Below are 144,179 nucleotides of genomic sequence, written 5' to 3' on the forward strand. Positions count from 1 at the left end.
TCATGCATCACAGTCACTGACTGGTGGAAGTACAGCTTTACAACCCGCATTGGTGAAAAACAAAGCTTCTTTAAGATGAGATAACTGTTGAATAAACTTGTGATGTTTTTTAAATAAAGACTAATTGAATATTTTAAAATCATAACCCACCCATACTGAGCACTAGTCCTGTAAAATGAAAGGCGTTATTTCAAAGCTTTGTGTTTCGATACTATCGGTAGGCCATATACGGATTCTTTAGTTTGGACACGTCAATGCAAAAATCTAAGTGTCAACATTTTGATAACCTATGTAGCCCATAGTCTTGTATCTGTGTTTTGGTCTGCTGTATACATAGCTGCCGCAATTAGCACAGAGATTAGACTTCCAGTTTTGTCCACAGAGGGCGCCAAACGTTTGGAAGTTCGTCACAGGAGCTGTTATATCGTCTGTTTTATCCAGAAACAGTCATCAGTGTAACTGTGGATTCGTGTTCATCTCTTTGTCTCATTGGTCAACATCTCACTGTGTCATTGGAGTGTAATAATTATTGCATTCATTGTGTAGACAAAAGACGTTTTTTAACACTACTGCTGCAGCAATACAAGGGAGCAGAATCCAGAGAAATGCAAGACATTTTTCTCCTAATGTATGAGCAAAGCTGAAAATGGCACTTACAGTACTCTACATATTTAGCACTTAGCGCTCCTTTGCTCCTTTCCCTCCTTTCCCTCCTTTTAACTTCCTCCTCTTGTGGCTGCTGCTAAGCTCTTTGTTACAGAAAGATGAATTCACTGCTTCTTCTCTCTCCCTCACTCTTGCATCTTTTATAATGATGTTCCGGCACTCTGCAGTACCTGTGTTTTTGCATGCCTTCTCAGATTTGCTTTAGAAAGTTGGCTGCAGGCTGCTCTGCGTGCGCGTCGCTGACATCCGTGCTGTAGAGTGTGTTCGTGTGCGTTCGTGTTCTTTGGGGACTTCTAACCTAAAAAAAAAAGAAAAAAGAAAAAGTTGCCAGCCAGCTGATGGGAGAGGAGCCTCTTTGATTGTGTGAAGAGCAAGAACATTTTCTCTTTTTGATAGCGGTTGTGTTTACTTTGAGCTAGTGCTCTGAGTCTTATCTTCTGACAAAGTAGTAAGGATGCTGACATGGAAGATTTGGAAGTCCAGAGCAGTGAAATCACACCTATGAAGACTGTAGCTGTCTGCATTCTTTATGTGCTTTTGTTTTACTCTCCAACAACACTTCATACTTGTGGATTGGGTCTTGACTCCTCCTGTTTATCTTTCTGGGCTACGACAAAGGGTGGGACTACATACCAGTCTGACATCCTCGTCCTGACTCGTGAAGATTTCTCTGGCTATTTGACTTACAGTGTCACTACTTTGTGACTCCTTATGGTGATGCTCATGAATGAGAAGAAGATGGCTAGATAACGTCAGACAGTGGTGAAAAGATGCTGTAAACGATGCAAATAAATACATTAATCCTGCACCTTTTTTTTTCAGGTTTTCTCATCACTTTATTTGGTGGAAGACTATCACAATACCAACATTTCCTTCGATGTTCGACCATGAAAACAGGCCAGTTTGTCCGACAGGCGACTTATTCTGCTAAATAAAAAAACCTCGCTCTGAACCAGGAGTTAGGTGAACAATGTACCAAAATTCATTTTTGATCAGAGACAACAGACTGACATCGGTTTATGCCACATTATGTGCCGATGGGCTGATGTCGGTCAACAGGGTCGATATCAGCCGATATGTTAAACCAATGGGACAGTGCATCCCTAAACACAATAGGAAAGGCATAAATTGAAAGTTAGTAGTATGAAGAAAAGGGTAAATTAAATACACTTGTATTTGATGGCAGCTAAATGTTATTAAGCAAAGTGTTTTACCCTAAATGATGGGTCTTTTTTTACTTCAGATACCACTTCACCATTTTCTTTTTACGTGGGAAACAAATGCACATATTTGTTGTGCATTGCAGCATTATAAAACACTATAAAGCATTATAGTTAGTGTACAGGGATAATATTATTTAAACCCTCCACCCTGAACTCGGCAGAAGTCATCGATGACAATATTTACAGAGATTTTAAGGCTATAGTTGGGTCTAATTTGGGATGCTTGTCTGCCCATTGTACTTTCCTCAACTCGCTGGAAGCCAACATTGATCTCCTCGGGGTTTTGTTGATCCACTTGGTGCCTTGATGACTTGTTTGTTTGGAGATGCTCCTCTGCACATAGAGCTGGTATTTACATACCTGCCCCCCCCTCCCCCCCTCGTGCATCATGCCTGGAGTCTTGCTTTCCGCCCATCATCTCTAATCAGCGAGGCATTTTAGCCTACAGCGCCGACGAGAAACCTGGTGAGGCTTTTACTGCATGTCCAGAGGGCAGCCATTTCTGTTTTTTGAATTGTTGGAAATGGCACTTAACATTACATCCATGGTAACCTAAACCACACGTCTTGCCACCTCTAGCATGTATTTTAACTGTAACCGTACATTTTTATCTCTGCATTATTTGAACTTAAGCTTTAGTCACACAGAGGAGCAAACAGCAAGGTGTGCCAGATGAAGTGGTTTGTGTGTGTGGGTATATACTATTAAAGTGTGAGTCGTCTTGTTGCACCCTCAGGGGTTGATGGCTGAGCTGCTTGGGAGGGGGAGCTGCAGTATTTACCACCTGCTATGAAACAAGCCTTCTGTGCAGCTGTGATAGTGTCATACCATGTGAAATGAGAGTGACGCCTCCCCATATCGGAGCGGCCTGTTTTTAGAATAATATTTTCATGACATTCCCACTTTTATTAGATTGTGTACAAGTGGTGAGTGTGGAAGCAAAGAGACGAGACAGAGTGAGGATGACATGCAACAATTGTCATGTTTATTTCAGTTTGACAAGCTTTTGGCTCCCTGGATGTTCGGCCCAGCAGGACTAGAAACTCAGTTAATGTCCATGTTTCAATATCATTTAGCGTCAACAGAATCTGAACCCTCTCATGGTGGTAACTTTGTCTCTCCGTATATAGCAAAAGCTAACACGATCAGAGTAAAACCTGGTTTGAAGTAGGTTGTCTACTTGCATTAGTTTTTGTCTTTTTCCAGTTTTTTTTTGCCTCCATGCTTTTGTGTGTTGGCTTTTAACGACAAACCTACACAGTGCACAATGCCAGCTGGGCCAGAATATAGTGTGAGTTTATCATACGCTAAATTCTTTCAACCAGAGCAGATCTGTTTCCCTTTGACAATGTTGCACATGCTTATTTTCAATCTGTCTGTATCTGAACCTTTTGTTGCTCTGGAAGTGCAGCCTCTGCAGAATAAATGGGATGCACTTCTTATGCTGACCCCCTGAGACGCCCACATCTGCCTTGGGTGTTCTCAACAATGAGATGAGTCAGTCAAAATGGGATTTAACTTCTGTATTTTGCATAATTTGAACTGAGTTGTAGAACTCGCATCTCCTGGTGAGAGGAATAGTGTCTAACATGTTTTACTCCTTGCTTATCCCCTGATTTTGCATGCAGGAGGATTACTGTTCTTCGAACATGAGTGCCCTGATCATATTTTGCATAGTCCACAGTATTCAGGGCCTAATCCCTGCCCTCCCAGCCTCTTTTGTAACTCCCTCCCTTATGTTTTGTGGAGGCTTGCTTATTGGTTAAAGAGATAGCTGAATGGTTCATAGCCCTCTGACCATGTTCATGTATGAAGGAAATGGCTCCAGTATCTTTGTGCCACATGTGCTCATATCATCAGTCTGTGGACAAATCCCGAACCCGTTAGATGCTTCTGATTTGATCTGGTATATTTTGGTTGTAGGCCGGACACAGTATTAGTTCTGCTGTTGTGTTTACTGACGTCAGCAGCCACTTCAGGTGACGCCCAAGATCATTGAATTATTACAATTCAGAGACTTTGACGTCCTGGTTTCTTCACTTCTCTTGAAAAGAATCAGATGAAGAGGTGGGTTGAGTGGATTAGGTTCCGGCTGAACACCGAGGACTGCAGCGAAATGCAGTAAAGCTGACAGAGAACAAGCTGTAAGTTTGGTGGTGAGTGTGATTCATTGGACTGTTGACCTTCCTTTAAGGGAGATGATGAACAGCCTGGTACCGGACCCCGGGCCTCAGGCCGTGCTCTCCCTCTCAGCTGTCTGCAGCTTCACCTTCAGCTCACATTCAATCACTCTGCCAGCCATCAGCTGATAAATTCCCACCATATGGCTACCTACCTCACCTCTTGCTCCGTCCTGCAAAACAGTCAACAAAATGTCACAGCTCCTGCAATAGTGTCACCTGCAATCCCCATAAGCACCATATTCAGTTCAACTCGTCCACCTTGATCATAATAGCCTACATCACAGCAGCTAATGGAGGAGACAGTGGACAAATTGGCGGTGGACTCTGCTGCCCCTGACTAAGTGTGTTGGCTTGGAAATGCATTATCAGTTGTATCTTTTTCTTTCAAACTCATGTTTTCGAAATAAAGTTGTATCTATCTGTCTCTGGTGTTCTTACATCAAGTATTATTTTATGCATGACTTTTATACCATCACGTACAAAGAAGACCTTGTTTGGCTACGATAAACCCCCTGAAACCCGTTGAGCAAGACTGTGTTCCTTATCAAGGCATGCATGCAAGAACGCCTCCAGGCCTTACCTGTAACAGAGGGCAGTATTTCTTTGTCTTCTATAAAAGAGGTCTGAATTGGACTGCAGAGGCTACCTTTTAAAACCTGTGGATCGTGCTGTGGACTGATGGCCTGTCTGGGGAAACAAGCAGAGGCAGTTATTATAAGTCCTGATATATTTCTGCCCAGCCTTGGGGATGTTGCCTGGGCAGCAGTGGGCTCGAGGGTGCTCTGCAAAATTCATCAGCACCCACCTCACGTTTAAAGTACAGACAGAATTATTCCAAAATGATAGATGAGCCTGCACAGTGAGAATCTTTGACAAGACATTCACAGGGAATGGGGGAGCACTATGAAACATGAAGATGATTGAAAGAATTCCTGATTACTTGCAGAATCTGTGACTTTTGCTCCAGATTGCATTCCTAACAACCATCTGGGATAAATAGCTCCAGTTTCTGCTCTCTGGTCAAAGTGTCATGTTACTTTTATAGTGAGACGACCCTGTAAGCAATTAGGGTTTCTAAGGTTTCCTTGGAAACACCAATTAACTATGATGCACTGGTTTGAATGAGGGCATTATTCAACACTAATATACAACATTTTAATGCTGCTATTTAAATGCAAATTTTGACTTAATGACCCCAATTGAATTGCAATGAATAGTTTCAGTTTCAGTGTTTTTATGCCTTTTGATGTGCATGAAAACATTGGAAGTGTTCCAGCTTTGCATCATGGTCACTCATTTTACGCATTGACAAACCAAAAAAAAGGACAAAATTGGTTCTTTGTGTTTTATTGAAAACACAGCCACAGAGTCTAATTATTGATGCACAATAGCCGAGTGTCATAAACACACATTCTTCCTTTGTGAATCGATATCACTCTATTACTTCCTAATATCACATTTGAGGATAATGGTGGTTAGATTAAACGGTCCCCACACAGTCGTGATAATTAGGAGAATCATAAAGGTAAAAGAGACTCAAATAAATGTATAATCTCTCTTTCCGCCTGCTGTCATGGCGGGTCCCATCGCGTGCCGTTGAGAACATGCCACAGTTGTAACCTTGGCCAATCCTGCAGTCCCTGCAGGGCTCCTGCCGGTCAGAGTGGGTTGTAATACGACTAATCAGATGCTTTAACTTTTATGTAAATTGCCTCAGCTTATGAATCTTTAAAGAGGTGATGTCAAAGACAAAAGGGGGAGGGATGAGGATAGGTGAGTGAACGGTGAACTGTTAGAGATGTGAGCTCTAAATGTGATTACCACGGATGCTTTCTCACACTAATGAAGTCGTAGTTAGGCTAACTAGTCATGATGATGTCACAATTGGACACAGATAAATATCTCCAGGAGTGATTTAGATTTAACAAGCTTTCTTTTTATCACGGCTTCAACAGGAGAGGAGCGCTGTAATTTATGAAAAGTTGTTTGAGGCTAAAGATGCAGAAAATATTTCACACTCCTGTTGTGTTTAATGACCCAGTTTAAAGGTAAAGGAAAAGAGTAATTGTTGTGCCTCCAGGTGTGATGAAGCAACATCCATATATAGACAGTGGCAGATTAACAGTGACATACAGATTAACAGTGTTGCTCAACTGAGCAAACAGTAATTACTGACCTGCATTCTGTGCTACCCAAGGCTCCTCTTTAAGCATCTCACACACATGTATCACACACAAACACACACTGCCTACTTTTGATGCTGCAGCAGAACAATTTCATGATTCAGGTCAACAAGAGGCCTCAGGCTCATAAACCAAAGTCTTCCCGTCTTTCACAACTTAATTTGTGAGGAATAATGGCTGAGATCTACAAGGAGGCCAAGGTGTGACACCAGTTTGTGCAAAATATATTAGCCACAAGAACTGGGCGCCCACGTGAAATAATCATCATCAGTGTAGCGCTGTTTGGCAGGCATTACAAACTAAATGTGAATTTGCCCTAGTGGCATTATTCTGCAGGTAAGATAGGTACCAATCAAAGCACAGCATATAGTGTAAACATTTGTTCATATGTTTTCATAATTGGCTGATAATTGGTTAGGCTGGAATTTATTGGCTTCTATATTCTACATGCAATCGCATGGCTTCAACATTGTAACATTTTCTGTCTTCATCATTTTTGGCTTGTTATTCAGTAAGCTCTCTTAAGTACAGAAACATTTAGCTATGACATTTAAAAATCATTAATTAAAGCAATTTGTGGTCACAGAGAACTTTAAAAATGAAATGTGAAAAAATAAGATATGAATAAATATGAGATTTAGAAAAATAGAACATTTAAATACAAAATACATCAATACCTCTAATCTAAATGTAATCATCCTGTCTGTTCTCTCTTTTTTTGAAGTCCTGGACTTCAGAGTCTAAAACCTGATTCATGTTCTTGTGGTCGGCATGGTGCGGACAGGGTGCACGTCCATGGGAACGTCGAGTCGTACATACTGAAGGCAGTCAGAGCGGGATGATGAAATAGGTTCAATGGACAGTTTTCCATCACGTCCCGTGTTTCATGATTCTCAGTCAAATGTGATCACTACTTTTAATACTTGAAAAACAAAGCACGTTTGGTTAAATTGCATTCACATACAACTGACAAATATCAGCAACATAATACTTAATTACATTTGAAAATAAATCAATCTTTATTTGTGGAGCACCAATTAATTCATCACAAGTGTTTTCTGGAGACACTTTACAAAGAGCAGGTAACAGACTTTACTCTTTGTTAGGGAACAAAGACCCAGTTTAATCCATCATGAGCACTTAAGCAACAAAGCAAAAGTTACACTGGCAAGAAAAAACTGCCTTTTAACAGGCAGAAATCTTTGTTAAATCCCAAGCTCATGACAAAACAGCCATCGGCCAAAAAAAAATCAACATTTATCTTTTATATATCTCTGTTATTCCCTGCATGGGTTTGTTCTCTGTACTCTAAATCTGGTTTTTATTGTTGGGTTTAGACAACAAAAAGCTCTTTGAGGTTATAAGGTTTCAGTTAAATATTTCATGTCAATGCTGAGTTAAAGTACAAAGCAGGACTCATTGACTGCTTTAATATTCAACTAAAATAACACTCTTTCATTATTCTTCCTTTATCCTTCAAACAGTGTTTTAGTAGCTGAATCCAAACCTCATTTTGGACACAGGAGACAAATTCTGATGCCAGGTTTTAATCGACAAAATATCCACCTTTCCCCATCCATGTGGCCTCTGTAATAAAAGCTTATCATGCTTTCTAAATCTAACAAAGACTACTGAATAAGACATAACTGGTTTCCTCTGAGTTGGTATTTTTAGCGTATAAACCTACTTTGTTGTGACCTAGTTGCCCTCCAACATGTTTTATACTTGGTATGATAAAGTCTTCAGGAGTTCATTAATATTATATAGAAACTAAGCCTGACAAATTCATCTTCAGTGGGCCGTGCGTCTCATTACGGTGAAGTCTGCGTTGTCTGCATTCACTCTAAATTGTTCTGGAATAATAAATAATGGATGTGTATTGAGTTCATCTTCAAAGGTTCTGGTCAAGCTCACTTTCAACTTAAAAGTGTTTTTGTTTCATTCAGTGTGATGCACCCTGGGTAATATACAAAGCTGGGCTCATTTAAAACTCTATCACGTTGAGTGTAAATACTATGAGGGAGGCAGTAATTTTAACAGAATACAGCACCTACAATGGAAAAAAAAACAAAAAACGTTTTAGCCTTGGGTGAAGATCCCAGCTTCTATTGGGCGAGAGGCTCAGATGTAGAGACAGGCAACCCGCCACTCACATTCACACCTACAGGTTAACCCATGCACAAGGAAAATATACAAAGTCCACACAGAGAGGTCCTGTACGGCTGACGGCGCTAACCCCCTGCACCACCATTCAACCAAAATGTATGTTTATGGGCAGCAGTTAAACAATAAATTCAATTCAATTTATGACTGTTATACCAACTCAACAAGGTCCAGTTTAAAAACAACACATTCTCTTTTTAAACTAAAATATCTAAATGAATCTTTTTGAGTAATTACATAACCTTTAATATTTCCAACAGTTATGGAAGCCAGATAAATCCTTTACTTTATAGTTGCCCAGTGTCGTTTGTGGTGGCCACCCTGACAGACACGCCATGTTTATTGTTGCCATAGAAACAGTCAAAAACCGCTGCATAAGGAAGTGTGTGCTGCTACTAAAAGCTGCTGTACTGAACTATTGAAACATCATGTCAATTATTATAATAAGATACATTTGTTCATTGATTAACATATTCTCTTCCTCAGGTCCGTTTTGCCTGGTCGTCTTGACTACGGTCGACTCAAGTGCATAAAGTTGGATTTCATCAGGGGTGGATTAGCAAAGAGAATCACTCCCATGATTCCCTGCAAGCCTCAACATTATCTTTTGTTATCTTTTTGTGCACACTGCTTAAAAGGGCCGCAAGATAGATAAAATATAATTCATATAAACATAGAATTCAAACAGTGGGCCTGTACAACACTCAGTCCATTTTGCACTCACATGATTGTATTCTCGTGGTTCTTTATTTACATTGCTTCTTTTTTCTCCTCTGCAAAATATTGCCTCAAGCTCAGAATCACTTTTGTGATATTAACTGTGAACTTAACTCAGCCCTGATGAAATTTGCCAAGCTGCCCTCTTTGCTCCTTTTGAATTCTGTGTAAATACACTAAAAATAAAGGTCATAAGCTCATTAATCAAAAATTGCTGCAGAAAGCAAAGTTTACAAGTAGACAGTTTCTCTCTCTCTCTCTCTCTCTCTCTCTCTCTCTCTCTGACTTCATCTTGCGTTTTTGTAATTGGGGCATGATTGGATTAAGGGAGGAAATGCGAGGGACCGAAAGAGAGGATGTTGCTCTATACTGAAAATATAATCCACTTTTAGACCCACTGTTTCTGCAGTGTCTCTGAGCCTTTGGAAAACGTATTTACCATTTAAAAGTGCCCATCTAATGACGGCTAGACACAGCTAATAATCAAATATTTAAGTCCAAGACGTGAAGGGTGTAACTTTATCCTTAAGCCACTTTGAAGTAGTTACAGTGTAGTGTCAGTAATGTATTATGTATTCCTTCATTTTCATGCACATCATATAAAAATCATTCAAATACTGCTCAACTCAGGGTGCCTGAACACTTGAGCTGTTTGGTTGAGTTTAAACTAACTTGTGTCTGTTTGCATGGTTAGTCCCTCTGGTTTTTGGTTCTGTGAAAGCTGTTAGTTGAAGCCTTTTTGTGGAACAGTAAAATAAACAAAGAGTGATTGAAAAAGGAGGATTTGTACATGCTCTCGACAAACTTGTGGAATTCTGCTTTTATTATATGGAGGTAAACCACAGCAACACACAAGAGCCTTTTGTGATGGTGGAACTGGGATTCGTGACTGAATGAATAAATCTGTGTCAGTGCATGTAAATACAGGAGGTAGCCGGAAAGTAGAATGCAACAATATTTTCTCCCATGATCAAAACAAATAGCCCACTCTACAGATGTGATAGCAGACTAAGTGGTGGACATGTGTACATGCAGAAGACAGATGCAGAAAGAAAGCTAGAGTATTCTGAGAAATGTGAAAACGCAGATTATCTTTTTAATCACACCGTATGAACGTTATCAATACTAAACCGTGACCTCCGCTATTTGAATCAATATAAATAAGCTGTAAAAAACAGCTGTAAAAACTATTAATCTGATATTTCAGTGTGATTTTTCACAGCTGATATTTCGTGTTCCATATTTAGACGTGAAGCTGACCTAATTGACAGGTGAGCCCGATGTTACCATTTGTCAGGAGGCTTGAAACCTGCTCAGCTCCAGCTCTCAGCCTGTCTGAATATTAAGCTGATACAAGACTTCCAGGATGGCGGCGGCTGTTGATGAGCCTCCGGAGCCCCCTGCTGTAACAGATGGGTGACCTTACTCAGGATTCGTCCATTAACATTTACAGCCAGTGGTTTGCCCACTGGGTGTCTTCAAATTAAACTTTCACAGTGAAAATCAAATAGTATTTTTACTTGAAATGTCCATCCATGTAGTGGTAGAATATACAATTGACCTCTTACAAAAGATCCCAGATCTCACCTGAATCTTTGGATTTCAGTCTTTAACAACAGAAGAATCTTTTAAATGAGATAGAAGTTAAACAATGCGATTTGGTAAAATCGAAATCAGGACAACTCCAACCACTCTGCAGATGATTCAGTATTTCATTTTTGTGTGATCTATGGATCTAAAGATGTGCTGTCTCGGCATCATTACAGCAATTAGCAGCTTTTCCCCCTATGCATTGAATAACAAAAGTTTCTGAAAAGCACAAAAAAAACAACTCGCTGCATAAACTGGATGAGATTAACTCTTTTTCTCATCTTTCATGAAATTCTTGGGTTACTGTGATAGAGTAGTGAAGTGGAAGCGAGAGAGAAGTGAGAAACAATCAGAAGATGAAGGTTTATCCGTGTGTTTCAAATCCACGAGCTCTCCATGCTGGAGACATTCTGACTGATCTCGTAGAACAAAGGCTGTGTGAAAATAACCATGCTTCTGGCATCACAAGGCAGTCTAACTTATTTTAAGAAATCAGCAGAACACAGAGGCCAGTGTACGTCTTCTGTACGCTGCAATTATACTCCATATCAAACCAGAATCCGAGGTCAGATGTTTTTCGGCTGGCTCTTTGATTGTTTTCCTTATTGCATTATTGCACAGCCAGGATAACACTGACACTGACTGGTGAAATGGCCCCCTGTCAAAATCCATCCACTCACTGCAAATTAATTCTAGTCTCTTTCCTTTTTGCAGCTGAATGAAAGTTTGAAACCAAAATGAGACACTTTCCAATTTAGACTGCTCTCTTCAAGGGAAGGGAGGTCATTTGGGAAAAAATGAATAACCAAGCAGATCGTCTTTTTCAGAAGAATCTCCTATGGGGATGCATATGGTCGCCACAAATTCAGGGATGTATGAGCTTACATAATTGGAAGTAATGAGGAAAAACCTGGCAAGGATTAATGCATAGTTAGTGTGAAAAGGCCCCTTAGTCCATGTGATTGGTTTAAAATTTCTAAACAAATATACAGTAAATAACAACAGCACTACGGCTAAATTACTCTTAAATAAGATCTGATTTATGTGGCGCTGGGAATGCAATTTTCTGTGCTGCTTCCCACAAAAGTAATTTTGATTGTCCTCTGTGCCTGCAGCAAACAGGTTAGTTTAACATGCAAATGCAACCTTAATGGAAAAATACCTCATCCTTGAATACAAATGCAGTACATGTATCTAAATAAACTTTGGCGTTCAAGTATTTTCAGTGTATTAAGATACACAAGTTAGTTGTCCAGTTTTTTGCTCTAACTTTTTTTTTTCCAACTAGGTTTGTGAGTGCCTACGTCTCCCAGAACCTCCCCCTTCTTTGGCAGCCCACGGGAGTGATTTCAGATAAGGCTGCCATGTGTGAGTGAAGAGACAGCTACGATGATAAGAAAGGAAAAGCAACAGAGTTTTTACAGCACTTTCTCAAAAGTGCATCAATACTTTAACTGGATTTTCTTTTCCCTTCCAGTGAACGTAATCTTCACAATAAATATGTTTCCTTCAACAAATATAAGTGGAAAGTGAGCTTGACAGGAGGCAGGGTTGGTTTTTTTGACACTTGGATAATTGGATACGACTGTCACTGGTGGTAACTAACATCTCTTAAAGTAGAAGCCCTTGAACCATGGCATATAAGCAACGGCTGTGTGCACACTTGAAAGTAATCGTGAACCTTTATTGAGGTGAATTACTCAAAATTCAAATTTCAGATTATTTAGACTTTCTTTTGAAGCCTCTCCATAAACAGTGAATCTAAAAAATGCTGTTTAGCCTTTTTGATGAAATACATTGCATGTGTCAAACATTTACAAGATTGCCGAAGTCACTGCACATTCAAATGTTCAAATACATCAGTTCCAAATAGATTTGACTAACCAAGTTGAACAATAAATCAAACTTTTGTTGTCATTGCAATTTGAGAATTCACAAGAAACACATAGCAACAGTCTACATTTGTTGCAATAAATTAGACAAATTAGTTGCTTACTAACTCGGTATGCATATTTTAAACCCTTTGGATGAAGACCTGGGTATAATGGCCATGCTCTTCCCTCTTTGGAGAGTTAAATGAAGCTAAAGATATTAACCGGCTTCTCTCAAACTAATGATGCCAATTTAGAGGTGAAAAAAAACAGGGATGTGCACTATCAACAGACTAAACCATCAAATTTTCTCACTGTTGCTGCTAGTCCACTCGTCAGTTTATCTAAATATTAATACGCAAATTAACTACTTGTTGTGTCCAAGTAGCCGCCTAGATCCAGCAGGGATTGCGTACCCCCATGATGCTCTACTTCCAGGATGTAAACCAGCGCGGTGGACCAATAGCATCTTGTAGCATGGGGCAGTATGGAAGTATTGAAAATGATCTAGAAAATGGAGATACGGTTGCATGTAGGTTGTTCCAGGTTGAAATGCCATATAAAAAGACGTCCGGAACAATTCTTATCCAGCGCAGGCATGCAGACGTTAAGCGGCAAGGAGGAACGAAGCCTTGCAATGCTAGCACTGCTAACATTAGCCAGACTCATCAAACGAAACGTTAAACTGCAGATGCAGCGGGTTTGTGTACAGCTGTGTTTTCTTCATGTTTGACTTCTGTAGACTGATTACGTACATGATGTAGTAATATGTTTCTTGATTCAGCAGGAACATGGCGCAAGCACAGGTACATTGTAAAACATGAAGAGCGGCTCTGGGTTATACAGCTAATAGACCTTTGCACAAATATTTGTATGTTGATTGCACTTCATATCTTTATTGCATTGTTGATCAATGTAATAGCACAGGGCAGTTTTTCTCTCATGTGCAGGACAAACTAAAAGCATTTTGATGTTGTTGTCCAACGAGGGTGACAGCCTTACAAATATGGCAATGGCAATGGCAGTGCATTACAGAATAATGAAGATTAACCATTTTAAACCAAGGAATGAATACTGACATAAATTCTCAATTTCTTCCTCGTAAAGCCCAACGGAGTCCATAAAATATGTGCGCTTATGTCAACAGTGCATTAGAGTAAATACCTATCAAGGTAGGGAAGTTGTTGACAGGTTATTTAAGGAAAGATTCATGCCTATATGAGTGCAGTCTCGAGAGCACAGTACAGAACCTGCCAATTACATGCCATATTTTGTGATGGCCACTTTATCTTTGTTTTTCTGCGCTCAGGCTCCATTATATTTCTGCCAGACTCCTGCAGTTTCAGTAATGCTGCACAGAAGTCTTTCAGAGTGACTCAGAGTGGCGGAGGTAAAGAATTAGGAGGAGTGCAATGACTTTCTTTATTACACTGCAGAGGCAGAAAAAGGCCATTGTGAAAACATATTTTAGATTCTTTTGTTTATTCAATACACCCAAAGCTGTTTCTTTTGATGAACTCAAAAATCAGCGCAGTGTCAGTATTTTCTGCTCAAGCAGGATGTTCTTTGCACCTCTGGTTATATGACGATCAAACAATTCGGTTGAGCTATCCCTTCATCGAGGCTGCTCTGACTCTGTAATGTTTATGTGATCAATCTTAACATCATTTTCCCTTTAGTTTTGTGAAGAGCTGGTATTTAGAGGATTATTTTTGTTATAGTTCTGAATCTGCCTTGGTTTAGGTCACGGTAATGTTCCCAGGACACAAAGTAGTCTCCTAGAATAAAAAGACAAGTGCATGAGAGTTGATTTTCTTTGATGAGATACAGAAAAAAAAACGTTTTTTTGTTGTTGTTGTTTTTGTAAAAGCAAAAAGAAAAACGTGCTTTTACAGCAGTTGCACTTCTCCTGACATCAATACAAAAGATTGATTGAGAATGCTTTGTGACACTCGTTTCCTTTTTTAAATGCGAAACTCAAGAGGCAAATTTGTGAAAATGTAGACAAGTTTGAAAAACAACACAAACCTAATTTACTGTGAATGTTTGAGTTTCCGCTGATTAAGTCAAAATAATCAAACAAAAGATGTCCCTTTGAATTTTGTTAAACTGATTCTTAAATGATAATTAGCAGGCGTCACTTGTGACAAAAAACGATTACGATTTAAATTGGATAGTTTTATATTCAAGCTGTTCTCAGGCAAACTATCTCACATTGTCATTCATTTTCTTTGAAGAAGAAAATATCATATGATGGCCATGCAGGATTTCATAAACACAGAGCTTAAGATGGAATTAAGAGATGTTTGAATAAAGACTTTGAACTATTATTACATCCTCTGCTTTGGTTACTAGAAGTACACTTTCATTCAACTTGTGTTTAACTTCTCTATCTAGAACACTTTGAAGGATTAGGTCATTTCAGAAACGGAAAATAAGTCGAGCACTCTTCTTTGTACTGATACAAACGATAAGCAGAGACAGCAGGAAGGGGAAAACCTCTCGCTTGGTTTTGATGATTTCCATGATGCTTTGAATAAGTTGTGGTCCAGAATTCATCTGTGGATTTGTAAGCTGTGTCGAAACTTTGATCTTAATAACCAAAAGTTATCGACTGTACATCACAGCTACATAACCGATGATGCATGTTAATGCTGCTGTGTGTCCATATTTATGACATCTTCCATATTTTTCAAATGTTATAAAACCGTGTTAGCTTTAATTCTAACCTCTTCAAACCAAGAAACACCCCCCCTTGTCAATCTCTTCAACGTTTATGTCAACACTTGAATAAATAAAAAGGTGCTATTTGCAGAATGTTCATGCCTGAAGTGCTGAAGTTAATTGGGTGCGTAGAATAAACTGGAGTAGCACATTCATGACGAGCCACAATAATCATGTTTTATGCTCAACACGTTGCTTGTTATGATTCTGGATCAGTAGAGCGGCCTTTATTGAGTGATGACTCCTTTTCTAATTAGATGCAAAATGCAAATCGGGAGCACCAGGAAAGCTATGGAATATATTACCAACTTCACGATATCCACTTGTAAGAAATATAAAGTCGTAGTCAGATGTGTTTGCGTTGTTGTTACTAATGTATTCCCAAGTGGTGGATGTGTTTTTTATACATAGAAAAACAAATGAATTTGATATATCGGCCTCTCAAACGTCTCTGTTTCTGCTCTTTTACTACGTTCTGGTAGTAGTACAGCAGGCGGTGACTGACAGTGGGAGTGCTGCTTCCTCCACTGGGAAATGTTCCTCTGGCAAACGCCTGATGTGTATGAGGCAGAGCTACACCCGCTCTGAACACTGATTAGTTAGCTCCGGGCTCACACTGTATGAATTATGCTCTTTGTGTCGGTAGCTTCCTGCAGAGTAATGGCTCTGTCAGCGAGGGCGTGCTGAGGCCAAAGTTCAAAGTTCAAAAGTGAGACTGTGAAACTTGCCATTCTCGAATTCATACTTCTTTGTAAAACCTTGAAGATTATTGTAAGTTTGAAAAAGATATTGCAGTAAGTACACAGACTTACAGAGGCATTTTAAACTGTAAAGGAAACGATTCAATAGTTCGACATTGACTTAAACAAATTCAGCCTTCACATGAAATAGCTTTCTCTTTTAGTTTCAATTTTTCTCTTAATTTGTTTCTGAATGTTTTTGTTCTGGTTGTACTCTCCTAGATTTATTTGACCAAATTTGAACACATACATGACAGGATGATCATATCAGACTTCATAACAAAAATAAATTGATCGATTTAAAATACACAAAAAAGCCAGAGGGCTTATTTCCATGACGGTCCTCTACCACAGTACAAGATGGCAGATCGATTGACATGGCAGATTCAGACTAACAAAAAAAATAAATGAAAAAATATATAAAAAACAATAATTGAACAACTGAAGGAGAACTCTCCAAATTCAAGAAAATACTTTGGGTCTTCTTTTTATCTATTCTAAAATAATCTTTGGGCATTTTTGCCTTTATCTAAGAGAGACAGGACACGTGTGGAAGAGAGAGTAGGGGATGACATGCATCGAAGGACAGTGGTTGGATGCGAAGCCACAGCCGCTGCGATGAGGACCATAGCCTCCATACATGGGGCGCGCAACATAACAGCAAGGGTGTCAGCGCTCCATGAAAATACTTTCTCTGGCCTAAAAAGACAAACATAAAACAACCCGATCAGCTTGGAGATCATCGCTTGAAATCGATCCAAGAATCTTGTCTTCAGATGTTATGTTATGTTATGTACGCATAGCGGCCTTTGGATGTTTTTTCGTGTTCCTTTAATATCTTGTCATATGTGTTTTTCAATTTTGATATCTCTCCATCTAAAATGAGGCGACGTCTGCAAGCTAGTTCAGGCAGTCAACAACAGCTGCATTGAGTTCACACTTTACATACGCACATTAAAATCCACTATCACCTGACAACACCTTCCAGTTAGCAGCCTATTTGTGCCGCAAGATTTCCTGTCTCTCCCTCCACCCTTTCATTGTCAGCTCTGAAATGCACCAGTTCTGCACTGTTGCTCAGCCCCACCACAACCCAAGCATCCACCTGTAGGTTGTGACTGTTTTTTTTTTAAGATATCATCCCATCGTTTGTCAAATTTCGAGAAAGGTCCAACTGCAGCTGCAGTCACTTCAAACCACGCTCCGTACAAAATATGCCCCATCAATCCTCTTGATTCCATTCGATCTTATCTAATCCTCACCCTAACCCTATTCCTGGCCCACTGGGTGGGTGTGGTTTTTAGGGGGCGTCGCTTGTACTTTACCCACGGCTGCGATTGGGTATTATTGCAAATTTCTGCACGTAAATCAAAACTGATTAGGCTAAAGCCTAGATGCCAAACACAAACTTTGTTACCCGCAGTGTGCCAGCGCCAATTATCAAAAACTCTATTCCTGCCTGTTACCTTTTTTAATTTTATTTGAACTCTTTTATATCATTTTAGGATCCTGATGTCTTTCCTCATAGGCCACTTATCAAGTATTGTATCGTATCATGTCCTGCTGTGTTGTGTTGTATTAAGTCACACTGTGATTCCCGTCCCATTACTTACACAATACTTAACTCACCTCACGGGCTTCCCTTGCAATAGAAACTCACTTTAAAATCCTATATACTATTTTCCTACGCGGTTCACTCTGTGTCTTCTCTGATAAGCTGCAATCTACAAAAGCTGTATTTACATTTCAAGCTAGATCAAATGAAAACGGGTCTCTAAGTGATGTCTATGTTTAGTATCATTATATTGTTAAATATGGGTAAATGCTGCAGGTGCTAAACATTATATGTCTGTGTTTTAAAGTAGAGCACAATGAGTTCCTTTGTAGAATATAAATGTGCTCTCTGAATAACGCTGCTATACCTAAACACCAAATTGATTCAGGGTCTATACATAGCTTTCCATTTGGGACGCTGAGTCATTTCCTCATTCAATTGTTTCTCAACTTTCCGCTGTATATCTAGCTGTAGTCCATTCATTATTGTTACCAATTCTAACTTGTAGAGAAAAGTAAGACAACAACTCATGCAGGAACTCTGAAGTATTGGATTTTCTTGACAAGCTGCAATGGAGAAAGATAAACCTGTCAGTGTGAGTGAATAATTTGTCCCGCCTGACATATGTTATGGGATTTGGGGGGATGGCTCGTACAGTTGGCGATAGCCCTGGGAATAGTTATATAGACAATTGGTGACACGTTTGGGATTATAGTTAGATCGAAAATTGGGAGATAAAGAAAACATAGGGTCCCACAGGGAGAGCTAGGGACTCACTTGCATCAATTTATCCTGATGAAATGGTGTGAAGTCCAAGTTCAAGATTAAGACCAAACATGTCCTCCGCGGTCCACTTCTAAACCGCTGTAGGAATACTTCTGTTATAAGGGAGAGAAAAATAGGTCTCTGCTTCTCAACAGTATGCTTCTTGAGTACAAAAAAAGACAAAACATGGATCATGCATTTCACAGTGGATCTTTTTAATGCGACAGACGTCTTCTTTTTTAGTCTCTCCCCCCCCTCTTCTTTTCATGTCTGCCAAAACCAAGAGACATTTTCGACTTGTCACATCCAGGCGTGTTAATACTTAAATGACTTTGCAGGAGCAGATGGAAAAACCTTAACGGGGGGAAAAAAAGTGAATTGATATTCTTCATTTTTCGGTCACCATGGAGAGGATGCGCTATTCATTTGAAAAGTTCTGATATGACAAGAATTAAATTATTCACAGATGCGCCAAGCAATCTGTTTGCTTTTTCAAGGCTTTTCGGAACAAACTAAAATGTACATATTTGAATAAACAATGCACATGGATTACAGCACTCTTATTTTTATCTCCTGATGCAGTAAGGAGAATGTAATTGTTGGCCTTGGATTCAACACAGCACAGTTGGAGGAATCACATTAAAAGCAGAGAGAAATCCCATAGATGGAGGGCGTTCAAAAAGCCCTTATCAAATCTGAGTTGTTGAAAAGCCCCTCACTCAAACGTGTGCACGTATACATATTCTGTATCTGCAGACACAATTGAGGAAAGCAATCCACTTAACATGGAAATTGTCCTTTCATCTTTTAGGAGGGAATCACTCTGAGGAAGTTAAGAAGCAACTAATCAACAATAAAGGAAATGGGTTGGCTGCAGCTCCTGATTTTTCTTTCTGCATTCTGTGATTCCAAACCTTGTATTTTCTTACATGTAATATTTAGTCTAAGTGAGATAACAAGCACAGATTTAAAATATAGTAATATGATGAAAAGTCTTTATTCACCTACTCTTTGATTACTTATGTTAACTGTGATTATGACAGTACCCAGTAATTTTAAAAAAAGCCACGAAAAGACCTGTTTCCTGCTCTGCACTTTGTGACGGATGCAGCCTGTGTTCTCGGGCGCCGAGGTCCAAAGGGGTCGACCGCTAAACTATTCTCCCCGCGTGTGATAACTTATAAGCTCCGTGCGATGGAATGGCGTGTGAAATATGGACGCCAACCTTGCCACGTTTCGACTCAGCAGCCAGTCAATTGACCTCAAAGGCCACTTAAGAGTTGAGTGTATAATATTTCATGGGATCGGATTTGCATTAAAGCGCCACATTTCTGCCCACCTTGTCATTTATTAGAATCACAGCGCCTGAACGAGGCCCTTGCTTCTGTGTTTCTCGCCCTGGCTGAACCAAATCTTGAGTAATTACACTGATTTACACCTTTTGTCTTAATTCTTGTTCTACTTGTGCTTCCTCCTCTCACATAATTTGCGTTGCAGTAAATGCCAAAGTAAGGTCACAAATTTGAGAAACACTGCATCAGGACTTCCTTCCTTCCTCCACTTTTTTTAAACTTGATATCTTTGTGTTGATGTCGGACTTTGCAAAGAAAAAGACATAATTGGATGTTGGATGTTGAAAGCACAGGCTAAAAGAATTTGTGAACACTCAGCAAATGGAATAAGATGATGGAGCTTTAAAAGGCAAACAGTTGTATCTTTGATGGGTGGGTGTAAGTGTTGCTTGTGTGAATGGCTTTTAGTCCGAGTGAAGTGAAATGAAACGAAACACACAGTAAATGATATGCATAGTTTAGCCTCTTACATGGGACATGTGAGAGCCCATTGGCTAAAAAGAAATCTGATTAGGTTTGGAGTAAACCACATTATTGTCTCATTACCGTTAATTGACCTCTTGGAGACCTGTTACTGGAACAGTGGAAAGGATGCCTGTATACAGACAGAAACATTAAGAGGCTATGTTGAGAAGACTGTGAGGAAGTAAATGGAAAGCACATTAGAAAGGCATTACTCCATTCAGCACACATCTTCACCCCCGAGGAGGATTCTCTCTCTTTCCGTTTTGAGCAGAGACCATCAAGGAGGTGATAAAGCAACTAATAAATACGCTAAGAAAGTGAGACTTACAACGGGGTGTCCCGATATCAAAGGGTGGAAGAAGAAGAAGAGCTAATTTTTCTTTACTTCAGATGTGCGGTGCCTGAGGCATGCCTTTGAATCTGACTTCGCTTTTCAACTAGAGATGAATCAGGGGATTTCACTAAGGTGCTATGGTGTTATCTGACAAAGATATTTTTGGATTATTGTCATCTATGGTGTGGTCTTGGGGTCATATTATGGTTATGAAACAGTTCAAGCCTGGTTTGCATGCATCTACATGTTTTTTTCCCCCCAAAACAAATCTTCAAATAACATTTTTAATACATGTAAGGGGTCTCTCTTGCAGAATCCCGAAAGGTAAAGGTATCCAACTTATAAAGGCAAAGGAGGAGGAATCCCCTTAAAGCCTCTCACATCAATAGGCGTCCTTAGCTGCAGGCCCACTCCCATCTTGCTTCATTAAATTCTCTTACAGCGCTCATCAAAACACATCTTTCATCTAGACACAGCGTCGGAGCTGCGTAGAGACCAGACTGCAGCACCACCAATAAGAATTCATGCCATGGTCTGCATGCTGTGGACGGAGGGACGCTTGCTGCTCACACAGTGGGATAAGCAGTTTGTTTTTCGTTTTCTCCTCACAAAACAAAAGGGATCCTTTAAAGATGTATAGAACCTTTTGAAGTTAATCTTCCAGCAACAGCTGGTGCCAATGTGAACGCCCACTGAAGTGTCAGCTGTGTAGGAATAAAGTTGAAATACATGACAACTCTGAGAGAAAAAAAGATGAGTTGCAATGTGGGTGTAATTCATTCAAGAAATAAAAAGTTAACAGTTTGACAGAGTTTCATTAATAGAGGAGACTGCCTTTTCTTTTTCTCTAGACCTGCAAAAAAACAAAACTTTGTATTGTATTGACTTCCAGATGCTGAGGACAACTTGTTACAGGTCGCTAAATGCTGCCACTTGCACCCTTTTTTGTTGATAACCATTGTATATAAAAAACAATAATATGTAAGCTGTATGAAGGGCGTTAACTTGCCGACCTAACCAATCACAGTAATGCAGCAGTAATCTCCATAACAGTAATTTACGCATGCTAGCTGAGCTAAAGCGAGGTGGTCAACACTGGCACAGTTGCAAGCCATTTTTTACAACAGACAAAAACACATGCTATTTCCACTGGGAGAAGTGTCTGTGTGCCTTATCTCCTGTGATTCAGTTGGTAACACAAGCAATGTAGAGCAGCACCGCACACATCCAAAGTGACTTTGCACAGGATAGCCGAGGGCAACGAACTGAAATGTGAATGAGCTGAAAGCAACACTTAACAGCAATCTCTTTTCAATTGAGGCCAATGCGGCAACAGAGGCTCAAATTAAAGTGGCCCACATCCTAACAACACACTAGAAGCTATTCACCGGTGGCAGGATGGTAACGGAACGGATGACATCAGAGGCTCTTATGGGACCACAAAAGCAAGTGCTCAAATATTATCAGCTCGTTTGGATGTACAGTTTGGTGCTAACACAGTGGCACAGAGAAGCTTTGGGTTCTAACATTTGACACTTGTATACAAAAAGAGGAAGCTTCATTCAGCCAATTCTTTTTTTTTTTTTTTTTTTAAACATGAAGTGACTAAGCGTAACATATTTCTTTCAAAGTTGTCAGGGATCCCGGGCTTCAAGATTTTTTTCTTCATTGTCTTTCACTGGGAACATAAAAGCAGACTCTCTCCAAGTTGTATTTTTCCTCATTTAACCAACCATATCCTCTGTTGATACTATTGAACGGCAGTAAGTCCTACAGTTCTTTGCATCAGTTAAGGAGAACGTCCCCTTTGCTGATCCAAAAACCAAATGAAATCCAGACAGTAAACTGATTCAGATCGCTGCATTTATCCAACACATTAAACAGAGGTCAGAGTCTGGGTGAAAACTGCCATGATGAAGCCTTGTTGATTGGGTGTGTTCTTTCTTCTCACCTCAGTGGATTTCAGGAAGCCTCATTTGACTTCTCTCCTGATGTTACCTTTTTAGACTGATGTTCTCTGATGTTCTGCTCAGCTGCAGAAGTTTTGCACTTCTGCTTCAAGTGAGAGGGTCCATTAAAATGTTATGAATGCTTGAATAGCCAGTCGTATGAGAGCGTCTTTTGGAAGAATGAATAGAACTTTTACCTGATCTGATCTAACAGCGCCCAACTGGAATTTCTGTCTATTTGGACAACGCGGTAGGATTCTTCTATGTTCTGTGAGACAGCGTTGTGACTTAAATCAGTTTCGTGGATATTTATCTTTATACTTGGTGTCAGGTGACTGTGAATAGCAACACATGCAACTGCGTCAACACTAAATAATTGAAGCTACTAACAAAACAGATAGGCAGCGATGTCACGGTCACAATTGCAGACTGATTCTGTTTGTTTGTATGAAATTTACCCTTTAACCATACAAACTTTTATATGAAGAAGTGAAGTAAATAAATCATTTATTTCGGAAAGTAAGCGTGAACATAAAGGCTCCCAGCCTTCACAATCTAATAACAATCATAAAACAAACATTTCAAATAGAGCAATAACACAATAGGAATAAAAAACAAATCTAATACACCTCCTTACATGACAAACAATGTCAAACCAAATATAAATCCTTCACCTTGAACATAACAGCCATAAAACATAACTTAGGCACATGAGGCTCACACTGTGCCTTTTATCAGTTCAAACAAAGAGCACCCTCCCACGCTGTTGGAAGGCATTTATAACAAAGTCAGATTTATTGAAACACTAAAAAGAGGTACCGAGGTCTAGATTCCTTGGACATGCACGACTCTACTGGCATTTTACTGGATATTATATATCTAAGATGGTAATATAATGGTCAAAGAGAACGGAAAGTGCATTGCATTTTTCGAACTTTGCCAGATCACACAGGCCACACATTCTGTTTCCCTCGAGAACTGAATGAAAGCCTCGGGTTTCCAGCGCTAGAGGCAAGACACCACATCTAAAAAAGGCACACGCAGCCCTCTGAACTCTGTTCAGGATCAGGGTGAGAGAGCACTCTGGGTTGTACAATTACTTAGTCAGGCTGAACTTTGGCGATAACAAAACTTTTTCTCGTGTTCAAATTAAACAAGGAGTTAAAGCTCATGCTTTCATGTATCACACTGCAAGTTTTTCAGCTATTTATTGCACACCAAGAAACAAACAATAACCCCAAACTCTTGCACCAGAATCTAAACTAGGACTGACTAAATATTTATATAACAGTGTAAAGGATTTATAAGCAAGATCCCGACATTTCTCAAACTTAGTGTATTAAGAACAGCTCCCATTGCTCTACCTGCAGAGTGAGATAAGACAATGTTTCTTTCTTCAAGGGTAAGATGTTCATCTCGTGGAAATTATAAGTACGTTTAATGCCGTATGACAGAAGTGTTAAGCCAAAATGGGATTTAAACTCTCTCTTCTTTTGACTTTTGTCTCAGTTTCTAAAACAATGCTCACCAAACGATCGTCATGTTCAGTCTCTTTAGGGAGTGTCAACCTTACTACTCAAACCATTCTCGTACTAGATCTTAGATGGTAAGCAGTGTGGGTAATGCAGATGTTCTACACATTAAGGTATTATGGTCATGACTTTCAAATGTTAAAAAAGTAATGAATTTATACAAAGTCAGAGTGTTCATGCAAAGTCTTTCCTTTTAAAAATTAGTTTTTTCCCCTTTGTTTTCCGACTGGCACCTGGTTGTAATGGAGTACTATTGTCAGATAGTGGCTGTAGCCCATCTGAAAGATAATTAAATAGCTAAAGAGGAAGACAACATTAGTGTCAGGTGAAGTGACACACAGTGCTACCAACTATAGAGATGCTAAAGAAGTAACTTAGGGGGCACTCACACTGCTCCAGGACTAACATGGCTTGCATGGCTTTACATGACATCAAAGAACAACACAGAGAACAAGACAGATATTTTGTGATTCATTTAGAGTCACAATAGTCAAATACAGCCATGAGAATTTCCCCTTAATGAAGGCTGTCAACTTTAAGCCGTTATGCTCCTGCATGAACTGTACTACACCAGGGTCAAGGAAGTGTACCGTGCTCGCTCACGCTCGTCAAACCAACTGAACTGTAGGGGTGAAGCGTGTGTAGGCTTAACACTGTTAAGTATAATACAGAATGACCTCGCTCATCATGCTAAATCTGTTATGGCATCAGGCTAACTACCTAAGATGTACACTCCTGTCACTCTTTAAGAAAATGAGTCACTTGCAATAATCGTAATTCCATTTGAAGTATTGCCAGCGACTTTTGAACAGTTGTTTTTTTTTTTTTTTTTTACTTTAAATGGACACCCTTAGTTTTTAAGTTTTAGCTTCAAGTTTGTTCACCAATAGTCCAAATACTTCCATTTTATATTATGACCACTTACTAAGGTGCTTAGTTCATAAACTCATCTATGAAAACTTGAGATAGTAAAACTCCAGCATGGTTACTTGGGGACTTGGGGATCAGATGTATTATTGGTTCATACCAAAAGAAGGAATAAAGCTGTAATCAAAGCAAATAGAGAACATCAGACCTGAAATTGGAAATAAACTCAAGTCCACTCGATAGTTCATTACTCAGGTTGACCTCTTAACTCTTTCTTCAGTGAAACACAAATTAAAAAACTGATGGAAAAACAAGACTCATCCTTCATGTTGTCTGTATAACCATTTTAATGATCAGCTTTGTTAGTAAGAAAAAACAAATATTTGGGGCTAGGGTTATCCACAATCGGGAGCAGTACAATCCAAAACTACGTTTCTTTGAAAAAAAATCTATATGTTTCGGTACAAATAGCAACCCTGAGTGAAAGAACACTACATTTCATCCCTTTTTTCAGTAGTTTCTTCACCCACTCTTATGCTCCATATTATTCAAGCTGGCTCCTGCTCTACAGATCAGTATTACGAGCGCAGCCTTCCAGCTGCCCTGTATATATTTGTGTGTGTGTCTAGACGTGTGCTGTGTATACATAGTATTTTCATTTGGATGTTTTATTTCTCTGTGGATTTGTGCAACTTTCCAAGCCCTCAGAGGACTCCCATAGATTCTCCAGCATGTTTCTGTACAAAGCTTCTATTTCAGTTTGTTTTTCCTTCTTTATTTCTTTACATGAGGGATCTCTGTGGTTTTCCGTGACTCTGATCCGTCACTTGTACCACGATGCAATGATCTCTTCTTTTTACCTTATTCGTCAGTGTCATGTTCTTGTGCCTTTTCTGACTCTGCTTTAGTTACCTGTAGTTGTTTGCTAGTCACACTTCCCCCTGAGGGAGGGGGAGGTGACTTCAGCCCATGTGGAGCAGCAGTGGTAAGAGCTGTCATCAAATCCAAACGCAGGTATACAAACTTTAACCGGGCTCGCAGCTGAGGTATCTGAAACTTATACTCGAGCTGAAAAATTGTTTACTTTGGACCCTGACCTTAAAAAGGAAGGGTCTCCCAAAGGTTTTCTTCATCATTTTTCTCTTTTATGACCCTGGAACCTTTGAAATTGTTTTTAAGGTGCTCTGACTTTGCAGGATGGCCTCATTATGAAATGTCGGAGCTGATATAGCTGAGCAAAACATATTCAGGGAAAGGATTCATGTGCTGTTAGATTGCCCTTGTTGGAGTAGAAAAATGTGTGTGACACAGAAGGAAGCTCCCTGTTGTTTTGTTCACGATACATTTACAATATATACATATAACAGATGGTAATATGTGATTTTCCAAATGATGCCTTTTATGCCACCTCAATCTCTGCTGCAGCTGCCTTTGTTTGTCGAAATCTTTATCCCATTGTGTGTTTCCATTGCACATATATTAAAGCTGATGTATTTTCAGTGTGTTATTCTTCATTGGAACAACGGAGAACCTTGATGTGTATTCAGAGCTGTTGTGACCCCTGAGATATGAGCTTCAGGAATGCAACGACTAAGGCACCGTCTAACATTTTCAATATTTTCATGATCCTCTCAATGAAACATTTAATATCCTTTCATGCAACCAAAGGTAAACTACAGAGCATTTAAAGGGTTTTAGTTCATATTCATGCATTTCAGATCTGAATTGGAAAATGCTTTCTGAATGATAGTAAATAAAGTGAGTCTGCAGATAAACCAACAGAAACAAAACTAAAAACTTCTTGGTGCGAGCCTGTCTCATCCCAGAGGCCAATCTAGCCCCAGTTTGTTCATTTGCATTTAACTCACAAAGCCAAACACCCGTCCTAACATGGCAAAAGAAAAATCCTAGGGATATTTGAAAAGCCAAGAATCTAAATACAATGACCTAATACAGTAGTGAAAAAAATCAAAGGTAAAAAACACGAGTTGTAACTATGCTGAACTATTAATGGTAAAAGATCTTAGGCAACCTGCTCCATCAGCATAAAGTGGACCAATGGTTAATCCTAAAGGTGGGGGTCGGGCTAGACAAGAAGGAGAATTCTGGGTATATTTAAAATTGTTCAGCAGTTTTTTTCTTTACCTTTTAATGTGATTCAAGATGTTACAGCTGTAGTAATCAGACGGCAGCTTTTCTTGCTGTAATTATTAGCCACATATCGTGCACTATTTTCAATTCCTCTTAAGCCCTTTTTATTTGGGTGTCATTTTTATAGCAGGAACTAAGACACCTTCAACAGCAGAGCTCAAGAGACCTCAATATGCCATCTTCTCATCCCGCTTCATCATTGCAGGAGACTATACAAAGCCCCCAGATGAAAAACGGAAGGGATGTGCCGAGCCTTCGTGGACACAGACTGATGCTTTAGCGGCTGCTGTGATTATTTACTACATAATGAGGCGAGCCTGAAGTTTCCCAACGATTCGCAGAGCAACTTATATCCAGTTGGCTCAACTTCGAGGAATCTTTGAGTCTTTTTCATAATAGATCACAGTTACAAGGCTTCAAATCAGAGTCGAAAACACACCCTGACCTGTCAGTGTTTTTGTTTACTGCTGAATGCATTATAACCAGGAGAAAGACAGCACTTCTTGTTTTGACTCCCAAGAGATTCCTTCACTGCAATCAAAAGTAGTGTTTGTTTGCATGAATGTCCTTTCTTGAACTCCTTTTGTTATCATCTCTTCTGTGTTGTAATTATAATTTAGTCGTAAAGGTTTTGAGAGGCTGATATATCCTTTTATGGCAGAAATTATTATTTTTTTATGTTAAATTCCTAATATCAGGAGTCATTAAAGATTCCACTGACAGAAAAATGGTGGTGAATTATTTATTGTGATCAACATGTTTTACTTCCAGAAGGTTTATACTTGATTCAGAGCTGAGGTGTTGTGTTGTAGTTCACTCAAATGACAAATAATCCAGTAAATGTTCATTTGTATTATGTTGCACAAAGCACATGCAGTCTGAAATGCCTGTTCTTGAATATTCAAGTGGCTATATTATTAAAACAGCTGTTGGAAATTAGATGTTTGATGATGCCCCGATAAGCTAACTGAGGTTAGCAGGCATAAACACTAATAGATGCTGTTGTATACAAGAACAACACTTAATTTCACACTGTGCTGGTCCTTAACAAAGACTGATCTGCCATCAGCACACCTTTGTGGCTGCTGAATAGACCCACATCTTATTATTCCAGGAAAAACTCAGTCAATGGCCATTTGTGTTGAAGAAAGAACAATGTCACTCTGAGAGGTGTGAGCTCACACTGATTCAAGATGAGAAATAATTTCTCCTTGTTCTTCTCTGACACTTTGAGTCTCATGCCATTACATTTCAGACATTTAAGATCATTCGTTGTGCCGTGACTTTTACCTCTCCCCTGATAAAAGCATCTTGTAAACAAAACGAAAACAAGCCTTACGGAAAATCCTCTAAGCTCGACAGGGATAATGGCAGCACTCTGTTTTAATCAGATTGAGAAGAAAATGGGGGTTTGTTTCTTGAGTGATCTGTCATCATTTTGGCTTTTCAATGATGAAGGGGGGCTGTCTGGCTCCCCTTCACATCCTTTATGTATGGCAGGCCTGTCTGCTAATGCTCTCAATTTTCAACATGTTTCAAGCCAAGTAACATCCTTGCAATAACTCCATCAAGCAACGGCATGGATGCAAATCTTAATTGCAGGACAGGTCTAACATCTAGTAAGTACAGCTGTGTCTAGATTCAGTGTTATATAGATGTTTCCTTAGGTCCCAATACCCTGCCACAGTATGTATTCCTCTTAATGTAGCAGGGCACTGAGTACTATTCAGAGTGTAATTTCTTCAAGCACCTCTCTGATGATCATCAAGCCCCATAACCACTGACACTTAAAGCAGATGTGTGAGAAAGAGCACGATGAGTGTTGCTAATATCTAGTTATTAGCTCTCAAAGTACTGCAGTGAGAAGACAAAGTGATGTAAAGAACGATTAAAAAATCCATACAATAGGATGATGTGTCATGTCAGTTATTTAATTGTATTCACAGGTATACTTCTAACAACTTTTAAAACCTTAAATTCATTCATACAAATTGATGTATGTGGGTTTGTACCATTAAGCAGCAACATGTACCTGGACAGTGCTGTCTTACATTACATTAGGAGGTAAATTATTTCAGCTGCATTCATTTTTTATTTATTTTTTATCGGATTTAGTTAAAGTGCAAACAACACATCAGCCCATAAGCACATATACAGTATCGCAAGGTAACGATGACAGGTGTATGCGTCCACTTTATAAACAACTGTTGCTCTTGTATGGTATTGCGAAGTATCGTGCATGTTGCAGTGAATGAGATTGTATCCATCAAATATCCAGAAGTACCACAAGTAAAAAAAACAACCACCCTAGCTAAAGCAACAATTACAGAAATGTTGCTCATTGATGATTGATTGCAATTTTTGAATGTCCTGTTTGAACTTATTTTTACCCTGGCATAATGCATCTAACACATTATGATGTATACATTCCAAACATGGCCTCCATAAAAAAAAGAGCAGCGTAGAAAATGTTTAGAAATTGCTTTCATTAAATGTGCATATGATCAGAGAGCGTGTATATGACTCAGAATTTCTCTCTTTCTTCTTGGAAAAATGGTGTAAGTGGGTGTTTATTTCAGAACAGACATGTCTGAAATCTCTATCAAGCACCACCTGAAAAATACTTTCAAATGCAGTTATTTCACTTGTGAAATTGTGCGTCATCTACACACAAGGCAAGGGCATCATTATGGTAGTAGCCACCTTCAGCATCAGGACAGGTCGATAATATTTCTCGAAAACCATTATGGTTGTGTATTCCCCCGAGGAAGGTCCTACGGTGGAGAAAATAGAAGCCGTGGAATGACGATATCAAGTGATCTAATCACTTCTGGAGCTAAACCAGATAGTGGAAAGTGATTTCTTGTTCTTTGTGTGTCAGCACGCTGGATACACGATGGAACAAAGATAGCAATAATGAATTCCTGGCATTCAAAATTCATAATTTCGTTTTTCTGAATATTGTCAGTTAGGGGAGGCTGTAATTTCTATATCTGTGCGCAGGATGATGTGCAAGTGCCTGGGCACGTACTTCACACTGTGCGGTTTGTGAGGAAGTAATCAAATGCTACTTATCTTCATCCTCATTATAATAAACAGACATCACAGTCACATATGGTTCTGGTAGACAATAGCCACAGATGGGTGATTAGTTGAAGTGTTCTGAAGGCCATGCTGTTCTTCCACCAATTGAAATGGAGCTTCGGGCCCCCTGTGTAAAATGAGCACTGTAATCACAAATCCTTCAGAACTGTAACTCATCACTTACCAAGCGGCATCTTTGTACTTCTTAATTTTCTGTGCCAAATGTGGCCCACTTCTAAAAATTGATGCATCAAAACCATTAGATTTACATATAGTGTCGGTTCTGAATGTCTTCTTTCTGCAGCCCTTTTATTTCTTTAATACATTCATATAGCTTCAAAGATGCTATAAAAGTGCCTTAAAGATTTTGGTCCATTACCTTAGATGTAGCTGGCTGTGTTCTTAATGGTTCATTTTCATCTTCATGGCATCCCTTGCATGTTAATATGGAAAGAAAAGATGGCTCTGCCAGGTATCATAAAAGGCTGCTTAAGGCATCTTTGCCATCCTCTATATTGAGAGGTATTAATGGCTTTGTGAATCTTTGGACTACTAGTCCTAGCTTTGATGGACAGAATGCATTAATCACACTTTTTGATCATGTGGATTTGAAGAAAATCTCACCACTCTGCCCGAAGAAGCCTGTGGAGGTCACTAATTGAAGTGGGTAGGGGGTCCTTACAAAGTGAGATCCTCTAACCTGGCACCAGGACATGTGTTGATGAGTCCTGAAATATACCTTTCTGATATGGGTCTTAGAAAGAACATGTTAAAGTCATATATTCAGAAGCTCAGGCAGAGGAGAAAAGACTTGCCAATCTCGGAATGATTAAAGCATTTTCTTTTAATCCAAGAATATTCATCTTTCAGGCTCTTCTTAATGTCCTATCAAGGGCAATAAGCAATGTTTAGGGTGGGTAGATTTATTGTCACATAAAGGATAAACCACTAGTGATGGCTACTGCATGTAAATCCGTCGGGATTAATGTTCCTCAACTAATGTAAGTGCAGAATTAACAGCCTCCCGTCTTCAGAGAGACTTTGGAGCATAAGATGGCTGCAGTGCCAGCCCCCTTGTTGCTAGGATTCTCACATTTAGATAGAAAAACATTTTGACCTGTCTCCTTTTTTCATTCCAGCCTTGCCTTAGAAAGCCTCTTCGGAAACTGGAGAGTGAGACAGAATAAAGGAAATAAAGCTTTTAAAGAATGTATGATTGATGAGACAGGGGAGGGAATATGTAGACCGTGTATCCATAGAAAGTATGTACATATTAGACAGTACCGAACCTCCCTTTTTATATCCAAAGACGGTATTTAGTGCATAGGTAGTGTATATGGTGTTAGCCAAAAAATCTGCAGGGGAATTTCTTCAATATGTACCCATCTTTGACATAATTGTGAATCAGTGTTCAAGTTTTTGAATTACCGTTTCACATAATTGTTTCACTTTTTGAGAATGAACAGGTTCCGTATCAAACAGAGATAGCATTAGCATGAAATCGGATAATGACAAAAAAAACGTCTATTGGTTGTTTTTGTTTTGAAACTAAGTTGTAGAAAATAAGAGCTGTGCAAGTAATCCCAGTTCCATTGTTGGTTTCTTCCAATTATACATTTGTAATAAAAACACATTAGATGTCTGAATTTAACACAGTAAACAACAAGAAATCATTTAAGCATCAAGCAATGCTTTAGCTCTCAGTAGACTCAATGAAATTGACTTTTCTTTGAATTGGGTAATGATCATGATAATGGTTTGAAACCTTTGGGATGATGTGAAATATTTCATCAAATCTATAATTTAACTGTTTTAAAGGTTTCATTTTGTGCATGAATCAGTGGACGGCTGGTGATTTTTTTTCTAGGTGGATCTAATTTAAAAAAAAAAAAAAGGGTTCTGGACATATTATGAAAATCCACTTTAACACTATTTTTGAACATATATCTGGCTATTCACGTCAATTGATCCACTATATTTAAAATAAACCCATCCAGCATTTTGTTTGTGGTCTACATAAGTCTTACAACGCAAAGAAAATTGCTCCTTTTTAAATTTTCTCAACTTGTGACATCACAAGTTGGATTGCGATAAAAAAATATCCTCTCCCCTGTTTAGTTCAGCCTTCGACTCCATCCCCAGCCTAGAGCAAAACCGCTGTACAAGTCTGCCAGTCTGCTATGAAAACTCAGGGGGTCTCATCGCATTTAAGGAGACACACACCAAGTGTAGCGTTCTGAGAGAACTGGTTTATACAGGGTCACAAACCTCTTGTGCTTGATTCATGTTATATTTGGACCAAATCACAGCACAGATGTTTCATTTAGACCACAGGGGACTCTTTGAAAAAGTAGAAATGGGTTATAATATGTCCTCTTTAACAGTCTCAGTAGGAAGTCTGACTCTATTTCAAAAGACTAGGGTAAGGTCTCATCAAAACAAATGACGCACATACAACCTTTAGCTCAGTTGATACTTGAAAACATGTTTACTATTGCATCCATGGAAATCAGTCATCACTGAGCTCAGCAGATAGAAGGTGTAACAGGCCACAGCATATACCGAGAGCCATTGGTTGTTGATTTCAGAAAAAGAATGTGGGCCTGTCTGAACCCCTGTGTACTCTACAGGTTTCCACTTGTCTCTTGAAGTGTACTATGTAATGGGAGCCTGAACTGGTGTCACCAAACCATGCATGGCAGCTCAGAGCTCAGCATCCATAATTAATTGTATTTAACTTGCTTAAACATCTAAACATTTGTTGGTCCTTTGTGTCTCTGTAGTCACATTCCAACTTTCAAAGGTCTTCACCTTTCTACTGTGTGCTGTTGGACTTTCCCTCCATCCACACACCTGTTACCCTCATTCTGTCAGCCCCTTGCTGTTTTGAACTTCAACGCCCTCCATCTTATCTGTCTCTAGTTTACTTGATATTATCACTCCATAAATAGCAGAATTTCCATGAATCTGCCTTGTTGCTTTGCTTTTGCTTAAAATACACTTTTGGATTAATTACCTGATTTGACCTGACTGCCCAGTTCTTGTTACCAATTAGTCTCTCTGACTGTTTGATGTGGGACAAATATCGATATGGTTTATAGTATGTCATTGTGATGACTTGTATTATACAATCATTGAATCTATGGTTCCAAATGTAGATATTGAAGTAAAGACATGCATGTGTCGCGCATTGTCTCCTGCCAATAGTAAGTACTTCAGGATTCCTCATGGTTATCCATATGACATATAATAAGGGGGATTAAAGAAGAAGAAGGAGATAATGGGATAATTTCGGCCAACAAAAAGTAGATTATTTTATGAAGCATGACAAGAGGTGAAAAAGACACAAAATTTAAGTATGTTACCTTTTAAGGGGCATTGTAAATGTTTCAGTTAATTAGATATCATATCATTATTGTAGACCAGGTATTGTGTATCGTCTCATGAACTACCCTAAGTTTCTCCCACCGACTGTTTTTCTACCTTTAGGGTGCTGTAAGCCATCCAATTCACCATAAATTGTACTTTTTTGTTTGTTATCACCTTCACCTCTCTGTAATACCGCAAGTCCAAATGAGGAACTGATGGTTTTCTTTGTCATTTGAGAAAAAAAAACTTTAACGATCTTCTGTGTTGAACTGTTGGTCGGACTAAATAGGACATGTGAAGAGAGAGAAAATAATGAATCCATGTATTAAAAAAATAATAATGAACTGACTATTAGATAAAGAAGAAAAACAATATTTTCTAGTAGCCCTGTATGTTTTGCAGAAAGCGTTACTATAGATGTTCTTCACTGGTGATAATGTTGTATAATTGGACACTAGTGGTGCATGGGCCTGTTCTAACAGCAATATATGTATGGTAAAGATAAAGCTGTACTCTATTACAGATCAAATGTACCACCTGTACCAGATAACCATACCTCTTATCTGTCTGATATATCTGTTATAGGTTTTTGTTTACAACATTTTTCCATTTTCTCTTATTGCTCTGTAAACAGGCGTCATTACAGCTGGTTTCTTCCCCTACAGTAAAAACAGTTCAGTCAAAGATCTCCTATCAGCTTTAATGAGGGGATTTTAATTGAAAGGGCAGTTAAGCCCCATGAAAGCAGTAGGAGGCATGGCACTTTGCTGGAAGCAAATGACCTTGAGTAACCTTCACAAAGTTCCCCCGCAAGAAATAAGCTAATATGGATTAATTCCTTTCTGTCTGAAATGCCAATTAAATTAGGAATTAACTTTATTTCTTGCTCGGACTGATTATCAAAGATTTCTTGATCCCGTGATTGGTCTCTACAGCTCTCCCATAACAACAATAAATGAGTATCATTTAGTTCACTGGCAAATAATTAAGGCTTATCCAGTGAGACTGTGTTAATTATGTGAACAGCGACAGTAGCATCAGCCTGATGAAGGCTTCGTGGTGTCTTTATAATGACCAGTCGCAGTTAAAAGACAATTTCATCAGATGAGCTGAGATGATGAGCATCTGACAGCCAGTCCTTACGATGTGGTGCATTACTATAGATGGTAGATTGATGTCACACAGACACACAGTAACATACTGTAAATCTATATTTTTCCACATTTCCATAAATACCATGAGTAGTTATTATCACTCCAAAATATTATCCGCCCAATTTTCCTCCCACTGTAGGCTATATACTGATCTGTATGCAGAGATTTGCATGAGCTTAACATTTTAAGCACTCTTTCCGATGTAAAGATAAACAGAAATTTCTATTTTTACATGCTTCTTCAGAGATGCATATGTAAGGCTGTTTGTGCTTCTTTTTTATTCACATTAATAAATGTTCTTAAATCAGTTTTTTTCTAATGAAATCTCCGCCAATCATGTCCCCTCAAAAGTGAGTTTGCTACCAAGTCACCTCTACACGGGTTTTGTTTGAAGCTGTCAGACTGAGAGGAAGAGCTTTCCGCCTATTTCAGCAGCAATTCCAACAGAAAGCTTTTGTCTTGTAACCGTGCTGAAGAGAGAGCGAGCGAAATGAATAATTGATGCTGTGAGATGGATGGATTCCCCTCTGTGGAAAGCCGGTCCAATTGTATCTTGTATTACCTGGAATGAGGGGTCGGCTGTGCATTATCCGCAACCCCTCCATAAGCCATTTTTGCAGTGTTTAGCTCCACATATTCAACTATTTTCCTCTTGTGTTTGTTCTCTTTCACTTGCCCTTACTTTAACTTGAACTCTTTGACTTCAACAACTGCTCTGTTGAAAGTAAGGTAGGATTCACTTTGTGGTGAAGGCTGTTCACTTGTGTTTTCAATCTTAAAGATATCTATCAAATACATGATTTCAATACAACACATTAAACAAAACAAAAAAAAATAGCATTGCTCTAAAGATTGGTAACAGTGCGCCCATGGTTCAGGTCTGCACAGTGGTCGCATAATGGCTGGATAAACAGAAGCACGTTTGGTTGTGACCTGTTGGCTTGTCCCTTAGCTGGGAACTGAACGAAGCATACCATGACATTGACAGTGAGGGTGTGAATGTTAAAGTGGCACCAGACACCTCCACGTGAAAAAATGTTTCACTTCGAACACAGCATGACGCTGCAGCTATTTTAGAGCAGACAGTTGAACCCCGGTCAGAGAAAGGTGAAAGAATAAGTGCATGTGTGTGAAATGCTGAAGAGATTGTTATTGGCAAGCAGCAGTCATTTTACACTTTTATAACAGCTGTGAATAATGAATGAGAGGCAACTTGTGAAAATGTCTGGAGCACATCATCGCTTCATTCCCAGCATGATGTTCAATGACTGCCGATAAGAGAGAAACTTTTTCTCCCATCTGCGGAAAGCAGTCGAAGCCTTTTGGTCAGCAAAACAACTTATTCACTATTTCTCCTTCGGAATATTGTCAGTTCCCTTTTCTTTATAGCACCAGACTCAGCAACCATGTTTTGTAAAAGACAGCGAAAGAACCTCTATTGTACAAAAACTGCTGAGGTCAGTAGTCTTATGGATACAGCCTTTTGAACCCAAGCCCTCGTATGAAATTTAACCACCCCTCTGCAAGATTAATTACCCGATGAGAGAGCCTTTTATGGCGGAGGTTTATCACAGGGGAGAGTTCCTACCTGCAATTCTTTTATTTCACTGCAAGACATTATTGGTAAAGAGAGACTGTTGATCATATTCTCCACCACTTATCCAATCACAGCCAATCCAAGAGAAGCTCTGAGAAGCCCTGTGGAAATTGGAGATAGTTATCAGTCATCTCAGCCCAACCGGATAGAGAGGCGCTGAGTGATATGGTCTGCTTGGATGTCACACAGGAGGGGGATGTCAGGGGGAAGGTTTATGAGAGCACACAAAATAGGTGGCCATTTATGTATTTAGGTGGCCATCTGCAGTGATAGGATGAGTGCAAGGTTTATGGTTGCCCCAGTTCCTTTTCCAGTTCACTTGGAAAACATTTACTTATCAATGTGCTATAGTGCTGCTCATCCACAAGGTCATATTGTTTTTGACATGTATTGCTTTCAGAAACATTATTACCCTCCTTGAGCCAATTTCAGAGCCTGGCTAAAACATCAATGAACCGATAGTATCAGCCAGTGTTGGGTTATTGTAGAGATATCAGAAACAACAGATCAGTTTGCAATGAGAAATTAAGAAAACAGCAAATTGCTGTAATAAATCTTTCTGACTATTGGAGGCCATTTGGCCATTTGGCCACCTGAATTTCCCTCGGGATCAATAAAGTATCTATCTATCTATCTATCTATCTATCTATCTATCTTTTTACAAATGCTTCAGATAATTCAAATGCTTTACATTCAATTATATTGTTCCCACAGTACACCCACAGTGTTTAGCTGTTTCAGTTAACCAGTTACTTGTGTATTTGTCTGAATAGTATGTAAACAGAATTAATGCTAACATGGACAAGGACTTCTAAATGAGTGAACTCATTAGTCCCTAAGCTTGCTGTGAGCCTGTCCAGAAGTAATGAGACAACCCCATTCGCTGATGAATACCATTAAGGGGATTCCCCAGCTTTTGGATACGGAATGGGTAAGAATCTTTTTTAATGCACTTTTTCATTGGCTCCATTTTGTAACATTTGGGATGTTGCCACTTAGATCTATGTTCAACTCTTGGATAAAGGAATCTGTAATTTCCTATTTCAAAGTGCACAACATTTTCGTTAAAGGTATAATATGCATCTTTATCCATTAGCACAAACCGAGGCCAAGACATAGCCGAGACCACAGTGCTCCGAGACCAAGACAAGACCAAGACATTTAGGGATCGAGATCGAGACAAGAACAGACCAAGGCAGGGCGAGACCGAGACTGAGACAAGACCAGGATCATAAATATCAATGAAAATCATCATCTTGTGTGCAGGGGTATGTCACTCATTTAAACCAAAACACCAGGAAGGTTGAAGACGTTACCAGGGCGATGAAAACCAAACTGCAAAGTGTTTTGTTGTTTTAGAAAAAGGCTTTTTCTTTCTAATCCCAGTAATGATATAGACAACTAGCCATAGGTCTTAACCGAGACAAGGCCAAGTTAAAATGCTTTTGATCCTAAGACGTAACCAAACCGAGTGTTATAGTACCTGATCTATCTACAGTATCTAGAGTACTACAACATTACAATGATCATGTCTTCAAAGAGAATATATGCGAATTCAATATGTGTTTAAATGTTCATCACAAATCCAGAAGCAAAAAAAAAAGATTCATTCAAATCTTGAATGAATTTGAGATGAGTTGTGCTTTTTTTTTTTACATTTCATGTGGCTGACTCTTGAAATATTCAACAAGATACCCAATTTTTTTTTCTCCTGCTGAAAGCTGGGAGGTTAACAGGGATGATACTAATCATTCCCCTGCACTGATAATTGCCCAATATTATCATATTACGTGCCCTCATTAGATGGATATTGATTCTCCTGCCCAGAAGGATACCAGTGGTTCAGATATCCAACCAAGAGCAGTAAAAAATATTACTCTGCCTACAGCTGCGGAGCTCAAGTCGTTTAAAGTCTTTTAAAAAGTTAAAACTTCGAAATATTTAATTAAAAGCATCCATTAACATATGGCCCATGGCTCTAGAAAATGGAATCCTAGGCACAAATGGCAAAGCTATAATTCAATCCTGAAAAGGGAGCTCTGTCAATAGGCATCAGGTAAGGTCAGGTACTCCATAATCTCCATCTGCGTCTTCCAGCTGAGTTATGATCTCTCGATTATATTACAACATAAAAAAATGTGCCCAGGTTGTGTGTATAATTGAGTTGAATTGACTAAAGGGAGACTAAAGGATTCACATTACAGTTTAATCCTCTCTCTCACAGTGGGGGTCATTGAAATGTGGGCAGAGAGCTGCAGATAGCCAAAGATCCTCAGCCTTGATGCTCCACTCTGCAGATTAGAATATGAAATTAATCCAGTGGTATCTGAAGGAATGCAAGTTTCATATAGGCCTGTATCTCAAAGACTGTGATGCTTTGAAGGTTGTGAATATATGGAAGTGATTAATCAGGAAAGTGGATGTGGGCAAAGCGGAATTCGAATAGTTTGTCAAAATGTTGAGATACTTTCGATACCACATGTTTTAAAATCATCCAATCTCTGTCATTTTGATGATCGATAGTATCAAAAAGTTCAAAGTAAAAGAAAACTACATATCGTCAGACTTATTTTCTAACAAAAGAGAGAGCAACTGTGGTTCTTTCAAATTCACTGGTCTGTAAATGTTCACGTTTCTTCAGTTTTTTTGGCGACTCTTTGAGATGCAGAAGTTTTGTTAATGTCCCCGACAAACAGAGAAAGAAGAAACCACTCGATGCCATTGACAATGTGGCTTTGTTAATTGCATTGACAACTTATTTGCACAATTTAGACCTCGTTCGGGAATCTGTCTGCATTTTCTGGTGATGTAAAAACAATAACTGACCCAGAATTGGACACCTGGACTTATTTTTCTGTTGCTGTGAGGTCTGAACAGATATCCATACTGTTAGATAAAGTTTGAAATCTGGCATTGGAACAACCCTAGTTGAGGCAATGTTTCATTAAGGATTACTTCTAAAAAGAAATGATACACTTCAGTTTTTTCCATGATCTTTGCTCAGTGCCTTTTTTGTGTAAAATGACATGAAAAATAAACACACTTCACTGTTCTGTTGTCCCTTGACCACAATGTTGCAGGTGAGAAAGGTATTGTGATGAAAATAGAGTTAGAGGCTTTATTCAACAGAATAGACATGTCAGGGATATACACTATCGGACTTTTTAAAGCAGTATTATGTTAATTAAATGGATGTAACCTTGACTTTACTACATTCAGAAAGACCTTGTGGGATTCACAGCATACATCATCAAAGCCTGTATGAAGGAGGTATATTCAATAAACAAAAAACAGTTTTAATCCCTCTCCTCTTAATCACAATGAAAATAGTCATTGTTTTAGACCACATGGACTAAATAAGACAACTCATATTGTGTAATATTTGTGTTATTCTGTTTTTTTTCTTCACTGTTTGATTGTCTCTATGATGAAAAGAATCCCCTTGGTACTGTTTTTCGATGATCCTTCTCCCCAAAGAGAATTGAGGCTAAGGAAAGCCGAACATTGGTAATGTATTCTGAATTAGGAAAGAAACACAAGTAGCTGTTGAGGTTCAGTCTGTGGTTATTCAAGCGCCTAATTATGAGTGTTGGTTTTATAGGAGTTTAATTTATGAAGGATGAGTCATTCAATGGAGGCTCCAGTTGAAGGGGAGAGCTGTGTCTTTGCAAAATAAAGTAACAATGAGGGATGAGTCTGCTGCATCCGAGGTCGTGAAATAATACATCTCTCATCATGGAAAAGATTGATCATTTGATTGAATGTGCTCCATTTCAGACACAAAAAGAACATCTTCTTTGACAAAATTATTATTTACAAGGACTTCAACCTGTCTGCTTATATAATCTAATTTTTATTCTTGATGAATTTTTACTTTTTGAAGCACTTTCCTTTATTCCTCGCAGACTCCGATAAACTTCTCTGATATACCATCAACTTTCTGATTCTTCACAGTGTTTGACTTAGTCTGTTACACTAAAATCCATTTGATGCCTTGATATGATATTCATTTAATTTCATCTCCATGTAAACGAATTACATTGTTGCTGTTTTCCCCGTGTAGTTTAGTCTGTACTAATCAAGATGGAAATTTCAACTTAATGAATTCAATCCTGTTCACTCACGATGAATATTCATCCTTTTCTCACTTGATGAGTACTGGCGATGGATTAAGCTGTTAATTTTGATTCAATAAGATAAATATTTATGTACTCCCACGTAAAAAAAAAAAAAAAATGCAGGCTTTCACAGGTGCACCAATGTAATTCCTCCATTTTTCATTTGTCTCTAACACCACAGTTCACAGTCTGGCAATTAATCACCTATTATTAGAAGTGGCATCTTACTGGCAATAATTAAAGGCAGTGTAACTTAGAACAGAGAGACATTGTGTCATTTGTGACTGAAAGGATCATAATGTGTGAAACATCTAAAGTTTTGGGACCATTTTTTTTCTCTTTAAAAAGCTCCTTCAAATACTGCTGAATTAATCCGGTTCTACCTCAGAGTCAACGATCCAAAGTAGATGAATGGGCTCAACACAGTTTAAATGACATGTATTGCAAATGAATCTCAAAACAAACTCAACACAGAACCCCTGTTGGGACCTGAGTTTGCATTAAATCTGACTTTGTGACCATGTATTCTCCATGTCTGAGTGTGCTCAAGGCTTTGTTTTGGATTGGGTGTTTCTTCAAAATTATTTCACAAATGTTGGGTCGGTGTAGGTTTTTCAACTGTCTGTTTCAAAGTCACATTTCAAATGTTGCAGTAGGGAAGTATTAAACTGATCCACCAGACTGATTTGCTTGATACCCCTTATGAATTATCTGGTACGTATTTCCCATGATGTCGTCAAGCTGCATTGAAGAACATAATAATTTAAGAAACAGAAAAACACCAGACCTGATGCTCTCTTGCAAAAGAGATCCAGTGAGAATAAAGTTTTGTTTGTTGTATGAGCACCAGTGGTTTAATGTCCATTCTATGTGCAGTGGTTTTGTGTACTTCATTGCAGTACCTCACTAAACTTAGTTGTGGTCAGAGGTTAAACTTTATTAAAAAAAAAACAGTTCTTTATTAGTCTGATGTCTATGAAGAGTACTCATGTCAGCAGCTTGTGTAGGCAAGAGATAGACTTGCTTTTCCTTGTGCATGAGACCTACCTCACATTCCCTGCATCTGTTTGAGGCTTCAGGCTTCTGAATGTGGCAGAGTTGCATGTTGCAGTACACGCAGTTGGGGGGTGTAGACGAAGAAGGGATTTGACAGCAGCAGGGACACTAACGGCAGACAGTTTTGAAAGCAAAACTGACAAATCAAGTCTACAATTACCCACATTTACCCCCATCAGAAAAACAGATGTGCAGATCATGCCAACAATGTGTGCAAGTATATCTCCGGCCTTACTCTTTAGTGGCAGATACCCTGCTTTGACTTGTTTTAGTCCGAGCTATCCTGACAATGTCGATGCAAAGTAATCTCTGGGAGAGTCCCTGGACAACATACATGCAAGGTGTTTTTTCCAAAATGATCTTTTCCTTACCAATACCTATGCTAGACAATCTACAGGTATCCATTTAATACTTAAGTAATTATAAAATACAAGGTTTGTTTATACACTATATTCATGCAAATACTTCACTTACAGTGACCTATGTTAGGGTTAGGGTTAGGGTCCACTTTTTTGTCACTTTTGGTGTACAGTAAATTACTGGAAACTTCTTCATTTTTTCAGGTCAACTTGTGGTCATATGAGACTGGTGCCTTTCGAGGCACACTACAGTATCCTAACCTCCATATAAGGCAGAATCAAAGGCAAGATAGACATGCTAACTTAAAATGTGTGTGAGCTATTTTATGTGCAGTTTAAATAGTAATTCATTATGGTTTTCTGTCCCTTAGTACACTCCTGTTGGATCACTAAAGTTGTTCTTATACAAGTAACAAGGTCCAGAATTCCTACATAGAAAACCTAGTAAAGTCATTCAGGAGCAGTGTCACAACTGCCCCTGTGACACGACTGCTATTGTATATATCAGTGTGTCCACTAGAAGTGAAACCCCCCTACAGCCAAACCAATTCCAATGGTTTGGCCCTTGGGGATGTTGGGGTTGATCCAAAGACCTGAAAAATACACTGTTAGCTAGCCTGTGCATGATCCAGCCCTTTGATCTTCACCATGGGAACCGTCTTCATCATCTCAGGTAGAACTATCAGCGGCACACACAGGCATTCAGAGAAAATGACTGCACAACTGGAGACTCAATAAGACCAGTCTCCTGTTGAGAGAGCTCGGCTGTGGGATCTGTTGACAAGCGAGGGCTCTTTCTTTCTCTCTCAGCCACCCCTGAAATATTTATCACCACAACTTATCGCCCCTTGATCAATTATCCACCTGCCATGCGGTGGCAATAAATTATTTACATGCTCCTGATAAGCATCTAACCCATCGATTTTTGTCACTCATTTGAGATGGATATACTGGAAGGACTTTTCTCTCGCTCTTTCTCTTGACGTCTGGCCAATCACCATGGAGAGAGAAATAGAGCATACAGTTTAGATTGAAAACAGGAAACTGAATACCTCAAAAGCTTTTAAACTAGTGACACACCATGGTTGCCGGTACTGTTTTCTAGTTTACAGTACTTCTTCTATCTTACAACATTTTAAAGGCAATTAAAGACTTCTTTTTTTTAAGATCGTACTTAACCATTTGTGTGCTTAAAATACCAGAAAACTTCCAAATTCCCAAATGTAATATAGTCAACAGTTAAGTATTGAAACTGTCATTATTAGACCAACAAAAAAGCTGATGTTTTATTTACAATACTATGAAACATAGTAGACTCACTATTTATTTAAACTTCTTTGAATAAAAAAATAATGAAAAATGAATTTCGTATTAAAGAGGCCTTTAGCAATGCAGTGCAAATTAATATAGAAACAAATAAATATTTTGTACACAAATCTGCAATTTGTGCTTTTAAATTCTAAAATATAAAATAAATACAATCTTTTTTTAATAAATGTTCTCTTGTTATACAGCTACTGTAAATTCAAGACCCACAAGTGTGGCTGCAGAAACACTGCTCCTCTTTGCTATGTGCCTTGACTTGCATTCATTAAGTAGTACTGTATACCTTTTAATGATGTAAGTAACTAATTTTTTTGTATTTTGTCCTTTATTCTCCACGCCCAGTTGTCCATTATTTTATCAGGAGAGCCCAAATGTTACCAAAATACTTTTAAAGATTTACATACCCTCCCTTCGGAGCAGACTGTTTAAGACGTGGCAATGAAAATGAGGGGGAGGGAAAAAAAGCGCTGGAACACAGCATAAAAGTTGGTCTTAAAAGTTTTCTCTAGCGCTGCCTGTGATGAAAGCCTCCCGTCTTCCATTAAAGCATAACTGAGTAACTGATCAGTAACACTGCTGGCAGGTTAGCCTGACATTTTCATCAAATCTGTTGATTTCCTAGGGTTTTTTGGTGGCCTGAAGCATCATGAATCTGAGTTGAGAGATGCTGAATATTGTGAGGTATTAATCTATTATAAAGCCAGAAATGCAATAAGACCCACATGCATAATATATACGGAGCCATTCATTAAACCTGTAACATTTGAAACACTTTCCTCAGTCGTCCTCGCTGCCATAAAGCAGCCGGTTCAATCACAAACTTCTTTTGTGTCCTCACGGCCTCTGCCACCTTTCATACCTATTTTTCTTCTGTACTTGTTTGAGATGAATTATTTCACCCCTCCATTTCCTCTCACAAGAACACCACTGTCGCCAATTCATAATGTTTCCATGCCGTGCCAACACTAACATATGCTGGGTGCCACTAAGAGTTGAAGAGAGAAATTGAAATGTAACTTTCTTCATAGCCATGGCTCCATGGTTTCTACAGACTCACCCTGCCAGAGGAAGATTGATTGCAAGGGAGATTGAGTTTGAAAGTCAGTTTTCAGCGTGGATAAGGCACTCAAGATTAGTTTTTAAAATGATGCGTAGATGCTTTTTGGGATTTGGCAAGAGAAAGGTTGGACGCAAACCAAACTAATTTTTGTACTTTTTTCCCCTCCACCTCACAGAAGATCTCTGTTTTAGATGAATTCCACGCTTCTGTGATTTTGTTTCGCTCACAGAAAATCTGAAACATTTTTCTGCAGTGAGAGTGCAAAGATCTCTCAATCACTAGTACTCAGTATTTTAACTTGAAAATAAAAACTTTCTACTTTTCTTTTGCATTCTCTCCGTGTGCTCCTCTTCCTCCAGTCCTTAGACATTTCAAAAAGCAAGCCGGTGGACTTCCGGATGTGTTCAGACAACTGTAGATGTCAAGACAAGTCCACAAGGCATATTAAACAGATCAAAGACTGCGAGATTAATGGCTATGCCCAGATGGAAAACCGAGTAATTAATGAGAAGCTTAACAGCAAATTAAATAGACGGCAATGCAATTATGGAGGTGAGTGTTGATCAATAACCTTGACTAGCAGCCTCTGGGATAGTGCAGCATACAATAGAACGCTGTTTATTTGGTCTATCAGCTGAGAAACATCCCTAGATGAAACAGCAGGGGTGTGTGTGTTGGTAAAGATTGGAGCAAAAGTGCGTGTAACAGATTGCTTTTTGTTGTCAAAGACATACAGTACGCCAGATTGAAATGCCGCTTCCAGTCTGTAAATGAGCAATCAAGTCATTTATGCATTAATTTATCATTGATTAGACCCCTCGCGGGTATTTATATTCACTGTAAGAATACAAAGATTGGCTCCATGACCCCCTGAAAATGATCATTAAACCTGTTGTGAGAAGTTGTTTAAAATTAGCATTCAAAAGTAGTAGGTGAGCCTAATTGGTAGCAAAATATTATTTAAAAAGGGTATAATTAACAGTTTTCATTCCAAAACCCTGCTGTGTGTGTGTTGGATTATTGAAGATATAGCCTGAATAAGAAGGAGTGTGTACTGATTTCTTTGTAACCTTGGGATATTTAATAACTTCAGTAACTGAGACCTTAAAGACAGAACAATCAGTCTTCCGTTTTTAACTACTTTTTCAAATGAAAATAAATAGATAATGACGCCTTCTCAAGCTAAAGAATCCAACAAAGCTATATGGATTTATTTTTAATCACACTGCTCCCAGTGTCCCATGCTTCAAAGGGATCTCAAGGTTTGTTTTTTTAAAGGTACCCTGTGGACTTTCTCGTTGTAAACAAACACAGTTTCATTTACATTCAGTACTTTTCTCTAAAACGCTGTCTGTTCATCCTTTAAGCTCAATAAATGCTGGATTGATTGTGTTCTCTAACTCATCAAACCTTTACAGTGTGTTTCTTCTGCTTTAAGACCAGACTGGTTTACATAAGCTCAAGGTCTCTTATTCTTTTCTTTTCTTCTCTTTGCACGGAAATGATAGAAAATTCTTCCACCCACATCCTTAAAACCCTGCGGATTCAGGATGAAATGTGCATCCTGAATGGAGGTATTGTCCAACTTAGTTTTGGAATTTTTCAACAACAAAAAAAACCTCCTTGGACTTCAAAAATCAAATTACTAAATGTAATAGGTTAATAAATCCTCCAGAAAGTGTGCTGTCAATGGGGTTTTTTTTCTTTCTGAAAGCATAATATGCAACATTCTGAATATTAATACAAATCACATTTCACTAGTTTAACACCTTGTGGAGTAAAGACTTCGTAAAAAGAGAATGAATTAAAACTCCCTGTAGATGTTGAACTGTCCGTGTGGTTTGGGGCATGTGGGAAACCAAACGTCCCCTAAAAATCAGATTAGCCAAACATAAGAATGTCATCCAAGAATCTGAGATATAAAGAGGCAGGTGACATCATAAACAAACTTTCTTGTTGTTTATGATTCACTCTGAGGCTCAAACGTGATCAATCGTGCCACTCAGGGAAGTTGTGTCGAGGTGAACTGAAACGTCAGTCGTACTGTTACAAGAGTAGGCTACGACTGAAGGAGACCAAAGGAGCTTTAACCACAGATAAAAAGACTTTCTATGGCCTTAAAAAAATACATTTAATAACACAATCAACTGTGAGATTCATATCAGTACTTGTAGTTTGATTGCCGCTGTCTCTGTCTAGTGCGGAGATAGGAAGTGTGTGCGGGGGGAGCTAAGAAGAGAGAATTGGAATTGTTTTGAAGATCTGATCTGAAACTCACACGGTGAGCCTTTAAAAGTGGTCCATGGGGAGAAGTTCCTGCTTTGTTGTGGATTTGGTTTCCTGCAGTGCCACAAATGACCACTGGGGCAACTTGCCAGGAAGGTTCCCTGAATTAATATAGTTTAATACAGCTTCTATTTCCTGTCTGATTTTGGCACTAGGAATAGTGTTTTATTATATAAGGATACAACAGAGAGCTAGCATAAACAGAGATGTCTCTACAGGATCTAACTGTCAAGCCTTTTGAGGTTTCTTGGGCTGGCTACCTGACAACTGATGATGTGCTAGACTTTGCTGTCTATCTAGTCTCACATTTGGCCTGTACTACCCATAAATACTGGGAGCCATGAACCGAGCCCAGTTACACTGAAGGTGGTTATGCTGTTTGAGTTGTAGAAGCCACTAAAGGCCATGTTGTAGTGTAGTGAAGATCACTTCCCTTTCATTTTCCCTCTTTCCCTACTGCACCTCCCTTTAGTACACTTCCTGGTTTCTCTGCTTCTCCCCTCCACTTTGATTGGTTGCGGTTTGCACCCTGTAACTGATTGATTAGATTGAATTCACCTGTGCACTGCCTGTTTAAGACAGCACTCCTTGCACTCACATTTGGATCTTCACATGAGGCAGCAGTAATGGCAAGGTGTTTTCACTGTTTTAGTTATTATCTAAACCACTTTAATTTAGCTTATGTACTTCATGTATCCTTATTGCCTTCAGAAAGTAAATCTAATTGGACTTGTTTATTATTCTAATACTATTTTGTGTTTCATTCAGCACCGATGTTCAAACATCCCATGTGTTTTTTTTCTGTTGTCCTCTTTACTTGATTATTCAAGTCTCCTCCTTGGCTTTAGGCATCCTGACCCGATGCCCATTGTGACAGCTTTAACTTACAACCCTTCTCAACAGGTAGGTGATGCAACTCATCAGTATTGGGAAGAGGGTCTTAGGCGTAGGTGTTTCCTTTTCAGTAGGATATAAGTGTATTGTTTATTTCAAATACATGGTATTGTTTAAACTATGCTAGTTCAGCTAAACTCAACAATGAATTTGTTTTCATATGATTACTACACAGCACATCTTGTGGCCAAAAAAAAGGGATACCATAAAGAGGGAACAACACAGTATCTTCATCGGTTTGGTTGACCCCGTCTATTAGCCTATGGAGGCTGTCAGTGGCGTAACATTTGGGTCATGGCTGAGTTTCCTGAAGGGGACTTGTTGGCACCACAGCACCACCTTTTTTCCTGTTGCTAGATTGTGACTGTCATCATTGAGCTTCAACAGTCAGGTTTAGAAACCAATGGGTAAAGTCACTAAGCCTACGTCCGTGTTTTATATAGTCTATGGTTATGATACGCTGCAGAAACAGCTTTGTTCAGACACAACTTTGTCTACAGGAGGTGCCAAAAACAAAAAAGTTCCACATAGGAGTGTTAATAAACACCTGTACAAATCCTTGCATTGCAGGTAGAGTATCAGTTCATTCAGGCATTCATGAGCTCAAGTATAACATCACTGGCATCCATCAACATAGAAAAACCCTCCATTTTCACTTGCAGGTATTGTGCTGTCACATGTTGGTTTTTGCATATACTTGCTTCTGCCTTTGAGATATTTGTTTGGAGTACACCTATCCACTATGTGGTTATTATTTTTCCTCACTAACCCCACAATCTTTGCCCTCTTGAACCTCCATCTTCCGGTACTCCCCAAAAACACACTCGACATGGCTCCTTTCACCTCAGAATATTTATTCCTTCATTTCTTCTTTTTTTAATCCTCCTGTGCTGAGATTTTTTTTCATTACTCTGTTACTTCGGGGACCATGACACGTTTTGATGAGACTGGGACTCAAATGGGCTGATATATTTTTTTTTTTTACTAAAGCTATGGGTGGTACTGTGCTTTGTATTTCTTTTCTCTTTACTCCCCTCTTGTCAACACACATATGTGTGATGTGTTCCTTGCAGGCAGAGAAGTCAGTAGTGTTTTCTCTTGTCTTCATATCATGCTTTAGAGAGAGACGCTGCTGGAGCAACTTCTTATCCAACTGTTTAGGGTCTACAAGTTTGGGGAGTGTGTGTATATATAACATTGTGTTTCTGACATGTTTCGCATTACTCATTTGTCATGCTCGGAGTAAGTGTTAAAAAAATATTTAAGTGTTAGGAAAAAAAGTCAGCTTTTTACATTTCGTGACAAAAAAAAGTCGAAGGTTGATCAGACAGTTTTTATGGAACTGCTGCTTTATTACACTCACTTTTTAATCCCCTGCATTGTAGATTTGAAAGGATATGGATTAAAACGTATTCCCTTTAACATGTGCCAGGCTTTAATTTTTCCAAGAGGCACTTTTATTGCAAGAGAACAGTGGATACCGCTTTCAGAGCTTATTACTGAGCCCACTCCTTTGTTTCCCTATCTTGCCAGCTGAATTAAAAAAACACTTTGTCTTCTCCCGATGTTTTATAGGAATTAAATCACATTTAATATCGAAACTATCCTCCCTGGAAAAAAGCATTGTTGTTTATTCAAACTACTTTAAACAGCCAGTGCCAAAAAGAAAGTTGTTGGGCGTGCTTATTGCATTTAAAAAAAACGAGGCTAGGGAGGTGATGGGCACTTATGATAGTGAAGACCATGAATCCTGTGTCACGCAAACATTTGTCCTATGTAGCTATTGGGTTGTTAGGTTGTTTTGGTTAGAATCTTCCAATACATGGATTACTGTTATCACATTTACTGTGATACTCTGAACATGGGGATGTATTGTCTTTTTCCTCAAATTAAGAGAGTGCTGCACTGGGTCAAAAATGTGAGGATATAAATCAATCAATCATTATTTGTATAGCACCAATTCATAAGTGTTATCTCAAGACGCTTTACAAAAGAACGTATGGTATAAAATGCCCTAACTATATGCTTTTATCAAAAAAGAATGTTTGAAGTATATTTAAAAAAACAAATGGGGGACAGGAATCAAATGATAGTGTGCAATATGAACAATGGAATTCAAGTTTTCAAATCAAATGTATTTAGACTTGGTTATTCATGGTGCCAGACTTTGAAACTTCAATCTGATATTGATTCAAATCTTATTATTTCAATAATATAACTTAAAAGAGTGCAGGATCAGCAGCAAGCAGCTACACAAGTATTAAAGCTACAGCAATAGAAGTCTCTAGAATGTTGCACCTCTCCTTACAGGAGGGGCCTACCTGTAGTCTGAATTTCTTTCTCAATTTCTTTCTTCATTTGGCAGTCGGGTACATACAAATTACAGGAAAAAAATGCAAATGTACTTGGGTAGCCTGGGTGACCTGCTCAGGTATCCTCTGTGTGCTGGAAACACTGGATATGTTCATGCAGCCATTTTATCGATGACTACAATCTTGTTTTTATCAGATAGAAAAATAAGTCTTCTCACATTTGGCCTGAAGGAAAATAGAACCAGAAGTGTCTTTATTATATATAAAGATGAGACAAACTGGGATGGGGACATGTGGACAGCAAGACCCATTCCGAAGACTTGTCAATAACTCCCCTGGATTCAAAGTGTGGTTCACATCAACAGACTCCAAAACAAGGGTACGAACAGCATCACTGTCAGCAGTTGGAAGTGGCTATAATTAATAAGCAGCCATGTTGGAAAAAGCAGGACTACATGTTGTTTTTCCTTGTGTCGAGGAACTCCTGCAATGATCATGATTCACTCAGTCATCAGAGCTGAAAGCAAGTCTGCTCGGAAATACAGCAGCACTCTACCCAGACAGACTTGGATAGTGATTTAGATCATTTAGACCATTTAGTGATTTGTTTGTGTACAGTGAATATAAGCACTCTTTCAGCATAGCACCATGCACTGCTTAAATGTACGCTTTGATTTATTGAGGAGACGGGCCTTGTTGTGAAGCTATAAATGGTTCTTTAAAAAACAAACAAGCCGTTATTGTACATTTGATTTAAAGGTTGCTGAAACCTCGTCCTAACAACAATAACAGAATCATGCCTGTAAGTCAGCCTATGGGCCAGAGGCACATTGAAAATGTAAAATGTGTATTGTAATGAGATGACTTTTGCTACTGTCATGCTGCTTCTGTCTTGAAAATCAAATCATGGTAAAATAATAATGGTTTGCCTGAAGGTTATTCCAGTATCCTTTTTTTTTTTTTTTTTTTTTTTAGTTTTGCAATTTTTGGAGAGGATGCAAATTAAAAACGGAGAATATCTCCCCCGAGTGCGACTACAGCTGAGCAGTGTAATATATTCCTTTGTTGAAAACACAATTTTTTTCCAATTGTATGATGTGTCAAATGGTGAAAATTAGCGAGTCTCCACTATAAATGATCCAGTTTGATTTGAGCTTTACATTTCAGCTGATCCGCATAAGAGAGGATTTTAGAAATTGGACCTCTGAACACAGAACCCTGATTCCTCGGGGGAGTTTTCCCCTGAGTAAGTGATCCACAAAATCCCAGAGCATGGAGAGATAAAGGGAGGCAGAGAAAACAGAGAGTGCGGCATCACAGGGGGGAAAGGGAGGAGGAGGAGGGTGACATAGTGCGTTTCAGCTCCACTGCCTCCCATCCTGTGCGTGTGACCGTGGAGGATTTGAAAACCTCAGCTTCGCCCCACAGCAACGGCAAGAAGAGAAATGTTCTTGGGGAGACTAAATTTAGACCCAATGTGCTGTACCATCAATCCCGATTAAGCTAACTGCGTAGCCTCGCTCATGGTGGGAAGAATATGGCTGGATGTTGAATCCAGGTTACATAAGTATTACTTTGTTTGTTTGAGATGAATGAGCATAAAGGTTTCTGAGAGTGTCTCCCGACGCCTGCTATTGATATATCTGTACTTCCTTTGCTTACTTAATATCTGCATGGAGACTGTCCCAAACTTACTTAGAAACGTGTGCTATTCTAGTGTTGAAAACTGAAGCCAATGTGATAGGTGCAAAAGAATTGCAGTCAAGTGTCCCCTCGAGGCTGACTGAAAAAAGCACAGAATTCAGAAACACACCAATTCAAAAATGCTTGTTTTTACATCAGGAGTAAACATGTTTACAGCATGGTTTAAAAACAACAAATGCGGTCTGAATAGCTCATGTCTTTATCGACACACACTGTACAGGGGGGGATGTTTCAAAGCTCCTCTGTTTGGAATATATTGAAGGATAAGAGTTATTCATAAGAAGGGGCATGGCTGATTTGACTGACAGGTGGGCGTGTTGTAGCTCTTTGTCAGGAGGCTTAAAGCCCGCCTCAGTTCCACCTCTGTTTCTGTTCCTAGGTTGACGTCATTAGTGTGAGACAGCAATTCCAGTATGGCAACCACCATCCATGGGCTTCAAAAGTCCGCTTCAGAAACCAATGGGTGACATCACTGAGACGTCCATGTTTTCCTATAGAGGGACTCTGTATCACCTGCCAGAAGGTAAAAACTTAGTAGGGCAGCCCCACCTGATGTAGAAAGGTGTCATAACCACACTTTCATTATTGTCAAAACATTAGCCATAGAAAAATCATTTGCAACATTTGCTTGAGTGCTACTTTAATGTGCATGTTGATGGAAAGGCAAAACAAAAAAAAAATGTTTTTGAGGATATTAGGGCTTTAATGAGGCATGTTCCAAGTGTGTTTGCTTTAATTGGCAGGTCTGTCAGGTTTCAGCACTCAGTCATGGTAGCTGCTCCTTTCGCCTGTCCACTTCAGCTCCAGCTAATTGCCCAGTTTTTTTTTTACATTTTCTGTCCACCAAGAGCTTAAACCCCCTCTGGGCAGTAAACCAAAAACGCAGACTTCAGAAAGTGCCTCCGGGTTACATCCTGCTCCATCTCTATGTCTACACATGTAATAATCTTACTAATCTGCTATTTTATTATGGGTTCAAAGTACAGACATGTAAGAGAGTGACAAAACAATCATCTTTTTACACTCTGATTTTAAATCACATTTTTATTACATGGCTGCACTCATTTAGGGCTCTGCTTTGTGTTTACTCCCACATTTAACAAGACACTTGCGAACACTTGTGTAGTTTTCTCCCTGGTAAAGATTTCTGTCAGTGTTGTGACGTGAGCATATATGACACAAAGACACATCTCATTGGTAGAAATGCATGTTTCCCAGAGAGCAGTTTTACAGGCGTATGTCTCAGCATGACATTTTCATTTTCATCACCTCATGTATTATGAATGAATGGCAACATAAATAACAAATGTCTGACATACATTTAAATGTCACTTCTTTCCCTTTGTCATGTATTTAACAGACTCATGGATCTTGTGAAAACCATGGTAGGATTTTATGTATACATTTTATTTAGATAACACTGTATCCATTCTCCATACATCCCACCTTGTTTTTTTTTTTTTCTTTTTCCACAAGGCCTTGTCCTTTGGGGGTTATTTCAACACATCAACAGATGGCAATGTGTGCCCTACAATATGTGCTACAGTGTGTAAAACATTTCCACTCTTAAACTGGGTTTTTTGCACGCACGCTGGGGCGTGACACTGATAAACTAGTTGAAAATCTTAACATATGGAAAGATATTTTGAGGGAGAAACAAATATATAGCATGAATTGTTGCCACAATATTTTATGATGGGAACACTAAAAGTGAAAATTAAATAAAAATATGGATGTGCCTTTTAAGAATACATACTTGAATGCCATCTAGTGTATTAGACATTCTCTATATCAGCTGTAGGACCCTTTAAGTTGCTTCTTTAAATACCCACAAGCCATCTGGCACTTACAGACCTCTGCCAACTCCTTCAACCATTCTCCTTCAATCTGTCTTTAGAAACAATTAGCAAATTATTAATTCACAGCGTATTGACAGAAAGGCAGCGCAACGTGGTAGGGTCACCATGGCAACATGGCTGGCCAACAAAATCCTTGGGCTTGGAGTTTATCCAAAGCCTGAAGTATTTCTCACTTTTCAGGGAAGTCCTTGATATACTTTGCTCGTTGTTATCCCTCTCTCTCTCTGTATAAGTACTGATAGATTCCTGTTGGTCCTCTTCAAACGTTTTCATGTCAACAGGCTGGTCACACAGACTCCTTATGAAAACAAAAGTCTAAATGTAATTGCGCTGCTGGCATACAAAAATAACTGTCTCCCTCATTAAAAGCAAAGCAAAAGCTTTTTGCATCAACTAAAAATTGTGATGGATTTCTCATGTCAAACATGCATGTATTCTCTTCCAGCTTAATCAAATATTCATTCAAATGCATGTTTCTGAAATAGTGCAATAGTTAACGCTTCGCTTAGCGCAGGGATATACAGTATTGATTAATACTCCTTGGTCCATTTGCATGCAGCGCACTTCGCCTCGACTAGTGCAAATATAATTTGACTGAACTCTGTGAGCCGATGGTGGCGTGATTCATCATGTAAATAAATGCATCAACATTACAAAGCTGCTTTCATTGGAGACATTTATAACAGGAATATATTAAGTGAACTTACGGTGTCATTTTTGTTTGCACTGTGCTTGTCAAATTACCTGTCTGCGTCATCCTTTATGCGAGATGTGCTTTCGGTGGTGAGGGCATCCTTCATCTGCTGCCACTCGAAAATCTCAAATTAGAACCCAGCAGGGACACAGATTCCTTCAGCTCAGCAGGACCCTTTCCCCTCCCCAGTGGTGTATGGAGATGTGATGTCTTAAGAGGCTGGTGGTGGAGGGGTAACGTAACTGTCTCCCTCCAGGTCAGGGCTGTTCTTCTGTGGAACAAGCTCCTGCCTTGTCACGATCTGACTGATGGATGGGGGGGTTGGAACGATCGCTCAAACTGTGTCCAGCGCCTGCCAAAGGTCTCAGACCCACCAGATCACTATCCATTAGTCACATTATCCATTTGGTCTTTGCTTGTTTGGGTCAGCGTTTTAGCCCACACACAGAAGAAGATAATGAATGCTCTGAGCTGTTTTAATTTACAGTCAGCGGAACTATAGGCCATTATTTGATTGTTTTCAATGAAGCAATGTAAAAGATATGCTAATGTAAAACCTAACCAAAGCACCCTATTTTACCAAGTTTAAGTATTTCCTAGATAGATAGATAGATAGATAGATAGATAGATACTTTATTGATCCCGAGGGAAATTCAAGACATCCAGTAGCAGGACACAAGACATTTTATAAAGATGTCTAATGAAAAACAATCATGGCATTGTCTGTCCTGGCAAACAACAACACTACACCCTCCTGTCATTCAACTCAACCAAGCCTGACTAAGACTTTACAAGAACTAAACAGAAGCACTGTAGAAATGACCATCCTAATTTTCACACATAAAAATGAGCCTCGAGGACCAAATTTAGTTGATATTTGTGTTATTCTTTAAAGACAAAAATAGTATAAATAATAAATATAACATAATTACAACCTGTATCAGTGGGTTCCTTAGTTTAAAAAGCATTTTTTAAATTAATCAGAAGACAATGATCTTGTCAGAATGATTATTAATCCTCCTTAGAGGTTTGAATTACCTATCCCAACATGGTTCCAATTATCATAAATTGTAGGTTTTTAATTTAAATTAAATGCAATGAATACAGTTATAATGAATACTACTGCTCTTCACTCAGGGTGAGAAGTTTGGTAGTTTAGTAGTAGTTAAATTGTGATCGATTTAGCTCCAAGATTTTTCCATCACTTAGGTCTCTCTGGACCTTGACATCAAAGGGAAGTGAGGCAGCCTAGTGTTTTTCCTGTCAACAACAATTGTTATCTTTAGCTGCACATTCTCCTGACATTCAGTGTAGTGGGCTGAATAGCACAGGTGGAGGAACCTGATGTTAGATTGACAGTCATAAATAATGGAACCAAGCAGGGTCCTGCTCTGCTCACACTGCCCAGGGACAGCCAGCCACCCAAGAGTGATGAGAGGAGCCCAGGAGCCCAAGGACACTCATCTAATGGTCCACCGTAACCAGAGCTGCTGTCGCACATCTCAATCAGACCGCACAGCCACCGCCCACACACACAGACGCATACACACACTAAGGGGGTAAAATATCCCATCGTGTATATTTCACAGAGATGAAGATCAAACGCTTTAAAACTCCCACTCCCTCAGACACATTGATTTAACATCCCTCGCCCTCATGGTTCAAGATGATGATGTTATGAATCAAAGCAGAAAAACTCCAGATTAAAAGCATAGAAAAGTAGACACTGGTCAGTGTTGAATAAAGCAGTACTGGAGAGGAATCCTGCTCTGTGATCATTAGAAGGTCCGTGTGGTGAGTCCAGATGGAGCTGTCACTGTGAAGCATGCCTACACGTGTCATCAGTGTCTGTGGGATCCATTGCTGTGGGCTTAACGGGGGGGGGGGGGACCAACATAACCTTGTGTCAAAGGATTTGCTCGTTTTGACAGAAGGACAACTTATTACAAGAAATCATGTCCTTGAGGAATCTTGGACCAATGTTCAAATGCTCAAGTCAAGTGCCAGACGTCATCACTTGGGCATTGGCTGTTCAGTGATCACCACCCGAGTGGGACGAGAGGCTATATGTACAAAAGTGAAGCCAAAACACCTCTTGGGACTATTGCTGACATATTGCAACGGTAACGGCTTTTTGAGCCAGAGCTGAGTGGTAGACTCTGTAGGGCTTTAACGTCTGGCCCCTCCTGTAACCAAAACAAACATTGATTTTTATTTATTTATTTTTTTGTCAGTCTGAAGCAGACATTTGTCATTTTCAGAAGTTCAATTGAGCTTGTTTTTTTTGTGTTTTTTTTACATTTCCTCTCACCATTCCTCCCCTCTTTTGATAATCCATTGCACACAGTGCAACGGAAGCTTTATTTGTCAGCAAAGCTGTCAATCATAGCATTTACATCCCTTGTTAAATTCAATGGAGATGTCACATTATCTGTCATAAACTTAATTGACAGCTCATTGTTTAGGTAAAGTGCAGGTATGATTATATTAATTGTATTGCTATACGTCTAAGTTAGAACTCCAAATATAAAAATCCAAACAGTGGCTCTGAGGTGGAAAAAGGCACCAGTGACCCACTGTTTCCATCAGGGGGTCAGTGTGGACTTGTGAAGGAGTACAAGTACTTGGATAACAATGTGGACTGGTCAAGGAACAAAGAGGCTGTGTACAAGAAGGTCATGGGCTGCCTCTCCTTCCTGAGGAGACTGAGGTCTTTTAACATGTGCAGTACGATGCGGAAGAGATTTTACGAGTCCATGCATGCCAGTGCAATCCTGTTTGCAATTGTGTGCTGACTCCAACAGACTCCATAAACTTATTTGCAAGGCCGGCGATGTTTTGGTGGAGCTGGACTCTCAAACAGCACTGTCAGAGAGGAGGATGCTGTCAAAGCTGCGTGATATCTTGGACATTGTCTCCACAACGTGCTGGTAAAAACACAAGAACACATTCAGTACAAGACTCATCTCCCACAATGCACCACAGAACGCCGCAGGAGGTTATTCCACAGACTTTAAAAATTAATTCTATATCCTACAGCTATAAAGTTTCAGAGCAATTGTAATGGCCAGATTTCCCCTTTGGAATAAATGAAGTATTATTATGCGTTTTAGATATAAAAACAAAGACATTTTTTAAAAATAGCTTTGGATGCTCCAAATAAGCTTTATAAATGATCATCCCTATTGTATATATTTTCCACATATTTTCGTTCTAGTTATTTATTAACTGTGGTGTTTGGGTGACCTGGAATGGTTAAAGGCTTGACATCACAGAAGGCGTTTCAGCTGCGTTTTTCCTTCATTGGGCTCACATGTGTCTGACAGAACAGATGCACTTCATTTTAATTAATACAGCTGTCTACACACAGGCGGCACACAGGTCACGTTTCACTGGCACTGTGTGAGCGTAACCACGGCCCAAAGCAGATTTATTACGTTTCATGTCTATTTTCTTCTGGTTTTTTGCACATGTAAATCAGTGATGTGTGTTACGATCTGGGCACTGCCAAAACACATGTGACCTCCACTCAATAACACACAGCGTAACTCATTAACATTCAATTTTATCATGCGTTTAATCATTTGAAGAGGATGCGCCAGGTATAAAGAGGTTTGTCTCACTGGCTTTGTAGCTTGTTTTCGGATGTGTTTTTGTGAGTCCTGCAGAGCCGCTGCTGTATTTCCTGCCTGTTACATGTGCTATTATTCCAACAGGACTCTGGTTCTGTTTCCTTTGCACAGCTGCATCTCTGCTTTATATGTCTGACATGGACTCTCTGGGCTTTGAACGTGAACTCTTTTGTGAGGATCAACAAAGTGCCTGTGGTGACAAACAGTGGTCTTCATGTCCTGCCTCTGTCAGAACTTCACAAAACATTTGCAGGATGTCAGAACACTCTTGGTTTACCTAAGGCTGACAATTCGGAAATCTTAACTTTATCCATCCAAGATACAGAAGGCACCCTTAATTATAATGTCTTTAAGCCTAATTGAAAACGGTTATTCCTTAACTTTTAACCGGTGGCTGCTGGTGAATTGTTCTATGGTGGGGCCGCAATTTCTCCCAAATATAACTGAGAGCATAGCTTTGTTTGTTAGCTTTATCTAACATTTACAGAACACAACAAATGCTGTTTACCGACTAACTATACCATACCATCTGGGTTTTTCTATATTAGTAATGGTCTACTCTAGTTAACATATTGAAACAACATCATATGCCATGGTACTTAGAAGGCATATATTTCCCAAATTTTGTGGAGGCAAAACTGCTGACTCATGCTAGTCTGGTCTGCTGCCCTGATCTGCTTTGATAGTCTATGCTCTGATTCTTTGACAGTGCATGACTAACTCTTAATGCCTCGGTTCATAGTATATATATACCTCTGCTGCCTATACTTCTCGGTGGAGGCCAAGAATGCAGGTGTATTTTTCCTTTTCTCTTGTACTCGGAGCATGTGCAACTCATAACAGGAGTCAATGGAGGCCCAAGAAACACATTCTGTTACACCTGACTGGAAACATGTCTCCATTCAGAAACCTTATGGTCTGTTCAGAGCTGCAACATTGGCTTTGATAGATCCTTTATGAATAAACTTTAATGGACAAGCGACTGTAAATAGTAGATGGTTGAGAGTTGTAGATGGTTGAGAGTTGACAAATAATTTTTTCAAACAAATCATGAAAGCGATATATTGCTGTGGTATCGATATGTTGTCCCAACCCTATTGTAAGACCATGTGACTGGTTTAAGAAACTAAACAATGCATTCTTCATAAGGCTCATGAAGCAACATGGCCCATGATGCACTGTTAATACATAATTCTCAGAGAACATGTTCAATTGACATACTTTCAATCTTCAGTCTACAGAAAAGAGTATCTGTGTCTACCTTCCCCTCATCCAGGACTTATCCAGTCCAGGGTCAGGAAACGGGCAGGTGGCATCAGATCCTCACACCCTGGACACAAACTGTTCAAGCTCCTCCCCTCCAGTAGGCACTACAGATCACTGTATACCAAAACAACCCGTCACAAGAACAGTTGTTTTTTTTCCCGGGCTCTGACTCTGATGAACGCTGAACAATCACAGAGTGTCAGACCTGTCACTATTATCCTGGAACTAAACTGTCACTGTGAATGTGCATATATTATATCATTAAAATGATCATCTACGCACACTCTTTAATGTAAATACTTTAAAAGATAACTACCTCATGTTTACTTCATCATAATTTTGCACAACTCACCACTACACTATTGTTACTTGCCTTCAGATAAGGGTAGTCCTTGTGAAGCAGTATCATGGCGTCCAGTCTAATGTGGTTTACTCAACAAACAAAAAAAATCTGAAGTTGTGCGATAAATCCTTCAATTGGGGATCTTATCCTTGTACGTCCAATGTACAATTAGTGAGGCCACCTCATAGTCTCAAGCAATGAAAGTTTCTTTTTTCATATAAGTATTGACCATACTTATTTAGTCTTATACATATTAGTCTTTAATTACTTGTTCATATAGTTAAACTAATTGTTAATATTAAATGTTAACATTGTACAGAGAGAGCACAATCTACCAAAGTCAAATTCCCTGCGTGTTCAACAAACCTGGCCAATAAAGCTGATTCTGTACACTGTATTCAGAATCATCTGATTGTGAATACTCTGTACATTTTAAACCACTTGTTCTGTGCTCTCCTTTTAGGGGTGAAACATTCAAAGGAATTAATGAAAACAAGTCTTTTGGTGTCATTTTTGAAGCCCTTAGTTTGTGCGCATATCAAGTGACTACTGACAGGTTAGCACATTAAACAGCATATTAAGGGTACCTGCAAATGTCACTTTGTTGGGGCTATATGCTGGGGGGGTCCTCACTCTTCAAAATCACTGCAAACAACACCCTGTCCTCCCATGATGTGTAGCTACAGCAGAAGTTTGTTTACCTTGTCTCTCACTCCTCTCTCTGTGATACACCGACATTCTGTCAGCCCGTCAGCTGCTGTCAATCAAACTGAGACACTGACATGCCCCTGCAGCCTGCTGAGACAAAAAGGAGAATTTCTTTAAATTATTGTGGAATGCCAAAAGGGATGACTAAATGTGGATTTGTTTGAACCAAAGTAGCATATCTATTGATGTTGCTTGGAAAACTTCAGCTAAACCTCAGCCAATAGATTTTTTTTTTTTTTTTACCACTTCTGCACTCAACATGTCTAAATACTTCACCTGCTGAACATGAACACTCTGTCACCTCAAAAAACTAGTGTGAACATTTTAGCAAACGGAATCTAGTGCAAAAAATATAATTTTGAGTCATGTACCTTCCTGAAAAAATGCTCAGCTTGGGTCACCATCAGCATGACCTGATAAAATGAGCTGCTGAAGGCTCCCACAACTTGTTAACGTGTTCTCTTAAGGCCCTGACACACCAAGCAGACGGCAAAGAACTAGACTAAGGCAACGTGTGGCGTCGGTGCATGTTGCCTTTTGTCTTTGCCAAAAAGTTACACGGGAACACACAGGAAAGAAAACAGCCGACAGTCAACAGGGAATAACTCTGCATGCCAACATGCGACGGTAGCCTCTAATAGTCATTCCAAAGAGTTGGAAACAGAAGAGGATGAGGAAGAATGTGAAGAAATAAACTGGACACAACACAAAAACTAGGGTGACGATTACTCACCGGCGGTCCAAACTGGACCAACGGTCGACGGTCTCTTTTGTGTGTCAGGGCTTTTAGTGGTGCGATGCTGTGCATGTTGATGTGTAAAGAGGTTTAAATTTTTTCGGGCCGATATTAGCTGTGAGACTGAAGCCACACAGTAACAATGAAAGACACTAAAACACTTCATGGAGCGTGTTGTTATCTTGGAAATAAAATATTTCTCTGTGGCTTCTTAACTTTAAATGAACCCTTTCGAATGACGCGTGGCGTATTTGATAAAAGGTCATTATCCAAATAACGAAGCCGTTGAGCTGAAAAATGCTAAAATGCAACATGGAGGGGAAAGCCTCTTTTGGATTTCCCCTCGGCTTTGATCAATTGTTCCCATGTAAATATGAATAAGTGCAGCTTTCAGTATAATCATGACAATACAGGTCACAAGAGAAAAGCTATAAATAGAACTTAGAATAATAGGTTTAGTAACACCAGGACACAGTCTAGACTATACTATTAATAGGTTGGTTTATCAGAGTAATCACTCTACCTGTCGACCTTTTTCAAGAGTGCACTTTTGTTACACTGTTCAATAAGAAACTAATAGATCTGTATGAATACCTGTGATAAAGTATGTATCCTCTTTGTTCAGCCCATTACAGACAGATTATGCAGCCTTCCTCTCCCCTTTCATTTCAGACAGTAAGTTATATGACAGCATGTTTTCAGAGGAATGAAATAGAATTCTATTCTTTTTCGGCCAGGCAGCCCTCCTGTACTTCGATATTTTAAGTGATTCATTGCATGAATGTTTTATGGGTAGAAAAATGCAATCTGTCAGATACGGCTTTCTCCAGGGAAGTTAGCATATTCCTCTTTACTCTCCTCTTTCTTTGATGTACTGTATGATAAAATGGAACCTTGACAAGCTAACTGGGCTCACCAGATTTGGTTTTCTCTTTTTTAAATATTGTTTTTTATGTCCCCGTCCGCCTGCACAAGTTGATAATATTTTTAATTAATTTACTCTGTCGATAAAGTTTTGCAAAATGCCACGGTAAAGTCATTCAAGAATAGAGATGCTGTATATTCCTCTGACCTACAAGTGTTTTCCTGTGTGAGTGATGTTAATAGACGCCCTAACACACAGCGATGTTCACAGCAGAGATTCACGTTGGGATCCTTCCTCATAGATGCAGTAATGAAACTATAAATCACGGCATCATTGGACGTCTTCCCCGGCCCCTGATATTTCCCCAGACACATTCACTCCAACCGTTTCAGTCTGCTTACAGTGTTAAATAGATTGACCATGGAAGATAAAGTTAAATGTGACTTTCTCCCACTGCCTCTGACTCCACAAGAATTGAGGAAGAAAAAGAGCAGTTACAGACTCTGTGAGTGTGGGGTTTAATGCTAATATTTTGGTTCACTTGAAAAGTAGAAGCAATAGAAGAGGTGGTATTAAGGAAATATATTTTTTTCAGCATTGCGCCGAATGATGGGGATGGAATGGTATTTAAATGTCAATGAAAGGCCCTTTTATAGAGGAACACATTATCTGTATAAGTGGCGTCACGGTGGGTCCCTTTGAAGATTTTCACCTAACATTGGTTCCGTGAGGCGTAAACAGGCAATGATGGGCTCGTATGATGTCTAACTCTCCCTCAGGTGCAGACAAATTGGGGAAAAAAAAGGAATGGACTACATCCAATCATGGCAGAGACAACATAAAACTACATAATTTCTCTTTCACCTGACTCTGAGGGCTTTGTGGTAACGGCCTCTACATGAATAAGGAGCAGATACCAAACTGGGCACGTGTGGTTTGCAAGGTCCCACAATGAATAGCCAACCTGCCAGTCCTGTAATTAGTTTGGGCTGTGGTTGGCAGTGGTTGTGATGGAGGCCGTTTATCACCCCCGAGACAATGACTGCATAAGACCTGCCAAATCAAGGCTGTGTGATCGTTTCCTCTTGCTGTAGCTCTGAATGTTGAAATGGTTCTCAGAGGCGTTGTGGGAGTTTACTGTCAGGTTTCCACTGACCCTTTCCTCTACTGCATGTCTCCTTAAGTCATGACAGATGAACAGTATTATAGCCAAGACAGCAGGTCAATTGTGGTTTTAGGTATTGCTTCATTTGCAGCAGAAAACACTTATTGTTTGAGTAGCTTGTAAATGCTGCTTGAATCTGAAATGTAAAAAAATATATAGCTTTATAGTTCATCCAAAATGCTGCATACCTCAAATACAAAATAAAACAAACGTGGAAATTGCTGGGGGGGGGATTCCTGTTGATTTCAACTGAAAATTACTCATCTGGATCAGAATCAAAACAATTTGTACTGTATGATGATGTAATACTGTAAATGCCAATTTTCCTGGTATAAAGTTCAAAAGGCAAATTTGTTAGCAGCAGCCCCTTGCAGAATCCAGGAGCTATAAATCAACATTAGCATGAAGTCCACTTGTATACAAGTCCAACACAGACTCTCCATTCATTCTTCGTTTTCTCTCTTCACTGACTCCTCAAAGAAATATAGCTGGCTGCTCAATGCAACACTAATTTCACTCGCTAAACAATAACTTCTGTCTGTCTACTGTTTGGTGCTGGACCGGTAGCGTATGCTGAAGAGAGGAGAAACAACCTGACAGTAAATGATCAAGATCTTGCCAAACTAAATCAATGATGTAAAAGACTAAAGACCGGTATCATTAAGCATTTTCATGCAATCCCTATCAGAAGATATTTATTATTATTTAATATATCAATAGTCGATCACTTGGCCTAATTGATGACAATTAGACCGTCTTCATGAAAATTGAGCAAACTTTGACCATGTTATGTGACTTCAAACTTTAAAAAGGCAGAGTGAAAGGACCGTATGATACGATATTTCTGGGTCGAACACCAATTTTCAAGGTCAAGAAAGAACCTTCAAGCTCTGCCCTTAAGAAATGATTTGTCCACTTTTCTCCTCGGACCTGCGCCACAAAAACATCAACATGGCCCTGCTTTAAACCATATTTTATTCAAATCTGTTAGCAAATAATGACATTAACAACAAACTAGCTAACACTTCCTCCAGGTTTGATTAAAAATCACTAAATCCTTAATATTAGTTAAGAAACTCAGAAGAACCACAAGTTCTATCTGCTTTAAAGCACAACATGCACTCTGTGGACTGAATGCACGCAGTGTTGACACTTTTGCATGAGCCAGAAAATATATATTGGTCCATTGCAGAAGATGCTTCTATAAACCAATCATGGATTAGAACTTTAAAGGACCCACTGCATTATAAATCATAAAATGAGATTTAAAGCAGACTCCACTTTTGCACCCAAACTATTCAAAGCCTCGAGCCCCAAGGAAGCTGTGGTGCAGAGAAAGATACAGAAGAAGAGAGAGTGTGAGAAAAGACAGAGAGAGGGGAGGGAGGGGGCTTATGACACCATGAACTGATGTGGAAGAAACAAGTCAAGGATGTGTGACCGCTGAGTGCTAACAGCTCGGAAATGAGAGGCTTGTGTGTATTGGAGCATGTTAGGTGTATGTGCGGAAGGCTTCTGCGTGTGAACAACATGTATTTTAACATTAAAAGTGATGCCTGTGTGATTATAGAATCATTTTAAATAATAAAATGTTCTGAAAAGACAGCTTGAAGATGCTTTTCTTCACCTGTCAGCTGAGTTGACTGATGCAGCACTTTGATTGCAGTTCATTGGCCTGTGATTTACGGCTGCCATCCTCTGACCCGCACTGTCAAGGCCAAACGGTTTGAAGCCCTTCTGGACAGGACGGTTAACCTTTCACCTTGGATGCAGAGCAAGCACCTTATATCTTGGCAATCCGCCATGGCCGTCTTTTTAGCTTCCTTACCAATCAAGTGATTTAATCCAGTTGCAGAGGATGGAGCAGCCTTAGCCCCCACACTCTAATCCAGGGAAATCCATGGACTTTTCCAAAGCCTGAGCATCAAGTGTTGTCAATTACAGCCTGAAAAGGCTTAAAGTAAGGGGGAGCTTTTCAAGTCAGCGTGAGCCCACGCCTAGAAAACCAAAAATAGACACTTGTTTATCCATGACTGTGAATGGAAAAAGAACATCGCCTGTCATTGTGTTATGACAACAATTTAATTATGCAAGTTGGCCAGCTGCTTCTAATCTAGCTGTGTTCACCTATGTAGAAGATTTCCTTTAATAGACTCTCACTGCAAATTCAAACTTGCATGGCGTTAGTTAGGTTAAAAGCTTTGTGCTTGCCCCCCAGCTGTGCCCATGCAAGTAGAATTACAGCTCATCAGAGAATAGTGTGTAATGTAGTTAATAATGAATGTTGAGTGGGTTATTTGGTCCAATCATTGTGGCTAGCCTCGGATTAATGAATGATAAAAGAGCTCCCTGCAGGGCCACTGTAATATGATCTTCGAAATCAGAATCTGTTATCAATTCTATTTGCGTTGTCAGATTGCAGGCCACAGCCATCGTTGTATTTTTAGAAATGGGTCTGGATTCAACTGGGTTATCAAGGTCTTTTGGGTTGAATGACTCGACATTTAAAATGGCATCGGCTCATTTCTAGTATGTCTGGTGCGCACTTTGCTAAGTGACTGGATAAAAGCAGAAACGTCAGATTTAAAGATGGTGTAACGGGAGCAGTGAGATTTCTGTAATGATAACATTCTGGTAAATTGGTCTGTCTATGTTCAGCCTTGACAGTATCTTCACCCCTTTTTGTTTACTACAGCTGGAAACCATTTTTTTTACAGAAGTAAATTAAAAAAAAACAGTGAAAGAGCTTTGATTTACAGTTTATATCAGCAATAAGCATCCTGCTATATAATGACAAATCTAATTATTGGAAACCGCTACCATGCATTTTCTATGTATTGACAGAAAGACTGTCTATTCATCCCGACAGCAGGTAGAGAGTTTGTGCCACACAGTAACAGGGTGCTGATTATCTATAAGCAGCAGCACATTTGTTTGAAGCCAAACCACTGCCTCTCTCAACCCATCAGAAATGGATGCAAATGAAGCAAGTTTCTGGCTCACTGCACCACGCAAATTAATAACTGCACACACTCGGCATTACAGTACAATTAGATTGTCCATTATTTTGTAAACGGCAGCAGAATCATTCCGTCCTCTCAAGCATATTGTCATGTGGCTGCATTTGCCTAACAAACGTGAGATCAAAGGCGTATTTTTGAATCCTAATCAAATCTTTTTCGGGTCCCCTGCTGGCTCTGGATGGCAGGCTGTGGTCTGTGGCTGGCACGGTTTGAGGCCCTGTCTGAATACCTGCAACAGTAAATAGATGGGCGGACAGGAAGATTTGCATATAAAAAGGCACAGTGATAAAAGAAAGTACTTAACCTGGAGTTTCTCACCATCCAACACTCTGGCACCTGCAACAGCATGACAGAAGACTGCTTTTTATCAAAGGGGATCCCATTAGAAGATAAATGTATTTTTTTCTTGATGGAGAATGAAAGGGAAAAGAGAAACAAAGAACATGCTCGGATGCACCAAAGACCAGTACTTGTACCTGTAACAGACGGAAGAACCTTTACATTAAATGCTGCAGAGCAGAGATGTTTGTAGTGTCAGTGTGCATTTGTAACCAGGATGTTTTTGTACCAAGACATCTTCTTTGAACTAGTAGAAATCCTATAAGGTATAATTCATGTTGTGTCAATTACTAAGCAGCAGATGTACTGAGCTGAAGAGAGAGCGTCCCAAACCATAACTCTTCAAACAGCGTGTGCTTATTTCTCCACCCTGTTAACACTCCTCCTGTCAGTCATGCAGTCAGATCAATGCAGGCATATTCAGCATATTTGAAGGTTTGTGTCCTGGTTTGGAGGCTTTGTTTGTGCATTTCTCAAGGGGAGGTGACTAAAAACCTCATATTGCTTTCTCTCCTCATATCTTGCTCTCAGACTGTGTTAACAAGACTAAGAGTCAACAGCCAAACATGGACGAGTTTAACTAGAGCACTGCTTTGCATCACACTAAATTGACTGCTTATGTTAATATTATTGCAAAGATTATGCAAGCATAATTTGATTTAGCAGGTCAATCTTTACCGTGCTCATCGTTGCTGCATTTGCGAATTTTCCCTGAATACCAAATGCATCTGAGGATTATGGGGAATTCATTAGTGTATCAGTTGTTTTGCTTAGCTTTACATTTTTACCAAGTGAAACATTAACGATGGAAGAGAGCTGAAGTTATCAAAATGTTCGTTAAGTTCCACACGAGAGTAAAAATCGGAAGTTTTCAGGATAAAACCACATTCTTACTCTTTGATGAGTTCGACAAATCAATATGTCTAAATTTGAATTTGTGTTTGATCACCTCTGAAATTAGCCACAGAGGAACATCCACTGAAACCTTGCTAAAAATGGTTTAGTGCTGTGCTCATGCTGGATTAATAATAACTTTATTTATATATAGCACCTTTAAAAACAACTGTTTACAAAGTGCTTTACATGTAAAAAAAAACAAACAAATACATCAACATTTAGAGAGTGGACAGTACAACATTTGGAGGGAACAGAGGTAAACGGATGGGTCAAACTAAAAACATGATGATGGGTCTTTGAAGATAACATAACAAAGAGTAAGGTCTTTCACCTGCTCTTTTGTAGAGTGTCTTGAAATAACATTTGTGGTCAGTTGGTGCTAAAAATAATGCCATAGCAATGTTGAAAAAGGTTTTCACACCGTTGTTCCTAAAATCTTGTGGGACTCATTCATTGTTGTGATACTTCAGTCTGGACCAATTGGTGAAGTGAACACCAATCAACTGACTGAGCAGCGTTTGAATGACTTTTAAAAAAAATCCCTCCTATTCAAGGCAGTTGTATGAATATTTTCTGCTTGAACATTCCCTGCTGTCTATTTTCATCTTGATGCTCCCATGTGCATACATGTGCTTTACTTATCAGTACATGACTGTGTGCTGACTTCCTTTGGTGGTGAGTAGTGCTTATGTGACCTCTCATTTGCAGCTCAACAGATGACCAGCTTTATCAGAGGGCTATCCAAACATCCTGCGGCTGTATTCAATGTCAAAGTCTCTATATCTACTTCCTCCCCAGAATGAGGGACAGCTTGCTGCTGCTGCTGCTGCTGGAGGGGTTCACAATGAGCAGTCTCTTCCTGAGGCCTTCAAGTGGGTCTTCAAGAAGCCACAAGAGCATTAGGCCAATCTCTCAGGGGTCTTTCTTAGTAAGTCGCAGTCATCATGTGATGCAGAGTAGCCACGACTAGTTGTGCACACATGAAACAACAACATTATTTTTAAAAGAGATTCTGTGTTTTTACTTTGATACAGAGATTGTCTGATGCATCGCGTCATCACTCTGGCTGAGAGGTGACCTTGACAATCAGCGCTGTTACATCCTCCTGTCTTTGCAACGGTAGTAAGGTAGAGAGAGCAGAGCCCTCTAGGGGGCTGTTCATCTAGATAGCAGACCCATCAGTCAAGGCGGCCATTGATCGGCGTGTCAGATGGCTTGATTTCCTTGTGTAATAATCGGCTCAGTTTTGACACCGTCCCTAATGTGTAAACGGGAAGAGAAGAACAGGGCGAATGGATTGTGAAGGGCAGCTCTATTCATTCTCTGCTGTGCCACATGCATTAATATGTAGGGAGTATGAGCCTTATATAATGGAAGCCTCTTATGGGGTGATTTCAAATGTGCGTGTTGTGATTAGTATTACATGTATGCTTAATTTTCCTGCGCACTGGAATGAGTATCCTGCTGAAACGTTGAAGAGAATTATAAGATTGACCCATCCAGCCTTCAGAACAGGATAAATCCATTGTCCTCCCTGTTATTTCCTTGCACAGAATAAGACATACTCTTTGCAACCTCATGTGAGTGCTGCAAATGCCAAACAATTGTTCAAGATCCATTTGGAGCCCACAATGGATTAGCGCGTTTGGTTCCCCGTTGTGGTCAGTGTGCTACTAGGACAGTTAGAGGCAGGCCGACATGTGTTGGGCATTGATAATGACAGTTGAATCACAACGGACCCGCTGGAGTGCTGGGTGAAATAAAAGCGCACAACGGTATCAGTCCCAAGCATGGCGGCAATCGCCCACAACAAAGAGCACTGTCTTGCATCCAGAGCTAAGCTGATGGGTTTTATATTCGAATAATAAGGACAGGGAGGAATACCAGATGCATGGGATCTGGAGCTTCCATGTATTTGCGATATTATAGGCTGCAGGATTCGTAATTTTTCCGTGATCCTCATTTAAAAGGAAGCGAGTTTCTGTGACGCTGCAGACTTAAAGATGCATTCAATAACTGCGGCAATTCTAGTTCAAATCCTTTAAGCCGACTGTTTGGCAACATGTAGCATGTTCCCATCAAAGGGTTGTTGATTTTCAATGGACTCTCAGTGTCTAATGAGGGGGAAGTGTGCAACATCTTGTTTTGTTTACCAGTCCTTTTCTGTCTGCGTGGTCAATAGGTTGAATGTGATTCAGACTGTGGGTGGGAAAAAGTGTAATGGGGGTCATGTTGAACAAGATCTGGTTTGTTTTGGTGTTTTTCACTTTCAACAAGCTAATGTGAGCTTACTACCAACTGAACTCTTGACACAACACAACAAATCTGAATTTGGAGTTCTTTCATTACATTTCAGTAGATACAAAATTAAAGCGCTGCACTGGATTGCTCTCTTTGTGTCTGAAATCCATCAAGAGGATTGTTCACACCTCTGTTAAAAAAATTCTCTTTGACTTTCTGGACTATTGAGGGTCAGTGTATTACAAAACAAAGAACACAAAGCTTCAAAGACATAAGGTGATGCCTCGAAAAGGCTTTAAACAAGGAACTGCACAATCGCAATTTCATAATAACATTCAGAAAAACCATTTTACTACATACACCACACATTCACACCGAGTATGCAAATATTTTAGCTATCCAATTGAGGATTCTGGATACATGGGCTTTGCAATTAAATTGTATTGCCAACAGATAATGCCCAAGCTAGCCATCACTTTTCCTGAGATTAATATGAGTCAATTTGATGGCGTCTACAAGGTTAGCTAGCATGATGAATGAGAAAAGAAAAAGCAGTATGCCTCCCTCATTAGTCAGATGTATTGCATTAACTTGTTTCCAGCATTCTGACAATTTAATACATTTAATACCTATTTATCCATTGAGGTCAGTGAGCTATTTTTCCATCATTCCCAAATCTAGTGTGGATATACATGTTTGCCTCAAGAAAGCTCAAGTTTATTTTTCCTTCAATTAGAGTTTATACAAATGCTCGCCAAAATTGGTCCATATCTGGAGTATGATCTTCACAATTTTTCAGAGCCTCAGTCTCGCTAAGATCAACAAAAGCCAGGTTTCCAGGAAAAGCTCAGCAACCTGACCTCTCTTTCCACTCAGTTACTATTGTTCACTGTGATTTCCCTAGTTTAGCTCTGACAGGCTGATGCAATGAATGCGAGGCTCCACAAAAGAGACTTTTACACTTCATTAAGCCACGGTAACCACGTGCTGTCTTTGACACAAAAATACAATTTATTGCAACAGTGCCGTTCATCTTTGCAGAATCTCTGCTGAAATGAAAGGCTCACTCCAATAAGCCTTTTTTTCCCTCCTCCGCTCTAACTGCTCTGTTGAAGATGACTTTAACATTTATTCTTTGAGCAAGCATATGGTTTTATCAGAGACATTCAAAGAGTGCATGACAATTCAAAAGGTAGCAGTTATACAGCTTTAATAACTTCTTATAAATTACATGTGGCATTATTTTTATTGAAGCAAAACCTTATTCTTTACAACAAACTGCTGTAAAACACGACATTTATTCTGTCGCATACCTGCCGAGACATGCCCAATATTCTTCAAAAAAAAAAGTGTCCTTAAAATCAATTTTCTTCTTTGTTCTGATCTGTCGGTGTGATGTGTGTCTGAGTATGTGAAGCAGCATATTAATCACAGTTGTAGAAGAGACCTGAACACCACAGGTGGGCTTCCAGGTCATCACGTCAATGAATCAATTTGCTGTGTGCTCACACATGTAATAAGACCTAATGAGAGGAGCCACAACCTCAAACACAATGCAACAAAGGACATCACCACTCTCCTTCTGATTCCGTTTCCTCCTTAATAGAAAGTGATCTATGGTGGACAAATCTGATTTCCCTTTCTTTGTTTTTTTTTTTTTTGGTCTTATTCGTAACCCTTAATTATCTCTGCTGGAGCTATTTTAATGTGTGTGCTGTCACTAAGATGTGCGTGTTAACTTGAATAGTTAGTCAAGTTCCGGTGTGTTCTCATATCTGTGTCTATACAGCAATCAACAGAGCTCTCTCACTACCACGTTTCACCTACATGTGCTGACTGGATAACTGTTGTGTACTCTGTGGATGGCTATGACCTCCCCTCCCTCTCTTTGCAATCTGTACATAAAGATTGCAAGCCTCAACCTTTCCAGGGGAGCAGTGATGTAATGTACATATATTGACTTGATTTGATTGAAGCTCTTTGAGGGACATCTGAGAAAGTTTACAGGGGGTATTTTTATCCACCAGTCACACCTTTGATATTGATGGGCAGGTGCGTGGAAGATAATGAATAGCTGTAAACCCGGAACCCATTACCACTACTAGAGAATATTTCACATCTCCCCGTCAAATCAAAAATCATGGGGACTGAAATTGAGAAAAGCTCATTGGACTGGGCATAGCTGCTGGAAAACAATATTATCAGGACATTACTGCATGTCTTTCAAATGGGCCTGTGACAGTCTTGAGTTTGTTCTTCAAGCAATAGAGGCTGTGGATCTGCAGAGAACAAGATGGGACTGTTTAACTTCAGGCTGTTGTTTCTAGACTCAGCAAGATCTTTATTCAAAATTGATGATCCGTATGTCCTAAGTAAATTAAAGAGTAGTGAGCCAAGGTCAGCAAGCCTGCAGGCAGAGCCTGTGGGATGCAGTGCTTGTTAAATAGTTTGATACATGGCGTTAACTTAAAAAATAGTGGTGGCTTCAAAATTGGCATTCAAAAGACAACAAATTAATAATTATAGTTATGTCTACACAGATTATTAGGTATAAAAAATACACAGTATACTGTGTGCATGTATGTATATATATATATATCTATATATATATATATATATATATACACACACACACATACATATATACACATACATATAATTATCAAGGGGGTTGTAACTCAACCTTTATTAAAGCAAAAACTTTATGCACATTGCCTGATTAGAGGTGGGCCGAGTTAACTGATAGGAAAGGAAAAAGTGGCTTTTTGCTATGAAACTTGAGGCCGACCTCAACTCCACCACTTCGCCTGCTGTTACAAGTTGATCAAAAGTTGCATTCAGTGGCACACGATATGAATGCTCTTCAAAATATCACTTCAGAAAACAATCAGAGACATCATGAAGAGCACACCAACTCTTTTGTATACAATCTTTGACCTTAATGTTTAAAGGTCAAAGATTGTATACAAAAGAGTTTGTTTAAAATGTTTTCTATGTTCATCATATCTGTTCATATTAGAACTGGAGATCGAGAGACCTGAAATGCAGGGAGAAGAACGGAGATGACAAAAAGCAAAGGGCCAGGAATCATCTCTTTTAAAACAGAAATGTCATCCAAAGGGCACACAGGTCTATGAATGGTTTAATGAACATGAAAATGATAGGAGTCATATGCTATGTTCTTGACAGGCAAGAGATTTTAGCTCAGCTGAGCAAGAATGGAATGAATTTAACATATTACATGACATTTTCAACCCCACTATCAAACATCCATTGAAGGACATGTGTTTGAAAGAGAAAAAGGTTAAACTGATCCCATGAGCACTGAATGTAGGTGGCTTAGAAAAACATTTTCTGTGATTTTCTTTTAATTTGTCACAAAGCTTCCTTCCTTCAATCCACTTTTGCATTTGTTTTAGATTTGTGACACATCAAATCATGTTCCTGTTCTCTTCCTTGGTCGTCAGATAATTAAACCCAAACTATTAGTGGTCAGATTGGACATGTTTGAATTAAGGGCGCTTCCAAACATCAACATCGCTCTCTGTGGAGTGACTGATGCAGCTTGATCAGCTAATTAATATGGGCGATCAAAAGGCAACATTTTGAAAGTCAATCAACACAAAGGAGGTTTAATGTTCAGACCACACATCAGATTATTTACGACAAACTTTTGTCCTTACATAATTGACTCCAGCAAGCCCTGTCTCATCCGCTCTTTTCAAAGTAAAGGGCAAACGACCAGGGGAGACGAAGAGATATGACAGTTTATGAAATGTGAACAAGCAAATCAGCACCTGACCAAAATAATAAAAAAAACAGCCTAATGTTCAAAGTCTTTAAAACAGAAAACCTTGTTTGCTTGTTAATTTGTTGAACGAGGAGTTGAAAAGGAATTATGTTGCATGGGGATCTGTTTTTAGTGGATTTACTGGTAAAAACTATTTGCTGGAACTGAAAAGGGACATTTTGTGAGGTTAGAAAGCAGATGCAAAAGCAACTAATTTAAGCACTAAACATTGGTTTCGGAGGAGATCCCACCCATTATCGATCCAAACCAGAACTTACAACAAAAATAGGAAGTCCTGAAGTGTTATTTCAGCCTTCAGATTGTAAATGTTTCAAAGGGTAATAATAGGTTTTTCTATGTTTCAGTGAAATTGGATGAGCTCTGATGTGGTTTCTGATCAGAAGGGTTTAGAGGAGGAAACTCCCTTGGTGGTTCTTGGCCTTCTCCAAGACTTGGAAGTGACGCTTTTAAAAATTCCAGCTCCACAATTACAAGGCAGACATGCAGCAGGTCAAAGCAAGGACAGGAGTGACTTTCATATCTGAAACATGAATCATATTTTCATCACCAAAGGCTGGAACAGAGGGAGGATAAATAAATCTCAAAAACAAAGTCAACCCCACACACAGGCTGTCTCTTTTGGCTTTAAAGTCTAACGTCATCAATTTAAATGAAAGTTTCCAAAGCTAAATGGAACAAAATAGGACTCCCAAAGAGGCAAAGAAAACTTTTTTTCAAATTGTGAGGACATTTTTTTTTTAGAAATCAGCAAAATGTGGCAAGGGACACAGTCTCCAGAATCATCGGCCAAAGCCTGACAAGCAGCGTCAGCAGAGAGGAACATTGGTCACTAGTCGAAGCTCAGATATCAACATTAGCTGTTACAAAATAACACAAAAATAAGACCTAAAAAAGACAATCCTAGAACCATCTCAAAAACCCACCCAGCTGAGTGGTCATTTGAGCGCAGATTGCTTTCGTGTTTCACATAGAAATAGAAAAGTCTTTCAAAGACACAATGAACATGACCCTTCTGCAGTGGAAAATCATTACATGGTCCAAATATTATTTTTTGCAATTTTTCATGTATGTGGATGGAGAAAAGCAAAAGGATAGCAACAGATCCCAAGGATTCAGGCTTTGAAAATGACTGATTCTTTACTCTTACAGAAAGCTATAACAAAGCGTTTGTTTTTTTCATCTCTGGAATGTCTATTTCCAAAATGTAACTCAAGATTTAAAGTTTTTTCTGTAGACATTAATCATGAAATACTGTTAAAAAAAGTCCCCCAAAAGATTAGTAATTCAACCAAAGTCATGATTGTGACATAATATTACCATTTCAAGGTCAAAAGTTATCTTGGACTAAAAGTCTTCATGGTATAAAATATCCCAGTTTTGAAAGCAGATGATTTTGATTTGAAGTCCCTGTTAAACTGGGATCATGTATACTAGACATGTTCCAGGACACGGGCAACAATCAAGGTGACTTAACTGGATCACATTTTGTGCCTCAAAGCTGGAGCTTCTTCTTTCTAACAGAATAAAACATCTTCATCAACACTTTGTTGGGCCTGTAGAGACATTTACTTGGATAATTTATTTTCAAAGCACTAAAATGTTTCACTTGGTGGGATGTCAGGAAAGGCATCAACTTGTAGACATTTTATGAAGTCAAAGAGAAACCTCAGCCACTCTCTAGTCTTAGATTCACTTTCATTACAAATGTGTCTGTCTTTCTCAATTAATTTGTGTTTAAACACATTTTACCAAGAGGCCCGTGTAATTCTTGATGTGCTGCTGTTATCTGTGTTGATTTGATGAAGCTGCATTTTGCCGTCAGGTAAACTAGGCGCTTACATAGACTTCCTTTGACTGGATCAGTGGACTCCATCCCTTAAGTGTGGATTGCTTTCATCCATACCTTACTGCAACAGCAACAGCAATTAATAGGAACTAAAGAACTGCAAAACAGAAACAAAAAATAGTACTTTTAATATGCAAGTCATTAAAATCACAGTGCAACAGCTCCCTTACCCCAGATACTGTCTTTGTTTATGTGAGCACACCACTCCCCCAAGTTATTGTTTCTTGAGTCGAGGTGTTGCTTGACTATTATTTGATTATGTGCTATTGACTTTACTGCTTAACATGCTTGGAAGGTCACAATGTCTGTAACTTTTTTCTACAGAGATCCTTTTCGCTTTGACAAGTTTCAATGCCAACAGTAGTATTGCAGATCAGACATCTTTTAAATACCTACAATTTCATTACCCTTATTCATTTATTGTTTCCAAACAAAGCTGAAAAAGTCTTTACTTCTCTCTCTTGTTGTACCACATGAGTGCCAGAGTCTTAGAGAGGGTTAAATGGGAATTTTTCCAGTGCATTAGTACCAAATTACCTCATCTCGCATGCAAAATTACCATTCAGATCTCCAGCCCCGAAAAAGCTGATGGTGCGTCATATTCATCATCTTTAAAACTGGAGAGTCATGAATTTAGGTGTGCAATCAGCAGGAGCAACAAACAGGAACTACTTATCAACGCATAGCAGAATTTTCTCTCCAATCAGATAGTTAACAGACCTTCTAATACGCTCGGCATGCTCATCACATCGTGATGATCAACGCAGGGAGCTTGGAGGGCTCCCATAATTTGAAGTACATGGTCTGCACTCAAATGCTGGGTCTAATTTGTGGGTGAAAGCCAGAGCAGAATGATGTGGACCTTTGCTGTGGTGGCAGGGGTGATTGGAGGCGGGTGGGTAGAAATGGAAGTGGTCTGAGGGCAAACAAAACTCTCCAAAACCAAATAGAAAAGACAGAACGGAGGGACAGAGGGGCTACATTCACACAGTATTGATTTTCCTTTGGGTTTTAAAGAACAGGAGCATGTCACTGTGGCTGATGAATAGAGCCCCTTTGTGTGGCTTTCTATATGCTTTCTCTGACAATGACGATACCACAAAGCTTTTTTTCAATTCAATCTTCTCCTTTTGTCAAAAATGCAATCCCTCATCAACTTTGGAAAAAGACTACAAAGTGATTATTAAGAGCAATTTAACATATTCACAAAGCACTATCCCAGTATTCTGTTCATTTTCTCTAAGTAAGAAATAATCACATTTCATGAAAACAATATATTTTTGTTTATTTTGCAAAAGCTTTTTCTGGTGCAAATGGTAATTAGCAGGTGACTGGATGCTAACATTAGCTGTTTTTCTGACTGTAGCTAATGCGTTTATATTGATATATGCCCAGATTTCCTTTTCCATTTTCCCTTTTCTTTCTTTTTTCTTTCTCCTGGTACGGTTAGTCTAAAATCAAACAACAACCTGAAACACAGAAGGCATTTATGGCACCATTTCAGCTTTCAATCCTAAGCATGGGATTGGCAATGATTCAGGTTCAGCTTGTACCCAAAGACAACCGAACCTTTCAAAAATTGTTCAGTTGGAAGCTTTTAATAGGTCCCTCAATGTGTCTCACACAACATCTGCGGATTACAGAAAGTTCCTCTTATTTAGCAGCCTGTCTACAGAAGAGTGTGAAAACGATAAAGAGGTTCCTGTGAAAGTGGACACAGAGGACCAGTGTGGTAACTGTTGTCATCTCTTACGGCGCTCTGTTACACAGCACCATCATCCTAAGGGTCAACAGCTGGTAAATGTTTAGCGGGGCCAAACCCCAACTGAGAACCATTGGCTTGCAGATGCTGCTGAGGAAACTTGAAAATTCACACCACGTCAAGAGAGGAGGCAGATGTTTGCATACTAATAGAGATGGGATATGCAGGGTGTCTGGCACAGAGAGGGATTACAGCTGCTCCATTACAGTGTACAGTGTACAGTATATGCCGCAGATGGATGCGCTCTCGTTTCATCTCTGAAGCATTTTGATCTGATGCGTTTCTATGCCAGGAGAAAAGGCATGATCAAATATCTGCACTGCGGTCGTTCACATCTAACAGTGTTAGATTGACAGCACAGTAACTATGGTTCTTTACTAGTGGCATATTTTAGTCACGGTTCCCTTCATTTTCATGTTTCTTCTTAACCATGAATTTAGAAAAAAAAAATGCAAATGTTGCTCCTCTATGTTTACAACCCAGCTGTCAATACCTGTTGCAGAGGTTTACACACAAAGTATGCAATATGCTTAATTTATATAAATGCATGCCAATGAACATTCGTGTCAAATGTACTCATTGAAAATATGTCAGAGTTAAAATGAATTTAAATTCACATTCATGGAATAAAGTCAGGAATTAGAACCAGACACAATACAAGTGACAGCATCAAGATGCAAATATACCCCATACACACAAATCCAGCTAAATTTTGAATTTATATATTCTAGTTGTTAATATAAATCTGGTAAATAGTCACAGCAGACTGATTAGCATTGTATACAGTTTAATAATATACACTTTTTCCCTCAGGCCCAATAAATGAATAATAGTCATTATAACTGTCTGTCAGCACAGGCTTGTGTGGACTTGCAGGAAATTGTCTGAAGTGATATTTCATTTATTGCTTTTGTATATTTTATTAACATGAATTCTTCCACTGAGGCACTGAGTATCACGATGAGGCTTTTACATTTAATTGAGTATTATTCTATTGTTGCACTGATGCATTTGCAGAAACGAAAGACTTGACTGCTCTTTCCAGCACTAGTTAATAATATAACTCAATAAGTATGCAGAGAAATTACCATTTATATCTATATCAAAATCAGCTGCCTCAAAGTGTTTTCTGGCTTTTTTTTTTTTTTTTTTCAAAAGGCACAAAGAGCTATTGTGGAAGGTGTGCTGTGAATGTCGCGTCTCACAAAATGACAATGAAGAATTGTCTGTCTTAGAGGTGGTCGCAGAACAATGGTGCATGGAGGTGTTTCTGAATGCAACACACTATATCAGACACGGATCTATTGATTTGTTCGTTCAACAGCTTCACTAGGCCATAAATCTCACTTCACAGCCACACCAACCACAAGGGCAATCTGTTACCAGAGCCTGAACCTGATTGCTTAAAACCCTAAATGGGATATACACTATTATGACATTCAAAAAAGGATTCTGAATGCTAACTAGCTGTTCACTATGATAGTGTGTGTGTGTGTGTGTGTGTGTGTGTGTGTGTGTAGTGGTAATTTGAACTGCAATCAGCATCTGGTACATGCTGCATTTGAGAACAAAATCAGTGAAAATCAGACTGAATCAGACAGTAGCACGCTTCTGTCCTGGATGCAAAATTACCACATGTGAAGATGGGGGAGGGGGGACTGAAAGTAGAATTAGCTATTGTAGGTAGATAGACGATGTTCAGACTGGCTTCTTTTACTCTGTAGTGGGGCTCCCTGCTGTGTATACACTCACTGACAGACACACCAAGGGAAATATCACTATCACATAGAAAACATGGACTGATGGCAGCGGGTCCACCCATCCCTAAAAGTTTGAAGGCATTAAAAGTCTGCGGTTACAGCCTAACCCTCTTTTCAAGTCAATTGTCAACAAGTCAACCAGCAAACACGATTACAGGAGATAAGATATTAGTGTTTGATGTTTCCAAGGCATTAAGCCTAATGGGTTTACTTCTAATACAAGATTTGCATAGGAATTACCCGTTTGTATTGGTAGTCGCACAGCATGTGGTCCAGTGATGGCCTCATGATTGCTGTAATGTAGAGAGTAAGAATCACAAATAAAGGAAAACTTCAAATTAGATTGGAAAAAAGGAAGTAAATAACTTGGCAAGAGCAACTGGAAATAAAAGAAAATCATCAGATATAAACATAGTTAGACCCAACCTCAGGGGGCTTCGCTGCAGTCTAGATTTCCTGGAAATAGTTGAAAATGATGAGAGAGCTGTCATTGTTCCAAGACAGGGAGTGTGATGCAGGGTGTTTAAATCTCTGATTAAACATCATGGCTGGCAGTCCAGGCACGTTTTGCAGTGTCACAGCTACCGTTTCATAGCCTGCTCACTTTGGCTCGCTTAAAAAAGACTATTTTATTCCTGAGCATTTTAGAGCAATTGGATAGATTCTGGAGCAGGCATTGCCTGTGGGGTCGCAGCTCCACTTGAGGGAGGGGACGTGCTCCCCTCCCCATCCACCTCGCCATCATCACCACCACTCCAACCCTCTTTTCTTTTTTTTTTCCTTGGGGGAAGAAAAAGAAAGGGCTCGGGAAAAGACCCTCTTTTCCCTCTTTTTTTCAGAACAGTGAGCGAGAAAGCGTGAGAACAGTCGCTGCAGGGCTTCAGGAACATTGTATCTGTCTGTTGGATGAAAAGCCTGGCAAGAGAATGAGAGGCCTTTTTTTACCAGAGCTTGGCTCATTGAGAGAGGGGAGGAGATAAAGTGAAAGAGTTCACTACTTCCCACTAAATTAGATTAAGATGAGTATTGATTGGGTAATAAATGCCAGTAGGCCCATACTACAGCCCCATCCACATCCCGAGCTGCTTCAGCATTTCTTGAAGATAATGAAAATGGTAATGAAAGTACAAGACAACTATCTTGTTGCTGCACACTTACGCCAATGAGTAACACACCAGTAAAACAAAATAAGGCTGCAAATGGCCCAAATGGACTTTGGGACAAACAGGAAACACCCTTGGGTACTTCGTTCAAAGGAAAGGACTAAAAAGTGCAACACTGAGATAAATCAAAGCGCCAATGTTAGCAAAGTCACTGTCTCAGCAGCCCAACAGATATGTTACTGATAATGCAGACTCGCTACATGCAGGTCCTGATGCCAAAATTCAAGCCAAGACTTCTGCTTTGTGCCCTCACGGCAAGAACTCTAGGACTCTCCATTAATCTGTGCTTAAGCTGCCTGGCTTCAAAAACAGATGCTGGAGGAGGATAAGGCAACTCGAGGATAAGGCAACTCGGTAGGAGAGAAGTTACCTAAGCCTCGGTTGGATAAGAAGCAAAAGAAATGTGACAGCTTTACTGTGTACTGTATCTGCTAGATGGGACTCCACAGGAAATTGTTACTTGTTATCATCCCACCCTTGTCTGTATGAGAAGGGCATGTGCTTCTCCTGCTGTCAGCACCTCCACTTCATGCAGATTAAATGAGACCTTGTTGACATTTATAATAAACCGTTAACTTACCAGTGTCCTAAATACTTGACAGAACTGACATCCAAATAATTGCCAAATTACAGTTTTCCTTAACAATTCTTGCTTGTGTTTGAAATTTCTGTGATTTGCCAATCCGTCAATGATGGAAATGGAAAAACACTCCTCCTCAATAAGAAAATAGCACTCAGAGTGTCAACAATAGTATTTTTTTTGTTGAGCATGTTTAAGACTGTGTCATTCTGGTTAATAGAAGATAAATTTACTATTTCCACTGGCTGATAGTCATTAATATTGTTACAACCATGCATGACCATAATTCCTGTTTTGATTCAGGTTTAGTATCGGGCTCTACTCTACCAACCTGCATGAGGGGTATGGTTTTAGATGGTTTGGCTGGTTGAATATCTTTACTGTAGAAAATAAAGTACAGTTAGGATGTTTCCGTAGTCATAACGTACCTACACGTTTACCTCAGAAAATCTTTGCTGGGAGATGCTGACAACACTTTTTAGGCAAACAGTCAATCATAATGGATGTCAGCAAAGTTGTTGCTGTCCTATGTTTCTAACAGCCCTCTCCACTTTCAGCACAGTTAATGGTTGTCACAATACCACAAACTTAGATATGAACCTAGTAAAAATTAAACATTAAAAATACTTGTTTTGATACCTCGACAACAAAGCAGAAGTTCTATATATCCAATACTGGCCTCTTGTTTTTCATTGCTAACACTTTCAGGCACATAGATATTTCTTTCACTAGCAACAACTTCATAAAGTATGACTCAACCCTTTGGTGCTCTTCATATATCAATCATTAAAATAATAGAGATTTTATCGTTTTAAAACATGGTATCATTAAGTGTTGAAATGTTGAATGTTTTTACAAGCTTATCTTAATAAGTTGTTTACCAACTCGTTTTATTTTTGCTCAAATTTTAAAACCTGTTAGCGTTTATGCAACCTGTTGGTGCTTTCCGTTGTAGCCAGCCGTTATCGGTTGCTCTTTACTCTTAGTATCTTCCTGCTGAAGGTCAAATTGAAATGGAAAACTTGTAAACAGTAACTACATACACAATAAAATGCTTCCTATATACAAGGCTGGGTCACTTGCCTCCAGATTGTGTATTTTCATACACAATACATACAGTATGTCTAGTGTGAAGGTCACTGTCTTGACTGAATACCAGGCTATTACCAATCAATTCTTTCTGTCTGGTCCTTCGAGTACTCGACTGGTCCAACTGGGCCTGTTGCTCTTAGGGCCTTGAAGCCCAACCCTAGGATGGCTCTCGCTCTGTCTCGCTCTTGCCACATGGACTCCACTATTGGACATTTTGAACACTGTGTCACTGTGTTTCACAACACCCCACCCTTTCTGTTAGTGATTAGTTAATTTGTTACCATTAATCATTATCTGAAGTTAACTGGTGTCCTTTCTCGTATTAATCTTATCCCTTGAACCAGGTTATGACAATAGATCTAACTGAACCAAACCCTAACAATAAAAAAGGTACATTTATAATCTGTGTTATTTACTCAACTGGTAAGTGAGGTATAGCAGCTTGACTGACAGTTTTATCTGGTCCTAAGGCCGTCCACTACTCCTGGATTAGCTGCCACATCTAGCTGCTGATCTTTGCTTCTTCGTGCTGTTGTTCTTCCTCTAAATAGCTTATCCTTCTTAACCAGCTACATATTGTCCTGAACATGGTCAAGGTCAAGGGATCTTGATAAACAGAAAGGATAACCTCCTCAGTGGTTTAACACATTGTGTCATTGGAAGGCTGGCTTCTGTGCTCCGTCGTGTCTCCAATGGAACGTTGTGAGTAAGGCAATCTATGCAGATCATGTGATAATCTATGGGTCATATGACAGATGTAAGAGGCCTGATCAATAGATGCGCCCATGCTTTCACTTTAAGTGCATCATTTATAATTCAGCAGCTTTATATATGCATATTGTATTGAAAAGGCAATGAGTGGGATTGATGTCCTGTTGAGCATCCCACTTGTGATAAAAATGTCTGACTCCTCCCTGTGATTGTGAGGACTGTCTCTATTTTTTCCAACACGTGTTACATCACTGGTTTCCCTGATTGAGTGGAATGTGCATCCCAGCACTTGCACCTCAGTCATTGTAAGCATTTGCATTTTTTTTTTTTTTGTCCCCTCCAGTAATCAGTATCTCAGGGATCTGCTTAATGGTCCGAGACAGTTTAGTCAACAGATCCCATGATAAACAGCCTATTTCTGCTCACTCGCTTGATTATGTTTTCAGGGAGCCGTGCATCAGCATTCAACATTATGTTGTTTCTGCCTGCGTGGAATTGCGCTGGCGACTCTGAGCATTTCATAAAAACTTGATGAAAAATGATGCTGGTCACAGTGCAGAAGGCAGAGCAGCTAAATCTCAGCTAAAGCATATCCACTGATGTGTCTTCTCATCATGAAAACACCATTATGTCTAGTCATTGAATTTCATGATTAAACAACTCACAGGAAAGGAAAAATCACAAAGAACAGAAAATGCAATTACTGTCGCCCAAAACCAAAGTTTGTGTTAATTTAGAGCCTGGCTGGACTGAATAGAGCATGACCATTTTATTTATGCAATCACATTTAGGATTAAGATTTACCCTCTGGTTCCCGACCCAAGTCACTACGAACTGAGCCACTGCCACCCCAGTGACAATGTAATATGACTGACCCACTCCGTTTGTTTTTACCCCGTGTTTAAATGCATTATTTCCCTCACAGTGTAGATAGCAGGGGTGTAGCATGCACTCCTGGCAATGTTGCCTTCTCAAAGCCAAATAGCTAAGGGCTTTACCTCCGTGTGGAAATAATTTCACCTCTTTTCTTACAGATAAGTGCTTAAATTAGCTGCTTTCGCCAACAGCCGTTAGGTCTCTTAGTACAGCTGGCTAATCTTGTCTCTTGTCAGGGAAAGTAGAAGTTGAGCCCTGGGGATAGCAGGGCTTTAACCTCAAGGGCAACCAGTCTTTTTGGAGGGGTTTGGGTTGCATATCACAGCGGATTTAAATGTGTCCGATATCATTTCAGAATTTTGTCTCACACTTAAATTAGACACTTGCAATCACAGCTCTGACACATTCTTGACGCTTCCCCGGCGGCTCTTCGGGAGCCATTTACACTCCTAAAACAGGTTTGAGGGGCCGATGTAGCAGTAGGTCAAGGGTGTGCGATACGTGATGAGCAAGGGGGAAAAAAAAGTGCAGAGGAATTCGCCACTTCCCTCTATACTCCCATCGTCATACAAAGGACATTCTGCACGTTGAGTGGAGACACTTGTGCACGCACACAGACAGCACACACATGCCCACAGAGGCTCCCAATGGAATGTGTGACCCTTAACCCTGATACTTCCAGACAGTAATTAAAGGCAGACAGTGTATTATGTGACAGAGTGCAGTTGGTGGGATGGAGATAGAGACACACGGGGTAAGGGGACCATGGGGACCAATGTGATGTCCAAAATAGACCTTGGAGATTATGGGGCCATGCTGAAAAGCACCCAACGCTTGTGCAGGAATGTCACAGTTTGCCATGATTTTGTATTAAGGCTGCCAGCATCCTTTTCCGTAATGACTAAATTCCTGTGACCGTGAAGGTTAACTGGCAACTCCCACGAACCAGTCCCTCCCAAAGAAGAATGCATTACATTCCCTCATCTAAATTGACTTTGTAGGTTTTGAATGGTTAGGTCTGGTCAGGGATTAAGACTAACATGCATGGAAGCTGTCATGACATTTTATTGGACTCAGTAGTCATAACTTTTCCTTTCTTCGGAGGTTGCTAGACACGTTGTGTACTTTTCAGCTGGTAATGAAATAGACTGAAAAGAATGCGGATGCCTTTTTATGACCTACAAAAGCAAACCAGACCATAAGAGACAAGATGGACTATTTTTATATGATTATTTTATATGCCTGTCGCTTGTTGTAGTGTCGCTGTCAGACCAACCAATAAACACACACTGCCATGTTTTGTTGTGACTTGTATTTTTCACATTTATAATATGGTGTTATTGCTCTTTTTGATTGACTAGACTACTTATGCATTTAATATAGGACAAGATCAGCAAATAATTAAATCATCCTGTTTGGTCTAGCTGCCTCAATATTCCTCACTGGAGTGTTAAAAAATAAATAGTTTGTAAAAAGGGAGACTTCTTCAAGTCAACTTAAAATAAAAAAGTCACCACCATCAACTGTGTCGTCCCCACAACCACCAAAGAAGGAATCCTTCCGGCATCTTATCCCATATTCTCTTTCGTAAAGCACCTCGAGATAACACTTGTTTTGAATTGGCACTGTACAAATAAAGGTTGATTGAACTTCTTTACTGAAGAAAAAAGGGGGGAAATGCCAGCTATAATTTAGTTAATTACAATAGGAATGGCACACATTAATGAACATAAACCTGTCAACATGCCTGATTGTAGCAATACTTTCCATTTGAAGGATCTCAATTTAAATCATCGCCATCTCCACATTCTTTACAACAAGACTCAATAAATTTAGAGCAAGACATTTTTTTAAACCACACAATTAATGTCCAGTGTTGAATCTGTTGACTCCAGAGAACAATTTGAAAAATACATGAAGCCTAAAAAAGTACAATAGAGTGACTTTCCCAATTAACGAGCAACTTTAATAATGCAGTAAATCGGTTAGTAACTCAGTTAGTAAACTATAGTAACTAATCATTTTGCTCTCCTAGTCATTTAAATATTGTCATTCCCCTCAATGACATCCATTTACTCTGCACACTGCTTTAAATATTATACAAACTATCTACCTCATCTAAATTAACCCATCTGTTAACTTATTACATCATTTATTGTCCTGTTTATTTCAGCACTCCTCACCACTGCACTATTGTCTTGTTTAGGCTTGAACATGTGTTACGGCTGCATGTTGCCCTGTACTGTTTGTCCCTTCTCTCTTCCTGTTGTCTCCAACCCAGGTGAAGTCACTGATTGCCCAACAAGGCACACCTGGCCTCAGAGCTTAAAAGCCCTGTGCTGTCATAGTTGATCTCTTTTATCGTTTAGTTTGTGTATTGATATTAAAGTGTATTTCAATGGCTTTGTTTATGGATTGTTGTTTTCCCCGTTGGGACGCCTTATTAGTGGGGCATAACACGTATTAGTTGTTGTATATTTGATTGTTTAGAATGTATTGTTCATAAATAATTTTGTACATGAGGAGCACAGATTATCAAAGTAAAATCCTGTCCGTGTAAGCGAACCTCACCAAAAAAAAAGCATCCATTGAAGAAAATGGAAGCCGTATGAAGTGCTGACATTTGTGTTAAAAAGAAGGTGAATTAGAAAACGTGCTTCAATAAAATAATATTGGATTGAACGTACACTACTTAAGCACAGGAATGAAGTCTTGAGCTTGAATTCCAGACCTCTGTCTTTCTTTGCTGAAGTTGTACTGAAGCACAAAGTATTTGTCCAGGTGCTTGCCTTTATGTTTTAAGTTGTGCAAGAGAAGAACTGCAGGTGGAGTGTTTTGTCCTTGTTACACATTAGGGGTGGGAACAACAAGTAGTCTCATCATTCAAAGCAGACCATTCCTGTAACAGGTCACCCACTGTTGTGTTAAACTCTAAGCTTCATTATTACAAAGCTTGTAGTTCTATCTTCTCCTGCTCCTCTGGCTTTCCAGTGAGCATTATTAAAAACTCACAGCTGGGCACTATATCATGTGTTTGGCAGACAACATGTCATTTTGGGAGCATTGTTTCAGAGGGGACAAAAAAATTATGGGTAGCTCCTGTTGGAGGATAATGCCGAAAAGAATTGTACTGGCACGAGGGAGTGCGGTTAACTTCTGAGTCATGCTGCAGATTTGAAGGATTAGCGGAAGAACAATGAGAATCTTTCAGGGACTGAGATAAGCATATTGTGAAAATAGATGGGCAGAGATGATGCCAGGAACTTTTTCTTTGTTGGACTGACAGATAAGAGGATAAGTTATGGTCCAAGAATTAGTCTGATGTGAAGAATTAATTAAATGTGCAACATCAAAAAAAAAAAAGGATCTAATTCATGGTGAAAATCTGATAAATTATAAAGTCTGGAATTTAAACAAAAAAAGCTAGAGCTTTTAAAATCACTCAATGTATTGAGGGAGGGGGAGCCTGTGCATTGTCCAAGTTGTGCTTAAATCATGGAAGGAGCAGTCTGCCTGTCTTGCAATGCACTGTCTGCAGTGAAATACATCATCTGCAAGGCGCTACCTGGGAAATGATATTCATTACGCGTGAGCTCTTCCTGGCACCGAATACATCTCTGTGTCTCACAAATTAACTGATCGCCAGCCTACAGACTTGTTTTGACGCAATTTGTCATGCCAGCTTCATTTGGCCCTGTTTAAAGCAGCAATTAGAAGCTGGCTGCAATGGCGAGGCCCTGGGGTAAGTCACACGGATACGGTTCTCGACCTTCGCACCCCCTGATGCTCGGTTGCCGGTGGCCTCGCTGACGATCAAAAGCATTACGTATATATTTTTCTACACCCTGAAGGACGCTCAACATGTGAGTCCCTTAGGTGTAATCCACTGATGCATTCTGCTTCATTACCATTTCAAAATGCAGAATTACCTGTCAAGACTCTATTGGGAGCCGGCGTTGCCAACACTCCCACGGTAACAAAGGGCTCTGCCTCTTAACACATAGATTGTCATTAAACGAAACCAGAGCTATTTGTAGGTTCATTAATTACACCCTTTCACACACCGCTTCCCTTTCCCCTCTGAACAAAGGGAAGGTGAACAAGGACTTCCATTTTTTGCTGTACATCAATGTCAGATTACAGCCGTCCTGTCTTTAACTTGTTAACTTGTATTGCTCTCTCTCTCTCTCTCTCTCTCTCTCTCTCTCTCTCTCTCTCTCTCTCTCTCTCTCTCTCTCTCTCTCTCTCTCTCTCTCTCTCTCTCTCTCTCTCTCTCTCTCTCTCTCTCTCTCTCTCTCTCTCTCTCTCTCTCTCTCTCGTTCTCTCTTGAGCCCCAGAGATATGTGATTAATTATAATATAGAGGGAGGGAAAAGTGACATTGATGTCTGTGTGTATACACTGCCACCTTAGACTTTATGCAAGAGTCACAGGCGTGAAATTGGAGGAACTCGCTCAGAATTTTTATGATCGTCACATGTCTCGTCCTGAGGTTTGAGACGTCGTTCTAACATGTCGTACATTTCCTCCAGACAGCGGAATCTTCCACTTCAATTATTTTGCAGCGTAATGTTAATCTTGAGTCATCATCCCGGCATTGTTTTGCTCTAATGAGTGACTGGAACATATTTGGTTCTGTGCCATGAAATGTGATGCTTTGCTGTACATTAGGGCCACTTCAGAAGATGAAGCACTGTACAGTGAAGCTGGGGGGATGGAATGTGGGAGGATGGCTTTTCCCACTTTTCATAAACATAACCTAATGAGCCACTGAGAGCTGCCCGGCAATTATCATCCTCCATGCTCAATGTTTGTGTTGAGATAGACTGTGCAAGGCTTATATAACAGCAGGAAATGTTTGGTTTGCTCTCCAAATAAGGCGGTTTGGAGATCTTAATCACGCCGTCACTGTGCATACAGAATCACGCATCTACGGCGTCATCTACTGTCTTTACATATGTTCAAGTCAGCGTGTAATTCCCATGACTAATCTGACACATTTAACATCTTAATTAAAAGAATAAATCATAAAACCCCTGTGTCACACTCTCTATTACCGCTCCAATCCACCCTCCTGTGTAACGAATCGCAAAGCCAACAAAGCTAATGAAAGTATATCCGACTCCATCCCCATGTTGAGTGAGATAGATTTGATCTGTATCTTTCAACACACACCAGCTGTCTCAAATGCATCTCTGAAGTGTCAGGGCCTGCTAATGGAAATTCTCTTCGGCAGGTATTCATGGAAGGAATGAGAATAGTGAACATCTGCATTAAGGCCACACACAGAGCAGATCCCTTTTAGCTGATCGTAAACAAACAGAGTTTTGAAAGATGTCGTCGCCCTCGATGCATTAAGGGGGAAGTGCTCTGCTCGTAGTGATGAACTCCACCGTGTCTGCATCTGATAAGAACTGTGGTGTTGCACTCCATTTATGTCTGTATTAATCTGTAAGCCTTTGATTTTTTTCCCGCCTTTTCCGCCTTTTTCTTCAATCTCACAATTATCTCATAGGTACAGATGTGCTCTTAAAGGTTTCTGGAGCAATTATCACCAGACTACAACAACAAACACACGATCAAATCGCGCTGTTACGTAGACGCATATCTGTATGACCTGCGGCACAAAAAAGGAATGTCTTTTCTCTTATTTATATTCATTTAAAAACGTACTGACATCGGCATGTTATGGGTGATAAATGGCCATGACTGTAAGCGTATTTATTATGTATGCTTTAATTAAATGATAGTTTATCAGTAGAAGAGTTACAACCTGTGATATAAAAATGACACGTGAGAAATTTCTTGGCTTTTCTCTCCCTTGAAAACAAAACTCCCCAGTATTCAAACAAATACAGTATAGAGATATTGCAGTTTTAAACAGCAATGCAGCTTTGATGAATATGGGCACTCATCCACCAACCATAGTGAACTTTATTTATGTGACACTTGTGAAACATAGTTGAAAAAGTAACTCAGTGTAAATAGACACAGAATGACATTAATAAATACATGTTTTTTTTCCCCCCCAAGATCTTAAAACAAGGTTCCCTGTTTCATCCTCTTGTCTCCCCTGCTAGGTGGCTTCAAAGTCGCTCCTCCTCTGATGAAAAGAGCAAGGGCAACTTTTCTTCTTCAAACCCCGATGTTGGAATGACCACAAGGCCCACCATCTGAGGGTGAGGAGCTATGCATTGGATCATGTTGAGCTCAAGTTCAGTCAGATATAGCTTGGGGATAAAATTTTCTGTTTGATAACAATCAGTGAAATCAAAATATGTGCTCCAGAAACTGACTGGTGTCCTGCGACAAGATAGAGGGGTTATAATAATGATGTGACTACATTTCTTTATTCTCTCAGTTGCATCTTAAATCTGTTCAAATGCCTCTATTATGGCTAATATGGAGCATTTCATTTTACATTTTGGAGGAAGTATGATTGCATGTCTATCCTTAACTCTAACTCTAAAGATTTTTTTTAGAAAGAAAAAAAAGATAATTACATAGTGGTAGATACAATACGTCCTGATCAGTAGACTGGTGCCTTCTGCCTCAACGGCCTGAGGGATCTTTGCACATTTACCACAAGTTAAAAACATGTTTATTGGTCAGCAGAAAGGATAGGACGTCAAAAGCCGCTGCTGTGCAACTCGGTCTCCAAATGACGGCCCAAGCATAATGTGTCCGCACATTCTGGCGGATGTTTCTTTTTTATACAGTCTATGTTCTTTACTAATGATATTTAGAAGTTACTCAGTGAATATGACCGTTTTCTAATAGAGGCCTCTTTTTAATTAAGTACTTCAGCAAACACTTTTTTAAAAATACAGTATACTTAGGTAGGGGCGACAGTGCGTAATAATTAAACACATCATTATACATGGGTAAAAATGACAGAATTAGCCAAAATGCTACTTTTCATCTGTAGTTCCCTGGACTCGATGTTGAAGAGGCTTTTTAAAAAATACAAATAATCAAGGAGATAGAGGAAAAACAACTACTACACAAGCAGAAGAGAGCTTAACACAACACAAGACAGAGCGCAGAACAAAACACAATAAAGTACCAAGCAGAACACTTCACAAGGTCAAACACCCGGACAGAGTACAAGGATTAGAAAAAACAAAACACAGCTGTTGAGCGCAATGAAAGCAGTCGTGAAAATGAGAAAAAACAAAACATGAAACGAACGTATGTTGTAGTATAAAAAGAGTGGTGAGTTATTGGAAGGAGATGCTGAATCAAGGTTTGCATTAAAAAAAAAATACAGTATATGCTTTATATTCTTCTTACACACATCTTAAAATGTGTTTGGCTTTTGTTTGATCATGACTGGATGTCTGTTGACAACAAAGTGATGTGAGTTTGACACCAGTGCTCTTTCAAAACTGATGAAAACACTGAATTCTAAAGAAAAAGACGAGAAAACTGTTATTACTAAATGTACCACGCGACCCCAATATCCCAACCTCCAGATATGTTCATGTCAAAACATGAACCCTCACATGGCCTCATTTCTAACTCTTAACTTTTTCCACTGTGAATCACATAGAGCTCAATCATGAGCAAACATCCAAATTAAATGTGACCTGTCTGTGACTCCTGACCTAAATGTTGGCGTTGATTCATACCTGAGACTGACAGCCTGCTGTCTGTTCCCCTCCTGGACCTGTTCTGCCTTTACCCTGCCTCACAAACATGTCTTCTGCCAGCACTTTCCAACTTTGATCCATGCTATCTGGCTCTCATCTTATGAGATGTGTCTGAGGTGGAGATTGAAGGTGATGGGGGGGCAATATTAGAGGCTGACATTTCTCTGTCATCTGACATCACACACAGCACATGTTAGTCTTGCCAGGACAGGTTGTGTGTCCTTTGCAGCTCCTCATAAGTCTCCACAGACCCTTTGGGAGAACTCGAGGGTTTTATGAAAGGATTTTTTTGGGAGCTTTTTATGCCTTTATTTAGAGCTAGGACGGTGAATAGAGACAGAAACAGGGGAAAGGGAGAGAAGGGAATGACAAGCCACTGGTTGTATTTCAACCCAGGCCACCTACTTGGAGGACTATAGCCTCAGTACATGGAGAGCAGACACTAACCACTAAGTTACCTACACCACACAGAAAGCACTTTTTTTTATTTATTTTTTTTACATGTTTTAAATGCCTTTATGGGAGAGACAGGCAGTGGGTAAAGAGAGTTGGGATTGATATGTGGGAAAGGAGCATCAGGTTGGACTCGAATCATCGCCGTTCACGTGGAGGACTGGAGCCAACATACATTGTGGGCAATCACAGTTTGTATCTATTCTAGTGTCACATGTTGACATGGTAACACAAAAATAAACGACACAAATGGAGCGAAGTTCTTCAATTGAAATCATGCCCTTCCACATCGGGAATGAATACCCTTTTTTGTTTGGTCCTTTGATGATGGAGATTTGGAGATATCAAAGTGGTGTTAATCCTCTGAGCGGTAAACTCTAGCAGGAAAAATAAATAAGCACCTCGCTGAGAAACAAGACTGGCTTTTAGTCAGCCTTCAGCCTGGCTTAATGAGGCCTAAATCAGAGCCATTCCTCTTGTCACCTTTATCTAGTAAAACGCATACGCTACATCTTTGTTGACCACGACTGCCTCCTCTTTTTTTCCTCCTCCTTTTAATCTCACGCTAAACCACAACTGACCCCATCCCTGGCTTTCTTCTGCTCGAGGATTCAGACTCCTGTCTTGTCATCTAAAATGGAGATGTATGGGCTTGTGCCGCCAGCCTGGATTGAGCCCTGACGTGCATCGGGGTCTCAGGTGTCAGCAGCCATTTCCCGGCCAGGGTCCCGACCAGAACAAGATTAGGTCCATTTATCTGATTCCAGATTGCTCTAAACCTATTTCAACTGTCATTTACTGTGCGAGTGGGTCATTAGTCCTACATCTGTTTTGTTTTGTGCTGGGCTCTGCGGCTGTCTGAGGCTGTTTTAGCTGTGTGTGTGTGTGTGTGTGTGTGTGTGTGTGTGTGCTTGCGTGTATGTGTGAGTGTGTGATCAGATTACATTGGGATCAGCAGTGCTCTGTGATTATATACAATAAAACTAATTTGCCTGTCATATTCTCACCAAGGAGAAGCAAAGAATGACATTAATTGCAGTAGCGACTGACTGCTGGCTGATGCCATTAAAATAGTGCATTCGAGGAGCCTTGCAAAACAACATGTCAGAGCTCTGTGAAGGCTTTTATTTAGCACACTTCAACACCGTAAAAAATGAGCCCCTGATATTTGTATGATATTCCTATCTGTAAAACTGGTAACATCAGCACCTGTTTAAAAAAACGGATAAAAGACTGAAGTTGTTCACAAAGTGTCACCTTTATGATGCGACTCTCAGCTCCATTTTTTTTGTTGTTTGCTCAACGACAAAATAAAAAAAGGACACGCAGGCAGTGAAGTGAAAAAACAAACAAACAGATAAGTGAAGCTACCACGGTGGAAAGTTCCTGTTCTGTTGTAGCAATTCAAACATGCGGCATCTTTTTTCTGCTTCACCGATTCCTCTTTGGAAGCAGCGCAAATTGAGCCAAATGCCTTTAAGAAACGACAGATTGCTTCCCCTGGTATTCAAAATATAACAGTAAAATCTGAATCACATTGATTATTTTGCCTCTCCTGGATTGTTTGCAAGTATAAATTCGATTCTGAAGAGAAATCAAACCTACTCACTTTTAAAAGATTAAGATGTCTGAGGCTTGTAGAAATGACTCTGCTTGGGTTTTTCACCCCGTAAAGTGGTATTGAACTTCTTTGTTTATCCTGTCACATCCTGTCAGCATGAATTAGCCTTACAGTCGATGATGGCCTTCAATCCGGATCTAACTCAAGAGCTGATGGTAAACATCTATTGTTTCTGGGCTGCCTGCTTTCCCATTCTGTCACTGTGGATGGGTCACATGTTGATTAATCCGACAGGACTTTCCCGGTGGGATAACAGCAAGTTACCTCTCAGAAGATTATAGAATTATCTGTTTCAACAGGCAATTACTTTTCTCTGTGTGTGATGTAACACAACATGCCTGCCGGACAGATCATCCTGTATGCAGACCAGGACACATACGTTGCTGGCAAACTTTTAGATAATCTGCCACGGTGAACAAGAAACAAACAAACAGACCTCATGAGAAAACCCCGCCAATAAATCCTGAAGACAAAATGTGGACGGGCTATTTAATGTGAGTCGGAGAGATCACACTGTTGGGGATGAAGAGGAGAGGAGGTGGAGGGTTTGGGAGGAGAGGGAGCCATTGCAAAAGGTTTCAACCACCACACGATAGTTTATTTTTAAGTGGACAGGGTCATTGTTTCTAACTTGTGCACGCCAGCTGGACATCGACTATCTGCACTCGACTGCAGGACATTTTAATGAGGTCCTCACTCTCTTGCAGGTCTTCATGGTTTTGGAGATTCTTAACCTGCACTAAGTTTCTCTTCATCCAAAAACAAAGTTCTCATGCATGTATGTAGCCCAATACCTGAACAGAATTATTACATTACATACTTGTGGGGTTGTTTCTTGCAATGGTAGTTAGTCTGGTTCATTGTGGCATATTCACAAATGTTTCTGCTCAACAATCTACAAAAGGAACACCTGCATGAAGCCTGAAAGACAGAAAGTTGTTTTCCTAACTAGAACGCAGATCTTATATGGAGGGCAGTCAGACTGGATAACAATAACCCTGAGGGTTTTTGTAAAAGGATTAATTTAAACATAAACAAACAAAAGGTATATTTACTGTGAGAGAACACAACTCTAAAGGCCTCTGGTATTTTTGCATAGCCAACCAAAAACAAATAAACATTCAGCCTTCTATGAGCAAGAAAGCAGACCCATGGACCTCTTAAAGCTGTGACGACCTTTTAGGGATGTGCATTGATCGTAAATTCAATATTCAATTACTTTTTACTCTATCCCTGAATCTGATAAATAAGACACACTTTTAGCACCTACGTTTTCATCCTAAAAATGGCTGCGTCTTATATTGACTAATGTACCCGTATAAAATGCTGACACAAACGTTGTCATTTCCCCAGGTGCAGTGGCCACCAACACAAACTGTGCATGACATGATTACAATTACAAACCCGTTAATTGTGTATTGCAAGCTGAAAGCACGCTGATGAGTTTTAATCATCCCTGTTCTGTCAAATCGCACCCTCAGCCCTTCTGCCAAATGATCCTCAGATTTTTCACGAATACTTCTTACAGCCCACTAAAGGTTTTATAAACATTACTGGCTCGTGTGCTAGACCAGGTAATTCCAAAAAACGTTGTTTCCCGAAGGATTCTTAAAATGCTGTTGGTGCAAAAAGATTCAAAGATTAAGAGAGCTTTAACTCTGACAGCAGCATGATGCATGAGCTGCAGAACATGTCATTTATCTTGCACTTCAGAGTTCACATTCATCCATCTAGAAACACTTTTATCCTGCAATGATGGTGACAAACTCTGCTGTGATAAGAGCTGATTAGACATTTATGATTTAAACAAGGCCAGACTCATATGGGAAGCCTTGGCTAGCAGGAACTGCAAGGTCCTGTGAAGACATGTAGTTCAGTCTCTCTATCAAGGTTGGTTTATTTTTAACTTCTGTAAGAGCCAGACAGTAAGAGTAAGAAAACTAGATTTCACTTAAAGGTGTCTCTGTGTTTCTTGTGAATGTGTACTATCAAAGGAATGTCATCATAGTTATCTTACTGTTTTAAATCCTCTAACTTTTCTCTGTTTACAAAACCAAGCAGCAGTTCAAAGTATGTAATAAAAAAAGTTCAGTTAGCAAATTGTTATTGAACACAGAGCTTAAACCCAGTAGAAAAGCCATATTTCTCTGACTTTGTTGAGACCATCACAGAGCTGAAGAGAGAGATAGCAACACTTACATTTATTAGTGGATAACAAGGAACCACTTGTTTTTACTGCGATATCTTCAAATTCAAATTCAAAAAACTTTATTTCAATTCAATTCAAGACTGAGTTAGTCTCTAACGTGCAGTGGGCTCTGTATGGTTTGCACTTCATGTTAATGTAACTGCTGTACTGTAGAGCTCATTGATGTTACCATGATTGGGATTACTGTGTACAGTGTGGAATACAAAGTGATAGTGATAGTAGTGGCAATAACACTGATAACAGTTACGGGACAAACATGTTGTATTTAACATCTGTGTCGGTCAGTCCTTATTTTAATATCCCGCTGCCCTGATATTCCTATTCTGCTGTAGGAGGTTTGTTTTAACATAACTGACAAAGTTTAAGGTTTAGCATAACAATGTTTGGAGTTTAAGTGACTCTTTTTATGTTTCACACTTTTTCAGTTCACAGTGACAGAAAACCAGTTTACTCTTTGAGACGTGTGCATCTGTGCTGAATGGTTTCATGCTGATTTAGCCTAATTTCAAGCTGTGAGCGGATGTCAGTGTCTTATTTAGAAGTTAGTCATCTGGCAGTCAAAGTCCCGGAGCTTGCCAAAAGTCTATAAGGACTTATCTTTATTTTCACTTATGTTGTTCATTCAAGGGACAACTGAGAGCTTTGCAGTATTGACTTTTTTAAACAAAACAACTGTGAGAAATGTACTTGTGCCACTTCTCTGCCCTAATTTCTAATTATAGTCTTCATGTTCGTGTCTTGCTTGTGAGTGTGTTCGTCTTTTTGTCTAACCTAAAATACTCCATGATGGGGTACTAACCTGACCTGCATTTGTGTGAGTTTGTAATTACAGGGAGCTAAATCATTAGCCTCTTCCCTTAACTCCTGCTACACATTAATTCTTTTCACTAGCATTCCCTTCCTTGTTTCAGCCTCACATCCCCCCGCCCTCGCAGCAGCCCCCCCCCCCCCCCCCCCCCCCCCAGCAGCCCCCCAGTCTTTCCTAGTAATGAGGACATTCTTCCTGTTGGAAGGTTAATGGCAGACAGAGCAAGGTATCTGACGAATCCAAAACCACCTGACTCCTCAGGCAATTTCACACAGAATCTCTTCTTTTTTTTTTTTAACTGGAAAGAGAGTCCATTCAGTGTGTGAATGAGTCAGGTAAATCCAATTCCAAAAGGCAATGGGATTTGAGATGGGGAGCAAATTGCACCAAGGTGATGCTGGACTGGTCAAGAGACCCTTGAGGAAAAAAAAAAGTTAGCCCGTTCCTACACAATAGAGGACACTGCTGTTATCTTTGCTGTTAGTCGTGTTTTTATAATTGATTTCCCCCTCTGGCACAATGGCTGGGCAATAATGAAAAGCCTGTCATTCCTGTTCCTTTGTGTCGTGCGTTGATGAGGTCATTGGCTCAAGGTGGCCTGAGCTGTGGACTAGCTGGTCCTCACACAAAGTGGTCATGGGGTTGAGGGCAAAGAAGCAATCTAAATTCGAAAAATCTGCAAAAGTAAGAATAGTGTCTGCAAGTGCACAACAAATAACACATTCTTGATTATTTTTTACTGGAATTTGTTTGACCACTGTGGCCATGACTGTTACACTCCTGCTGCTTCATTTTTGTTTGAGAAATCATGTTTATTGTGTGGATGCATTCTCTGCATTTTAGTTTGAACAAAAGCATCCTCTGAATGACACAAATGCAAAAGGAAACATGGCTTTTAGTGTCACAATACTGCAGTGGCAGCGTCCCCTTTTATCTGAATCACGGGAACAATGATGAGCTGAAGCTTGATTGAAGTATAATTTGACCATTAAAGAATTAATTGTGGAACAATTTATCTCATAATGAATGCATTGCAGACTCTGCACTGCATTTGATCAGAATGTAATAATTAAACCAGCAGCTCTATAGATGGCAATTATAGAATTATATTAATAAATAGTTCTTTATATTCACCTCTCTTTTGGGCTGCTCCAAGGTTACTTCAAGCTGTCTGCCACTTGTACTCACTCCAGCCTGTCACAGTGTCAAACACTAAGTCACAAAAGCCTTTTGATATGTTCACAAAACTAAACTGAAGGTAAAGAGTATTTCAACAGAGCTGTTTCAAACATTAGTGTTTGGGAAAAGGAAACATTTTGCCAGTGTTGGAAGAGAAACAGGAGGACAAAGGGACGGGTGACGTGTGCCAAAAATCTCAACAAAAAAAAACAACCCTGACAAAACCTTGTCTCATGGTTTAGATCTGACAAAGAAATTCAAAGACTCTGACTTTCCACTCTTTTTGTAATGTTTTCTAATGCACGACGTATGATATGATTATATGTTCATGGTGCACTATGCGTCATTGCTGCTTGAGTAAATCGCCTAAATAGTGGCAGCTCCTGGATGGACAAAAACTTAATCTTACAACCTTGACCAAGATGAAAATGGAATCTTGGTGTTCACGTGTTTCTCTTAATCACAGCTTTCCTGTTCTATCCTCAAATGACTTCTGTGGAGATCTGGTGTCATATATTAGTGTGTGCTCCACATGTACGTATGGAAGCTGTATCCTCCAATTGGGCGGCATGGATTCGAATTTGACCTGTGGCTCCTTACCTGCACGCCATTCACCACTCTCGTACCCTGATTTCTGATTCTAGCCTGTCTCCACAATAAAGGCTGTAAAAGCCCAAAAATAAATCTAAAAATATATAAATTATATATATATTATTTTTATTAAGTTGACCTTCAAGGGATGCCACTGCAGAAGCACTGCATTAGCACTTTTCTAGTGTTCCAACCACTCAAAGCACTTTGGCACTACATGCCACGTTCACCCAGTCATACACATTTTCACACACTGGTGGCAGAGGATGCTTGGCAAATTTCCCATCCCTACAAACTACTCTTGATCCTACACATTCACATTCATATTCAGACTGCATGAGCTGGTAATAAACAGCCAACCGTCTAATCGAGAGACGCCCAGCTTTACCACCGTTCCATAGCAGCCCCACAAATGTGCACAGTAGTGCAACACGTGCGTACAATGCAAAGACAGGAAGTCATCAAAAATCCCCTGAAATGAAATTCTTCTAAATGAATCATTACAGAGCACCACTCTGAGATCAAGTACTCGTAACCAAAGAGAGAAAAAAGTCTCAATACTTGAATGTCTACATTATTAGTTTGAAATCAATCCTTGTACTGAAATGTAAAATTAAAAGGTTTTAATTCCATTTGGAACCAGCCTGTATCAAAATGCACAAGATTCAACATCATTCAGCACCACCAATTCCAACAAACTAAAGCTACTAACTAAATCTGTTCATACTTTTAACTAACTGTAAGAGGTGCTTTACTTGTTGATTCAGTGATTAACTGGCACACTGTTTATGTTGTGTTTTTTCATGTTAACTGTTTAAAGTTGAAGCTGTTTTCAGTGAATAATCTGTACTCCTGCAACTGATTAAGTTACATTTTTTGTTTGACAACCTCTTTTAATGCTTGTCAAATTTGAAAAGCTCCCCTGGGGATATTTAACACAGCTACTGTATATCAGGATATCCAAACCCAGTGTGGTAAAAACAAAACAAAACAAAAAAAAAACGTGCAGATATTTCCTGCTGGCTTAATAAAGCACATCGACATCAGGTGTTTCTATGCGTCATCGTTGTTCATCTACCTGTGTGTGTGTAGGTGTGTGTGTGTGTGTATGTATGTGTGTGTTTGTGATAGAGAGAGCTGTCAAGATGCCAACATCCTACGACAGGATAGCACTGTGGCAGTTTTCTGCACCTGCGCGAGTTCACCTGGTGCTCACCTCTGGAGCTTCGAATCTGAGACATGTCACTGAGATTATCAGTGGAGTGAAATGATTGTAGCACAACTCAATACAGCCAATATACAAGCTTTGCTGAGCACTTTCTTCTCACAAAGGGAGTGCAAATCTGCAGGCCCTGTGGGTGACAATCTGAAGAGTGGATGTGCTCCTGCCTCCCCACAGAGATACAAGGAACTGGGGGTTTGTCATGAAGTCACAATACAGGGGTGAAGAAGAGCAAGTTTGATTTAGTGAGAAATTCCATCGCCGGGATGTTGTGATCCACAGTCCTGCTTGTGATGCACCTGATGATGCAGAGATTTTTCGGATATGATAGGTTTTCCTTGAGGTTTATATCTCCCTCCTCCCCCTCTATCTAATCTCTGCACGTAATCATTCTCTCCCCCGCTGAGCAACAGCACATTCAACAGCGGCGTACATGAAAAACGAGGAGGTAAAACCGTCATGACAGCTTGCAGCTCACTTGTGTGCATGGAGGCACTGTACAGCCAGGCGAGCATGGGCGCTTGTGTATTCATTTGTTTCTTAGTATGGCTCACATCTTTGTTCAGAAAAGCAGCACATGCAGCACTCCAACCGGGTCTCTCCGCACGCGCCAACCTGAGGCTGCAGGGGGACCGAAGTGGCTGAGATTACACTTTGGAACAAGCTCATTTGAATTCAGCCTCTGTAACATGCATCATAACACAGTCAGCTTTAACTACAGACTTTGTTTTTCATCCTCCCATCACATAATGTTCCTTTCCCTTCGGAGTAAAATCCCATTCTTGAATCAGGTCAGTTCTTGGATTGTAGGAGAAGTGGGCGGGCTGGCGTTCTTGTATCTGTCCTGGTTTATGACTGCCTTGATTAATTGTAGGAGAACATAAGTCTTGTTGAAACATAGCTTGTGTAATTAACTATCCACTCAGGGTCTGCCTTGAAATTAATAACTGTGATGTTTAATCAAGATTTACATCAAGCGGCGGGAATGCAGTATGCATATTTGCTCACACTGTGTCCTATCAGCTTAAGGATAGTATATACTCTATTATGTTCCTTCTGTATTCCCAGTAGTGATATTACTCAAATTATGGAAATAAGATGAACTTGATCAGTTTTATGTTATATCAGCACCTGCCTCTGAGGTGCCGATTTTTTTAATTAATTGAACAGTAATTAAGAGTTAAAGTCGGGCTGGAGAGAGAAAGTGAACTTGAAAGGCAAATCTAAACTAATGAGGTTCTACTTTGAAGTAATGAACTCTCTGGGTTTAGGGTAATCACAGGCTTCTGGGCTTTACTCAATTTATCTTGAAGACAGTGAGCTGTATAGGGACGTACAGTATTGTTCTGATCTTTAACTTTTTTTTTTTGGGGCAGCTTTAATCTGCAAGTTCAGACTTTAACTTACGGAGACATTTCAACAAGGTGAAACAGGAGGTGAGGAGGGGAGACATTTCCTGTTCAAAGGGGATAACGTGCTGAACATTTTCGTGATTTTGACTTTCATGAATATTTGAAAGAGAAGAATTTTGAGCAAAATACCAGAGTGTGAATCAAACATAGGAGGGTGGTTATAGATCATGGAGGAGCAGGGCTGTCAATCAACAACTATGAGAGAAAGATGCTCATTTCTGAATCCTGCAAAATTTTATAGCCGCAGTGTGCTGACCAAACAGTGTGTGTCACGTGATCATTTCTAGTTTCAGTGTTCTGCCTTTAATCTGAAAATGTGAATAGAGTCATGCAGCTTCAACATATTTACACTGACTTAGTTAAACTGAAAATGAATTAGAAGATACCATGAAAACATTATTACAGTGTAGGTGTGCTCAAACATGTACATTGTACAAATCCATACAGATGAAATATGCAAATCACATATGAAGTGGAGATATACTGTCAAACAATAATTTACATGTAGTTTTAGTTTGTAGTTTCAACAGTACAGACAGATCCAAAAACTGCAGCGTTACATTTCTGGTGCCATCTAAAGCCTGAGAAAACCTTGAGTAATCACCGAGTACTGTAGATGTGCATGTCCTCCTTTTCTGTCATATTAAAATCAGGTTAGCATTTTAACACTGATATGCATTTTACATGTGTTTCTGGTTGGTGAGCACAATAGAAACACACATCTTATAGCTGCTGATTATGGTAAATAGAACATGACCCATGTATGAGACTTGAGTGGACCTTGCATTCTGTGCTCGGTCACTCATGTATTCTCATCTGACTTTGTTGAATTCAGATATGTTAACAAGTGCAGATAGATTTTGTTGTCATAATTTGTATTTTGCGCAAGAATGACACATGAAACCAGTTCACTATGAATCGACGTTTGTTGTGTTTCTCAGTTCCATTCCATTGATAAAACAAGGTTACTGCCATTCTTAAATAAACTCATTACCTTTGAACAGATAGGATTGAGAAAGACCTCTTCTCTTTCTTTCTCAGAAAGACATACAAGAAGCATTACTGCAAAAACTAGAAACTTTTTTCATCTTTATTCAACCAAGTTGGTCCCATTTAAGATGACCAACCTCTTTTCCTATGGAGACTGATCCAAGATAGTCAACAGCAAAAACACAAAACAGACGGAGACACAAATGGAGACAAAGTTCAAATTACAAAACACTCACATTTTCATAAAAAGAGCAACATGAACCAGGAAGACTAGCTGTCGTCTTGGCGTCAGCTAATGGGGATCCTTTTAAATAAACAAATAAACAAATAAACTGCGTGAGTTCAAACTGAGAGTCAGTAGTTCAAGCTGTTCTTTTTGAAAACATCGCCATGATATTATCTGCTTTCATGTTTTTCATTTGAGTAAAGCGCTTCCTCTTCTCTTCAAAACTTAGAGAGGTTTGCACCATCCTTAATATTTTACATTCGTGAAATGAGGTTGCCAGAATCAACTGAATTTGTAATTTTTTTTTCTAATGTTTTGTTTGCTTTGTTTTGTAATTCTCTTCACCCTCAGTTTTCTGTGAGAAACAGTCAACACCAAAAAAATTAGGGGAAAAAAATCTCATTTTTTGTCATTAAGACATATACTTTTTTAAGCACACATTTACATGGACCAAACTGACATGTCTATGAACTGTCGTATTAAACTGCTTCAAAGTTTTAGTGATTTAGATCATTTTTATTTTTTAATTTATTTTAGTGTTTTCTCCAAAAGTGTTAAATCCCTTGCCTCTGCCTCCATCTGGTTAAAAAGATGGCTGACAGCTGCACAGAAATGTGGCCAAAACATTTGGGTTTACTGGCTGCTGTAAAGTTCATGATGCCTGTCTCCTCCATATTAGCAGATGGAACATAAGTCAAACAAAAAAAGAGTTGGTCTTAGAAGTGCTGTCTATCTTTGTAGTCATGTCTTATCATGCTGATTTTTGTGTGCGTGTTCCTTTTTCTGACAAGTTCAGTTTAAATTAGCTTTTAACAAGAGGGTACAATGCTAAGATTGACAGCTCTGTTGAGAGATGTGGCTCCAGTGGGGCTGTTCGCACCGCATCAGCAGGGTAGAGGAGGAAAATTAAGAAACTGCCAGTGCTGTCGCTGAAGTTCCTTTGGCCTCACCTTTGTACAACAGACAGAGTTTGAGACGCTTTGTCCAACTTTAAAAACATGCAATTAACTCAAACACAGAAATAGAAATAGTCAGCTCCCTGCACATGCATGGTCGACGTTTGTGTGGCTGTCACAGGTGAAGCCACACACGTCTGAACAAAGACTTACACACACACAAACACACCTACACACACACACACACACACACACACATTGGCAGTCACAACAGCAGCTCGTCCACCAGACTTTTTCAGCTGCGGAGAAGGTTGAGAGGCTGTGGTGGTTATTATAGCTCTGCTGTCATTAATATCAGGTGCACTTTCTCAGCCATGCAGAACTGCTGGTGGGGCTGACTCATTGATGGTGGGGGTCATTACATCTTGCCGGCTCTTGTCTTCCTATCTCTTCCTCCACAGGACACTAACAAACCGTGCTGCCTCCAGTGAACCATCGAGCACAGGAGCACCCGGATAGAAAATAGGCGTTGTGCCAGTCACCTCAGTTCCCGACACAGAGAGGTTCTATAGGGACAGAATAAAAAGCTCCCTGACCAATGCAATCTTTGAGTAATGCTTGTTAGACCTGCGACCAGCAAGGGAACTAAACTTTCACAGTCATTACTTGTGGTGATAGGACCATAAACAATGCCAACCTGTCACTGGGATAACTATGGCCAATAAATTTTAATGTACACTGGTTTCTGTGATGGTGTGTAGGAGCCGAGCTGTGCACGAACACTTAGGTATTAAAGCTCTGGTGATACCTGAGAAGGGTAGAAAAAAAACTGGCAGGTGGGGCATGGATGGTTTATAAATGTTAAAGACGTGTCCCGGACCTTCTCCTGTTGATTAAAATGGAAGCCAAAATACATCCTGCAGAAAGCGCTGTCTTATTGTGCGCTCTGGACGTTGTGTAGAGAAAGAGACAGAATTTTCATGTCCCGCCTCTTCTGCTGACCAAAAAACACGTTAACCATCAATAAAGTTCCTTCAGGTCGTACAATTAACAGCAACACAGATTCTGAATTAGACACGCATCTATACAGAGTTTTCTGCACAGAGCACTGGAGGAGCCTCATTTGTCAACAGGTCTGTCAATCATGGCATTTTACCCCTTTGTATAGAATCAAATTATTTGAATATGGAGCAAAACTTCAAAAATGCACACATAATTGGATCTAACTTTACAGACAGAAACCATGTTTAAAAAAGATGTCCTACAAAAAGTCCTAAAAGATGACCTACACTGCAGTCAGTCCGTATGGGGTAATACGAATGTTATGGCTTTACTTTTAGGGACCTGTCATGTCGCCCATCTTCTTTACAGTCTTGTTGAGGATTGTTGCTTCTGTCAGGGTAATTTCCATCGGGGAACCAGAACCCAATGATCTCTTTACACACATGAGTTTAATATATTTGAGTTTTTGAGTTTATTTTTTATCTGGACCAATTTAACAACAGCAGCTCCATGGGATCAATCTCCCCTCAGTTATTGTTTTTTATTGTATCAGATTATTTCAAGCTGTAAAGAAGCAAGTTTCACATTTTTATCTTTCCCTAAATTTAGAAAGTGCTCTACTGCACCGTCTTACTGACTCAATCAAATGTTGTTGTTTGGTGTATAAAAATACAATTATAAGGTCAATATGTTTCATAGTTCATGCAGAAATGACTTTCCCTGCTTGTTACCAAGAAACTTACTTGGTGGAACATTTTCCCCGTGGACAAGCAGACTTGTGAGTTCTTTTATGATGGACGAGTTAATTATGTTCCATTAAAAAGCGTCTACTTCGCCTTTGAATAATAAGGCATTTCTTTACAGCCATTTCTTGTATTTATAGGCCAACTTAAACACTGCCCATGTTAAACGTGGTTAGGCTCGTAACAGTTTGATAGGCCTACATACAGTCCATTATAACTAGCCTTCTTCAACAATGAAATTTGGACCAAAACCAGTATGGGTCCCAGATTTAGTCCCAGTTTTGGGCAAGAAGTCTACAGTACCATGAAGTCTACACTTGACATAGTAGCAAATTGAAAACTTCAGTTAGAAGGTTGGCTGTAATGACGCCTGGACCAAGCTGCCATCTTTTTCTCAATTGAGGAATGAACTGATTCATATTTCCCGAACATATATTACATCTGCCTTCATGTTTATATGTATGTTGTGTTCATGTTTACATCTTCACATACAGACCCACATGCAGGCGTGCGGTGCAGCCTCGACTGTAGTTCATTGCAGGTAGAGCAGTTTTATGGCCTGCAGACGGATTGCGTTGGCTCGTGCTTTGCTGAAGAAGGCAGGGAAGCGTATTAGTCTCCATCCCCTTACGTCAGTGGTCATAACATTTGCCATTACTTCCCCTGCAAGATTCAATCACCAGCACACAAAGCCATGCTTCACGCACAATGAAAGGCGAGTGCTTTTTGTCAGGCATTCGGCAGAGCGAATTGCATATAGAGTGACTCCAAGATAGCATTGTTTCTGGCTGCCATAAAAAAAATCTATTTAAGGCAAATCTAATCTTCATAATCTTCCCCCTCAGAGGTGGTGAACGGTGATGGGGAAGATTTCCATGCGAGTCCTGGGTGTCTGGTTGGCTGTGCGCGGGGCTGGAGGATGTAGGAAATTGCTGGGAGCAGAGGATATTAAACTTCAATTTGGGAGCACTGATAAGCACCGAATTGGTGATTTATTTAGGCACATTGTCAACTAAATCATCCTTAACCACTGGACATAAGTATATTCATAAACACAACCCTCCTGCTTGCTTTACAATTCCATTTTTTCATATCTTCAATCTAAACTGCAGGGTAAATACAGTATGTCCTCAAACAAGTTGGAGATATGGTTTTGAACAAAGATAATTTTCCCAGCAATTAGTTTTGGTGTAGCCTAGCAACCTCCAGTGTGTGAGAAAGAGATGGAGAGTGAAAGCAAGAAGGAGCTTTCTGTCTCCTCTCCTTTTCTCTCATTCTGTCTTTCTTCAAGCTTAAATGCGATGGCCACTAAAGCGGCTCTGCACATTACTCCGCTGTGCGTCATTTCAGAGTGTGTAAATGGGACGGTGCAGTGCAGTAAGGGGGGGGAAAAAAAGGGGGCCCTCATAAGTCCGCCACAGTGAATGAATTATTAATGGGTATAAATCCCAAACAGAAGGATGGGGCCGAGACTAATGTCCACTGGCATGAGTACCGTGGAGATGGGCAGCATCTCAAGGATAGCCGGGCAGCCTGGCAGCTTCACGTCGCTGTCAGCTGAGGACACTAGATCACTGCAGAGGCAGGGACACTCAACGAAAATCATTCTCACCTCCGCTGTGCATTGTAAACATTAACACCAGTGTGTGTGTGTGTGTGTGTGTGTGTGTGTGTGTGTGTGTGTGTGTGTGTGTGTGTGTGTGTGTGTGTGTGTGTGTGTGTGTGTGTGTGTGTGTGTGTGTGTGTGTGTGTGTGTGTGTGTGTGTGTGTGTGTGTGTGTGTGTGTGTGTGTGTGTGTGTGTGTGTGTGTGTGTGTGTGTGTGTGTGTGTGTGTGTGTGTGTGTGTGTGTGTGTGTGTTGGTTTATATGGTATAGACTGACAAAACACCTGAGATTTCACCTGGGGAAAGTGGACATTTGGTAATAGACCGACACGGCCAGTGTCGGTCTAATTCAAGAGTTGTTTTTACATTTTTTATGGTCAAAAAATAATATTTTTTCTCCAAAACAAGTGCAAAATGATTCTACTAGACAGCTGGGATAATAATCAGATGTTGATTCATTTCTAAACATCATATAAATATGATTTTTCTGACTGTCAGTCTAATACCCTCACCTGTAATTCTGTGTATGTGTGTAGCGTCCAAGCCGCAATTCTAGATTTTTTTTTTCTAAATTTACACACACACACACACAAACCCGGAAATAAGCTGACGTCATTTCAATGTGGGCGTGTCTAAAACCGGACTCGCGGGAGATTTTTCTGGCCATGAAAGTAAAGGTAAGCAGCTCATTTATATGTTTTCTGACATGAGGTTTAAGTTTTAAATGAACCCGAGTTTTTCTGTGAAGTGGAAGTTTATTTTTTTAAGCGCTCTGGTAACTTGTTAATGTTACTTTCACTGAAAATCATGCGATATTTAATGCACGTTAAAATAAACGGGGGATTTAAACGGCTACGTTACTGACAATGTGCAATTCCTATCACTAATATGGCGTCTTAATTTACAAAATCGTATTAGACCGTAACTCTGCTGATTTAACTTTAAATTAGCGAGAGCTGCTGCGTGTCTGCGCGTGTCCGATTAGCCTAGCTGCGCACCGACGCGCACGTGATGACGGCTCCGCGTGGCCCTTTAACTCAACAGGTAGACCTGCTGTGATCAGCTAGAAGCAGGACTGCGTGTTTCCGTGTTTCTGTTCATGGATGATGCCAGGGCTATCTTTGTTATTGTCTCTATTGTTGGGCTGTTATATACTATTACTTATCTAATTAGAATTCAGACCACATAGAAAAAGCACTCATGTAAATAACAATGTCCCTAAATTATTGTGAGTAGGCACAATGTAATGTTTCCATCAGCAGAAAATGTGTAAAGATGTAAACTGGAATAAACACTAATATTATACATTGTGATATCAAAATTCAACTCAGTCACTAAAAATGTATTTTAAGTCACATAATGCATGCATGCAAGACAACTGTAAAATGTAAAGTTTCTGTGTGGAAATCACATTTTTACTGTAGTGAGCTTTCACATTGATGCATGCTTTTAAAGGTGCTATATAAATATAGTTATTAATATTATGTCTCTGTGTACCAGGTGATTATGTTAACCCTCCTTCTGTCTCTGGACACATAGGGTTACAGTACACACAGGAATGCAGAGGCGGAGGCGTTTAAACCCAAAGGAAGATGCAAGGTGCTGTATTGCGTCTGGGAAGGACAAAGGTGACCTCGATGTCAGGTTCATCAGCTCTTTTAAGGGTAAGATAGGTCTGACTAAGGACTGTTGGCCTTATAAAATGTCCTGGTTCTCCTGACTTCATCACTTGTGTTTGTGTTTTAACAGGGCGGGGCGTCTTTGCTTGTGTTCCATTTGAAAAAGGAGACTTCCTGTTGGAGTATCGTGGTGAACTAATAAGCAAACAAGAATGTGAGAGGAGACAGCGAGTTTATCACAACAAGCTGAAGGTCTTCATGTTTGAGTTTCGCCATAATGGAACATTTTGGTGGTATGTATTAAAACTCAATGCTTTATGTCAGTGACTTAACACAGAGCATTTGATAGTCCAGATCTTAATAGGCTCTTAATCCAGAAAATATACACATGCATGTATTTAATATTGATCGTTTGTATTTGAAGTGTTGATGCAGCAAAAGAAGATGAGTCACTTGGAAGGTTGGTCAACGATGACCACATCAACCCAAACGCTAAAATGAAGCACCTAAATGTAGAAGGGAAGCCCCATCTGTGTCTGTTTGCAAGACGAGACATCGAGCCAGGAGAGGAGATCACCTATGACTATGGTGACTCGGACTGGCCTTGGAGAGGACAGGTGATTATATGAACATGTGCTGAAAGTGATCATTGTTCAGAGGGAAACAAAGGAGGGAAATAAGGCTGAATGCTTTACAATGAATCTGCTGTTTTTCAATACTCAGGAGTGTGGTGAGGAGTCGTCCACTGAGCAGCGTGGTGACACATCCACCTCTGAGGGGGGCACGTCTACAGCCACAGAGGACTGTGGGGAACTCTTTAAAAAGGTGAATATATGTAGAGCTTCAGAGTGCTCTTGAACAGCTCATAACTATGTTTTAATAATAATGATGACAAATGAAGCTGGCACAATGCTGTGATGAAAGGTAAACACTCGTACCTGGTTGTGTTAGATATCTACCCTACATGTGCTTTACTCACATTAAACACTTGACTTATCATACGTGTCCTTTCAAACGCCTAAACAGCCGTGTGCTTTATCTTCTTTAGTAAAAACTTCAGATCATCTATTCATATTTACATATTTTATTTGGTCCACAAATGTTATATGGTCCACTGTCAGTTGTTTACATTCTTTCATTGTTAGTGAACTTCATGGGTTTTAGATTTGTCTATAATTATCTTCTCAATAAAGCACTAATCATTAATTTTCATTTCCTGGACCCGTCCTCTACCAGAACTATTCTCCATGAATCACATAAACATTTGACCTCTTGATAATTATGTCATAACTTCTGCACTGTTACTTGGTATTGTTTAACCGCTCCCTGTCTCCTCTCAGCCTGCTGACGTGGACACGTCTCCCAGAGTGTCTGAGGCTGGACATCCTGATCAGGTGAGTCAACATGCTTGAATGATTTCTAAGTCATCTTAGTCTGTAAGAGTTAAAACTATTCAGGATGCACTTCAGTGATTTTGTGCCCTCTTTTGAGGTTAATAGTGATAGTGAGAACTCTATTGAAATGTCATTGTGCTTCCTCTCATGTATCATTGTTTGTTCTTTAGTGTGTGATGGAGACAGAGGACTCACCTGTGTCTCTAAGCCACAGTGAGCTGAGTCCAGGACACGGGCAGCAACCCAGTTTTAAAAAGGTAAGGTACGTTTTCTAATAGTCTCTGTTTTTACTATCAGACTCATAATGTTTACATGTGCTGTGTTTGTGTATATAGTCTGAAATGATTATAATGTATGGACCAGTTTACTGGAGACTTCCCTCTACTTAAAAGCTACATTTGAATCAGAGAGAGTCTGCAGTCATTTGAGTATGTGACTTGGGCTCAATCCCAAGTCCCTTATTTGCACCGAGTGTCCTCCGAGTTGTGTCCTCCACTTGCGTCTTAGTCCCGCCCACCAGAGAGGACGGAGGAAACAAAGCCGAGGAGAGAGGACAGAGGAAATCAGCTTTAAGACACATGAGACGTCATTTCCTCGACAGCGTCACATGACGCGACATCAGCTGATCACGTTCAGCTGTCAATCAACCGAACAGCTGTTTATGTCCACACAAACACGCACTGTATTACTTCTAATCACACACACACTTTATTATTTCTATTCTATTTCTATTTCGGTGCTGTTAAACATATTTAAACATAAATGACTTCTGGCCATTTTCTTTTTCAAAGAAATGAACAAGCTTGCTCGACTTCTTGGCCTACACCTCCACTGACAGGAGGAGACAGCCTGCTAGTGTTTGGAAAGAGCCTCCATGTTTAAACCACATTTAGAATCTGAAGGCTGTGACCTTGAAAGTTTTTTCAAAAAAATCTTTTTGAGGTATAGAAATGTGATGTTGTGCGTCAGTGAAAGCTCTTAGTGTATTGTGAATGTGTAGTAATCAATAATGGAGACCTTGAACATGACATTATCCTCTGAGTGTTTTACTCTGTCCACATATGTGGCTTTGGGAGCGTGGCCTTCTTGTCCTTTTAAAGTCAGCCTAAGTCAAAGGTCAGCCTAAACACCTTCCCGGTCAGGTGTGAGAGTGTGTATAGGTAAATATGTGGCTTTGGGAGCAAGACCTTCTTGTCCTTTTTAAAGTCGCCCTAAACCACCATCCAATCAGGTGTGAGAGTGTGTATAGGTAAATATGTGGCTTTGGGAGCAAGGCCTTCTTGTCCTTTTTAAAGTCGCCCTAAACCACCATCCAATCAGGTGTGAGAGTGTGTACCGTATATGTAAATATGAGGCTTTGGGAGCAAGACCTTCTTGTCCTTTTTAAAGTCGCCCTAAACCACCATCCAATCAGGTGTGATAGTGTGTATAGGTAAATATGTGGCTTTGGGAGCAAGGCCTTCTTGTCCTTTTTAAAGTCGCCCTAAACCACCATCCAATCAGGTGTGAGAGTGTGTATAGGTAAATATGAGGCTTTGGGAGCAAGACCTTCTTGTCCTTTTTAAAGTCGCCCTAAACCACCATCCAATCAGGTGTGAGAGTGTGTATAGGTAAATATGTGGCTTTGGGAGCAAGGCCTTCTTGTCCTTTTTAAAGTCGCCCTAAACCACCATCCAATCAGGTGTGAGAGTGTGTACCGTATATGTAAATATGAGGCTTTGGGAGCAAGGACTTCTTGTCCTTTGACAGTCAGCCTAAGTCAAAGGTCAGCCTAAACACCTTCCCGGTCAGGTGTGATAGTGTGTATAGGTAAATATGTGGCTTTGGGAGCAAGGCCTTCTTGTCCTTTTTAAAGTCGCCCTAAACCACCATCCAATCAGGTGTGAGAGTGTGTATAGGTAAATATGAGGCTTTGGGAGCAAGGCCTTCTTGTCCTTTTTAAAGTCAGCCTAAGTCAAAGGTCAGCCTAAACACCTTCCCGGTCAGGTGTGATAGTGTGTATATGTTGTGTAATCAAACACACACACTGTATTATTTCTCATCAAATACACACTCCTCGGATCAGCCTCCTCTCTCCTCGCTCCTCTCTCCTCCGTTCGCTATAAGAGCTTTGGGACGATCCTCAACATGGCGTCTCTGGAACTACTTCCTGTTTGAACGAGGAGCGAGGAGACTGCAAATAAGGGACTTGGGATTGAGCCATTGATGTGCATGTGGCTTGTTGGCCCCTTTTATCTGTCAAAAACACAAATATGTCTCCCATGTACTGTAACACAGAGGCTCTGATGCTAACTGTCTCTCTTTCAGCCCCCTGATGTTGACATGTCTCCCACAGTGTCCGAGGCTGGACATCCTGAAGACGTATGTATACATATATACATGTTAGTGTGTGCACTCAGTAAGTCTGACTTAAAATGAAGGCCTCCCATGAATTAAGATTGTGTGGGATTATTTTTGTTGTATTTGAAGTGAAATCCTACAGGAGGTTTACAAAAGGTTTTGTCCTTCAGGGTCTAAAGATTTGTTTTTCTCTGCAGTGTCCCAAACATCGTCTGCTGTGCATTACTATGTCGACCTTGGACAGCTGTCTTCATTGCCTTGGACCCTTTACCCCTTTGCCGTGGGTCGGGTTTAAATGCAAAGGTACTTTATCTAACGAATTATTGTGCTAAATTAAACTTGTCAAATTGAGCAGATAGAGTAAGAAACCAAAACAACAAAGACATGTATAACAATGTATATTACGTTACATTGCATATGTTTTCACAGTTTGTCAAGGAATCTGGCATCAGACCTGCTACAGTCGGATGAATGATCAGGATCGAACATCAGACCTGGATGAGCAGTCGAGCTCTGGAAGTGAATATGTACCAGACTCAGAGCCAGATTATGATTCAGATTCAAGCATCCCCTACCTCACGGTGCCTCGTCGCTCACAAACTGGATTAAATCCAGAGAAAGCTGCTTCACCTAGTAACTCCACATCTAACATTTTGGACACAAGTATTCCTGTTACAGCTGCTCCATACAGAAGTAGGCCACTTTCTTCTGCTCACATGTATCCTTCAGACACAACAGATTCAACTTCTGGAGATTTGGATGGCACTGCAACTGAAACATCCGATTCTGCACTGTCTGACAAAGGCTCATCAAAGAAGGAAGATAAAGACCCAACTGCTCTCAGTTTGACTGTTAGAAACTACTGTTTTATATGTGGAAAGTCACAAAGCAGACTGACTCGTCACCTGAAAACACACATGTCCCACCCAGAAGTTTCGTATGCCTTCTATCTCCCTGAGGATTCAACGGAGCGCAAGATATTATTTGAAAAAATGCGAAATAGGGGGAACTTCAAACACAACTGTTCGGTACTCCAAGGTGGAACAGGACCATTGAAAGTGAAAAGGAAGCCAAAAGCTACAGCTATGGTTGGACGTTTTGTGCACTGCATGCACTGTCAGGGGCTTTACATCCGCAAAGAACTGTGGAGACATGTCAAAAGATGTCCATGCAGGCCAGGAAACAAGGATCTGGAACAAACTGGTCGACGCAGAGTGCTGGCTCTGGCTGCAGCCCAAGAAACAGTATTTAGTCAACAATTTTCCAGTGGAATGTGGAAGATCCTGAGCACCATGAAGATGGACGAGGTTGGCCTGGCTGTGCGGAACGACCTCTCTATTGTTCATTTTGCCCAGTCACTTTACAACAGGCACGGACAGGACCCCACAAAGTGTGAATATATGCGTCAAAAGCTCCGTGAGGTGGGACGACTGCTGATATGCCTGCGCACAGACTTCTTGATTCACAGCTTGGAGGAGGCATTAAAGCCTTCCAACTTTCAGAGAGTTGTTCAGGCAGTCAAGAAAGTTGCTGGATTTGATGAGAAGACTCTCTCCTATCACACTCCAAGCCTGGCTTTGAAGTTGGGGCACACACTACATAAAATCTGTGACATTGTCCGGTGTAGGGCCCTGATGGCAGAAGATGATGGACTGATCAAGTCATGTGAAACATTCAGTAAGCTTTACACCTCCAAGTGGTGTGAGATGGTGTCCCACAGTGCTCTGAACACGCTGAGTAGTGCAAAGTATAATAAAGCAACAACACTGCCCTTTACAGAGGATGTTAGAACACTTCACCAGTACCTGCAGAAGACTGGAGAGGCAGCTGTCGGCAGCTTGAGAGGAGAGGCCACATGCAAGAACTATGCTGAGCTTTCAAAGGTTACTTTGGCACAAATCATCGTGTTCAACCGGCGACGTGCTGGAGAAGTCTCCAAAATGCTCCTCAGGGGTTTTGAGGAGAGAGACAGAACAACACTGCACCAAGATGTGGCCATGGGACTGTCTAAGCTGGAGCAGAGGCTGTGCAGCTATTTCACCAGAGTAGAAATAGTTGGAAAAAGAGAAAGAAAGGTTGTTGTTCTTCTCACACCATGGATGGTAGATGCTCTGACGCTGCTGACTAGCAAGAGGAGGGAATGTGGTGTCCCTGAGAAAAATGTCTTTCTTTTTGCGAGACCCAAAGCTCTGAGCCACTACAGAGGACAAGACTGTTTGCGTTTTTATGCAGGTCAGTGTGGAGCCGAGCACCCGGAGCTCCTCAGGTCAACCCATCTCCGAAAACATGTGGCCACTCTGTCACAAATACTGAATTTGAAGAACAATGAACTCGATCAGGTTGCAGACTTCCTCGGACACGACATTCGTGTCCACCGGGATTTTTACAGGTTGCCAGTTCCAACCACACAATTAGCAAAGATCTCAAAACTACTGTTGTCCATGGAAAAAGGCAATCTCGCTGGCCTGCAGGGAAAATCCCTGGATGACATTGAAATTGAAGGTTTGTATTAATATTGATACCATTTGACTTTCAAGCAAGTACATACAAGCTGTTTTTGGATATCTCAACCTTGATTTTTCTACCCTGTCTCTACGATTTACCCAAACTAGCAGTATTGAAGAATGAGAACATGTCTTTTTGTTGCAGATTTTTTCTCTGAAATATAAATTCCAATGAAAATCCACTAATGTCCAGCTGTTGTATGAATTATTTTCTCTAGATGAGATGTCATTCACTGATACTGAAGCCAAAGACAGTGGCAGTGACTCAGAGGGCAGAAGCACAGAGGCCGAACAACTAGAGCCTGTAGATGAAGAAGAAGACCTGGGTCAGGCCCAAACCTCCGAGGGCCACGGTAAGTCCCTCATATGGGCTTCTCTTTTAGCAGAGGTGGGGAACAGTCTATTGATGAGACTCTTTTCACAAGTCATGTTTGGTCTTTTTCAGAGATACTGCCACAAGAGACATCCTCAGCAGGAGAGATGGCCCCTTCATCTGAAGGTAAGACAGTCTTCAAAGCCTTGTTGAAATGATAAGAAACAATGAGACCTCCAGAACAGGTAAATGTAGAGAAATGAAATTCATTAAATTAGGCCATAGAATTACAGATAAGTGACAGTGATATCTTTAATACAGACCTGTATGTGTCTTCCCTATCCCTGCAAAAACCCCGTTTACTTACATTTATTAACAAACTTAAAAGAAAGGTTTGATTTAATCTAACTATCTTTATCTTTCATTTCTTAATTTACTGGGTTATGTTTCAGGAAGAAATGCAGATCTGGAGTTTGAGGCAACGAGACCAAAGAAGATGTGGACAAAAGCTGAGGTTGCTGCAGTGATGAGACACTTTGCACTTCACATCTCCAAAGGAAAACTTGCCTCCAAAGCTGAATGCAGCCAATGCCAGCAGGCAGAGGAGCCGGTGCTGTCGCAACGTTCAGTTCAGAACATAAGAGACTTTGTGAGAAACAGAATTATCACAAACAAGAGGAAGGCGAAGATGAAACAGTAACCCCATCATGTCAGTGTTCAGGGTTCATGCTGGTTTTTTCCTCACAGCTCAACCCACTTTATGTTTAGACTCTTTGCACTATGGTACAGACCACTACTGAGAGGCTGTTAACACATGCCTCTGTTCTTTTTGTGATTTTCAGTTTGCCAAGGTATGTAGCTGTTATGTTTCATTCTGTTTCATGTGAGCTTCCTCACAGTCACTGGTTTATTTACCAGAGTTTTAATTTGTTGTATCCTGTACCTCCCTTCAGTGAAGGCCAAGAAATCTAGCAGGCTTGTTAATTCTTTTTGATGAAGAAAATGGCCAGAATTAATTTGTGTTTAAACCACCTTTAGAATCTGAAGGCTGTGCACTTTTTGAGGTATAGAAATGTGATCTATTTCCTTATTAAAGTTGTGCATCAGTGAAAGCTCTTAGTGTATTGTGAATGTGTAGTAATCAATGTGTTTTACTCTGTCCACATATGTGGCTGTGGGGGCGTGGCCTTCTTGTCCTTTTAAAGTCAGCCTAAGTCAAAGGTCAGCCTAAACACCTTCCCGGTCAGGTGTGATAGTGTGTATATGTAAATATGTGGCTTTGGGGGCGTGGCCTCCTTGTCCCTTTAAAGTCGCCCTAAACCAGGTATGGTCAGTATAAACCATAACTTTAAGGTCGCCATAAACCACCATCTAGTCAGGTGGGATATCTCAGCCTCTGAAGCTCCTAGAAGAGCGCTGAATAGAGCCAAATTTTTTTCAATTTTTTTGAAGTGTGTTGGCCTTACTCCCAAGGCTCTAGGACCTTGGGAAAGGTGTGTCGGTCTAATCCACCAACATGCCCAGTTTGGGATTTTGTCGGTCTATACCCTATAAACCTGTATGTGTGTGTGTGTGTGTGTGTGTGTGTGTGTGTGTGTGTGTGTGTTCTTTTCGTATTCTTCTTTGTGAGCTTAAAGTATCCTCTCAGGGTTTCTTTGAGGGATTAATTTGCCTTCAGGATCCAGGTTTAAGGTTAACTTTAGAAGAAGGATTAAGTTGAGTTTAAGAGGTCATGGAGTGAATCTAACCAATTAAGCCTCATATGCATGGTAATACATCTTAATGCAAGGGTACTGCTGTATGTCTGTTAGACTGAATACGAAGGTAGACAGTGTGTCCAATTTTGTGATTGCGCTACAGTCACAATGGTGCCAGAAATCGGAGGAGAGAGACATTTGGGGGAAAAAAAAGAAACCTGCTAAAATGAAGGAAATAGGAATTTCACTTCACCCGCTGTTTTTGTTAACAGGAAAAGCACTTCGATATCCTCCCGAATTGTCTGAGCACCTCGGGCTGCCAGAAGCAACCATTTTACAGCCTCACATCCTCATGACTCATCATAATGAAAAATCTTCACACCAAAAAGGCTGTGGCACTGAAAAGAGGAAAGTTTCATTACAGAGCAAAATGCCATTTAGGAGAGTGACACTGACTTTTCAAAAATGAAAACTGAAAAGTTATACTTATGTATAATGATTGAATAATAAGCAATTTTACACCCTTTGGTTGAAGATAATATTGGTAAGAATGAGCTCATCTTTCATCATCACTTTCTGGATGAATACATTTACAGTTTAAAAAATGAAACCCTTCAACTTCCATTATTAAATAACAGTCTTGCCGGTTGACAGACTTTTTGGACTAGGGTGGCTCAACTGGGGCCCTGACTTGTGCAGGAGTGGCCTAAAGTTTGTGTGCACAGACAAAAAAAGAGCGTCTATTAACCCCCTCTGTCTGCACTAATAAGGACTTTTAAGTAACACAAGATAAGGGCAACATATACATCTTCGAAGCTGAATTCTGCGAATGATGAGCTGCCACTTTTTGTCCCAACCCAACTGCTGAGAACCACTGTCTCGGGCTACCATGATACTTAGTTACTTAGCATTATTTACCTGTCACTGCATGGCATCGTCTGAAATGAAACTTTGTTGTATAAATAATATTTTGTGTATTTCCGTTCATGTCCTTGAGATGATAAGGTATTAGGTTGAAAACAAGCTCATAGAGTAGGCTGATCTTGGCATTTATCTCCAAGCACTGTGTTTAAGTACAGCCGTGCAGCGCTTTTCTCCCCTTGGAAGAAAGAGGAAAAATATATTCATGGCCAGTTAAGTATTCATTGCAGGGCCATTGTGCACCTTGCATTAAATTGCATATATATTTATATTTTAGAGGTACATATAGTATATGAGCAGTATAGTCCAACAGTGCTGTGCTGTGCATTTTGCATCCTGCCTGCTCCATTAAATTTCGTATTGATAGAACAGACCTTGGTAACAAGGCAAACAGTAAAGCCAGCTGTGCCTTTGGGGAGGTTTGCTTATTAACAGGCAGGGAGTCAGAACACACACTGAGGCGCACAGACAGGGATCACTATTGAGCTGTCTGTCACCAGGGAAATTGCTCCTGTCCGTATGCTGCACAAAAACGTCCATCTCTGCGAGTGATTTATTCATTTCATCCGGTCTTAAAATCACTGCTCAACAAGTGTGACCACCTGAGGGGACGACCGGGGGGGGGGAGAGTTTTCATTCGTCTGCTCAGTACATTCTTTTTTTCCTTTGTCCATCTGTCCACCATTATGTACCTGAAAGCTCAGGTGCAGGGATGTGATTTGGACATCATTTGAAGGAAATAACTCAACGTTGTAGTCTATTTTATTTTGAAAATATTTCTAAACTCTGTCCTTTAAAAACCAATAGTCTCTCCTTGTGTATTTTTTTTTCCTTCTATCAGCTCATTTAGCATAGTACATCATCTGCTTCCCACCAGCCAAGCCTCACAGTGGACCAGCAGAGGCGCAGTAGGAGGAGAATAATGAAGCACATTGTTTGCTCTGAGAGGTCTGAGAAGATCTGTCACAGCAGGTGAGACTCTTCCTTTCCAGCTGGGGCTAATGAGGCCTGCCAGGACTCTCTGTGGTTTTTCAGTCTCCACTGTCGGAACAAGCTTTGCAGATTAAGTCACATAGAGATCCGGTTCCTGTTTTTTTTTTTTTTTTTTTTTTTTTTTTTTAAAGTTATCTTTAATAAGAACATGAAGGTGAAACGACGCGTCATCAGCACCTTCCTGCTCACGGTCCTGTAGGTTTTTCAGTGATTGCTCTTTTGAACTGAACCCTAGCTCAATGTGGCGCTGACTTTAAGGAATGTTAATTGGTACAGAGGAAGATGGTGATGAAGATTTCCACATAAAAACAACCCAGTGGGCACTTCCTTTGAAATGAGTTGGAAAACATGGTTGTATCAGGTCAATCCATCCAATTCTGCTGCTCTCAGATTACAAGGACAGAAGTGATGATTATGGCGGCATTTCTCGGAAACAATTTTACAGTTATCTGGTGATATCTGGTCGACACATTTTATTCTTCAAAAAAAAGTCAAAATGCAGCTTGATGAAAGGTTCAGAGCAGTTCAGACCTGAGAACTTCTTTAAAGCCTTCCGCAAAAGATCTGTCTTAATTGGCGCTAATTTTGGAGAAAATTGGCATTTCCTAGAAAAAAAACGCACTCTTTTTAATCCCAAGTAAATATGCTTTTCATTATTTATACATTAGCGGAAACGTTTCGTATTTTTATGTTGAATTCTTTAAAGACAAAATGTGATCAGTTGACCCACTGTGCTCTGACTGAGAGACCAAGCAGAGTTATAAATGATTCATTCAAATTAATGAATTAAACGTTGGCTTTGTTAACACCTTCTCTGTTTGCGCCTATAATTAGTCGAAACTACACAGTGATTCGTTGTAAGGAAACGTCTGAGGATATTTCTAGGAAGCGGTTTGGAATATACTAATCATTGTGTTACAGGATTATGTTTAAATCATTTATTCTGTTAAAATTGTTCTGTAATAAATTGAATTAATCACTGTGCTCGCCTGTGAAGCAGTTAAAGATAGAAAAGTGTCTTTTATATCTAAATATCAGAAAAGCTTTCAAGTATCTTGCACAAGGTCATCTCATCCCTTTATGTGTCTTTTATCATGAATATCTTACAGCTCAGGGGAACTCGCTCTTACCATAGAGCTATATTGGTTAATGGAGGTCTTACTCCATTAAAACGAGGTCTTCTGATTTTAAATTGACTTTCATATGCTGCAGGTTCAGATTAGTGTGCTTTCAGTGCCTGTGAAACTGGGATATGGTCTCAAAAGGTTAGCTTTTTTTTATGTAGGTCTACGTTTCAGTAGACTCTTAAGGCCCAACAAAGCGAGGCCCAGTTTTGTCACTCTCGTGGTTTTGTCTGCTCCCCGTGAAGCCTTTGGGTGCACAGTGAAATGAATCCTGGGTAAAGGCTCAATTAAAAGGCGGGATCTCTCGGCATGCCGGAGGCGCTCTGCGGTCTCCCCAGTCTGAATAGAAAGTGTCAGGAGGCGCTAAAGCATTGAGCGGTGACCGTCAACTCAGACTGACAGCATGTCATCTCTCCTCTTTCAGCTTCACCAAGCAGTGCCCCCTATTCAACCCCCCCCCCCACGACAAACACACACACTAATTCACATACTACACATACCACATCCTCATCCCTGTCTGTACATACTGTACATACCAAAGACACACATCTAAGGCCTCCCTCTATTTGGTTGTGAGGCTTTGGAGCAGCTATGGTAAGCAACTCATTGACTCAGACAAATATTATCATATTCCCTCTCTTGCTCACTCTGCTCTCACGCTTACACACACTTACCCAGTGCACATTAAAGCGTGCACACTTGCTCAGAAATGCACATTCACATGGGCCAGTGTGTGCACCCTGACAGAGTAATTAGTGGGTAGGAGTTCAGCGTCCTGGTGGTTTGCGGTCTGGTCAAATTAAAAAAAATAAAAACTCCACAGTTAGCCTCATTAATCTTGGTATCTTCACAGAGGGAATATAAACCACCATCTTCTTTTTTTCCCCCCTCTCTGCAGGAGCAGCATCCAATGCTCAAACTATCAAATACCCTCCTGAGAATTAAACCAACATTGTCCGCATTGTTTAATGACTGCATCAGCTTGTCCAGATATAAAAAATGGCCTTGATTTGAGGAGGTTTTTATCATCCTCCTCTCTTGGATCGGGTGCCGGATGAAACAGAAGTGCTTTGTTAACACCCTCATTCATCGAGGTGAAAGCGTTTAAATGGTTGACCCAAATGTGCCCGAGTGAAAGCACCATTAGAAAGAAAGCAAAGTGGATCTTGTGGGGTAAATAGCACAATCGTTTCTAATATACACGGGTGTTGGGTGCGGTGGCAAACTGCCGAGGCCGGGGTCGTCTCTATTCAAATGTCTGCGGTCACGTGTTTTCAAGCTGCTTGCGCTTGGCTGAGCCCGGCTCGCTGGATTGGATCACCAATATAAGCCCCCTGATTAGAATGTTGAAGTGAAGCAGCAGATGATTCACCTTCCCTCGACATCCAGTATCAAGCTGTTTGTGTCTACACGCCATTCAACACCGGCTAACGCGTCGCAGTCGCTTTCCATGTAGGTGTGTGTGTTGTTCATTCATACAGTTGCAAAAAGGCGATCTACCTGTTTGTTTTTGTTCCGCTGACATGTTTGGTGCTGAGCCCTCATTGCTTCAGAGTTTATGCAATGCACTTAACGAAAACTCTCTGGGCAAACAATGTGCGGGAGGGACATTGTTTTCTTTTGTGTTTTAGTGAACCAACTCTCAGTATTGACGCTTCTTCCCTTTTTGTGTCCACGATGGAATCATTGATTCAGCTTTTTATCTCTAATTCAGTCATTGGAGACAAGTCGTGTATTGTTGAATTTTTCTGGGACTTTTAGCAGTCTGATTGGATTTAACATTGTACTTCTGGAAACTTGAACATTTAAAAGCACGTGCAAGATTCGATACATTCACCAGAATTGAATCATTGAAACAACTTTTGGGATTTAAAAAAGCAACATTGTTTTTCAGCAAAATATTTCAAAACACATTTTCTGGAATAAATGTCTGTGATCCCAACAGCCAACCAAATCACAATTTTTAATGGTTCATGTGGAGAATCTATATGTTGTAATTTGTTGTAGGTGAACAAGCTGGATGGGGAGCTGTGTGTGTCTTCTATACTTTACGTCTCACACAAATTATCCCTCAAGAAATAGAATCTAAGAGGATATTTAGCCCTTTTTTTAAACATGCACTCCTGAACATTTACAGACTATTTCAGGACAGGCTGCCCCTGAAATCTTCCTGAGTTGCCTCTTCGCACATGCACCTCACAGGTGGAAACTTTCATTGTCAAGGGAAAGGAGGTGTGGAGGTTCTCAGGCAATACATGATGTAAAAAAAACGGCACAAAGAAATGGAGAATGAAGCAACATGGCACAAGAGAAAAATGGAAAGAGTTTAGAAGAACGCAAAAGGGTTTCAAGACAGGTGCAGAGCTGGCTCAACACTGAAGCTTCCGTATCTATGACAACCAGCATGGGAGGAGAAGCAGAGGGAGTCATTTCTCTCAAATGGTTTGAATTTAGACGGAAGTATCCCCCTTCTTTTTTTTTTTTAAATTTGTATAGAAATGTTACTTTGATGCTGGCAAAAACAATGTTCTGGTAAAGTCAGTGTCAAAAACATAACAGTTTGCGTTCAAACATGCAGCTAAGAAAAAAAAGTCAGGACATTTTCCAAAGTCAAGTATTTGTGGAAATACTGCTACAAATACCCAAATTAGGATAACACCCAGAAACTACAGTGTGCCCTTCTCTCATTTCGAACCTGAAGAAGAAGAAGAACATTCTTTATACATGTTTAATTAATGCAAAGTAATAAGTTGCATTTACTTTATTTTATTGACTCTGTGCATCCCTAATAATTATAAAAATCTTTTAGTCCATGGTATGTTCTTTTAATTGTTGAGTTGAACTAGTGTTATATCCCCACTGTATTCTATTGATCTGTGATGTCAAAACATCAGAGTGTGCATTTATTCACACAAACATTTTGCAGAGCATTACTTGAATGAAAGCACTCTACTTCAGCTCCATTACATAGTCCAGTGAACTGAGAGAAGTTACAGAAATCTCTTCTGTCAAAGCTGGGAACTGTAAAATGTATCTCATTAAAGGGCAGAATAAATCTACAGCCTTTTTTTTCAGCCAGCTTTAGTTCAGTCCTTTACAGTAACTGTACATGGGCAATGTGAATGCCAGGATTTTTCTGCATCTTTCATATTGACCCCTCCACTCACAACTAATGAGTACTGATTGTAAGTGTGTTTACATGGACTCGATGTCTCCCAGTTATTAGCTTCATCTTTATTGGGAAACCTGGTGATTCATATCTCTGCATAGGTGATAAATTCTATATATGTTTCTGACTTCTGCATGTTATTTATTTTGATGCTTTCTCCCATCTTAACTTCAATTATATTTATTCTTTTATTACAGAAACAAAGACAAGCAGCCATTGGACACCAGGGTGAGTAGTGTACATGCCACAGTATCTGTGTAGGTTCTCAGTTATCCAGGTCATAGTAACTTGGATGAAGGTCCTATATGCTGTAGTATGCAGTTTTCTTTCAGAGAGCTCCAGGTAGCAAAATCAGGTGTCTCAAATCTGGATAAGGGCTTACACTGGTTTCTTAAATAGGGATATCATGTTTTCATTTTCCTTTCATTCTAAAATAGAGATAAACAGCTGACAGTCGGCTGACTGCCAAAGAGTCTTCATATCTCATTTAGAAAGAGCTGAGTAGGAAAACTAGTTCACTTCTGTTTTCTGCTCTTTGTGAATTTAATATCAGCACATCATTATTGGAAATGTTTGGATCTTAGACATGATCAGAAAAAACTTTTTTTTAGAGTTAATACCCTCGTTTATTAAAGCACAAACTCAGCACCAGATTGATTTTCCTTTGAGGAGGTTATGTAATCTGATAAATTAGGGGACACCAAATGACATGTTTTTAATACCTTTTTTTAGTCTATCTTCATCTTTAACTTGTTTGCATTAGAGTTGTTATCCTAATGCTAATGGATGATGATCACAGTTTGGAATCACATGCACCTCATTATGAAAGCCTTCAAATCACACTCTGAGGTGTTACAACTCAAACTCTAAGTAAAATGGCAGGAGAGCATAACACTGCATGGAGATAGTATTAACACCTGTCTTCTCCAAAAACATCAGCTGAAACCATATCTTAGCTGGATTCAGGCTTCATATCCACACTGGGAGGGCTGAGGAGTTGCTGTTGGTATTCAACTGATAATTTCACTGACCCACAATCCCTTTTGGTTACCCAGCAACAGGCAGTCTGACGATGTCCCCCAGGAGGTAGATTCTGTTTAGGAAGCAGAGAAAACAGAAGGAAGCCCATGGCAGGAGACCTCTGAGAAAAAGAAAGAGATAGTATCTGTTATCACATATGGATGTGAGCCAATCAGCGCCAACCCTTGTTTCAACTTTATCTAATACAATTGCCGCAGGATGCCTCCCGGTCAGCCGCTGCGCCAGTAAAAAAAAGAATCTCTGCAGAAAAACCTTGTGCTCTGTACTGTACCTGTCAAAATAGAAAGCTCAGTTAGCTTAGTGGGAGGCTTTCTGTGGCCTTAAGCAGTGCCATAAACACTCAAAAGCTCAATATTGTTTGTGTAGAAATATATGTTGTGTGACTTTTGCTTTCCGTACAGTTTGACTGTAATTTCTCTATCTTAGTTATTTCTTCAGAGTAAATGCATCATGAGGGAAAGGTGTGGCAAAAAAACAAATCCAGACTATGATCTGGAGGGAGGTCTGTCCTTTACATACCTGTGAACGAGGTGCCACAGCTCTGCATCGACCTGTTGTATGGAAATAGTGCGGTGTCTGATCGATTGGCTGAACTAGTCTGGACCTTTGCTCGTCATGTGCACCTGAGCTGAACAGGGAAGCAAGAGGTGTGCTGGCTGTGTGAGTCAGCAAAGCGTTATCACGTTGTCCTTGACTACGAGAAAGCTGTATGCAATGGATGAGGATATGTAAACCCAGAGGGTCACCAGAAACAACCACAACACATAACTTTTCAGGAGACGAAAACATTTTAAGAAAGACAACATTTTAGAAAATACAAACAATGCAAAACTGAGAAATACAGTATTTCAATTCAATAACACTCGAAACAGCTTTAAGCAACAACAAAACACAACATGTCATAAACATGACCTTTTTTAAAAAACCCAACAGTCTAACTTAACACTAATAATAATAGTTCACAAAATAAGAACAAAAGTCAGACAAAATGAACAATTCCCTGAAAACAACAACCACAATAATTCCAGTATCAGAAAAGCAATTCCCATACAAGAGCAACCTTTAACAAATCACTTATTTTCTCCAGAACACAATTCGTACATAAAAAAATTAAAATCCTAGAAATGACCGTATCCATAAACAAAATATTTCTTAAAGGTCAATTAGAAAAGTCAAAAGAGTTCACGAAACACAATAACACAAAGGTTTGATGTATTGTAAAAATATAGGACTTCTGTATATGTAAAATGTAGATACGATCAAAACAAAACAGCATTACCAAACACAACGAGGCAACAACAACCAAGAAGCAGACACAATTTCAAATCTAGCCTTTTTCAAAAGCATCATGTTTATACAAAAATAATAAAAACCCACAAAAAATTATTATAAACAAATTATGACATTATGACATTCATAAAATAAAATGAACTCTCTCCCTCCCCTGATTTCTGACACTGTCCTGTCCTTAAACAAGACATAAAAAGCCAAAAAAACAAACCTTTAAAGAAATGTATTTCTTAAAGTGGAAGAAGCAGATGCTTCTGCTTAAATATGTACAGACATCACTGCCTGCGTGTACACTGCAGCTAACTCTTAGATCTGTGTTCTGTATGTGCAATCACCTCACTGATTGATTTCTAGTATTTTGCAGACAGACAAACTCAAACTTATCTGATGATGACTGGATCCATAGGAATTTACAGGCAGACATCTTTATTGATGTGTGCACCTTTTCCATTGTTGCGGCTGCCCCAGAACAGACATTGATTCTAAATTCAACCTGCAGACGACTGACAATCGATGCTTTTTCGTGTCGCCTGGATCATCTGCCAAGTAAGAACCTGGCAAATGTCTCCCATTCAGCTGAGAGAAAACGACTTTGTGTCCTGAGAAAAACGCACACCCACTCTGAAAGCGATGTGTTTTGTCTTTGCTTCAGTACCCTAATTGAATTTTTTAATAACGCTCACCAATAGAAGAAAAGGTAGTTTGCTCCCTCTCACTTCAGCCTCACTTCAGGATTTACAAGGCATTAACATTCTGCAGAAAAAGGCCTGCCATCCTTTGAGAGGAAATGGGAAAAAACATTGTCAGGAAGCAGTTGTCTGTAAATGAATGGCAGGGTCACCCACCACAGTAAAATGTTAATGAGGAACAGTACTTTGGTGCAGAATGCAGACGGGCTTAAAAGAGACAGGCTTGAAGGCAACACACCACAGTAATTGAGGCGTATTGCCTTCACCACAACCCCTCAAAACAAACAATGTCAAAACATATTTCAGTTTGGTCACACTCTGAAATTGTTTTTATCAAGGCATATACTTTCAAAATGAGGTTCATGTTTTAACAGTTATCTTTCAGGCATTTCCAATTTTACTCTCACCTGGAGTAAAATGCTGAAGCTTGAAATATAAAAAGGCTAAAATCGTGTGGTCTTCTCACACAAGAACAACATCCTAAAAATGTTGTGAAATTGAATGAATTTTCACAAGAAGTCGGGGTAAGACAATGTCTGAATGCAGCAGGAAATATTTAGGAAAAAACTGCAAGCCAGTGGGCAGTGTTGATAACGTTTACATACTGTGATTGGCTGAACGAGTTCTGTCTTTATGCATGTAATAATGGTATTTTTCCCTCATTCACTGATACTGTTAATACATTGAATCAGTTACTGAAATAGCATTCATATCAAGACAAAAGTATTAATGCTACTGTCAAACTGTAGCATCAGACTCTGCTGCTTTTTTCGCATCCTCCTTGGAAATGTTGTAGATCTATGACCTGCCTCCTGAGACCTCCAATATTGTTTGACAGGGGAATTCTCTCAGTGTGGGAGATTTCTGTTCAAGAAGAAATTCAGGAAGATTTTAGGGGCAGGCTGTTCTGAATTTTTGACATTTTCAGAAGTGCATATGTAAACAGGGAATTCAAATTAGCAACACTGCAGCAATTTGAGAGGAGGTGTGAAATGAATTTTATTAAACTTAATGTACAGCACTTTGGTCTGCCTTGGCTGTTATAAATGTGCTATATAAATAAAGTTCACTTGACTTGACATCAAATATCAAAGCCACAACACTCCAACAAAACATTTGGGCAGATGTTCTTTTGTACCCAGAACATCCGTATGAAATAAACGCAAGGCATTAACACCGAAGACAGAGTTGTAATGGTATAGAATTGCATCACTCAAGGCCTTACAATGTAAAGTTTTTAAGTGAAGGCGGGGTGTTCTGAAGGACAAAATCATTGAAATGTCACGTCATATCTAGCTCACACTGCAGCAGGTATGGAAGTGTCATCGCGAGTCGTTTGATGCAGTCTTGACGGACACAATATAGAAAAAGCATGACCTTTCTGAAAGCTTCTGCAGCTATCAGCAGTTTGTAGAGGTGGGAGACATCTCGCTTGTAAATGTCCACTCTGCAGAGAGTCAGCCCCAAGCTTTCTCACCTCAGAGTGAACTGAATGCTAGTTTCATATGAGGATAATTTTCCACTTTTCTGTCTTAAAGTGTTGCTACTGACAACCAACTCACAGAGGATTTTTCTTGTGGTTGCAGTTGCCTTAATCGAGCTGTCGTTACTGCCTTAATATGAACACAATGGCTATGGATGTCGGCGGACAAATTAGAAATAGAGCCAATGACCGAGATGAAAGGAACATTTGAGACCAATTAGAATTATTGAGGAGGTGAAAGGATGTGATTCAGCTGCAAGACAGTGACAGATGGTCAATAATAAAGAATAATTTTTGAGCATTTTTGAGGAGATAATACGGCAGAAAAGCATAGAAAAGCAGGTGGGCACTTGGAAAATACATAGATGTAACAGTCAAGGATTACATCCAAACAACCTGGACTTCTTACCAATATAAGACTAAAGTTATGATACCGCACCATCCATCCATTATCTTCATTGCTTTTCCCGTTTGGGTGTCTCTGGAGGGCTCGAGCCAATCCCAGCTGTCATTGGGTGAAAGTTGGGGTATACACTGGACTGTTCCCCAATCCTAAATGGCTGACATATAGAAACAGACAACCACATTCACACTTCCAGGTAATGTGGAGACACCAATTAACCTAACAAGCATGTCTTTGGACTGTGGGAGGAAGCCAGGGTACCCGGAGGGAACCCACACATGCACAGGGAGAACATGCAAACTCCACACAGAGGCGCCCTGTCCAATGGGGATTCAAATCAGGAATCTTAGAGCTGAGAGGCAACAGCGCTAACGACTGCTCCATAGTGCAGCCACCATAATTTAGCATACTATTCCATGTCATGCTATGCCATACATTGTGGTACCGTGCAGTGCAGGGAGATAAGATACATTATCACGATACATTAAGATATGATTACCTGAAGAATATAAAAGGCCCATACAAAGGTAAAGTACAAGGTTAATTTATTCTCTTATTTCTTTTCACTGCTCTCAGAGATTATCTTTTCATTTAACTTCCATTCATGTTACCCTTATTCATTTCATAAGTATCTATACAGTATACTACCTTGAGTGATCATTAAGTGGTGATGCAATGAGTCAAAGTGGCAGGAAAATGTGTTCAGAGCTCAATTATTTAAATGAAATGTTTAAAATTATTGCTATCACATTATTTGTGCTTGATTAGTATTTTGTCCACCTCTACTGAAGAATTAATCAGATTCTACTTGATACTTTAATTGAAACCAGTTACATAATGAAGTAGAGCGAAAATACATTGTCCATTAACAAACAAGTCAACAGACAGGAATTATCATCTCGCTTAATAAGTCATTAAATGTTATGTTTCCTCAATGTCCCATGTCAACGTCTTGGAAGTGAAGTAAATGTTAAATGAACTTGAGCTTGTAAAGCGCTTTTTTGTTTAACTAGTCCCATTTATACACATTCATACGCTGCTGCTGAAGTAACAACAGCAATTCGAGGTTAAGTGTTTTGTCCAAGGACAACTTGCTGCAGAGCTGGGGATCGAACTCTTGAGCTTCCGGTTAAGAGATGAATGGCAGATGAAGAGTCTTCCAACTGAGCCACAGCCGTGTAGATTGTGTATTTTGTGTCAATAAGACATGTATAGATGATATAATAGGCTCTGGAGTATACAATGGCCTTTATTATTATATTTCTGCAATTACCTAAGAAGATAATGAAATTGGAACAATTTGTTTTCAAATCACTCTAAAGCAAACACAAGTCAACAAGTTAAACAAGATCAAAGCACTCATGTTCATTAACCAGAGGATATGGATTAGTTTCTTGTTATCTGTAACTGAAACACATTGATTACTTCCCTGATGAACAGTTACACTTTGGTTTTGCACATTAGTGAGTCAGCAATACATTCTCTGTTCATCAATTAATCATCAATCAACCAATCTACGTATACAGTATTTGTTTAGCACTAATTCACAGCAACTGCACTGGGTTTTAAAATGGGATACGGGGAGATAGGATAAGATGCAGGAAGAAGGATACATCCACATCTTGCATTTTTGCACTGTAACAAAAAAATGTTATAACAGTAAATTTACAAGGAATTCACCATAATTTCGCTTTAATTAAGCTCGGGTATAATTTCTTAGTCAGTTGAGATTGACTTTAAAAGTCATTAAGACTATTGTAAAATTAGCTGATATAGCCTGAAGGTCAATATAGTGCTAAGTAGGAGTAAATCTATACATTTAATAATGTGAAATGACTAAAAGTGTTTAAATTAAGCTCATGCTAATAATAGCAATACAAATGAATGCTTAGATGCGTTGTGTTGTGTTACTCTGAGGGGTTTTCATGAACTCTACAGATTCATGGCAAAATCACTGGAATTGCAGAGACTGTTAATACACAATGTACAATCTGACAAATTCACATAAATAAAGAAATTCATTATTTTCGTGTAATTGTACTCTTGTTGAACGCTCACCAGTCTCATGATTGCATGAGCATTTACCCCACAGGTTGCCGTGGTTACCTTTTGCTGGACAGTGTACCTTGAAAATGGATGTATAACTGTAACACACAACACACATTTGTGAGGCATGTGCAGAAAAATAGCTAAGGTAACAGGACTATACCTAAATCCCACAATGTGCCTTGGTTCCAAATTTTGTTGGAAAATGTGTTCAATAAAACCCTTGGTCCAGTTCCCAGGATGTCTTTGTTCCAAAAACCAGGACTACACGTTTCTGATTTCTCCTCACATATGTCAGCAATGTAATATACCTGCCATGAGGATATACTAAGGTTTATTGGATCCTTTCGCCCATAGCACTTTGAACGTTTTTCATTTTATTTCATTCATTCATTTTCCGACTTCACCTGGGTATTCAACCAATAACTGCAAAATGTTCTCCAAGGTACAGTATGTGGTATGTTAATTATAAAACCCTGAGGTGGAGCTTTTCTCAAGGAAATCAATCATCTTCCAAAAACGAGTTATTCAAATGTGCGTTCCCCTAATGAACACGATATCTATCATCTGTGGCTCATTAGGTTCCATATAAGCACAGTCCATCATAGACTCATATTTCCATAATTTATGTCCTCACTAAAATGGGGAGGGTGATGTTATCTTTGTAGTGTAGTTTTTATACTTTGATTGCAAATTTAATATGATGCTTACTTACAGAAAAGCTCAGTCCTTAGGGATACTGGTTGAGCTTAGTTTGAGTTGTATGCTCTACCTACATAGAGGCAAAGTCCTCACCCCCGAATGCCAAGGTTGACTTTGGCCCAACGGTCCATTGGTCATGTCCATATTTCTTGTCTCAGCTGCTGTCCTATTTAAAAGAGACAAACACAAAAAGAGTAAGTGAGTCCATGGATGCCTTATTCCATATTTTGATACTTACTTGAAAACTTGGACACACTTAAAGGTAGTTCTGCAGACTTGTAGTTTGTGCATTACTGTGGTTACCAAAATGACTGTGTGATATTAAAAGGGTACTTTGGGGTGGCAGCAGCTCAGTCCGTAGGGACTTGGGTTTGAAACCGGAGGGTCGCCTGTTCAAGTCCTGGTGAAGACCAAATATGTCTGGTAGCTGGAGAGGTGGCAGACCACTTCCTGAGCACTAGTCGGGGTGCCCTTGAGCAAGGCACCAAATCTCTTATCTACACCAGCTCTGGAGCACCTTCTGGGGGCAGTTCTGTCTCTCCATCAGAGCATGTCCATAGGATCCTTGTTCATGGGTATATTTCAGTCTACCTGTGTTGCATGTTCACCAGACTACAGACGCTAAATTTCTCCCAAGGAGGTCAATATTACAGTAATATAAAATAAAAAAATAATAATAATTATGATGGACATGCATATTACTTTTGGAGAAACAGATTCAAAAGTTTACTGCTTGCAAATGTTAGCGCCCAACATTTTTAAAAAAGTTGGTTTTGAAAAGTTTTTCTTTCTTTATAAAAAGTCCTCTTAACTTAAAAAGTGCTTTTGGATGTTGCTGCTCTTTTTCTTTTTGGAAGCTAATTTACGCCAACTGGCAAGCCCCCTAGGCTCATGCTACTCCTGTAAGAGGTAAAAGTCTAACTCAAAGTCTTGCGGGATTGAAGGCACTAAACACAATATGCAGTAAAGCAAACAAAACGGCAGTGAGAAAGTTAACAACTTTTAAACCGGGCCATCTCCTGGATCGTAGTATAAACTGACCCGGAGCCTCCGAGAATGATTCACTCAGATGTTTACAGAATCTGTTACTGATTTGTATCAGTTTACCACAGCCCTAACAATAGGTAGTTCTTCAGTTACTGTTATCATTATACTAATAGGTATTTATTGTTGAGTTTGAAAAGTCATAATAGGTGGTTTTGTTTTAGCCAGTTTACCTTGAGACTTTATACAAAGCTAAGCTCAATGTTTAAATGTGCTTACTACAGCTCTATGCTAAACACAAAGACATGGTAATGATATCTCACTCTTGGACAGAAAGCTAATGAGTTGATTTTTTAGATTAAAAAAAACACAATCTTGTTACATATACTGAAAACAAAACCACTCAGGTTAATTACCTGAAGAGGCTAATTAACTTTGTTCCACGTATAAAAAGTGGGTCAAGAGCGTTGAGGTGGGTGGATGCCACCAAAACAACAAGCCCTCTCCTCGTGTGATGCTGTGTTTATTGTAGGAGACACTGGCGACCTGGTCAGGTTGTAAGTGCTTTGGTGTGTAGCGTGTGCCATGACCCCTGGCAGGGCCTATTAGAGGAAATGTCTCTGTGGTCTACATGCCTCCAACCTCACTGGCAGCCACCGAGCAACATCAATTACACCCACAGCAACTCCAGCCTATAGCTACACTAGTATATTGCCATCACCACAGGGGTAATTGGTCCACTATGCACTTCCAATTCCGGGCAAGTCACAGCCTATTTTTCCAGTCAGACGACGTTGGTCCATGTAAAAATTGCTATTTTAGCCCACAGCTTCACAATGGGGGTTCTGTGACTCAACAAGAAGAGAGAAAGACAAAATTGTGTAAAACAATGATAAAAGTGATGAGACGTTGATACATGTAGGACTGACGCAGGTTCTGATTTGCCCTTAAAGCAGCGTTGAATCAACCCATACAGTGCAGTAAAGTAAAGTACTGAGGAGTGTTTTTTTTCTTCCCTATTTGCATATTCCTCTGAGATGGATGTATGCATGCATGATGCGTCTCCCCCCCTTCAGCAAGTACGACTTAAATGTCCTACTCTGGAGTGACGCACACATAAGCTGTTGTTGGGGTTGGACCTGTGACCTTTTCATACACAGGACAGGTTCTCTCCCCACCAGGCCAACGCTGCCACTTAAAGTGACCGGACTGTTCCAAAACAGACAAGATGACAAGAATAATTAACTCCATTTATTACGTAGTTCAGGATAATGTAAATGTCTCATGTCATGTCTGCTTATAATCCTTAATTTGAGTGATATTAGTCGTGACAGCAAGAGCACACACACACAAACACAGTTACATACACTTGATTGCTTGATGGCATACACACACAGACACACATGTATAAACACAGGGATATTGTGCATACATTTATACATGCCTTCTCTTTATAAATCTTTTAATTAAATTAAGCTTCATTGGAGTTACATTTTGATTCTAAAAAAACCTTATACGGTCAATAGAGCGACAGTTTAACACATTAATAGTCATATTTTTAGCACATGCTAGTCCACACACGTATCTGATGAAGCTGTACACTTTCATGCATGCACAATTAAAAAACAGCATGCATCCTCAGTGAATATGTATGTATACTCAGTGCGGATTCTGCAGCAGATGAAAGGTCAGTGGAAGTACAACCCGGCCCACAGTGCTGTATGTGGTGTACATTTATAAAGACAGGGAGAGCAGGGGCCACACACAAACAAACACACACACACATAACCAACGTTTTCACAGACTTGCAAAAAGCGACCCCAGAATGCAGATGCTTGCTGCACACAAACAGATGTACACACAATGAACAAATAAAGACAGAGCTGTATACCCTGCACGAGAGAAAGACCAACAAACGCGCACAGAAACGCCAGGTCCCCTGGCTGAGGCACTGAGGCCAATTAGGATGCCAAGGCCAATGCATCATCTAAGAGAGCCAGCTGTCTGGGAGGCTGCCCTGATGTGGCTGTCCTCCCAATGCTCTGTAAGCCCTCTACGTTGGGGGGGGGGGGGGGCATGAACTGACGCACACAACAAGTCACTTTACATACTCTCTGTAAAGAAACAAGCAGCATGCAACAGGTTAACTGGTTGGTTTCGTCCAACAAGTTAAATGTTTTTTTTTGTTAATTCATTTGAATCATAAATGTTGCTACATTTTTTTGGCCAAGATAATATCCTGCACTGCTATGGTGTTAGCATACAAAAAAAACAAAGTCGTCTTTTCTCATAAATAATGTTCTTGTCTTTTGACAAGGACCTCTTTTTATGTCAGTGCAAAACAAAGCTAGCATTGTGAAATGTTATTGTTTTTCTTACAATTTTCTTTCCAGACTTTGCTTTCCCTCATTTCACCATCTGCTGTTGTGAAATTTTGAATTTTTTTTATCTCTGATTGTGCATGATAAACAGCACCGACCCAGTGGCACATGAAGCTAAAAAACAGTGTCGAGAATGTGAGAATCTGATAGTCTAAGAGGTTCCTTTTCTTCGACAATTATACTATGATCCATAAACGTGTCTTAGAATATACCGGAATAACAGCATCACTTACTTGATTTAGGAAAGCAGCAACAAAACATTGAATACAACAAAAGTCACGGTTAAGTGAAGAAGCATCAATCAGGTAAAGCCTGTGAGTCGTTTTATATGGTAGGTTTATTTTCCAAGATGACGGCACGGTTTGATGTGCAGCAGAGTCCATGGCGAGTGCTCGACCTTGAGCATCCTTTGGATGCAAGATGGGCTGAAGTTTCCCAAAGGACAGACAGAGTTGCTGCTGAGGGTGAATGAGACAGCAAGAGAAACCAAACGGGCTGAGAAGAACAAGCTGGAAATGCAATTTTATATTAGTGGCAGTTTGTTTAAAAAACAAACAAACACATAAAGCTCTTAAAATAGACTTTCTTAAAATCACCAATAGCTACATCCAGGTGCATTAGGTTTAAATGGAATATAAAGTAGCATAAGCTAAAAATGCAATTTTGGCAAAATATTGGTTCCAAAAAGGACAAATCCATGATGATAAATCATCATGGGATGGTGTATTGGTCCAAATAAACTTATACATTATAAAAAAAAGAAGATTGACAGATATTTATTTTAAAAACATCATGCAAGAAAATGACTTGTGTGCATAGGAGAAGTCCCACAAGTATTGTAAGTGCTCCAAAAGAAGACGCAATTTAAACATCTGTAACTTCCTTAACATCTGGATTGCTCCATCTGCTCAAGAAGCCTGCAAGATTCTAACAAAAGCAGCTGAACAGTGACGAAACGAATAATGTGTGTCGATCCTTTTGTCTTGTTCTTCTGTGAAACATGCCTTTCTGAGATGAAAACTGTATTCATAACATGTACAAGTACCAAAGATGCAAGTTAATACTGAAGTTTGAAATAACAGCTTCCTTCCTGGTCATTAAAGTTATTTCCTGTAGAGATAGGGCAGCCCCTGAGAAAAATGTCCATCACTGAATGTAAAACTATCTGACCTCAGTCAAATTGTATTTTATAATCTCTGGCCTTAAAGTTGGGCCATAAGAAGTTCTAGCAAAGTGAGCTCATTGTTAAATGATTTCAAACCAAATTGATATTCTGTGTGTCTCGAGTTAAGCTCTCCTTGTCGGGAAAATCCCATCCGTCAGCTTCTCCATGCAGGTTAAAACAAGCACCAAGAATTAGTTCCAAACACTCATTCCCCTGGATCTGATTTGCACATGAAAACTAGAAATGTAATCCTGCTGAACAAGAATGATCAATCCACGAATGAAATCCACTTGTAAAATAATGAATGGCCCATGTGCATGTTGGACATAAAAATAATTTGTTTGTGATGTGCAAACGAGAAAGAATCTTGGACATCTCACAATGAATGTGGAGGCGACTGCAGCAATGATGTCATATCCCAAGTGAATGAGTATGGGCACTTTTTTTCTGTCAACAACTGTTAGCACGACAGTGAAATCAGTTGAGTGTAAAGGCTCAGACGAGCATCTTGTCAGCCAACAAAGTGCAGGCACCAATTATCAGTCAATGGAAGAGCTCCAGGTTTTATCACAGAATTTCTCGCCTAGTTTCTCAATTCGCTGAATGTTGGTTCAATTTTCGCAATCAGTGATTAACTCCCACATCATACAAATATTGTTTGCTCATTTTTACTTTTCTTTTATCCATAGATTATAGCACAGACCATCAGAGGGTTTTGCTTACATGTAGGTTTCAAGCCCTGTTAAAACATGCACCCCTGAAAATGTGTCGAACATTTAAGGGTAGATTGCACAAAAATGTTTTTTTTCCCAAATGACCGTGCCATTGGAAAAAGGGAAGGGGAATTAAGCGAGCAGTGGTTGGGTGTTGGAATGCAGGACATGATGTTTAAACCTTTTCAAGATTGAAGCAAAGCAAAAGAGTCTGAGACTATGATGGCATTTTTTGTTTTGTAGCATTAACATGTAGCATTGATGCTACATGTTATTGGAAGTCTTTACAGTTTAAACACATTAGCACAAAGATCTATGGACATGCAGAAAGGTGGCTTCATCACATGAAAAAAGATTGCAGCTTTCGCAGAGCGCACACAAGATGAAGTGTTATCTTGAGATGCATTACCAAAGAGCATATGGGATAATATGCAGGAAGGATTTCTCTTTCTATTCCTTGTGTTCCTGTTGTCCATACTTGCCGCTGAGGTGGAGGTCGGAGCATGCCGTACATGAGGACAGCAGTGGTTGTGGGGATGACACAGTCTGATGGGGTATCTGGTGGTCGGGTGGTAGTAGTGCCAGATCACTACGCTGAAGGTTGGAGGAGCTCCATCTACTCAACAGCCTGGCTTCTGCTAGGCTTCTGTGATCACTCCTCGCATACTCACTCATGTTCAACTTTCTTGAATGGGACCTGTTGTGTTCCCATGTTGGCTTATCCCAACTTGTTATATCTGAAGGTTGGCGGGAAAAAGTCAGGATGTTTAAAACAGAGATTTGCATTCTCACATGCAGCTTCCACTGATCGTTTTTGGATATGATCAGGAGTTATCTACATGTTTGAAAAGGCTTTAACTTTGCTGTTTGGACAAAAATGGATTTTGGTCAAGGTATGCAGGCCAGACAAAACATGCCAGCTATTGATGGTGCAACACAAGTTCCCCTTGAGGTCAAGAAGCACAGAGGCCTGTTGCAAAGGATGGTAATTGAATGAAATAAAGATTGGATAGGAAGCTCCTGTCACTGCCAGACACATCAGCAGGTTGAGGACTCGTCGCCCCAGGGCTCCAGGGTCTGACTTCTGAGAAAGAAACAGCCTGTTCAGAAGGCTCTGTGCTTTGCTTTTTTCCTTTAACTGTCCTTTCTGTGAGTAAGTGGGTTGTAACTATCAATGGACAATCATATTTTTATCCAGCAAAACTAGCCTTGCAGGATATTTTGATAGATTGCACACATAAATAGAGGCTTTCAGTTGAGTGCAAGTACATGCACACACTCAAACTCACACACTGAGCAAAAACAAAGGAGGGAATGGGAACCCTTTCAGTTTTAATTAGTCGTTGCTGCTGTGTTTTGGAGGCGGGGCAGGGGTCAACAGTAATTGGGTTGTTTTCATATTGAGGCATTCAGAGCAGAACGGAGGGATATGGGTCACGGCGAAGTGATCCTACAATCCCACTGACTGCTTTCCACCATCTCTTCCTGTCCTCCTCCTCTTCTGCCCCCCCCCCACCCCCCATCTTCCCTGGCACCAGTGTGTTCACTGGAAAGACTTGTGGATACTGGCAAGCCGGGTAACTGGAGACAGGCCACAGCACCACCCTCTCAACACAGCTCCAAGTCAGTTCTCACTGAGACCAAATTGAGGAATCTGGAAAGCTCAGCCATGCCGTTGAAGAGTGGGCTTCTGGGAACATGTCTGGGAAAAAAAAGAGGTATGCGAAGACTTAGAATGAGGCGGAGGAATCGCAGTGCCTACAAGAAATGCCAGCATTTTCTTTACCAGCAGAACCAGGGTTGCCAAAACAAACTAAGAGAAGCCAGCTTAAGCACATAGAGGGGGAGATGATACAAATGGTAAGACGGCAGGAATGATTTAGTGGGAGCACTGCTGCGAAGCATTGACACAATCCAGATGGTCAGTTCAGTGGCTTTTAATTAATTATTTAATGGCTTCTTTCTTTTTTTGAAGCCTGAAGCCTGAAAGTTTCTCTTCAGTATTCATGGATCACATGTGAATAATGAGTATTCTAATGAACACTTGTTTCGTGACAATTGCAGTGCATTAATACGGAGAGTTAGCATAAATTACACACAACTACATAATGAATGCGCATAGGCTCTCCAAGCTGTGAAGTGCCTTGGAGGGGTAATGCAATACAGCAGGACCATGGTAGTGAAGCTTTTGGAGCTGATTGCACTAGTCAGGTTGGAGAGCCGTCAGGATGATGTTGGAAGGACCACTTGGTGACAGACAGCATTAAGATGAAATGGCCTTGAAGGACTCTGATATTGCAATGCTGGACATGATAAATTATGAAACCAAGAAGCTGCCAGGTTGAGGGCTCTGCAGGGCTACTTCCTGTGTATAGTAGGATATTGCAATTTGTCTCCAGCTATATAGACTTCACATACTTGTCTTTTGGGGTTGTAGCAGCTTTTGTTGGAGGATACTCAAATCTGTTCAAACTTTACCTGGAAATTATGTTTGCAGGCACCCAAACTTCAGATCTTTTATTTAGGAGCTGTCTTCCAATGGATTTTACAGTCGTCAACCTTTCAAAAAGACACCCTTGAAGATAGAAATAAAGAAAATAACTATGAGCTGTCTCTACTATTTGTTTTCTCTTTCTGTACAACAATCATCCAGTTAAAGTTTGGGCAATGGCACAACAACTCTGCCAGTCTTTAGTTTTATTGAAGTGTTGCACTTGTGTGGAATTCACTGTATAAATATATTTATTTTGGAAGGTTATATCCTTTTCACTGCCTTTCTAGATCCAGAAGGAATGGAGTAAACAGTGTGTTTCAACTTCTAAGGTGCAAACAATAGCTTGCTTGTTTATGTCAATCAATTAATAAATCAATCAATCTTTACCTGTTTGGGACTTATATTTAACAACCAACAAAAACTATAGAAAAAGAGCATGTCTGGTCCCTTCTCTTTGGTTTATTATTTACTCAGACCCAACATTCATTTACCATGAGAACAGTGCTCTGCAACATTTAGAAACTGGCAAGAAAAAAAACCTTCTGTTTAACCATTTAACAGACAGAACCCACTAGCAGTAACAGACTCATAACAGTCATCTACAGCAACTGTGTTGTATTTGAAGACTAAGGTTAACAAAGTATGTTATTCTAGACTAAACCAAGCGTCTTATTATCATAGTTCCAGAGAAGGAACTAAGATGTTACCATAAACACAACAGCAACATGATCAATACAGCATATACACCATGAACTGTGCAGATACTATAGAAGCTAATACATTCCCAAATCAAAGTGGGATATTTATGGCCTTGTTACACTTCATCTGTAAAGGTCCATGCTTGATCATGGGTCCAAATCCTGTTGCACCCAAGCTAGGTCACAATGCAACCTAAAATCACACACCGGGAAAGCAATATCAAGGTTTTGCATGTTAAAATCAATAATAAAAAAGCATCATGATGGTGGTGTTGCAGACGTGTGGGATCACTGTCAGTTTAGCTCCTGTGCTGTAGAGAGGTAGTGATCATAGAGAAGGTAGTCGGTGGTCTGTCCTGTATCATATTTGGGAATTGTATTATTATGGCATTGCCAACATTGTCTTTACGTTTAAACCCTTTTCTTATTCAAGATTTTAATGTAGTCGTATCAAAAGACGTGATGTTTTTCAAGTTAGCATTATAGCAGCATTTGTTATCTTATTAGGAGCTGGCTGTCTACCTGCATTGGCCCTGCTAAAGTCAAGCACTCTAATTTCTTTATTAAAAAGCCGAGTGATTCAACAAGTGAAACCTACCTTTTATAGTTATTACCATATACGAGGCACATTTCTTTAAGGACATCCTTTGAAGTTGTTCATTGTCTATCAATTCACAGGTCAATGTTAGTTAGCTAACAAGGCTGTCTAATAAGATCTGAAAGCTGCAGTTGTTATTTCAGCCAGCGGAATTGACGTATGGTAGCCAGCTAGAAGTGAAAGCTGCTTATATTTGAAGTCAAGGAACCATTGTTTCGAAAATGTAAATCTGCTGCGGTAATCATCGCAAAATGCATATGTGCAGTATGGTAGGGATTAGTTTAACAGGCATAGCAACGGTAACTAGGGGTGGCAGGGCATAATGAAGGGTCAATTATGCAACAATCAGCAACTAGAGGTCTTCAAAATAAGACAAAAAATGGCAGGAATATAGAGTGTATATGCGTTTCAATTGGTCTGTGAAAGAATTAGATTGTCGTGGGGTCTAGTGTTTGACAGTTTGGAATAAATATTCAACTGTTCCTTGTGATGCTTATCAAAAATAATGAAGCTGGAAATAATCATTCATTTTCAGAGATTTGCTTGTACATCCCTCAACACATGCTGCATCCAACTCCAAGACAGAATACAGGGTTTGGCATATCATGGCAGTCCTCCTTGTAGCTGGAAAACATGCACCAGTCCATGCCAGGGACATAACATTTGAACATCTTTACTTTCTGGTCCTCTCTAACTCAAAGCCAGAATGCCACTGCAGTATCTTTGCAACTCTCAGCAGGATTGGCATTCCCTCCTCTGTCTGCTTTATTTCTCTTCCAACATCCACATCAAATTATTTGGAATAGTATGTTTGCAGAAAACCACTCAAAGAAAAAAAAAAAAACCCTGTTGCAGCCATCCAGATTTCCATTTTAGGGTAAACAGAGAAAACTTGAGGAGCAGAAGAAGGGATTTTCATATTCTGTCTCAGCTCACGCTTTGAATCATCATTAGTGTGATTAATTTTCCCTCCAGTCCTACAATCCTCATTGGTGATTCCCCTCCAACACTTTGGCCTCGCTCCACAGAAGTGACAAATGTGTTCCCATGGAAACAGACCTGCCATGCCTTTGTCACCGCTGGCCTGTCAAATCTGCCAGAGAGAAACCAGCTGGTGACCTGACTGATCTCACATCAGTACAACAGTGTGACTTTTGACAACCAAGTTGCTTTTAAAGTGCGTACGAGCTCTCTCTGTCATTGTTAGACACGCACAGTTTCTTTTGGTCTCTTCATCTCTCCGCCTCCATTCCCAAGCTTTGTCTCTGTCTATCCTGAATCAAAAGTCCCCCTTTTTTCTTTCTCTCCAATGGTTTGTCTTCTACAAAGGCTCAGCACATCTCCGTGTAATGACACCGACCAGTTGAAAAACCACTTCTCTGAGGGTAGCACAAGTATTTCTATCAACTTCTGTCAGAATTGTCAGGAAATGACTTTGCTCACATGGCACAAAAATCTCTGAAAGTTCCCAGTGATCAGAAGTGGAAAAAGGTTGTGACACGCAGAGAAATCATTCACTTTGCTGGAATTGTCTGACCCCATTTGGAGTAAAAAAGTAATTCTCTTACAAGTGTGTAAGGTTTTAGAGTAGGTGTTGTATGTAGTGTAATTCACAACCTTTTCACCTCACTGCGTGACTGAGTAATATGACTTCAGACCATAAAACAAATCACAACACTTGTGTTTCCATTGGCGTACTACACTGAAATGTTGCTGTGTGAAACATATTTCCCTTGGGAGAGGAGGCTTGAGAGAAACCAAAAATTCCTAATAATTCTATCTTTCAACATATAACAGCTTAAAAAGCACAGATTGTCATTCTTTTCACAATACATTTTCAAAATGACTAATGACTGTAACCAGACCCCGCTGTTTTCCTTAAAGTTCGACAGAGCATTTTAGAATCTTTTAGAACAAAGTTTTTGTTTGGTTTTAATATTGTTTTCAGCAATTAGACGGCAGTTTTCGGCAAAATAAGCTCAGATGTTCTCAACCTACCCGGCGCAAAACTGCAGACTTATTCTCTTGGTGATTGGTGATTGGTAAACAAAGTTGAGCATTTACCAACTACAGGCACAAATATTTCCCCAAAGGGTTGTTGCTGACCAAAACACAGTAAAAACAGAGTGAATATTTGACCAACATTTTCGAATGAGTTCTTCTTTATTGATGCTGGGTTTATTAATCAGTAGTAATAAGTAACTTTGTGATGCAGTTATGCTGCCCTCTTGGCCAGGTCACCCTTGTGAAAGAGATCTTGATCTCAGTGGGTTAATTAGTTGAGTAAATAAAAGTTAAATAATAAATGTCATTGTCATTGCTTCATGTAAAACTTGCATCAGTTCTCAAAAGTAGCAGTAGTAGTTTATTTAAGTGTAGTACAGTAGTAATACATTAAATAAAAAGCATATGATGACTGAGGGAAAACATTTGTTAAATCAAATATTTTAGTGTTTGTATTTGAGTATATTTGCTCAATGCAAAAAAAAAGGATTCAGAAGTGTTTTTGAACAGAGAAAAAACATGTTTGCCAGATGTCATATGACATTAAACATAACTCCTCGTCTTCAAGTGGTTTGACTCCATCATCTTGGACTCTCTGTAAATACGCTGAGAGTCTGGACTCTGCTAACTATAGTTGCAACAAGCTAACACCTGTACAGTTAGTAAACCCATTGTTTGTGGTGAATAAATACAGGCTGCACAGTCAAGCAGCCAAACTCGTTTGAGTAAAGTGTGGAAAATATGAACTCACATGTATTGTGAACACAACACAAGAATCTGCACAAATGTGGTTGTGTTTTGGTCATTTTTCATGTAAAAATAAATCATGTATTTCTGAGTTCTAAAACCTAACTTCAGTCTTCACAGTAATGCATGTAGGGTTGCTTGATCATATGTCAAAGGTTAGGCTTGTACTCACAGCCAGGCAGCAGAAGCAGTTTGCGTTCTAGAAAGTTTGATTGAACAGGTACAGCTTTTTATTTAATTTCAGGTTGCTGGATTTGCTGACTACATAATCTCAGTAGGCTATTGTTAAACCACTAATGAATCCCTGTCATGAGATGAACAACTAGCTCTATTATTGTTTAGCATGTGTCGGCTGGTTATTTGCGGCTAACTGGGTCTACATACAGCTCGGCTCAGTGAAGTGCATCAAACACGTCAACCTCACGCCCCTCTCATCTTAATGTAACCCTCGTTGATCATTCCCCAGATTAGACATGGCGCTCAACATGTGTGTCTTTGCTTTCACGAGGTGAGAGGTGGTAAATCAAAAAGTGTCTCTGGATTGAAGAAGTAAATCCTCCAGTGAGTTGTGTTAGTGTGTGGGGAGGAGAAAGGGAGGAGGGGGAAGGTCAGGTGGAATTTGTTGTGAAATTCCTTTTTTCTAAGAGGAAGTAGGAGCTTGGGAGTGCATGTGCCAGCTTCGCTTTCCAGGTTAGCATCTTTCAAAAAGGCAAAAATATTGAGGATAGAATTACATAACACTCTTTCTTCCTCGCCCAGACTCCCTGTTATCTCCTACTCTTCTCCCAAAACAGTTCATTAAAAAAAGTATGAGAGAGAGAGAAACAGTGATTTCTTCAAACAAACCAAAGGGGTGCTGACATTGTTGAGATTCCACTTTTATTTTAATGCATGTGTTGTATGCAGCCTCTTACATCTACTAGACTTCTGCTCTGCTACATGATGAATTGATTAGGGACATCTGCAATGAATTATTAATGAGACGTATTTAGAGAGGTGTTCATATCTGCAGGGTCAGAAAGCTCAAGAAGTGGTTTAACAAATAATCATGTGAGAAATTTAAATATGTCTCTTACATTCAAGTGCAGAGTGCAGAGAAAAACCACGCTAGTGCAGCAGAGCCCACCAAATCAAGAAGATGCAGAAAAACTAAGCTATACTTATAACCTCCTGCCATAGTTCCTCAAGCAGCAACTGCAAAGTGACGTCACAGTTCTCTTGTAATTCTTACACAGAGCGCAAATCATGTTTAGTTTAGTTTATTATTTCGTGGATAGTGCTCTTTTAAAATTAAAGGAGCAGCTTTAGCCTTTGCGCCTAATTTTCAGCTGTAGTCCTCGGCCAGTTGTAAACCCACAACCTAAAATGCATGTATCCATAAATTGTGACAGTAATTCTTTATTTAGAATCTTTTTAGAAATATTTGTTTTAAACTAATTCCATTTTGTTGGTCTGTGTGCAAGGAAAAGGAAATCAAGTGTAAAGCCAAGGTAAATTGGGCTGACATTAATCTTTGTAAGATGCATGCATGAGGTAAGCTACGCTAGGATAATAACATCCTGCCTGGTGTACTAAAGAGTGATGTTATACTGTAGGCTACATATAATCTCTTAGCAGGAAGCAAAGCTTATTTCTCTAAAATATCAGTTTATTTTAGTTAGATTTGATTTGATAATAAGTTAAAGAATTATCTGAGCTTCAGTCTTATAGGACTGAGAAATTACACTTTGTGAGAACTACATCTCCCTACTCGCTGTTGTACGTGGAGAAATAGATTGCCTAAATGAAGCACAGCTAACCAAAGCTGATTAAAATACAAACAATGGCAGAAGTCCCATTACATGGAAAGTTAAACTCTTAATTTAGCTAATCAAGCTAAGTTATGAACCTTTCAACCTGCAGCTTTCAGCACACCAAAATTAAACTGACAACATGAGAGTGTAAAACTGTATCTAATTCTTAAGCACAAAACATATTTCCAAAAGTGTGGAGTAAATTCTTAATTTTGATAGTTTTAGGGAGTTAAATATATTCACACATTAAGAAATGATGAAGTACTCTTCGTTAAAACAATGCCAATATTTACTGGATATGTACAGAAATTATTTACAAGATGCAAAATGATTGAAATGATACTGAGTAAAAAATCCTCAACTAAGCCAAGCTATTACCCTCCTGCCCCTAGTTCCTTTAATGCATGATATAATATAGTATTCAACTCTTTCATCTCAGTCATGTGCAGAGAGAAAAAAAAAAACATTTCTGCAAAATGATTTATTCTTTAATTTGGGTATTTTCAGAATAACAGTAAGAGATATGTCTAAGCTTCCACCTGTAGACTGATGTAAAAATTAAAGAAGATGCATAAAAATGACGGCCAAAATACTGAACTGAAATATTATATTTTTGTTTGTTTATTTTGTTTATTGAGATCCTAATTGTGGTGGCTGAAAACCTTTTAATGGATGCATTTAATGAGAGAAATAATACTGCATGAATTGAAATTGAAGTAATTCAACAAAAATGTCTGTGGTCTCTTGGTCTGTTTTGCCTCATGGTGATGACTGGCTGAAGGTCATAGGTTGCAGCCTCTACATGACTTATATATAATAGACAGAATGAGGGATCGGGACAGGGGCTATCCGGGCTCTGTCTGTGAACTATACTGTTGCCAAAAGAGAGAGGACTCAGGACAAATTGTTTTGGTTAATGACTGGTGACACTTGCAAGATTTGTGATCTTTGAAGGTCATTGCCCTGCTGAAGTCACACAAGGAAGGGAATAAGTAGTGGGCTGATCCCTGCTGAAAGCTGCAGGAATGGACATAGCCATGATTCATCTCTGTCTCATCGCTCGTGCTGCTGGGTGCTTCCACGGACAGCCGCTCTCTGTGACACTCTTTTCGCTGGCCAGCTCGCAGCCAGTGACAGGAGCCATGTGCTAACATGAAGGCAAGTGTAGCAGAAATGGTGGCACTCTGTCTTTCTCTTTACAGATCAGGCAAGTGCTTTTTTTTTTTTTTTTTTTTTTTTTTTTTTTTAAGCACTCAAAGCTATTTTTTTCCTCTCTTTTATTTGAACTTTGGTGTCATTTCTTTCTGTCGTAACACGTTTCCTAACAGTTAAAAATAGGCTGATGATTGTCCTTTTCTCCTCACAGTTAAAAACCCTAGAACATATAAACCAATGACATTTTCAGACTAACGCATATATTTACTGTGTTCAAATACTGATATATACTCTGTGTCAAAGAGTTCCCATCGATAGATAGATAGATAGATAGATAGATAGATAGATAGATAGATAGATAGATAGATAGATACTTCCATCCAGCAGCTGAAAA

General features: G+C 39.7%; 1 protein-coding gene across 1 annotated transcript; it reads left to right on the top strand.

Annotated features, from left to right (window-relative positions):
• Positions 1 to 49,928: 49,928 nt before the first annotated feature.
• Positions 49,929 to 114,520, top strand: LOC306827214 (uncharacterized protein; the record flags this gene model as incomplete). Its single annotated transcript, XM_079348884.1, has 17 exons — positions 49,929 to 50,024; positions 51,729 to 51,872; positions 55,234 to 55,379; positions 56,445 to 56,612; positions 56,707 to 56,832; positions 106,865 to 106,989; positions 107,075 to 107,237; positions 107,369 to 107,561; positions 107,668 to 107,769; positions 108,285 to 108,338; positions 108,509 to 108,595; positions 110,646 to 110,699; positions 110,876 to 110,981; positions 111,108 to 113,180; positions 113,401 to 113,535; positions 113,628 to 113,681; positions 113,948 to 114,520. 17 exons carry the CDS (start codon positions 49,929 to 49,931, stop codon positions 114,193 to 114,195), a joined length of 4,074 nt encoding a protein of 1,357 aa, XP_079205010.1. The 3' UTR covers positions 114,196 to 114,520.
• Positions 114,521 to 144,179: the final 29,659 nt, after the last annotated feature.

Source organism: Symphodus melops (genome assembly GCF_947650265.1).
Source record: "Symphodus melops genome assembly, chromosome: 7".
Lineage (NCBI taxonomy): Eukaryota > Metazoa > Chordata > Actinopteri > Labriformes > Labridae > Symphodus > Symphodus melops.